This window comes from Sinohyriopsis cumingii, chromosome 14 (assembly GCF_028554795.1).
Source record: "Sinohyriopsis cumingii isolate HCF-2022 chromosome 14, ASM2855479v2, whole genome shotgun sequence".
Taxonomy (NCBI): domain Eukaryota; kingdom Metazoa; phylum Mollusca; class Bivalvia; order Unionida; family Unionidae; genus Sinohyriopsis; species Sinohyriopsis cumingii.
In genome coordinates, this window is record NC_142974.1 from 69,299,413 (window position 1) to 69,436,032 (window position 136,620).

Consider the following 136,620-nt stretch of genomic DNA (forward strand, 5'->3'; position numbering starts at 1 on the left):
CATTATTTTTATTGTGGAAATTGTTTATATATTATGCTACAGTTCATTTTTGTTGCCAATTTTCGTTAATTGTGTGCTGCTTGATGGTCTGATGTTAGTCCGTGACATTGTGTCATAGGTTTTAGTGATTTCAGCCTGGAAGTTGGCTATAGGAAATCGTCCAATTAGTTGATGTACTTGTTTCCCTGCAGGTACGTTAGATACTAATTTTTTGCTGAACGCTTTATTACATTTATTGATGGCTATACGAATATGGTGTGTATTGGGGTGGGTTGACAATCTAGATTCATATTTTACGGTCAGCCCCTGCCTTCTTAAGTGCAGTGATAATTCTTCAGTTAGAATTTGGAGCTCAGCTAGGGTACAGACTTCAAAGTGCCGGTGCATATTTTTAGTGCTTTTGTTTCAGTTTTGTTAAATTTCTTCGGCTGTTTATGCGGTGCTGAGTTGTATATTTGGCACTCGTAGTCTAATTTAAATGGTATTAATGCCCTGATAGTGTTAACATGGTTTACTGGTTGGATCGCCATGTGGTCTCTTTAATTTTTTTTTATGTAAGTTTAAATCCTTATTGCAACTGTTAACTAGTTGGTCCATATGATGTCCCCAGTTTAGATGTTCGTCATAGTAAATCTGACAACTTTAACCAATTTAATGGTTTTATTTTGTGTGGTTAGTAAAGGGTAGTTTTTTTTTTTTGGCGTTTTGGGGGAGATAAGGACTGTATGTTTTCTCGTGCGATAGTTTGAACCCCACATTTAGCTGCCCATTTCCCTATTTTGTTTAGACTATTTTGGGTTTCACTGATAACTATGTGACCTTCGGGGTTCCTGATCGCCAAAGAACACTGTCGTTCGCATGTTAAGACATTTCAATTCGGTTAGAAATTAGATTTAAATCGAGGTCATTTATCATGATGTTGAGGAGTAAGCATAGTTAAGAACATGTGTCCCCCATTCGAGTTATTATTTTACAGTTAGTAGAAAGTTTTTGATAAATATTCTTCCGGTGATTCCAAAATGATTAGTTTGGCTATCAGTCCTTTAGTCCAGACGAGGTGAAAAGCTTTTTCAAGATCTAGGAATAATGCTGTTAAATTTCTGTCTACTTTGCGGTGGGAAGTAAGTGCTAATTTGATTACCGCTTCCAATCGAATGAGTTGATCAACAGTTGACCCTTTATTTCTGAATCCACACTGATTTTCAGAAAATATGTTGCTTTTTCCAATTGGTATTTGAGGCGATTTGTTATTATTGTCTCCATAATTTTGTGGATTTTGGTAGCTAGGGAAAAGGGTCTATAAGATTTAATATCGTTTGGGTCATTTCCTTATTTAGGGATAGGGATTACTATGGCGTGTTTCCATTTATCAGGTAGTTTACCTACAGCCCATATTTTATTAAATAGCTTTAGTATAGTGGTGTTAATGTTTTCATGCATGTGTTTGTATATAATATAACCTATTTGAGTTTCCCTTGGCGATGTTTTCCTTTTAGATCCTAAGTCTATTTCGCACTCATATAAGGATATTTCACAATTTCGATTGGATTCCTTTGTACCTAGGTCTTTAAAAAGGTGTGAGTTGGATTTTTCTTCTTCTATTTTCTGTTTTTGAAAGGCTGGGTTGTGGTTATGGCTGCTACTCATTGCAGCAAAATGGTTTCCTTGTTCGTGGTGGTATCTAATTTTGCGGGAGAGATTTTTACTGTTTTCCCTTAATTGGTGTTATTTTATCCCATGCTTGCTTGGAACTAGTTTTGATATTAATTTTAGAGCAGAAATGTTGCCAAGAATTTTTCCTTACCCTGCTTAATTATTTGTTATATGTTTTTTCACCATCTTTATATGTTGAGAAATCTAAAGAGTTTCCTGATCGTTTGAATTTAAGGACTTTTATTTTTTTCTTATTCCATAGGTAATTCTACCATGGTACAGTTTGTTTGATTTGTGTACCACTGGTGTTAGGAATGTTGGAGGTGGCAGCTGCTTTGATAGAATTAAATAAATTTTCATAGAATATATTGTTACCCGGTGGAAGTAGGTGATAATATTTATAGAAAAGGTCATGTGACCAATAACCAATCAGATTGTATTGCGCTCTCTGACCAAAAGAGTGCAAATGGTGGATTAGTATGTACTGGTATTTAAAACTACTTTAACAATCCAAATCACACACACACACACAGAGGAATCACTCCATCCAAAACTAATTTACGTCAGCTTTGTATTTGTAATGTAGATTTCAGCATTCAAAGAATATAAGCATTATTTTGGCTACGAAGTAGTAACATTTATTTCTGTAAATATTATTGTAAACTGTTATTAAGACCCATGCTTTGATTTAAGTTGCTCTAGGGATGTAAATTTGTATCACAGAAATGTGCCTAATAGAAAAAGATGCAGTGTTAAGCAACGCCTCTATATAATCATTTATACGTTTAGTGATATTGAAAAATAGGACTGTTTACGATCTGCCCTTGGATATTTGTCATCAGGCCGTGGTATGTGTTGTTTTGTTCTTTTGACTACTCCTAATAAAACGCATCGAGCTAGTTCTGTTATACAACGGTGACGGCAACTTGGGTTTGCTCAGTTTGCAGTTTTCTTCAACTTTTTAACGGGTATATATGGTAATAGTTGCACAGACGAAGTAGAAGAACAAGAACAAGAAGAAAACTGACGGTTCCTAAACTTGCCGAACATATCGACGTGTTAGAAAGAAGCCTTTTCACGAGATCTCGATTAAGTGTAGAAAATGTATCAAAATCTTCTGCACACTACCAGAAATGTAGCATGGAAGTTATGTCAGCCGGGGTGATGTTTTCTGTGAATACCAATAAGATTGTAAGGAGTCAGAGTTACAATTAGAGGCTAATAAGATATAATGATAGCTGTATGTTGACGGGTACCATTGAGTGGTACCATTTTTTTTACTTCAAATACTATTCCGCTACACATATTTATTCTTACTGTATATAAAAGGATCATGAAAATTAACTCTTTCGTTTTAATTAGTGGATATTTATATTTTCTCTGGTTGTCTCCCTTATCCTGTGCAGACGGGCTGACAAGCGATGCTGCAATTTTCTCATGAAATTTTATAACTTATTTATTGATCGAATCAGCTTGAAAAAAATATTTCCCTTTAGGCAAATTAATACTAATACCAAAACAGGTTCATTGAAACATGTTAAATATTGAACACTCGAATTTGCCGAGGATAGGAAATAGACAAATCTAAAGATTTACCGCATTGCAAGAACTAGATTCACAATATTGTATCGGCCTTTTAACCGGTACTTATTGCAAATATATCCATTATAATGCGATGATCTTATAACTGATAGACGGGAAGTCTTATCATTCGATATAAAATATTTAAGGTCAGATGGTTATTTTTGTTTGTAAATAGGATAACAACATCGTAAATATGTTTGAAGATTTTTAGTAATATTAGAGCTGTCTTGCATACAGTTGGATATGTGTATGTAAGCCCGCCATACGACACAACGTTTCATGTTATGGCAGTGTCCATCTGTTCCCAGTTTCGTTGCCACCAAATAGTCTGAGTCCTCCACAATGTATCATGACCGAACTTTTAAGACTCTTGCATTTGTAGCAAGAAAGAACCCTGTCGAATTCGACCATAACGTAAATTGTAAATAAGATACACTTTTTCTAAATGATAGGACCAATACAAGTAAATAATGTTGCACAGTCGTGTTATTCTTTTATACTGATCGTTGATAATAAAGAAAACGTGATATCAAAACCATGGATGTTTAAGACACAGGCGTGATAACTGCTAGGGTAAACGTATTGGCCTTGAGGTGTAGACTGGTTAAGTCTAAGGTGTACAACAAGCATGTATACACCTTCAGGATTGGGAACATGGGGTTGCCAAATCTAAAACGTGCTGAAGGCATCCTTTTAGTTTTGGTTATTTTTTTTCAAATAGAAAAGGCTGACTGTATTACATTAAAACATAAAACCTAGGACCTTTTATAATATTCAGAACTATTAAGGAAGTTAGCTGACTTGTTACTGAATCCTGTTGGCTATTCTAATAATATTGTTTTCTAAAACACGACGCATAAAGAAATGGAAAAATATACATTGCTTTTCGTCCAAATGAAGAATTTTATGTAAGGATTGGCTATATGGGCATCATACTTTCCATTTAAAATCAGCTGTATATTGGACAAGCGGTGTTTCATAATAAATTATTTTTTGTACTGCAGTGCATTTATACTGTTTAACAGTGTGCACCCATCTATTTTGTTTCTATCTTACTCCTCTGGGTGTGAAAACAACCACAGATTTTTCAATAGATAGCTAAATCGGTTTGATATTCATGGCTACCATTGTCTTTTCAATGAAGCAAACTACCATTATTGACTATTTTTAACCCATATGTCTGCTTCAAACGGAAGCGGATATAAGTTTATTTATCTTTCAAGAAGATGCTAGAAGATAAAGTGTCATATGTATCTGTAAATGGAACTTCTGAATTGCTCGTCGATGAAATCGTCCACAGTGTGATATGGATACAATAGGAGAAGTAGTTGATGGGCTCAGACGTCAATTATTTACACTTTATACTCTCTCTCTCTCTCTCTCTCACTCTGTTTTTCTTGCTGTATGTATATATATATATATATATATATATATATATATATATATATATATATATATATAGATAGATAGATAGATAGATAGATAGATAGATAGATATATATAAACTATTGTACATTTCAGATTATAATTGAGATGACCTTGTAGCATTCTACACATCGCGCATACTAACTCGTTTAGCTGCATTAAATCCTAAAAATACAGAGATGAAATATGTAGTTGCCCCCATCTCACTTACCGCTCCCACGTGTAAACTGAGGCTTACAAAAATAAGTTTACATTAAAGTATATGTTAAAATTGTGCCCTTGAAGCGATTATAATACAAAAATCTATGTGGGTTAAACACATCCAATGCGGATTTAGTCCCACTGATCCCTCACCTACATGTTTGCTATCCGCACCTTAAATCTCATTAAGAGGGTTCATTCGTTCAAGTTTTGAGTAAAAATACGGTAAAATTACTCAGCGAAAGAACCACTAAATGCAGCTGAATGTGACGTGGAATCAGATGATATTTTATTTCCATAGCACTGTGTTCATGTCAATACCTGTACTTGTCATACACTACTCATATCAATGCAACCAATTTTAATACATTATTCATATCAATGTAAGCTGTTTTAATATTCTTTTCACAGCAATGCATGCGATTGTATTACTCTATTCAGTTTGAAAACGTTGAGGAGGGCTGCACTTTTAACATATATAAATATTATAAATTACGTATAGTAATTTTAACATTTATTGCTCTTCAAACGAGTTGCTCACACGAGACGAAATAAACATAGTATATTGGGTTGATCAATTTGAAGAAAAAAATGCTTTATAAATACAAGAACAGGGTCCATGAGAATGAATAGTCTATTGAAATAAACATATACCTATACCGTAGCAACCTAATTCTTTGTTCCCTTACAACCCAGTGCGTGTATAGTTTATATATATATATATATATATATATATATATATATATATATATATATATATATATATATATATATATATATATATATTATTCCTCTGCAAACATATCGTGACAAAGAGAATAAATGTCTAAGATGCATGTATTTCATTCAGCGGATATATTTATGTTTTGTCTCTCCTTCCATATGTATGTATGTATGTATGTATGTATGTATGGATATATGTATGTATGTATGTATGTATGCATTTGTATGTATGTATGTATGTATATATGTATGTATGTATGTATGTATGTATGTATGTATGTATGTATGTACGTAATTGCACATTGTCGCAGAAACGTGATAAGGGTAGGGCTATTTAAAAAAGGATGTAGCGAGCAATCACAGACCCTGGGGTTAGAAACACTCGGGTCTCTCCTAGTTCTTGTTCAAACTAAATTTAAAAAAGGTTCTTCGGCTTGGGCCAGCTTTCGGGCCCAGGACCCGAGAATATATTCATATTTTCCCCATCTTGTTGGCCCTTTATTAACACACTCTAAACCCACAAGCAAACTATCACAACAGGTTGGGTTTCTATTCTTATTGTTAAAGACATACAAAAGATAAACACTGTAATTGGAAGAAAGAAATGATAGTAGTTAAGTGTGTCACTTTAGCAACAATTGAACTTTCACGTTAGAAAGGAGTATGTCCACTTTGGTCACAATTGGGATGTAACTTTGGGAAATTTAACATGAAGTTAATGGGGAATTTAATACAGCGACAATTTAATACAGATTGGGGCACCATAGCATCAATGGAACCTTAATATTCAAAAACGGGTATATCCACTCTAGCCTCAAGGGGAATTTAACATGGGGAATTTTATATCCATTCTGGGGACAATGGGAATTTAACATGGGGAAATGTATATCCATTCTAGGGACAATGAGAATTTAACATAGGTTGGATTTGTATAGGAACATTAGGAATGACGATGTCACTTTACTCGATATTGGCAACAATGTTATATGTCCCGCTCCGCCAGACGGTAGATAAAGTTGTATGTCTCGCCAGCCAAGTGTTATAGATTTTCACGGAGATTCACTGGTAATGGGAATTACCATTACAAAGCACCCTGGCACGATTCATGAACAAGATTTACGTGGACAAACTGTTGGGCCAGTATAGCGACAAACATTGGATATGTATATGGACAATAAGAAAGGAATATGTTGGGTGACGTCACGGTAGTGGACATTGGCAACAATGTTGCAAGGGGCTGACCTCAATCGGTCAAATTAGTGACAGCGGAAACAAAAGATATAACGCCCGGCGGGACAGGATATATAACTTTATTTACATATAATCATATATCAAATAATCCATAGTGATGAGAGCGCTAATCTAAAATAGATTTATATACAAAACAACACACTCATGCTAACAAAATCAACATTATTTACTATCAATACATTGGTGAGAAGAAAAGATTTTTTTCTGCAAAACACACACTTACCTACAATCACCTCAGCAAGAGTTAGTGGTTATAGTCACACTACACCACATTCACTCAAAACAAACACACTGAGTAGAGACCATGGTTTTATGTTAAGGAAAAAACAGACACATAAACAAAAACACACACACACACACACAAACGAACGCAGGCATACAAAAGCACATACACACACATACACGAACGCGTGCATGCAAAACAAACACATAAACACTCACCTTTTTGTTAATGGATAAGTTTTTTGTTAAGGGAAGGAAACAAACACATACATACACACAAACACACGCACACATACAAACTTACGATAATGCTCACAATCACATACAAACACACACACATGCGAACACTTTTTTGTTACGGGATCAGTTTTAGCTAAGGGAAGCAAACAAACACATATACACACATACACATGCAAATTTACGCACGCATACAAGCAAAACACACGCACAAACAAAAATACACACAAACGATATTTTCTTTAGTTAAGAGACAGTGTTTTTTACATACACACTTTTTAAGGGATAAGCCTTTTGTTAAGGGATGAAAACAAACACACATACACACATATAAACGTGCGCGAACGCACACAAACGCATACACACATACATACAATGATTTTGTTAAGAGAAGGAACAAACACATTGAACATGGACAAGTGGAAATTTTAGTTAAGGAAAAAGCTAACACACATACACGCGTACGTGCGTACCGATCATACAAAAACATAGCATGTGGGACGGGAACACGCACCGTTCATACAAAAAGTACAAACATCGCCTGGCAGGGCGCGGACATATAACTTTATAGAAATAGACAAATAAACAAATACACAAACACAGATTGATGAACACGAATCTATCCCACCAAAATATCGATGAGGAAAGAAAGTAAAAAAAGTCGAGACAATGAAGTGGCTCTGAAATTGGCCTTTGTGTTTTTTCTGTCTTCTAATTTCTGTCTTCTCGTCCTCCCCTCCAGCAGCAGCATATTTTATTTACTACATTTTTCTTTTCTTCTCATCTTTCTTCTCCACTTCTTCTTTTACCTCCCTTGTTGTCCCATGATGGACATTTATGAGTACGTGAGTGTAGGTCCTTACTCTAAACATAAACACTAAGATAAACTGACAATTTCCTTTATAGTATATTCTCTTAAAAAGTACAATCCAATGTCACAACACGTCACTTTAAAGAGTTCAGTTTCTTCTTCTTTTTTGTCTTTTTACTCTCTCCTTTTTTGAATTTTGTTACTGTCAAAGGTTTTCTCTCCTCTTCTTTCTCGTTTTATTCTCGTCGTCTTTCTTTTTCTCTTGACGTTTCTAGGTTACTCCTCTTTCGAGTGTACCTCTTCTTCCTCCTGGTTTGAATCCCTCTCTCTCTCTTCTGCTCCTGTTGTTACTTAAGACATTCTGAAGACCAATGTCCTTTCTCTTGAAAATGATAACAGGTATCTTGACCTTTATCTCTTTTGACGCTCGTCTTCATTTTTTGACCTTGTGGATATTCTGAAAACCATTGCCCTTTTAAGAGATTTAACAAGTAACTTGACCTTTATCTCGAAAGGTGGGGGGAGTAGTCCGTCGGCACCTGTGAAGAAAACCTTCGTATGGCACCTCGCAAAGCTCCGATCAGAAGTTCGATCTGTGTTGGCTGGTCCATCTTTCTGGTAAGGTTGGGAGTGAAATTAATACATAGAGGGAAGACAGAGACCTTTATATATGGAAGACACTAACCTGACATTAATATAAAGGGGACAATGTCGTTCAAAATATAGTCATTTGACTTCTTGTAATCAAGATGAAATGATCGCATTATATCGTGGATGAAGGAGAAGAAAGAAAGAGGCAGAAGCTTGATCAATCGTCTCGTACAATAGCTGAAGTCTTGGCTCCGATTCAAGCCTGTGATTTTGAAGATAACAGGAGAAACTAGAATCCAGACCTAAAGAGTCTTCGTCAAACCAATGTCTGCCATCAATAACCCCTGAAAAGTCCTACCACATTCGAGAGACCGGTAAACGTTCCTCTAGAAAATTTAGAACCGCAGACTACACTTACACGGTTAAATTTACCGCCGGAGAAAGCAGAAGAGTTCATCACTGATTTGTGGGATTGTTTGTTAACCACAGTGAAACTGCAATGTGAAGCCAAATAAGATGACACTTTCCAATTATTACGATAGTCTGAATTTTCCCATTTGGATCGAGTTTAGCAGATCAGCAAATTGACAACTTCCAACGTCACTGACAAGATTTCACACGTGCAGCAGTCCAACGAAAAGTTTCACATCACATATGGAAAAGCAACACTGTATATGGCCCTCGGGTCCCTTCCCCAAAGGACCGGACGTACTAAGGTGTTCTTGGTTGACGATCTTCCCAGCACCTAAAAAAGCCTCGTCCGAATTAACAATCCTCAAGACCAGATGTATGTTAGCTAGGGCCATCGTGAGGGGATGAACGTATGCCAATAGAAACGACACCTTAGAGCAGAAAAGAGCCTGGAAAACTATTTAGGATGTTTTGCCTCTAAATCCCGTCCAGGCGAATTACAACAAAGAGCATATTGCCCAGCTTATAAGCGCACTTTTGTCAGCCATACATGTTACCAATGACATCTGAAAACGCAAGGTTCAAAGCCGAAAATTAATTTTCAAATGGTGAGATTGTGCCTTCTCGTGAACAAGACTTACGTACCAATTGTGCCAAGGTTCACCTATGTTCAGAAAAGAAACGATGTCGAAGTTGTCATCAAATTGTACACTTGTAATGCTACATTCAGAAATAATATCCCAAACAGGAAGAGGAAGACGACCAGAAGAAAGGGAATTTCATCTTTTTCGATTTTGAATGTATACAAGAAACTGAAATTTCCATTTCTATTTTATGCGTGGTTCAAGAGCACGAGAAGTGCGTAAAAGAACTGATATTTAGTCATTACCCTCACAGCCGCAAGATTCCTGGAGGACGTGAAAACGTATTTCGGGGACCGAACACGCTGGTCGATTTCGCCCAATGGGTCTTAGACCCTATCGACGAGACGTGGAGCCAAGAGGACATCGAACTTGACGACGATTGACATCGCGATGCCACAGTGATGGCTCACAATTTATCGGGATACGATTGGCAATGTCTGCTGAGATACTTTACGGAACAAAGCACCGAACGTCATCAAGTGACTTTGAACGGAGACAAAATCATTTCCATGCTAGGGGGACAAGTGCAGTTGAAAGAGTCGATTACTTACTTAGTAATGCAATTGAGCCGAATGCGTAAAGTGTTTGGAATGACAAAAATGGTAAAAAGATTTTGCATGTACTTTTTCAATACCGAATCCAACTAAAAAGCCGTTCTACCCCATTTGCCTGATTCTCACTACTACGACCCCGATAACATGCGCGCCAAACGACGAAAAGCTTTCTCATGTCTCTAACCCTTCGACTGTCAGTAAGAAATGTTAAAATATTGTCGTTCCGAGTGGACATTGTACGACGCTGCTGTGGATAATTTCGGAACTGTTCATGGAACACGGAGGGATCAATCCTTTGAGAAAAACCTGCACATTGTTTAAGCGTGTTCCTTATTATACTGCCAATGATTCTTGCCCGAAAACACCCTCGTTGTCATCCGCCCGCAAAAGACCAATTGTGTTAAACTTCAATATTTGGTCAATACCCAGCTTTGTATATATTACTTGTGCGACATGGAAGACAACCGGATCCAACACGCCCGAAACGGAGGAGGCGAAAAGACAATCGAAGCATATTCGGTGGATGGCCGGGACGTAGGAAACCCTTCGATTTACTACCCTCAGACATTGAAACTCAGTTTCTGTAACGTACCATAAAAAGACTTGTACGATGCCACTTGTCAGCGGCGCTTGAAGTTAGAATAGCAAGGATACCATGTAGTGGAAATGTGGGAACACGAGTAAGATCGCCGATTGAAAACCGATACCGAATTTAAATGCATCATGGAAACATACATACATGTTGGACCCTCTGAACCCGAGGGACAGTTTGGATGGAAGACGACGAATGCCACCTATTTGCTGTACCACTCCAATGAGGATAAAATAGAGGAAGGAAAGTACTTGGAAGCGTGTTCACTGTACCCTTACGTCTACAAATATTGTCACTTTGCCGAAGGGCACCCGCAATTACTTACGGGACACATTGAGGTGGACAACATTCGACAATATAAAGAATTGATTAAATGCAAAGTCTTGCCTGTCACGAACTTCTGCTATCCCGTTTTACGTCACCATTGCCAAGGTAAACTGATGTTTCTCTTGTGTCGTACTTGTGCTGAAACGTGAAACCGTGACCATCCTTGCTAGCACACCCAGGAAGAACGCACCTTGACAGTAACGTCGGTCAGCGTGGAATTGTTTAAAGCTCTGGATCTGGGATACCAATTGTCAGATGTTTACAACATTTACCACTTTCCAAAAACAGAACAATACAACATGGGTGAAGTGACACAGAAATAAATTGTCTGCAGACTACGTGGATGCATTTTTGAAAATGAAACAAGAAACGAATGGTTATCCGTCCTGGTGCCACACTCACGAAGACAAAACGAAAATCGAAACGAAATACTTAGAGCAGGAGGGCATGGAAATATTAGGAGCAAAAGTGATGTAAAATGGTTTGTGTGATAAAATGGCATAACGATCGTGTTTACCCAATACAAAGTATTTGTCCAATCTTTCCCGCTACGTCTAGATGATTCGTGAACTTAACCAAAACATGAAGCACGTGGACGTACTTCGTAAAGACTTGATCTTAGTCAATTACTAAGAATAACAGGGGTTTGTAGAAGTCGAAGAATTTGGAAATGATATCAATGCAGCCTACGCGACATCCCATGTTCGCTTACAATTGTACGAAGTATTATACCAGTTAGGACATCACATGTTGTATTTTGACACGGATAGTTGCATCTACATTGATCGCCTGGCTCAACGTCACCTTGACATATAAGGGGACCGGTTAAGAGCCTGGACGGACGAGGACCCGGTCGGCAAGATTCTAAGTATTGCTAGTGGCGGTAAGAAACATTATGGCTATGAATATCGGCACCAACTAAGGGAAGTGCACACCAAGTGTAAAGTGAAAGGATTGACTCTCAATTATCGCACCAGTCAAGTGGTGAATTTGGGCTAGTGAAAGAAGCCATGCAGTCTGAACAGGAACAACATTTTAAAGTGACCACCTACCAACCTCACAAAATTGTACGCTTAACCACACACCAAATTTGGAAAAACTGTATCAAATCGTGCACCAGAAGCGAGTGCTACTTACTATCAACTCTCCGTCCTGATGCCACTCTCCCGAAGATAAATACTGGGAGTAGGAAGGCATCGATTTATAACATGTGGAGAACAAAAACGAAGGAAGGCGATCGTTTGCCCAAGTGATGTTAAATTGCGTGTGGAGTACAATGGCACAACGAACGTGTTTACCCAAGACGGAGTATTTGACAGAACATTCCAGCTACTTAAAGATGATTCATGACAGAACCAAATACATGAAACACGTGGACGTCGTTGCTGTTGTTTTACTCTTAGTCAATTACGTTGAAGAACTGGACTTTTAGAAGCCGAAAAATTAGAAATGTCATCGTTGCGATTTACGTGACAGCCCATTCGCGCTTAAATATGTACGAAGCTTTAGAACTGTTATGAGATCGGGTCCTTTACTTTGACACAGACAGTTGTATCTACATTTATCGTCTGGGTCAACGTCACCCTGACATCTAAGGAGACCGTTCAGGATTCTGGATGGACTAGCACCCCGACGACAAGATTATATGTTTTGCTAGTGACGGACCTAACATTAGAGCTACGAATATCGGGACCCACAGGGAAAAGTGCACAGAGAGCTAAAAGACTGACTCAATTATCGTAACAGTCTACTGGTGAACTTTGGCGTATTGAACGAAGCTTTGTAGTTTTACGAGGACGAAAACGTTACAGTAATCACCCATGAACAGAACACGATTGTGCGTTTACGCACACACCAAATCGTCTCTCGACTCTTGGAGAAATTTTGTCAAATCGTGTTCCAGAAGAGAGTTCGTATTCCCAACCACTTCACATTACCTTCTACACACATCGATATTGGCCATCATATAAAAAGGAAAACGTCCAAAGACCAATAATTCATTGTGACTACCGGACTTCCATCGACTTGGACACCACACTTTTGATACCATATATGTTGTACAGTGACTTGATTATATTCACTTTCTTCGTTTTTGTGATTACTTTATCGATGTACTTAACCTTTGAATTTTATGTTTTTCTATATTTTGTGTCCAAATTTAAAGAAATAAATAAACGTGTCCTGAAAAGTGTTCTTGTTCGGTCAATGTTCGTTACAAAAGTGGCATTCCCTGCAGTATGGCTACCTCTGGTGTCTCTGCTCCCTCATCCTCCACTTTCTAAGTCATCGAAGAAAACTTTGATCATGCCAGTTGTGAGACGTTGTATCTTCGTCATCTCTTTAACATGTTAGTTGTTGGACCCAGTGGTTCAGGCAACACCGAATTTTGGCAAGCGTTTGATCGAACGTAAACTGTATTTGATCGCTGGTCCACCTCATTGTATTGTGTGGTGTTACAAAGAGTGGCATACAGCCTCCTGTGAGACAGTCAAGGCGATCACATCGTGTTTGTGAAAGGCATTCTTGGCAAAGACGACACTCTTGTGTCCGAACCTAGTGAAGCCCATCTGGTCATCATCGACGACATGTTAGGAGAAGACAAAGAAGAAATTAAACGGTGGTTTATATGCAAAAGGCATCATCATGATGCCAGTGTCATTTGAATCACCCAAAGTTTGTTTCAACATAGTAAAGCCCATTACACAATCAGTCTCAATGCTCATTACGCGGTCTTGTTTAAAGGTCCTAGAGATTAATCGCAAGTGCAAGTGTTAGCCAAACAGTTAAGATATTAAAAATTTTAACACTTTGAATATATGCTCTTTGACGTTGTTCTCTATCCCACACCAAGAGAGTAGCTCTAGCGTTCCTGTCCAAAAGCCGTAGGGATGTTTTCTATCGCGTCCACGCTTGAGCCATATAAAACGGAGCAGTCTCCAGTCTGACCATCCATTTTTGACTCGTCCACCTAGAAGATGTGTTCAAGTGTAGCAAAGCCGAATGAAGCTCACGTGAATTTGCATCGTGTCAGGCAAAGCCTGATACCCAATCCTACAGCGATAGAGAATATTAGGATGTTAAAATTATCCCAATACCTGATAGAAGAGGTAATTAAAGATGAAATCAAGAATGAGCAAGAAAATTGGATAGAAAAGTACAGATGTTTTAAACAGCAGATAGAGCAGCAGCATGAACAGAAACAGGAAACGGACAGATGCCTTATCGACTGCCGTGTGGACACGAAATAGTTCTCCATCTCCTTCCAAAGAAGCTGACATATCCTGTTGGAAAGCCTTCAGACAGACGGGGGCGTAATCTTAGATGATAAGAAATTGCCACAATCTCCAAACAAAACAGACCTTTTCAGGGCTACCCAGCCACCTAGAAAAGACATAATAGTCAAACTGACAACATATTTGCCTGTTTTTGTGTGTGTCTGTAGTTAAAACAATAGAAGTGTGCCTATAAACTCTTTATCTAGCTTTGTAAAAGAAAGTGTGTGTGTGTGTGTTCGTTTTCCTAGCTTGTAAGATACCCTGCATGTATTTTGTATGGATAAGTGAATACAAAATATGTTTTGTAGGCTAAAATGTAAACCTGAGTGCTTCTTTTAAGTCTGCTTGTTCCATATGTTGATGGTAGTGTGGCTTTTGTTAGTTTTTGTGTAAGGGCGTGTTTTTGTTCTCATCCGCGCTTCAGATATATAAAGCGTCGGTCTGACTACCTCAGCGTTCACGTGTTAACTTCAACAAAATGAATAGATCGTAAAAAAGATAATGGAACTCCAGTTGCACCTGGAAAATGCTCGTCGCCTCCTAGACGAGCTAGCTATGAAGGCTATGGCTGAAGAAGAAAAAGAAGTTATCCTAGAGGACGAGAAGGAGAAGGAAAATGGCATAATCATTCTAACGAGGTCCATTTGCCATGTGAAACCTGTGGTGAAGACACCCTTACAGAAGCCACCGCAAACGTGTGCAGTACCTCGAACAGAAGAGTGGGACTTGGATCTAGAACAAGTAGGGCGTGAATCACAGCAGCCACAGCGACATCCCCAGACAGGTCGCAGCGTCGTGATGGAGAGAGAGTTCAGAATCCCTCAAACTAGGGATTGGGAGAGTGAAGCAAATCACACCTATTCATCACTTCTCGTTTTCACCATTTTATGGGAAAATGACTGGAGCCGCCGGTGCGTGTGTAGTGCTCTGACTAGGATGTGCCAGCAGTAACCAGGTGCAACTGCAGTTGGAATAAACATCCTTTTTCAAAGCTAAACATATCTCTAGAAAAGAGAGACTGATCAATTGCCAACATGAGTGTATGTGGAGTAGTTTGATTATAAACAGTCACTCCATTACTGGTGTGTGTGTGTATGTCTATGTTTGTGTATGTTGTTTGTATGTACGAGTTCGTTTGTCTGTGTATCTTGTTTTTTCCGTGAACAAAATCTAAATTCTTGTCCCTATTCAATGTGCTTGTTTTGTGTAAATGTGTAGTAGTGTGACTATATCCACTGAATCTTGCTGAGGTAAAAGTAGATAATGGAGGGTTTTGTAGATAAAAGATGTCCTTCTCCACAATGTTTGATAGTATAGACGTGACCTGTGTTAATATGAGTGTACTGTTTTGTATAAAAATGTATTTTAGATTAGCACTCGAGTCACTATGGATAGTTTGATAGGTGATTATATGTCCCGCCCCGCCTGGCGTTATATACATTTTTGCTGTCACAGTTTTGCCTAAGAAAACAAGGTATTTGATCTAGAATTATAGAATAGAAGAATGATTATGGTTTCAATATCGTAGACGATTATTATATTGATCAGATCCATTATGGTGTTATATTTCAATTAATGTAAGACCAGCACACGACGTAAAGTATGGATTCTTCGATGTTAGCTTTGTATTCGTTATCATTAATCTTCGAATGGAAAACGGTAATATTTCGATTTCAACTTTTACTAAAATACACTACATGCAGCGAATAATTATTTTGCATCCACATGTCAACGTTTCTTTCTGTGCTTATTAAACTCAACATTATAAAAATCAGGATCGTCCGTCAACTCGTTGACGGCATCCAAGCCTCATGACGTGACTGATTTTCATACACCTGTTGCATCAGTATCCGTGTTCCCGTCTTATTTTTCCGTACGTCAAATGATTTTCTTATTAAGCTGGGTAATAGCATATGTCCATGCCACTGACACCCAGTGTTATTAAAATGAAAATCCACTTAACGAACAACAAATACATGAAGTTGTTGACAGTATATACACTGACATCGGACATTGGATGGATTTTGTCCCTTTTTGAGACCTTTACTTTTCAGATGCATGCAAGATTTATTTCGATCGATATAATCTTCGGCTTGTCCTTTGATTTGAATCTTGATAGAAGCTAAGGTGGTCAAATACAACATGTGATGGAATTATACATATTGGGATTATTGCATCCCTATCGTTGGTAGCATGCAAACATGTCGAGATTTTACGGAACAATATCAAGAATATTGCTACATGCATTTTAGTGAATCTACCAAACTCGTCGGGTGGTGTAACCTTATGCCGTCTTTCTTTGCCAAGACAAAATCTGCGCACATGAGTTCAGATGTGTTAATGATGTGTCCTTCTCTGTCGACGAAGTAAACCAAACCACTTCGATCCACCAAATGCTCGGTAACATCGAAGTTGAGCTAGTTTCCCCAAAAACACTTCTGCACTTAAGCATATCATTGTCTTCCTTCGATATGTAAGGCGTGCTCAAACGTGAAGCCACTTCATTGACTTTATTCGTCATTCGTTTGTATTTGTTAACCAAATTGTATATCCTCTACACACGCATTATCCAAGATTGACAGCATGAATCAATTCGCCACTTATATACATTTTTGTGAATGAGTGTTCGTAGTAATTGTGGCGTTAAGTCTTGCTCGGATTACTTTTTTCACCCCAGGTACGACATAGAAGAAACATCAACTTAGAGTGACAAGGATGGCAACCGATCGCGATGGACGAACACGTATTTTATTAAACATTGTTACTTGTCAATGTGTTCCGGCTATAAACGTTCGATCATAATTTCAGATAGCCATATATAAATTGAACATATGTAGGCACCCAATTATACAACGAATAAAATTCGACGTATGTTACGTCTTCTCATTCAGATTCTTATAAACGAGTAGTATTTGTCCCTCTTGTAAAAGAATGGTCCCTTGGATTCTAAGTACTGAAATGAAATTATGAAATTCGAACGCCAATTGCAATTGTGTTCGTATATCTTTACCATTTTTTGGTATCCCTGACACACCAAATTCTCTCGTCGCAGGCATGTTTTGTCGTACAGCTTATCCGTTGTCGACTATGTCGAATGAAAATTTAGGTCTTGTTGAGAAGACTATGTGGTTGTTATGAGTGAGCGCGTGAGTGAGGTATTGACCGATCAGTGCACGAAACACATGAAGGGAACGATAACATTGAGAGCCACGCACTTAATAAATGTCATAGGTGCTCGTCGTATCATCTCCTGACGAACGACATCTTATTCATTTCGTCTACGCCTATGGTGTAGTATCTGAATGTGTAATGTCTTCGTGTCGGGTAAGTTGTCGTTTTTGTATTATCGTGTTGCTATATATTGAAATAATGGTTTGCGAGTTGTGTATTATATTTGTTTTGTTTGTAGTATTTTATATTTAAGTATTCGTTCTGTTATGTATTACTATCTTATATTAAGTATTTGTTCTGTTTCGCTTTATGTTGTTTTTTTCTTCTAATTTTTCCTTTGTCTCGTATCGTTGACGCTAAATAAACTCTACGGCCCGAGGGTGTTGTGTTTGTTTCTTTTGTACAACGTCCGGCTCACACATTAAATAAACATCCCTGAAACAATTTGAAGATTTTCTAAATCCTATCCATCTACAAAATATAACCAGTCTTCTGTATGCAACGCTTCTAGTATGCTGTATCCACTTCTTTTGAGTTACACGTGGATAATGTAATCAACACAAAGCTTTCTCTAAGTACAGATGCTTGAGAGATTGATACGAATGGCGTGGTATCCTAACTATTGTGTACATGAGCATGAACATCTTACAGCACACTAAAGCACTCGCTTTAGATGCATCTGTCATTCAGAAATATTTATCGAAATGTTCCACACCAGTTCTGTAAAATGTCAACATCAGAACATCGATATTTCACCATTTCATCTTGAGGATGATGTGGGTCTGACAAGTGGACTACGTACAAAGCGTATGAGCCACGTATAGATTAGGTCTCTGCTTTCCAGTCTTTTGAGAACATTCTAAGTAAAACAACGATTAAATAGCCACAATCGTCGTTTCGTTTTCTTGTTCTAACGTACATTCAATGAGATTAATGGTTAGTTATCGTATATTTGAATATCACATTAATGACCCAACCCTACACGTATATCATTTCCTTACTGAACAAAGGTAATCTCAACGAACGGCTTGAGTCTACAAGTTCACAGTGCAACGAAGGGAGAACGCATTGCGAAGTTTTTGCATCTCAGGATATCCACACACGGCCCTGCTCAAACCTTCCGCTTACTTTAAAATGACTCTTGCTTTTCTTTGTTGTTTGGCTCTGGATGATTGTCAAATGCTCCCCCTTGATCGTTTCCATTTAAGTTGTTGTGCTTGAGTTCGAGCCACTGTGATGACTCGAGATAAACACATCTGATCCTAATGACTGCTAATATGCACGATACTTGTTAGGTACTTCTATTATCAAGCATTAGTAGTTAAGTGGGGCGATTTGGCGACAATGGGAATTAGCATTAAAATACCCCTTGGGCCTGTACAGCGACAATGGAAAATTAACATGGAGAAAAATCGTAGGCCTGTATAGCGACAAGGGGAATTAACATGGGAATAAATCGTGGGCCTGTTTAGCGACAAGGGGAATTGAACATTGGATTAGAGTTTGGGCTTGTCTAGGGACAAGGGGAATTGAACAAGGGAATAGAGTTTGGGCCTGTCTAGGGACAAGGGAAATTTAACATGGGGAATCGATCGTGGGACTGTCTAGGGACAATGGGAAATTTAACATTACGGAAACCCCTGGGGGGATATAGCCTCAAGGGAATTTAACATGGGAAAAAGTCTTGGGCAACTCTAGCCTCAAGGGGAATTTAACATATGGAAATTGAACATGGTTTGTCTGTATAGCGTCAAGGGGAATTGAACATGGTGGGACTGTCTAGGGACAATGATGGTCGAGGGTCAAACACAACAGAGACAGAGACATACATACACTAGTACAAGCGTGAGATTTATATATAAAGCATTACCAAGACCTGAAATCTTGCTGGGGTGTTCAAAAATTTGTATAATTGTAATGATGCTATAAATAGCTATAATCACGGAAATGCTCAACGACAAAATGGATGTGACTAAAAGTAACGCTAAAATGACGAAATTGTCCCAGAATTTAAAGGAAAATAAACATATCCCCGAAAATTAAGTTACAATGGTTTAGACTAAAATGGATAAAATTAGTAACTACTTACAATAGCAACTTGTGTGACGATCGTGGATAAATACCTATGTATCTATAATCAGCTGAAATTCATATGAAATCCCACTATCTATGTATAGCTCCAACTTGTGGGTTATTCCTTTGGAAAATCCCACTATCTTTTATAGCCTCAGCTTGAGTGACGTTCCTGTTTATGAACTCTAGTACATATGTATAGCTACAACCTGTGGAAATCCCCAAATCCATATTTATAGTCTTAAAATTTCCAGCGTCAGTGACGTCACTGTACTGAACACTAAGGATAAATGTCAACCGTGTTGCAAGTGGCTGACCTGAATACACGCTACTGTAGGTAGGTAGGTAGAGTGTATTTGATAGGGATAAAGTGAGTTTTATAGGGACAAACAGAGACCAATACACACACACACACACACACACACACACACACAAAAGGTACGCGCGCACACATACTCACACACACAAACACTATAAAATGGATAAAATTAGTAACTACTTACAATAGCAACTTGTGTGACGATCGTGGATAAATACCTATGTATCTATAATCAGCTGAAATTCATATGAAATCCCACTATCTATGTATAGCTCCAACTTGTGGGTTATTCCTTTGGAAAATCCCACTATCTTTTTATAACCTCAGCTTGAGTGACGTTCCTGTTTATGAACTCTAGTACATATGTATAACTACAACCTGTGGAAATCCCCAAGTCCATATTTATAGTCTCAAAATTTCCAGCGTCAGTGACGTCACTGTACTGGAAACTAGGGGATAAATGGCAGCAGTGTTGCAAGTGGCTGACCTGAATACGCGCTACTGTAGGTAGGTAGGTAGAATGTATTTGATAGGGATAAAGGGAGTTTTATAGGGACAAACAGAGACCAATGTACACACACACACACACACACACACACACACACACACACACGCACACCACAGACGGAAGAAGAAAAAACAAACCCAAAATATACTGTTCACACAGGGAAGAGGAAAGAACCAACAAATATACTATCCAGACGTTCTTACACACACACACACACACACACACAAACACACACACACAGATCGAAGACTAAAACCAAACTTAAAATATACTATCCATACAAACGTACGCTAACGCATACAAACCCCAAATATACTATCCATACAAACGAACGCGAACGCATACAAACCCCAAATATACTATCCATACAAACGTACGTGAACGCATACAAACCCCAAATATACTATCTATACAAACGTACGCTAATGCATACAAACCACAAATATACTATTCACACAACGTCGCTAACGCATACAAACCCCAAATATACTATCCACACAACGTCGCTAACGCATAAAAACCCAAATATACTATCCACACTCGGGAGGAAAAAAAAAAACAACCAAATATACGATCTACACAACGTACGCGAATACACACACACACACACACACACACATGCACACCACAGAGGGAAGAAGAAGAAAACCGTTATACACTATCCACACGGAGTGAAGAAATAACCCTTTATATATACTATCAACAGAGAGTGAAGAAAATAACCCATTATATTCCATCAACACAGAGTGAAGAAGAAATTTTTTTTTCAAAGCACCTAAGCCCTCACCTGCAATGACCAACTCTGCCAAACACCTACACCCCACCCCCAACGCTACAAAACCCATTTAGCCCGTTATTTTATGACATCATTGTGTGATTTAGGAAACATCAAGACACAAAATGATGGATGAATAGACTGACTATTGTTTACCGACTTGCATGCCTAAAGAGCGTGCGTGAAGGAAAACATCCTTCCATTTCAATTCTAACTAAAACATGATCCAGAGGGATAGAGAGAGGTGAAAGAGCACAATTTCATAAAGTGTGAGTGAAAATAAAACACGCCATCCTTATTATACAATGTCAAGACCAAGAGATACTTACGTTTTCTTTCTGGTCTATTCTCTTTCAGAAGGTAGTATGAAATTTCACATCAGGGCCAACGCATCGGCTCACATTGTCAATTTTTCCATTTCCATGTCTTCACTGGCACAAGTTCTTCCTCATCTTCAATTTCTTCTTCTTCTGAATCCCTCTTCTCTTTTTCGTCTTGTTTCTGTTTCTTCTCTTTTCTCTTAGGGCACTCTGAATCCCAGTGTCCTTTCTCCTGACAACGATATTAGGTATCTTGACTTTTGTCTCTCTTTCTTAGACGACGCAGGTATTCTGGAGACAAATACCTATTTACCTTTGCAGATATAGCATACTTCATTAGCACTTACACACTTTCGTATGACTCTCATCAAATCAACGACCAAAAGAGTAACTTTGTTTGCCACTTTCGCCTGCGAATTATGCTTTCGTATGACTTTTAGCATATATTTGACCAGCAGGTCGATCTGTGCTGACTCTTCCATCTTCTTGATCGGTTGAGAGTGGAATGAATAATCTGACGCTAAGACACTCTCCTTATATACAGGGATCTGCTGGGTATGAAACCTAGTCAAATGTAATTTTGCAATAAGATGAAACGATTTCATTGAGAAAGTAAAAGGCAATGACGTGCCGTGTCGCCTCACACAAGACCTGAAGTGTTAGCTCAGATCCGTGTCAGCGATTTCGAAGACGACATAACTGAGCTTTAATCAATGCTCTCCATTTACGCCACAAAACCACGAGTCCTGATTCACGCCAAAAGAAATTTGGTTCGGTCCATAAAAAATAGTATCACATCTGAGAAACGCAAAAACGAACTTCCAGAAAACTGGGAACGACGGCTTACACCTACAACGTGAAATGTATGAGTTCAAGTAGTGCGTAAAACTTAGTCAAATTAAATTTTTATAGTCAAGACGAAACGATCTCTTTTCGAAGAAGAAAGCAGACACCAAGCGACAATGGCGATCAGTGTCACACAACACTTTTCAAAATGTGTATTATTAGAGGTTTGTTCTAGCGATGTGCACGGTTAAATTAAACGTTGATGTATTTTGCAATAAGATGGACATAATTTCCATGGGATCGCCCATGGTACCAGTGTTCGTGCATTAGTTTAATTTTTTTAAATATTTTTTTATATAAATCGCCTATAGGATAGACCCAGTAAAGCATGGCCATTCTCGTCACTGTGTTAATAGCTACCCAAGTCAATTCGAAGTGAACGCGGTAAGAAAATAAGTATAGCCAATGAAATGGCTTACAACGGGTGATGCATTGTTTTGTTCTAGGACTGTGTGGCATAATAATCCCTACGCTCTTGCGTTGTTACCATTACAGTGCAGACAGACTGGAATGTGAACTTACAAGCCCTCTTTGTGTATTGTACCATTTCTTCTTACCACATCAAAATCCTGAGCGTCACAGTATTGGTTCGCGTTTTCAAACTGACCATTTTTTTATATCTTATTTAAACATTTTAACATAAACACTCACACTCACATCGGTAGAGTCAGAACAGACGTGTTAAAGTATTGAGGGGCATGTTATCTTTTTTTTTTTTCAAACTAATAAATTTGGGGTTTGTATGAAGTAAAGAACCGAAAGTACAGTGAACCTCAAGGATGATGACCCAATCTGTCTGTCTATTGATGCGTGTATTTACTTACGAAGAAATATGACCTCTAAAACACAAAGAGATACGGCAAGCATGATTAGAATGAACACAACGATGTTTTCGTTCACGCCCGTGTAATTTAGAGTTTCAATCCTCTTTCAAGACAAACTTGGTCTCCTTTTGTAGGGCTTGAAATAAATAAAAAACTGAAAAATCTTAAGCACTTTGCTATAGATAATTTCATCAACAGACTAAACAACATAAATACCGTTACAACAATAGAAAGCCTTAAATCTTCTATCAAAAAGAAATGCATAAAAAATATTAAAGATTAACGATAACTAACCAATGAAACCGAATTTAACAAAGGCAATGACATGTGAAGATATGTCTCTCACTTTGGAAAGGTAGGCGAATGTAATCTGTCATGCACCATCAACTTCAAAAAATTTATAAACAGAGAAATCTGAATTCAAAATTCAGTTGTTTTTTTTTTTTCAAAATTGTTTCGTTTCTTTTTTCTTTTTTGGAACAAATCAAAGCGCTAATATAGAGTGGAAAAGGGAAAATACACATAAAAGCTTTGATATTTCTGAAAAAATGAGGGGATATTCCTAATGTTCATAATCACCTATATATGCCTGGACTTGTCTGTGACTTATCCACAAAACAAGATGTACATATTTCTGGTCAAGCTGCAAGTGTGTGCGTGTTTTGGAAAATGGTAAAAATTGGATATACAATTTTCTCGTGACACTTATAAAGTGAAGAGTCTGTGCAAGTGTCAAAAGCCAAAGTCATATAAGTTTTGTATTTTGTACGGCTTGTAAAGATTTCCACTTTAGAAAATGTGAAGTATCACAAGTTATTATCACAAACAGAAGTGGAACATAAGGGCTTGCAAGAAAGAAAATAACCCAGACAGTTGGTGTCATCAAGAAGGCTAGAGACGGTACCCGAACTTGCTTGCTTGCTTACTTGAGCAGCAGAGGGGGCGAATCGGACATTTTGTCCAATCGTTATTTTGCTTAATTATTACTTTCTGCACTCAACGATCTAGTGTCGTCAGCGCCTGGTAAAAAAAAACGACGACGTCGTTGGGGGATCGTCCAAACGTCATTTGGTTTAATTAACACCTTCTGCGCGTTGATCCCCAGCGTCGTCAGCGTCCGGTAAGCACATCGACGACCGCGTCGATGTCATTGCCCCATCTGCTGCTATGATCTTACAAACAGAGTGATCACTAACTCCTCCTCTTGTAGATCAATTAGGTTATTTGACTGATCGGTAAGTCTAAAATTAATTCTCGTTAAAAACCGATCATGGCATCGCATATAGACCGGATTAATCGGACTCTCAACGATTAAAAATCCCGGAGGGGCTGTTGGTGAAAACGAATAAAGGATATATCCCTGTTGAGCCTGATTTGATTGCTTGGTATCCACCTGGTAACTTCCTTCGATAGCATCACACACTAGATTAATCGCTATCACCGATGCAATATTTACGTTGTATGGAGCAATATGCCTGCCATCATCTCCGTTATCGTGTCTGAGGACAGTTGATGGGGGGGCGTCCGCGGGTGGATTTTCAGGCCATCCTAGTATGGTTCTTATTGAACTGTTATAAATATCAACCATATACCCCGGTGTACTTATTTCAATCGTCGACGATAACGTCGGTTCATGAACCGTAATAGCGATTTTTGATTCCTTTCCTGTGATCGATTTTATCCTGTGTTGAAATTCTTTATTGATTTGCTCTATTTGGTATGACCCAGTTGGTATTGTAACCTCCTCCCAGTTTGGGGTTCCATCGGGTTTATTTGTCCGTGCAAAAACCAGCGAGTTATTAGGTTGTTGTCCGTTAAATGCGTCCGCTCGAATATTAGGCCAACTGTGATATACTCGCAATTTTGCCAGCGCTATTTCCTTCACTGGAACCGGCGATGGGAAGTTCACACTAAATTCGGGTTTCGTTGACGTTATTGATATCATATTTGTTTGTACCGGAGTGGTGTTCTCCGCGATCCGTTGGAGCAACTGAAACCCTTCGGGGTTCAGCGACATTATTATTATTCGTTGTTTTTAGTGTCTAATTTCAACAACCAGGTGGTTCCGGCTTCCAGTTGAAAATCCTCGATTTTTGACATCGCGGAGCTATACAACTGGACCATCGTGGAGAATTCAACATCGGATATGAACAAATTATCAATCGATAACGAGATCAACCCGGATAATTTCGAGTACGCGTCGGATACTATTTGATGTTTTACTGTGTACTCGTCGAGTTTTTTCTGAAAACACGATGATATCTTCCTAGTGATTGCGTTGGCAATTCCAGCAACTGTTGTCATTGCGGAGACAGCGATTGGAACAGCGATCGGGGTTATCGTGGTCACCGTGGATAAAATAACACCGGCGCCAGCTACTATACCCGACACCGAGTACACGACCGCGTCGATGGTGGTTATTTTTCGGCGGTATTTTTTTATTTTTGCACGGTATTGTTCGGAAAGCGTTTTTAAGTTCGCGGAGAATTCTTTTGCGGTATCGAATCGATATTGATGTGACGTTGGTGATACCTCTGATTCAATTTCCTTGGTGGTCATTTTTATTTTAAAAGAGCTAGTGTTTTTAATTACTTAGATTCGCTACAAATTCCACATACCATGTGATGTTTGCCCCGGCTAGATTTCTATCAACGGCATAAATTGTAAACTGTTCAGTTGCATCCTTGTCAATGATTGTTGATATTGTATTGTTAAACCCGGATGAACTCGACGATAATATATTAAACTGCATCATTGAAACCAGTGTCAATCGATAAATACCCTTAACAGTTGCGGTGATATTTACTGTATTCTGTGTAAGAGTCCAATCGAATGATCCATGCCGAATTGTGTATACTGTGTTGATGATGTTCTCATGAGGGGTTTTTATTTTTTCGAATTGCTCTGCTACTCTCGGTAGCCCGTCTTTAATCGCTTCAACATCAGTTCTGATTATTCCTACTTCCTGCCAATGCGCGTCTATATTATTCTTGTTCGCTGCAACATTAGTTTTGATTGTTTCTATTTCCCGTGTATTCTCGGTCATACTTTTTTTGTTTGCTGCAACATCAAGTTTGATTGTTCCTATTTCATATGTATGCACGTCTATACCCTTTTTGTTCGCTGCAACATCAGTTTTGATTAATCCTATTCCCCGCCAATACGCGTCTATATTTTTTTTGTTCGCTTCAATATCAGTTTTGATTGTTCCTATTTCCTGTGTATGCGTGTCCATATTATTTATGATCGTTGTAACATCAGTTTTGATTGTTTCTATTTTCCGTCCATGCGAGTCTACATTATTTATGATCGTTGCAACATTAGCGCCGATTATTTCTATTTCCCGTTCATGCGCGTCTACACTCCTTTTGTTTGTTGCAACATCAGTTTTGATTGTTTTTATTTCCTGTCCATACGCAGTGATATCATTTATAGTTATTGTAATCTCATCCGGCTTGGTATTTTTTTTACCAAAGAATTTATCAAAGTTGTCATCGATCCTGTTAACATTTTTTCGCAACGGGGGTAAATTGGCCGACATCTCCATAAGATCCGAAATAGCATTTTTTATTTTTACAAGATTTGGTTCGTCTGCCGTCGTGGATCCCCGAAAAAATCTTTCGACAATGTGTTGCACATCGTCGAAATGCGTTAGCGTCAACACGATCCGTTCTTCATATAATTTAATTTCACTACGTAAACCCTTTAACGAATTTGACATGGTTATATAATTGTCGCCAAGTGTACTTATTTTTCCATTTATCGTCAAGATGGATTCACCCGGTTTGAGTCGTCCGTCGCTGGTATACAGCGCGATAGTGTCCTCGGCGGTATCACGCTGTCGTATTAAAACGTCATCCAGCGACACATTACTGGATTTCAATTTACCCTGGCGGTCTTGAAATACAACTATTTCATCTGGGTCAACACTGGTTAAGTTCAACGTATCAGCGATTTCATCCTCAATTAGTTTTTTTATGTCATCGGTGGCGGGCGTTTCCGTGGGCTTTTTCAGCGCCGAAACCGGTCGTCCCCAGATATCAATCATTATTATTGTAAATGTTATTCTCTAAAATCCGTTGAGCTTCTACGACCCCACTAGTGTATTCGTTTACAACCACATGAGGTGGTTTTCGCGATGATGAAATCGCCTCAAGTACGTTTAATACCTCGCGGCCACATATCGGTGGGTCACTTAATCGCTGTGTTGGCAGCGTGGAATAAAAAACCCGGGCTGAACACGCCCGGGCTGAACACGCCCGGACATACCGCATGAACTCTTTCGGCGGGGCTAACCCGTATGAATCAAAATAGACGATCGCACGCGGATCAATCGCGTACGCAACCCAATGAGTTCCCGCTCCGGAGGATCCATCGAGGTTAATTATACCGGTTTCAATATTCCTTGGTGCCGCCGGTAATTGGTCCCTCATAAAAACACCTCTGAAGTTTTTTATCGCTAGCGCGTTTGCGGCGTCTATTAAATCAAAATTAGACATTGGAGTAATTAAACGGTTCCCGGTAGTCTTAGACCCTTCCCCGAGGACCATGAATACGGGGTTCCCGGTAGTCTTAGACCCTTTCCGGCCACGGGTCGTTTTTTTTTTGTAGCCTTTCCCGGTTGCCTTCTTCAATGCCATTCCCGCCGCGGTACCAACGGCTCCTAACGCCGCCGCCTTAGCCACTGCTGGTGCGGCCGCGGCAATCAACGCTGGAATCGCAGCTAACAGCGGAAATATCCCACCGGTCTTTTCCATGTTTTTAATTGCTGCGGCTGAAAAATCTATTTGAACTCCCTTTTTATTCTTCATCGCATCATTGAAATGTTTTATTTGACGCGCCGTCAACGATATCTTATGATTACCACCCGCCATCTGCGACGGCTTCAGCGTTATTGTGGTCCCGCATTGTTTAGCCGACTTTGATCGTAATTTCTTGACTTGACCATCAGTCAACTCTACACTGACGACACTATACGACATTTTATTGTAAACGCGTTTTGTGCTTTCAATTACATGTTTTCCACTGGCGCATCAACGATTCTCATTCGTCCACCAACGCCTTCTAGCAGCATTGATTTATCGCTGAGAATGACAGCAACCGCTCTATAATTGGCACCAGCCGGGGCTATACGAGCTCGGAAGTGTATATCAACGACGGATTGTCTCGTTAAATCAAGATGTTCCAGCGAAAAATAATAAATCGGATACAGGTTTTTAAAATCAAGTTGTGATATTTGCAAACCAGTGTCGACGTTTTGATCACGACCCATATACGACAGCAATCGATGATACACACGTGCGATATGGTTGTCGCCGTAATTAAGCTGTATATCCTCGGATGGTTCCTGTTGTCCGTTTATTCTCAGCGAAACATCCCTGACTCCTAATTGATCAAATATCATATGGCTGCGTTCTTGACTGCCCAATCGTTCCCTATTCTGTAGCGCTATGAATATATGACGCGGGGCTGAAACACCCTGTTTTGATGCCAAGTGCCATGTAAACGTATCGGCGACGTTATCCTCTTTAGCATCAGTTGTTACCGCTAGCCAACTCAACAACGATTTCCCTCCCTGTTCCATAAATGCTAACAATCGTGCTTCCGTGGTAACTGATGGAGTCAGCACCGGCATCCACAATGCCATTTTAGTTAAAACAACCTTACCGGCAGCGACGTCAGCAGTATGCCATATTGCATTGTTATCATCGCCCCTTCGCGTCAGGGCAATTGTATGCTTAGCCCCATAGATAACTTTTCTGACATTTCTGCAGAATCCAAATATATGATGGAGTGGAATCGCGCATGAAAACTTTCGGCGTGGTCCTTGCAACATTCCTACTCGTGCTGCGAATCCTAGATTGTAATTATCGTTAAGACTTTTTATAACAGTGAAATTAGCGCCTGGTTTTGCTCTGCGATCTGGATTGGTTGCTTCATCCTGGTCAATTGTGGTATTTTCTCTTATTAGCACGTTAACGTACTGAAAATGGTCAGCGTTATTAGTGGTGTCCTTTGCGAACATTATAGATGGGCCCGCCGATCTTGTATAATCATCCGAGTATCTCGCCAACCCAATTATCGTCGTTGCAACATCAACCTCGCGTTCTATTGACTCAATTTCTCGCCCGTCAATAAGATATCTGGCGCTCTCAAATAACGCCATGATACCGTTGTTGACGAAACCAACTCGAACACGATGGTCATCTGCGTACGGTGCATTATCGGCAGCATTTGTCACGAGTTCTCCCTCAATTTCGATAAACGCTTCACACGGCAGAAAGTATTTACTGGTATCTTGGACCTGAAGTTCAATTCGCGATCGTAGGTCGGGTTGCGCTGCATAATAAGAATAATATTGATAATCACGGACAGAATCATCCCTGCGCACTGGGGCGTCCATATCAAAAGCGGGATCAGCGGTACGTGCAAACATTCTATTATTTATCATGTTGATGTTTTCAATTGCGATTTTTTCGTCGTAAATTCTTTGAATTTAAACCACTTCCCGCTATCGCGTTCATGAGCGCGTTGGTTGCCGCATCGGCGGATGGCGAAGTCGCCAACGACGGAGTCGTCGCCAACGACTGAGTCGTCGCCAACGACTCTAATTTTTCTTCCACGGCGTTATTTATTACTTTACTGACATTCGCAGGCATCACTGTCGTTGATGGCATCTGTTTTTTTCTCCTGGATTTCACCAACGACATTAGTTTGTCCCGCGCGGCTGAAAGCGCCTTTCCGGCAACATCTCCAATAGCACTAATTCCCTTATCACGAATAACATCAATAGCCTTCATCCCTAATTGTTTGGCTAACGGCGCTACTTTTGGAGCCATTCTTGTAAATAACCCCGCAATGGTGCTACCGAGACCATCTCCATAGTACGCGCGGTAAACAGGCAATCGCGAGTTTACCACGTAGACAAGTACTGGTTTATCGTGGTTGTAGTGTATGAGTATCCTTATTAAAAACACCAGTTTTCCAATTAATCATCCACGAATTCGTCTATGAGTGTTCGATATGCATTAATGTCCATAATACCGCCTGCAAATAACCGCTTGCAAATATCAGCGGCCTCATTGATTATTTCCGTAGAGTTATTTCCGGCTCGTTTTCCTCCAATTAGTACCTCTAGCCGTGATATATCACTGAGAACACTACCAGGACAGGTAACGCCGTAGGATTCTTTACCAACAGGGTATCCTTTTCCTTTTTTTGGTGTTCTACTCTTAACTTTCTCGAGGAATTAATCGTAATCGGGATCACCACGATGTGGTAATGCATCTTTATGTTTACTTGCTAAATACACTATTCTTGCCCAGTTCTCCGTCGAGGTTATTTTTTTCTTGTAACCTTCATTGATATACTCATCTCGAATGTTCTTAGTTGATGTTGTAGCAACAAAATTAACTAATTCTTCATCGTCGTCGATGTCTCTAATTTGATCTATTGCGGACTTTTTAAGAACATTACGGGGTATATTCCCCTCTTTCTTTTTTTCTTTCGATGTTTCTTCGGGTATTTCTTCCGGTATTTCTTCTTCTGGTTCTTTCGCAGTAGCACCTAGTTCTTCCTCGTCGGCCATTGTAACATAAGGTTCTTGTGGTTCCGTTATAGCGAGTGGTGGTGGCCTCCGTGTTGTAGCAGCCGCTATTTTTGCAGGGAGTGTTTCTAAAGACCTTTTTGTTTGTTTTGTCTCTGCCGCTATCTTTTCAAGCGCATCGAGGACGGGCACAGTTGCCGCCGTAACATCTTTGGTCGCTTTAGTTACCGGGGCAAAGAGTTGTTCGCTTCCAACAGCAAAATCAGTTTGTAGTTGTTGCCGCGTTTGAAGTTGTTCTCGGACCCTGTCTCGTAACAGTATGAACTTTTTAAGCGCTGCTAGCCGCTCTCTGGCTAGTCGAGTAGTAAGTGATTCGCCTACCATTATTGCAATTGCGAAGCAATTTCTAATTTCTCGCCGGAGGCTCCGTCTATAATCCTTCTAATGTTTTTGATCTTACTAGAAATCTCCCGGCGTCGTTCATAAACACGTCCGAGTTTTTTTCGTATTATTTCAACGGCAGTAAATAGTCCAATGAATGCATTTGCGTCATTGTGGTACAAGTTTTCATTAATCGTATGTTGTAATCGTTTTATAAAAAAATACTCGCGGGCCAGGGTAAAACGCCCCCGTTTCGATTGTTCGTTAATAATTTCATAATCGGATAATATTTTTTCACTGTCGAGACCATCAGATAATTCAATTCCTTGATTTTTTAATTTTGAAATCTCGGCTAATATATTATTGATGTCTTCGATATTCATTATTCTTATAGAACATCTTGTTTTTAAATAAAAAAAAATGAAACCCCGTGTATCGATCCCGAGGTGTTCATACTTTGTTTTCTTCCGGAATGGACAATTTATTGTCATGGCGACTTCGTCAGCGCCATAGGCGCCGGTGACTTCGTCACTCGCTGATATTTACATATGAAAATCGAATTCTATGCCCGGTCTTTTTTGAGATTGCTGTTTGATATACTCGTTCTGCTACTTTTCGTATTGAGGCGATACAAATGTCAAAGTATCTACTGGCTTCATTCATCGACTGAAATATTTTTTCCTCGTGAGTTGTTGTATCAAATGACTTTACGGGTTTTGATTTCTTTGGGTATTTACCGGTTTGGCCTTTTTTGGTATTTTGACTTTGAGAGATAGCTTGCAAGTTTATAAGACAATTATCAGTCTTATTATTATTAATATGATCAATCACAAGTCCATTTTCGATTAATCCGTGAAAACATTCATAGATGATTCTGTGAACAAAATATGTCTTCTTTCCAGCACCAAATTGCAAATACCCGTGATTATTTACGGTACCAACCGGCTTCTTCAGTTTGCGGTTTCTAACAATGCCGTCGCGAGATGCCTCGTAACTGACGAGCACAGGATGCGGCTGAAATTCTTGGTCCATTTATATAATAATACTATTTGTCTAATTTATTATTTGGTTTAATTATGAATCTTTCAACATAGTCTTGGGGGGTTTTGATGACGAAGTCAGCGGTGGGGTCAATGACGGCGTTTTTAATTCGCTTGTCATAATAGCGTTTTAGTTCCCTGTATCGCTTTCCGCCACAATTAATACACAACTGCGATTTTCCTCTTACACCGACGTGGCAAACCAAGCACGGGAGGGGGCCAAGAGAACCATTACGAACGCTTTGTAAATGATATCCGCAGAATTCACCTCTACATGATTTATTGCACGGGGTTGTCGACCCAATCATCAACCATTTGCAGTGATTCATTATACTATATTCTTTCATTTAAATACTTGTTTTAATTATATGGATGAGTTCGAGAGATTGGCAGCAATTAAGCCCCGGAAAAATATTAAGTTCAATCTCGATAGAGTCCTCAAGGACACACCAAAAGCGTTAATAAACGATAGAACCCTGTTGAATAAAATACGCGATTGTATCAATGAATTCAAGCGCGATGGTGCATCTCATAGTTGGTCAACATTTCGAATTGATGGTGTTGTTGATGCTACCATGAACGACAACCGCGCAGCAACGATAATATCACAACTTGACGGTAAAAGGTATTTCTTCAGAGTAAAATTCATTGTCCGGGTGGAATCAGGCGATTGGATCATACGTGATAAATTTGAACCAGTTCTCAGCGACAAGAAAACAGTCATTGTCAGCCGCGACTCCAAGCCGGGGTTGTTAACAGGAATTGACAAACCATACTATGAACGAGCGTATCCTGAAACAGCAGTTGTTTATGGAATATACCCGTTAAATAAGAAACCTGATATCGGAAAACTGAAACCGATGAAACAGTCAACTGGGATAAATTGTGTAGCAGAACGAATAATAGAGCATTTTACAAATGCATGTCGAGGAAACAAATTGACTGATTTACGACGTAGCAAAATCAACCAGTGGGAACTAACCGTAAAAGAGCGTGGAGCAACCATCAGCGACATAGCGAGATTAGAAACATCGCTGAGATTTCCAATAACCGTTACAACGATAACCGGTGAAGTATTATACGAATCGAAGTATAAATCGAAGGGAGCCCCAATCAAAATTATTGATCATAACGAACACGCATGGACGCCCGCGATCACAATATTTCCACGGGATAGAACAGTAAAGTATATACCCGAAGAATTCCTAGGAGAACAATTCTCCAAGGACGGTTTTCTCGCGGAGAGGAAACTATTTGATGCTATTGCTTGCTTGTGTAAAAATGACCCTGTATCAGTGTGGTTACTTCGCAGCGCTGAAAACGACATGGATACCTTTGATCAGTTTGTAAGACCAAACGGCGAATTATATCGCACTGAAGCATTTCACAACAGGATGAAAAAAACCGCCATGGAATTTGAAGAGCATGATGAACAACTGCTAACAAATTGTTTTACGATTCCATCGGTTGTAGCTCATGTTGCAGCAAGGAAAAATGCGTGGAGACCAACGCGCAAGGAATTTCTACCGGATGTACAATCCAGTTGTTTGGAATACTATCACGGTGGACTATGGAACACTGAATACAACCGCGACGCTATGATTTCGGTTGATATGGTTGCCTGTTATCCAGCGAGTTTTCTCGGGTATGGATCCGCCGCTGAGTATTTCAAACGATTTGGACACCCCAGACATGAAATGACTCGTGTTGCTATTAATGGACCACTGCCTGATTTTGATTTAACCGGATTCGCTCGCATAGTATCATTTGAGTTCGCGGCAGGACTTCATCGCTGTTGCTATATTTGGATCGGTAGACACATGGCTGAAAAGAAGTGGTTGCCAATAGCGCTGCTACGGTATATGATTGATTGTAGCATGCTAGTTTCGTTGATTGTCAGTGACGCGATTATATCATACCGGGCGCAGACTGAAGTCTGGTTACCAGAACCGGAGCGTCTAGATAGCATAATTGACGAGTCCAGAAAAAACATTGATGCCGACGAGGAATATATCATCGAATGGTCCAGGAGGATATTTAACCAACGAAACCGCGAGGCAAAAGATCTCGGTAGAAGAATAATCGGTAAGTTCACACAAGGTGGAAAAAACTGCGACTACAAACGATATTGCTCACGGCTGATTATAGATGACGCAGAATATGATTTCGTAATCAAGGACGCCGTGGCAAAAAATAGATACGTGAACTGCAAAACAGCTTTCTTGTCCAATGGAACGAGGTTGGGTACAGTTGTTACCTACAGCGATGGAGACAGCCCGGCGTATCCACATTTGAGGGCGTCTATGCTGGGTTATGCCGCTATCAATTTATTCTCGATGATAAATAGATTCCCCGATACCGCGGTTAGAGTAGCCGTTGATTCGTTTTATGTTGACGTAGCGTATAAGGGAAACGTAGCCGAGTTTACTAGTCCGGACGAGAGTTGGGGTACATGGAGAATTAAAAATGAAATACGACGCGATTATTCCCCGTCAGCAGATGTCACCGTTGAAAACAACTACTTACGCGGTGATAAATTGTCAGAATGGTCTAATGCACCATCGTGTTCTGATCCAATTTGTAGACACAAGACGGTTTATTTAAGCGGCTGTGGCGGGTCAGGAAAGACGACTCGGGCAATTGAATTATTTCGAACGCGGGCAAGTATAATCGTGCTTACACCGACCCATAGACTAGCGCGAGAGATAAAACAACGAAATGTTGACGCCGTTACTTATCACAGCTTTTTTCGATACAGCGGCGGTGAGTGGACTCCTGATCGAATGGGTGAAAAATTTATTCCCGACATTATCATCTGGGATGAGATATGTACTGTTTCGTTAGATACTTTACAAATGTTTCTTGAGTGGTTGTTGCGCGCGAATACAGCGGTAATCATGTGTGGGGACCATGGCCAACCACCACCATTTGTCGGCGAGGGTCCACATGATTGGTTGAGCGGGTTCGTGGACTATTATGAAGAAACCGATACTGATTACCGAGCACTTGATGAACAACTGCGCGGGGTTAAAAAACTAATCAGATTACAGCCGGATAGAGTTCAGTGTGAAATAATCCGCGAGGTGATTCCGGAAACGCCGTTGAATGAATTCTGGGAAACATGGAGACCAAACGATTTAATTGTAGCGAGTAGAAAGATAGTCAGAGACACACTTCAGCGGAAGTTGTTTACGTTGCATAAGGAAAAGTTTCCAACGCGTCCAGTGCCGTTATGTTATAGACCCGCAGACACACGGCGGCAGAACATTGAAGTTGAAATTCCAGGCCGGACAGAAAAACAAATTCTCGTGCTGAATGATATCGTGCTCGTTGATATCGGTGTCGTCGAGGACGCGCTACGTGCTGATAAATCCCCGTGGACGCTAGGATACGCAACAACAATACATTCCTCGCAGGGACTAACCATCACGGACACAATTGTTTGGATAGTTGATAATCGCATCGAATGGTCAAATCTAGTCTATCTTGCAGTGTCCAGAGTACGAAGGATAAATCAGCTTCGAAGAATTGTTATTGACGGAGCCGGTGACGGAGTCACTGACGAAGCCGGCGACAAAGTCACCATCGATGCAAGCGTCATTGATAGAAAACTCTCGGGTTACCGCCAACAGGATAAAAAAAAACAGCGGCGTTTTGATATTGATGCCGAATTAATAATTGCGTTACGACAACAACAGAATAATCACTGCGCGAGTTGTAATTGTGTAATGCGCTGGCGTTATTCGGATAAAGACACTCGCCAATTTACCGTGGATAGGATCGATAACAGTCTCGGTCATGTCAAAAACAATGTGAGGTTGACCTGTCTTGAGTGCAATAGACGCAACGGCGCTAGTTAAGACCACGTGGGGGCAATTGAGTATCGTTAGGTATCACTTGTAGTTGCTCGCGTGTAAATCCGCGCTGAGGAGCAGTTGAATCCAGTCTATAGATCGGTGGTCTACCAGTTGATCGTGTTATCGTTGATATGTTATGTGTGGTAACACTCCAAATAGGATCAGTAGCTCTTTTTTTACCGCCTTCAAGCTCTCCTGGTTCATATAGATATCTAACAGTGACATCGCCAAGAATCGGCTTGGAAACGCTATTTATTTTTGATTTTCCGGGTATATACTCGTATTTAATCGCGTCGCTGGGCTTCATGTTGATTGCTCGGGTAATCTCGTTATTTAACGCTGCAATTACACCTGGCAACCTTTTAACCCATTCACGAGATCGTTTTTCTTGGATGAATTCCTTCGCGTATTGATATCCAAATAACCGTTCAGCGAGAGTCCGATTGAATCGTTCAACAATTGCCTGATCACGATGTAGCGCAGTATGACCTCGTCGTATCGCGACGCTATGATGTTTCAGCGTTGATAAAACAGCGCCGCGAAATTCACTACCAGGATCAACTTGTAATAGATTTGGCCAGCGCAGAGGGCCTCTTCGATAAATTCTTTCAAACTCACCGGCTACTTCAGTTGCTGACTTTGTTTTTAACGGCTCCGCTTGTTTGTATCGACTCGCAACATCAACTACGGTTAGCGCGTATTTGTAACCGTTGTCATGCGGCAGAAATAGTATATCAGCCTGATGAACTTCATTAGGCACGCCGACATCAAAGCGAGAGAAGTTGATTTGTTTAGGCGGTGGTAGATAAATTTGCCATATAGCCTGTTTGGATAACCAATTAGCCGCAGTGGTCTTTGTTACCTTTGCAGCGCTTGCAATCTTACCAATTGCGTCCTTCCCCTTCCAGTATCCTCTCGGAGAATAATAGATGGAATCCATCGTTTTTCTTGGATGATTGTTATTAATTACCAGCGCCAATCATTAATTTACCTTTCATAGCCGATTTTACCAACCATGAGGCCAATTTTTCTTTGACGGATTTATCAGGAATAGCATTTAGCGCGTGAATTAATTTTACATCCGCGATATGACGCTGTTGCAGATCGCTACTTTTGTAAGCAACATCATGAGCATGACACGCCTTATCGATAGCGTTTATTGGATACTCACCGGGTTTGGGCTGATTTTGATCATCGAGTCTAATATCTAATCGTGTTCCGGGGCCACAGTAGTTATATCCTGGGAGGTGTTTTTCTCCTGGATACTTTGCCCACGGTGTTCCGGGGAGTTTTGCCAATTTGGCTGCGATGTCACCTCCTCGCTTTTTTTTAAAACATCTCCGGGTCTAATAGAAATAAATCTAAATTTCTTTGTACCGCATTGTACACACTTGCCAGTAAGGGCCGATCTGTTATTTCTTGTTGTAGCGGTTGTCATATCATTTGTGCCAGTACGTACTCTACACTTCACACAATATAGATCCATAATTTATGTATAGAGATATGAATATAATTGATTTTTCGGCGACTAAAACAAGAGAACCAGTTAAGCATGTTGCAGCGTTACCAAACTCGATCCGGATGATTATCATCGGACCATCTGGATCCGGCAAGACGCAATTGTTACTCAATTTAATAATGAGATGGATGAAGTGGGATAAGTTGTATTTGGTTGCTCCTAACGTAGATGATCAACGATGCTACGAGGTGTTGAAAGATTTCAACGAGAATGCATCAGCGATCGCTAAAAAAAATGTTATTGAGTTTATTACGGATATCAATGATGTACCGGGTATTGATGATATTGATGGCGACGTTAACAATCTAGTCGTGTACGATGATGTTATGTTAGACAATCAAAAAAACCCAGCTAGGATATTTTCCAGAGGTAGGCATAAAAACACTGACGTGATATATGTCACTCAACGATACACTCAGATTCCAAAAGTAATTAGAGACAACTGTAATATTCTTGCTGTGTTCAACGGCGTTGATACACACACGCTACGAAATATTTGGCAGACATGGTGCGGCGGTGACATGGACTTTAATGTTTTTCGAAACTTTTTTAGTCATGCTCAGTCGACCCCACATGGATTCGTAACGATAAATTTACATGATCCTCGGACACGATATCGTATCGGACTTGACCAAATATTCGGTTAGTTGTAAATAATTTTCATTGTAAGCAGCAGAGGGGGCAATGACATCGACGCGGTCGTCGATGTGCTTACCGGACGCTGACGACGCTGGGGATCAACGCGCAGAAGGTGTTAATTAAACCAAATGACGTTTGGACGATCCCCCAACGACGTCGTCGTTTTTTTTTTACCAGGCGCTGACGACACTAGATCGTTGAGTGCAGAAAGTAATAATTAAGCAAAATAACGATTGGACAAAATGTCCGATTCGCCCCCTCTGCTGCTACTTGAATTAAAGTGATTTTCGCTCCAATGGAGCATGTATCATTGGTTTAATCACGCACCGCGTGATTTTTAATTACTCCTGGGGAAGGAAAGAGAGCCTCATCCCCTAGGCTTTTATGTACTCACAGACTACTTTTAAATTTAGCCACTCAGGTGTAGGGCTAACTAGTCCTTAACAACCTGACGGAAAGGCTTTAAACATGAGTGGGAATAGTCTCACCACACACTAATTTTTCTTAGTTGGTTTGAAATGCCTCAGGTGTCAACCCAAGCAGTATGTAAAGCCCGCTACGATTGGTCGGTAGCGATGACGTCACATTAGGACACATGGGCGTGTGGCAGGTGGAAATCGTTCCATATTCTGCCACGTGTACGATGTCCGAGCGTGGTAAAGGAGGTGTAAAGGTGCTCAGCAAGCCAGCGATGGATGTTAAGTACTCCCCAAAACGCCAGCCCGTACTTATTTCAAATCAAGTCCCATTTTTGCTAATGGACAAAATAAAAAGTACCAATAATGTGTTTTCCACCTGTGCAATTAGTTCAAATCTAACGAGTCTGTTAAATTTCCTACTTCCTAACGTATCTATCTAATATTAGTACTTAGTGTACATAAAAATAGCCATACTGGTCTTATTTAAATTAATATGTCTAAGCGACATATACAAGTTTGATCACTGTTAGGTTTAACAATTTAAGTTTGTTGTGGTGTTCCAATGGGTCAAGTTTGTTTCCAGAATAGTTTAGTCAAGGAGGGATACCGAGCCAAATATGGTTCCCTATTTAATAAAAGGCAATCTTTTGGAGCCCTAAAAAGGGCTGTTTTTTCTGCTAGAAGGTACCACGTCTCTCTTTCGCCCTCACGATCTTTCCCGCACTCCTAGTCTCATGATTCTTGATATCAGGAAATGCGTAGCTATGTTGGGCGACAATGTAAGCAGCAGCTTCTACAAGTTGACTGATGGGGTATCCAAAAAAAAAAAAAAAAACGCACAGACCTAAAAGAAACACTCACTTACTTTTTACTGACCATCACTAGTTTAAAAAATTTGATAGGCCACGGAAACGAAGGGCTTAGAGTCACACTTTCTAACCAAGATAAAGAAATCATGTGCTTATAGACTCACTTCTGTTTTTTTTTTTTTTTTTTTTTTTTTTTTTTTTTGTTTTTTTTTTTTTTTGTGATAATATGGATAATGTAAGTTCGGGTACAACGAAATTAAAATAATTAGACCCAGAACTCGGTGTGGAGGGAAGAAATATACCCAACAGCAGCGGGAGCAAGAAATGCAGACCAAGCCAGTTAGCACTCCACCCACCTCGAGACCACAAATAACATCTAGTCAACAGCCGACTATACCTAACAAACAACCCACCCCGGAAAGAGTGGTGGCAGAACAAAGGGCGAATTATGTTAGACAAAAGGTATGGCAAACTCAGACTCAATTATCGGAGGCACTACGTTCTTCTCTCACTCCGATGCTACAGGCAATCCCAGCTGAAATAACAACCACAACAACAATAACAGCGACAGACACCATAGCAGCGGATTTGAAACTATCTACCTCAACTGAAGAATTAGTATCAGAACCAGAAGAGGAAATATAGGCGGTTGAGGAGGAGGAGGGGGACGCTGACCCTCGTTGAGAAGTACACCGAAATGGGGCTAGATCAAACATTGTATGACGTCAACAAATCAAGACAGTGTATAAGAGCTATACAATACGTTGCCTGCAAATCTCTAGACACCTTTAAACCAAGACCTTCTCAATGGGGATTTGGGGTCAGAGTTCTCCCCCAATTCTACAGACAAGCCTACACTGGATACCCCCTCAGTCAACTTGTAGAAGCTGCTGCTTACATTGTCGCCCATCACGTTGTGTGAATAGTATGTTTGGGGTTTGTATGCGTTAGCGTACGTTTGTATAGATAGTATATTTGGGGTTTGTATGCGTTCACGTACGTTTGTATGGATAGTATATTTGGGGTTTGTATGCGTTAGCGTACGTTGGTATGGATAGTATATTTGGGGTTTGTATGCGTTAGCGTACGTTTGTATGGATAGTATTTGGTTTTATTCTTCGATCTGTGTGTGTGTGTGTGTGTGTGTGTAAGAACGTCTGGATAGTATATTTGTTGGTTTTTTTCTTCTTCCCTGTGCGAACAGTATATTTTGGGTTTGTTTTTTCTTCTTCCCTTTGTGTGTGTGTGTGTGTGTGTGTGTGTGTGTGTGTGTGTGTGTGTGTGCATTGATCTCTGTTTGTCCCTATAAAACTCCCTTTATCCCTATCAAATACATTCTACCTACCTACCTACAGTAGCGCGTATTCAGGTCAGCCACTTGCAACACTGCTGCCATTTATCCCCTAGTTTCCAGTACAGTGACGTCACTGACGCTGGAAATTTTGAGACTATAAATATGGACTTGGGGATTTCCACAGGTTGTAGTTATACATATGTACTAGAGTTCATAAACAGGAACGTCACTCAAGCTGAGGCTATAAAAAGATAGTGGGATTTTCCAAAGGAATAACCCACAAGTTGGAGCTATAAATAGATAGTGGGATTTCATATGAATTTCAGCTGATTATAGATACATAGGTATTTATCCACGATCGTCACACAAGTTGCTATTGTAAGTAGTTACTAATTTTATCCATTTTAGTCTAAACCATTGTAACTTAATTTTCGGGGATATGTTTATTTTCCTTTAAATTCTGGAACAATTTCGTCATTTTAGCGTTACTTTTAGTCACATCCATTTTGTCGTTGAGCATTTCCGTGATTATAGCTCTTTATAGCATCATTACAATTATGCACATTTGTGAACACCCCAGCAAGATTTCAGGTCTTGGTAATGCTTTATATACAAATCTCACGCTTGTACTAGTGTATGTATGTCTCTGTCTCTGTTGTGTTTGATCCTCGACCATCATTGTCCCTAGACAGTCCCACTATGTTCAATTCCCCTTGACGCTATACAGACACACCATGTTCAATTTCCATATGTTAAATTCCCCTTGAGGCTAGAGTTGCCCAAGACTTTTTCCCATGTTAAATTCCCTTGAGGCTATATCCCCCAGGGGTTTCCGTAATGTTAAATTTCCCATTGTCCCTAGACAGTCCCAAACTCTATTCCCTTGTTCAATTCCCCTTGTCCCTAAACAAGCCCAAACTCTAATCCCATGTTCAATTCCCCTTGTCGCTAAACAGGCCCACGATTTATTCCCATGTTAATTTCCCTTGTCACTATACAGGCCCACAATTTATTCCCATGTTAATTCCCCTTGTCGCTATACAGGCCCACAATTTATTCCCATGTTAATTCCCCTTGTCGCTATACAGGCCCACGATTTTTCTCCATGTTAATTTTCCATTGTCGCTATACAGGCCCAATGGGTATTTTAATGCTAATTCCCATTGTCGCCAAATCGCCTCACTTAACTACTAGCATTCTTCTATTGAATCCAGGGATTGCACTTTCCGTTCTGTATTGTGTATATTTATAAATCCCCCCCCCCCGTATATATATATGCGTTCAGTATAGTATAAGTTGTGTCTTTCATATTGTATACAAAAATGTTACAATGTTACAGCGCCCACGTAATGTTTTGCATGGCTCGCTTGATGTTACCTGTGATAAATCTAAATGCTGGAGTGTACGGATCTTATTGTAAATTGCCCAAGTAGTATCACCTTTTATGTCTTACGTAGACATAAAAATACCTTGATTGTTTACTCAAGGATCAAAAGTGTTATGTTGTCATGGACGTTTAATCAAATGAGACAATCTGTGCACAACTTACTTAATGGTATTCAACAAGCCCTTTGTAGAATTGGCCTGGGTAGGCTCATTATTAAAATATTTAAACGATCATACCCATAATGTATCATCTCACACTCACTCACACCGATTTATGATGAATGAATATGTGACTATACTGGTCAATATATACAATATATGAGCAATATGCAATAAAGACGTTAATAAGTAAACTAAGATACAGGCATGGTATAATTGTATGTTTCACCTTAGAAGAATATAGAGTCAAGACAAAATGAGAATTTCCTGAATCTACGTATATGTTGGGTATAGATAACATGTATATAAGCTAGTGTGTTTCGTCTGGATTATTTGTGACTTAGCTTTATCAAACAGCGACATAGGCAACTTTACACAATCTAGCCGTAATTCGTTTGCTATTACCACATATAGGGCACGTGTTTTTGCTGCCCCAGTGGATCTATCACAAGATTTTTTTATAACCCAGTTCTGCGTCATACGTGTATTAGACCCAACCATCAACGAATACAAAGGAAAACAGCACGTCCTTTATCACAACTAACACGTTCAGTTAATCAAAAAACGTGTTTTCATAAAATCGTGTATTAAGCAAACACGAGATTTTATTTGAACTTTTTTATTTGAAATTCAAGCTTACTAACGGAGTCACTAAAAATGCTAATATTGTACACAGATTAATTGAATAGAATCCATACTCAACATAGATTATCTGTACAAATTCACTTTCCATATAGACAATCGTCACAAGTGGAACGTGTATATATCAATATATTCCCCCGTCTATCTGTTGTATGTAAATTGCGAATACAACTTTACATTATCAAAGTACTGGAAAGTATTCAACATTCACATGTGTCTCGAAATTTGTACATGTCTGTTCAGTTAGATCATCGGAATCTTCATTTGGTTATAATGCTGTTATGATACAATGGGGTTTCTTTGTATTTTATTTGTATCCTCGAACACTTATCAAAGAGTGAAGGATATGTGACACCCTTCATTTATCCATCGTTCCGTTTGTCAGTCCGTGCGTCTGTCCGCTGTCACATCTTATTTTAAACTGTCGAGGGGAAACTTCAGGAAACTTTATGGCTATGTTACTCCTGTGGTGACCGGCTACGATAGGGGTGTTGTTAGCTGCCACAGCGTGTGTCCTTTGGAATGTGAGGTTAAATATCAAACACAAAATATATTATAAGAAAGACACCTTCTACAAGTTCCATCTAAGCCTATTGCATGCAACCGTAGTTGAAATACGCATCATAAATGTGACCAACACAGCATTATGCCTTCTGTATAAATGTACAGGAGATGGGGCGAGGACCTTGATTGCGAGTAAGGAGAGGAATTAAACATTCAGGAAAGCCAGAGCGTAGGGATTTGACGTGGCGAATCGTTGCTGATCTTGCAGCTTTCTTTATGTACGTACACTTCAAAGATCAGAGCAAGTCTGAACTGCCAGACAGTTCAGTGCAAACTTTATTTCCGAATCTCGATAAACTATCGATGAGCTGACACATTACCAATTAAATTTCACAGAGACATGTATCAACAAATAGAAGGCCATCAAAAAAGGTAATCATTGAAAAAATCAGTAATCATTGACGCCATTATTTATTTATAACTCAGTGTTGACCTTGGTTACGGTAAAAATAGTCTACAGTACACAAAAATAAAGAATGCGATAACAATTTTCATACCGTAGGCACTGATACATGCATCCTCTGTCTTAAACTAGAGTCACTAGCATGATATGAAAATCGCATATCACGCTAAGAATTAAAGAGTGTGTCCCATGTGATGGATAATAACACGGTTGTTTAGCCGCATTACAGAAGGCGCAGCTTCTTGTCCAATTAGCAAAGGTAGTATCTTTTTTTAAATGAGTTATGGGTAATCAATGTGTTTTCCTTTCCCTGTCTGATGTAAATGGCTTTGCCTTTCATGTGCAGTCAGCCAGAATAACGTTTTAGAACAGTTACGGATGATCGACAGGTTTCTGCTTGCACCATGTTTAGGCAAAAATAATCAATGCATGTTAATAGAATACGATATATGTTATTTTCATAACGGACCCAACGAGCATGCGTTCTCTTGGTGAAATGAGTGTCACCAGCATGATATGGAGTTTCGTACTATGTCATGCCTAACAAGCGGTGAAATATGGCGTGATTGAACACTCTGATATGCATACTTCAGCCTATTTTCAAATCCTCCACGGTAGTAAGTTATATAACAGGGTCTAAATAGTCAATAAGCTCATTCCCGCACCGGCCAGGATTTAGATGCCAGTAGGGAGTGGTCTCCTCGTATTCACTTGAGTTGACTTCTGGACAGAGAAATGAAGGCTCTAAATAGCATAAACTTTGAAAACTGTACATAGATGTCATCAAGGCAGGTCACAGAGACATGATCTTTTCGTGCGGGCAAAACGGACAAGGTAAAGTAAATTGAAGATATTATTGCATTATTTTAAATTAATTATTTTGCATTGGCATCAACACTATGCCCAATATAAGTCAATGAACTTCTACGTTAAAGCACATATGGAATAAGGGATCATGAAAATAGAAAACTCCTTCGAATGACAAAATGAATTCATTTAATTTATTTTATGTTATCATTGTTTATATATCAATTCTGCTGGGAACAATTATAAAATCAATTTACAAAAGGTTGTCCTTTTATTTTCATTATCATTGTCTTGTTTCTGTCCATCAGGTAACTATGTTCTAATTGCATGCATCATTACAATAACAATGGATTAAGTAGGTACGTCAAACCGTAAAAAAAAACACAAAAAAAAAACTCATCTTTCAGATTAGTTTTGAAAAATCAAATCAGATCGATCGACAAAGTCTTTTTTCTGTATCTTATTGCACTTCAGACAAGCCTCCTTCGTAGAGCCTTAAAAATTATAGTTCTGGTAAATACGGTGAACAATTGACACAGTAATCAAACCCATCTAGCTCAGATTTCCCATTTTAACACGAAAAAGGAAAACGTGGATGCTCCACCAAATGACAGTATCGACCATATGCCTCAAGGAAGTGTACAGGCTTCATGCAATGCAGCACAAGACATAAATTTCATTCCTTTGCTTAAGAAGTTGGACTCACATAAATAATTCCCTGGCAATTATTTTTTCTAAAACAAAATAAACACCTTTGTATTATATAATTCTTCATTTCAGGTTTGTGCTTTCTGGACATTTTTACCATGACTTCTATTGGATGTCTTACCTTAAATATAAATCATTCAAACTAGTCATTATATGTACCACCTGTTGACACTACATCCTTCTTTGCAAATAATTATATATTTAAAGAATACAGTAGACTTATTTATCGGTTTATTGATAATATTTAGAACTATAATGATGTACGCTTTCCGCCCTTTTACATATGTACAGTCAAACAGGTTAGAGCTAGCTGCATTTTGTTGCAAGAAGTAGTAGAAATATCAGATTAATTATGACCGCTCCGGTGACCTAGTGGTTAGGGTGTCTGTCTAGGATGTGGTTGGTCACGGGTTCGAACCCGGACCGAGTCATACCAAAGAAATAAAAATGATACTAACAACAGCCTCGCTTGGCGCTCAGCATTAAGAAGTTAGTGCAGAGATTGGTCGTCCTGGTGTCAGGATAATGTGCCTGGGTGCATCAGATGTGTTGCATGATGTCCCATCCAGTCACATGAAGACATCGTAGCGATATGACTGAAAAATTGTTAAAGCTGCGTTAAAAATTCAAAACACACGCACACACGCACACACAGATCAATTAAAAGCACCAATCATATATATATATATATATATATATATATATATATATATATATATATATATATATATATATATATATATATATGGGGGCCCCTAGTGGCCGAGTGGTCTAAAGCCCTGTCCGTTACGGATCACTGCCATCTCACCTCTGTCTGCATGGGTTCGAGTCTCGGATTCAGCCAATGTGGGTATGTGAGAAAGTTTGCTAGTAGCTTCTCGTGGGTCGGTGGTTCTTTCTGGGGTTTTCCCGGGTTCTTCCTCCACCATTAATACTGACCGCCATGTATAGCCGATCGTGTGCTGAAAAATGGCGCTAAACCCTACAACAACAACCAATCATATAGTTCTCGTTTCACCATCCTTTTAATCTCGCCAATGTGGTCATCGCTATAACACTCAGTTAACCAACGGATTTCTATTTACAAAATTAATTTATTTAAATAGAAATCCGTTGGTTAACTTAGCGATGACCACATTGGCGAGATTAAAAGGATTACAAATTAATGCATAAATCTAAAAAAGAGAGGAGAGAACTTTACCATGGATCACATATTATAAAAATGGAAATATAATTATATGGCAGAAATTAGTGCACAAGTGTGTACAATTCCGCAAATAAACAGATTATATATATATATATATATATATATATATATATATATATATATATATATATATATATATATATATATATATAGTTCGAAGCAGAAATTGAACTTGTAGAGCGTGTAGCGCCCGCCATTCGCTTGTAAATTGGGCCCAAATGCGACATGAGAAACCCATGTCTGCCGTCGCATAATGCACCGATAGATCTGTCTATGAAGTTTGGTTAGTTCAGTCAGTATAATAAATATCATAGACCCTGATTAACCGGCGCATTATGAGACCGCTGCACAGGATCTATGTAATTTGCTGTCGAACCCGAAGTTTAACGGGTACAGTGTATTGAATTACACATTTAAAATTAGGATAGAGAGTTATAATATGTTTACTTCTAAACATAAGTATATAAATAAAAAACATTCCTTCCGCAAACACAACAGCCAAATACCTGCATAAATGTATTTATTTCAACAACAATAAGATTAGTTAATGCTTTAGTTTTGGTTGACACAATAACGAATCAAGTATGAATTGTGTGTTGAACATCCAAATATAAGTACGTGATTTCTCCGTTTTCTTTCAAGTGAACCCAGATAATACATTATGGACTTGGGCAGGCAAGGACAAGGACACTTTTAATGCGAATGTTTCCTTATAAAGTCTCTGCGTGCCTGGTCACAGCGAATGTCTGCTACATACGATATAAGCGTGGATGCATATTTCCGTACATACTTGCACATACATTCATACATACATACATACATACCCATTGGATTCAAGTTCAAGAGATTTCCCATAAAATTAAATGTCTTAATTGTAGCTTTCATATATTTATGATGGTATGTAAGAAACCCTTTAATTTAAGACAGAGTTTCATTCCCGATACAACTTAGAGCAAACATAAAATGCAAAGTATAAATCAATATGATGCACATTAGTTTTAAAAAGGCGTTTGCTATGAAAATTCGTCTTGTTATCCAAACTTTCTTTTCTTACGAATTTCAATAATGTCCTATTTACTCAAACGGAAAACTAAAAGTTCCACTTTCAGACTGATCGATACTAAGAGTCTTTCTTTTCAATTTACGTCCGTAGTAAGTCGACGCTAGTATACGAGAGCTAGGTGTCTTTGTGACACGGATTCGACTCCTGTTGGATCAAATTATAACTATCTAACCTCTAATGTATATGTGCTCGGGACAGGTTCTTGACATATATCTGGTGTCTATACGCACCACTTTTCTGTGGAAAGAATATGGCCAAAGAAAGGTAATGCAAGTATAAGTGTTTCAATTAAATTGTGTCACACCTACAAGCGAAAAAAAAGATGTGTTCGGTCAGCTTTTATTCTGCTGTAGAATTTACTTGTACTTAGAGTTAAAAAATCAATATCTAAATGTCGGAGAGGAGCCCATAATTCTACCCGCTACTTGCTCAGTAATGAAGTGCATATCGTATTTCTTCCAGGGTATTATGGGCTCTACAAATAATATATGTCGTAGACGGGTGAATTGATTTTATTTTACCTTAGTGGCCTGCACATGCAAAATCAAACGGTTCTTTACCTTATATGTTAACTATGAAAAAGCCGTATAGATCTATCTAAACTTGCCAAAGTTTTCTATTTGCTTATTTATTATTCGACCGTTTGCTGACATATTTCCTTAACAGAAAATAATGCTTACAAAAACGTTAATAATAATTCTTTACAGACTTGTATGCCTTATTATCGAGAATACAAATTACATACCATTTGTCTTTTTTTTCTACTTTTCGTTGCTTATTGCTCAGTTCATTTGCTTACTTCTCACCATCAAAATATATGGGTGTCTCATAGATGAGAGAAACAATATACATTGTAAAGACTCCTTTTGAAAATTTGTTGACAAACATGTATTGAACCATGGTGAAATTCATCAATGCAGTTATTATTATTATTATTATTATTGTATTATGGTGACAATCATCAACTCAGATTCTTGGTGACAGAGGCCTATGGGCCAATCAGATTCCTGTAAGGAGCAACTTTCTACCATGTTAGTTCAGAATGATTTTAATGAACTCTGCATCAGTTAGTAATCGAATCCGACCTTTCCAATAAATATTACTATGTATGTATGTAGGTAGGTAGGTAGGTATGTGTGTAGGTATGTGTTAAGGTATATACAAAAAATGGGAACATCTGGAAAACCATATATGGCATAATCTTTCTAGTGATGATAGTATCTACTATTAATTTCCTGGAAATTGAATCGCATTCTCGGTCATTATTTTCGAAATAAAAAGCCACTGTCAATGTTTCAAGAAAACTAAAATTATGAGACAAGTGTAGCATCCGAAACGCATCCAAGGTGTCTAGTGCGTAATATCATCATAAATACATATGTGTCTCACATCTTTTTCCGGATTTTCTCTTGTTTTTGAGTTCGTCACGTTTGTGAAGATATGTACGGTTTTCAATTTTATCAAGAGAAAGCAAATTGTATTAAATGTACGATCGCCGAGAAAGGTATGTCACCTCATCTATCTATTCAGCTTAGTCAAGTGGATACAATATTATATTTATAATTATTTTCTGTCCTATTTTTTCCGAATAGTAATATCCTTATGTATATATTATCATACGGTGTGTGTGTGTGTGTGTGTGTGTGTGTGTGTGTGATTTGGATTTTTAACCTAGCAGTCAAAATATTCAGGCATATCATTATGGTATCTGAGTGTGCTAGTTTATAGTTATATTTAGCACTCGGGCATCATGCCGCAGACATGTCTCATGAGGTCCCATCCAGTCACATTATCTTTACACCAGACCGACCAGTTCTATCACTAACCTCTTTATGCTGAGCTCCGTGGTACGAACACACGACCTCCCGCATCCGACGCGGACGTGTTAACCACTAGGCCACAGGATCCGTTCAGACTGTCGGACAATGATACATACATATAGACAAAGAGAGAGAGAGAGAGAGAGAGAGAGAGAGAGAGAGAGAAAATGATAAACGTGTAATGTGACTTCTCAATGTTTTGAGGCCCATAATGCTTCATGTTAAATTTCTACTATTTGAAAGCAAAAATGCATATTAGGTGCATTTGTCCATTTTCTTACGGCGCTTATTTTAGTAGCTCTATGCAATGATTACGTGCTAAACATTCAGCTTCTTAAATCTGAAGTAAGTGATAAAAGCCATCAAGTTTAAGTAACTGGCATTTTGGGGTTTTTGTGAATTTGTTATGTTTGTTTTGATTTTTTTACGTTGATTTAATTAGTTTTTTTGGGGTCTTTCAGGGAGATGAGGGTGGGGATAGATAGAGCAATATTGGTATTAGCTCCGATGCTGCACAATCATACCTCTTTTAAATAATGTTTCAAAGCAGTACCTCTTAAGCATTTGTGTACATTTTTTAATTAGGACAACAACTTTCTTTCTTGTTAAATTATTTTTTATTTACTTTTGATACAAGTCCATTCTTGCTTGAACGTTGAAACACTTGACTATATTTACATGAATTGAACGAATGTGATTACATTGTTTACTCCAAAACAGAATCATTGTATTGTTGAATCGGCCGAACTATACTTCTCATAAAAATATTTCGTCTAATCAATAGGCTCTTCCATGAATAGACCGGAAAACTTTCAACATATGAAAGCGTCATTGACAACGTGTACATGTATTGTAAATCACGAAACTCCACACTGTTAGTCATTTTCCGAGAAGCGGCTAACATATATTTAACAATGCAACGGCGTGTTTCATTATCAATCGATTTTACGTTATATTCCCACTGGGGTACATTGTAATTTGTTTACTGATACAAATTAAAGAACGTTGCTTGCTACCACAGAATCAAATTGACATAAAACGTGTAGGCTTACTATGTCGGCATAGCAACGCTTGTTGAATTCCATACATCTCTCTTTCTCTCTCTCTCTCTCTCTCTCTCTCTCTCTCTCTCTGACACATACATAACTGTATCCCTAAATGAGTGCGTCAGTCTATACATGCATGCATATCTATGCATGCATGTATACATACATACTGACAGAAAGGAATGGGATTCTTTTCATATGACCTTGAAACAAAATTAAGTGTAGTTAAAAGTCTTCATTTAGATATTTAAATGTGTTATGGATTTAGTTATTATTATACCGTACCCCCTGGAACACGCGAGCCTCAGAGTAAAAGGAGAGTCACATTAATGACTTGAATATTGCATATCTTGAGAAGAAAGGTCTGTGAAAAAAAATGACCAGAAATGGCACGAACTAAACAAACGGCACATAAGTCCACAGGCTTATAATTACAATAACCAAAGACTACAACATTGTTCTTTGATCAAGAAACGAAGACCTGAAGACGGAAAACTACAACAAATAGTAATAATAATAATAATAATAATATATATATATATATATATATATATATATATATATATATATATATATATATATATATATATATATATATAGAAATAGTGGTTACAAGGAACAAAAAAACTGAACAGTGAACACTACTCCCGACGTATCCGGACACAATGGAGGCAGCTCGTAAGGAAGTTAAATAACTAGATAATTTAAAAAAACAAAAACCAATAGGATAGAGGCAAGCAAAGGATCGTTCCTTTAATGCTCTTACGGAGAAGGTACACAAGAACTGTAGCAGCAGGGAGGGCGAATCCTACAAGTTTTCAGGCAAAGGGAGGGCGAAATAAGCCCTTTATAAAACCGCGATGACGCTTGTGTGTAAACACAATTGTCGTCGTCGTTGCTGCCCTTCGTTTTCGTTGCCCTCCCTGCTGCTTCCTGCGTCCCTTTTCGAAAATTAAGGTCTTTATCCAGGTACCATTTGCGCGTCTGTTGTCATAAATTAAAAATTTAAGTTAACAATAATGGCCAACATTGGAGAAGCACATTCCGCTAGATTAGCTCGAGAGCGACTAGAAGCAATAAAGAAATTTCTTCCCATGAGAGATTCTGTCAAACAAAACCTTCAAGAACGACAAGAAGCACAAGTTGAATATGCAACAGACGTAGAACAATTATTTAAACCCGTTATAACAGCTACTGAAAAAGCTGCGGCGGTTACTGAAAGAGCTTTATTGGGAGATCCTAAGGACGAAACAAAGAAGGTTATTCTTCCAATATTAAAACAGACCGCTAAGCAGACTGAAAAAATAACAGCGAGAACTAAAAAAACAAAAAAACTTTTACGAGACCTTCCAACTGACATAGCTGCAGCTCAACCTCCGCTCGTCGGTGAAAAAGTACTTGAAGGCATTGAACAAATTCGTACTGAACTTGCATCTAAACCAGTAAAGGAAAATATTGGACTGATTGCAAAATTTAGGGAGGATTTTATCGAAGATATTAGAAATATTAAAATAGAAGAATTGCCTTAAAAAAATATTAATTAATATATTTTATAAATCTGGTATTTTAAAACCCGGTTTTGAAAAAGTAACTGATGATAATCTTATTAAATGGATATATCGCATATATATAAACAAAAAACAAGCCAGAGATGATGATTTAAATTACAGAATTCTTGATGAAGAAGTAAAAAGACTTTATAGAGAAAAAATAAAACAACTAGAACCCCAGCAGGAACTTCCTCCACCTCTGCAACAGATAGTACAACAACAGTCTTCTTCACCGCTGTCGGAACTTAAAAGGTCTGAAAAAGCAAAAGGAGAAAGATCACCCTTAAGACTATCTAAGAAAACAACAGAAGAAGGAGCAACTGGCAGTGGTTTGGGAAGTGATCTTACTTGTCCTAACAATATCATCAATGACGTGTCACGGTTAGAAGTTCTTGTAAGAGGAAATCGAGCTGGAAATAACTCACCAGAAATAATTAATGAAGCAGCTGATATATTTCAGCGATTATTTCAAGGTGGTATCATGGATGCTAGTATATACCGAGAACTTATTGATGAACTCGCGGACAGCGATTAGTTAAATAAATAACTAATTAAATAAAATGATCGTACACAATTCTCATCGTAGACCAGTCATTGTCAGGGTTGTAAACTCGCTAGTACCCGTATACAGGATGACTTATGGAAATGGATTCGGTGATGTTGTTCGGGGTTTATTCGCGAGGATGGCTCCTCAAGCAATACCGATCGCAAACCAAATGTCAATGAAAGCTATTGATGTTATTAACGATAAAGCTACTGGCGCTGTTGGTAGCGCTGCCAGTAAAGCATTCTTGGCAATTAAGGATAGACTAGCACGATTAATACGCAAACCTCAAAAAACTACACCGGTAAAATTACCAGCCACCGCAGACATGCCTGCAAATGTTAGTAAAGTAATAAATGAAGCCGCAAATCAAAAACTAGCAGCACTGATAAATCAAGGGGCTGAACAAATAAACACAAGTCTGGTGGCGGGAAGTGGTCTTCGTTTTAGACAATAACTTTTATAATAAGATATTTAAACGGGAATCCGACCCAGCATTCGACATAGACGAACCGGTCCTTAAAAATGAATCAGTGCGTGATTTTCAGTATTATTCGTATGACGCACGAGATTCAAATCAGCAAGGATGAATTGAATTACAGGTTCAGGATACAAGTAGATATTTTTTACCCGCTGAAGCATTTATTGAAGTAGAAGGTGAAACTATAAAAACAGATCATACAGTATACGGACCTGAGGTTAAAATCGATTTTGTCAATAACGGAATTATGGCCTTGTTTAGTAGCGCCATATATATGATTGATGGAAAAAATATCGAATCGATTCAGAATGATGTCGATGTTATTACAACAATAATTGGTCTAGCAAGATATTCTGATGATTATACAAGAACAGCTGGTCCATCAATTACGTTTGCCAAGGACACTTCTGATTATCCTAACAGTGATCAGTTTATTATTAGACGTCCAAAAAAACGTGCTGCTCCTAATCCTGCTGATATTGACGTGGAAGACATGATTATTAGCGCTAATACGCATTTTAATTTGGGTTTCGCTACACGTAGATTAATGTTGAGCGGGGATCGTAGAAATTTTTCTTGTGCCATTCCGCTGTCACATATCTTTGGATTTTGCAGAGATGTCAAAAAGGTAATTTTTGGAGCAAAACATACGGTCGTGCTTATTAGAAAAAATGACGATAATGATGCTTTATGGCGACCCCTAGGTGACGCTGGTAAGGTAGAAATAAAAAAACTATCACTGTGGATGCCGGTAATGACTCCGGCAATTCCTGAAGAACAGCGACTGCTTTCTTTTATGGATCAAGGTGGTAAATTGTTGTTATCGTGGCTTACAACAACCACAGATAGTATTCAGAGTAATAATAATGGTTTATTTACATGGCATATAGCATCACAGCAGGGAGTTTCTGCACCGCGACATATTTTCATTGCTCTTCAAGATATTACACGAACAAACTCACAAACACGGAGTCACATGATGTTTGACAAACTCGGTGCCTCAGAAATTTCTTTAAGAATAAACGGGCATAAAGAACCATCTGAGAACATACTGTTAAATTTTGATAATAATCATGTTGCACGTGCATATCAACGCTTGACGAAATATCTAGCGCGTGATCTAAATATTGATACTGGTTTGCAAATATCACAATTAGATTTTATAAATTATTATCCAATCTATTACTTCTCACTAGAGCATCTTGATTTAACTAGACAGTCTGTCGTTGATGTGCACTTTCGGGCTAATGTGACAAGAGGAGCTATAGCTAATTACAGAGCAATCGCTGTTATACTTTCTGATAGAACAATGTTACTTGAAGGTGCTGGCGGCCGAATGAGAATCGTTGATGCACCAGTGGAAAACATGTAGACAATTAGATCAATCTCGTATTAAATAAAATGTCATACAGTCACGTTAATGTCACTCTGACTCCTGGTCAGGCGAAAAAATTACAATCGAAAAACGCGAGCATATGTGGAACAACGATAACACTAAAAAAATTTTTAGATTACTGGCGGTCCAAACAAGCTATCGCTGACTAAAACACAACTTAACCATTTCAATAAAGCTAAACAAGCAAAAAATGGGGTTCAACTTAGTTTTGCTCCAAAGACCGTCAAAGACATATTAAAACCGGTGGTATATTTCCTCTTCTCGCAGCAATACCAGCACTGATACCTGCTGCTGCCCCAGCTGTCGCAAAAGCAGCCGCGTTAGGAGCTGTTGCAACCGCTGCTGGAATGGCATTAAAAAAGGCGACTGGAAAAGGATAAAAAAGGACGCGGGTTAAGACTTCCAGGAACTCCGCCTTCATGGTACCCAAAACGGTTCTAGGTTTTACCCAGAGTGTTTTCACTCCAATGTCAAATTTTGATTTGCTCGATGCTGTTAAACAATTAAATATAAAAAGTTTCAAGGGTGTCTTTATGAGAAATCAGCTACCAGCACAGCCAAACACTCCAGAAACTGGAATTATTAATCTCGATAACAGCGATGGTCCAGGAACTCACTGGGTTGCTTACGCGATCGATCCACGTGGAATTATCTATTTTGATTCGTATAGGTTAGCACCGCCAGATGAATTTCTAAAATATACAAAAGACATCCCCTCGAAAGTTTGGTACTCAACGCTACCAGCACAAACACTGACCGATCCTCCGATATGTGGTCGTGAAGTATTAAATGTCCTCGATGCGATATCAGCGTCACCCAAACCACCTCACAAAGTTGTGCACGAGTATACATTTAAACAATCGTTAAAGAATAATGGTTGATATTTACGGAAGATCTCTTCTCAACAGAAAAGTGAAGCGCACCGATATAGATTTATCCAAATATGCGACCGAAGATGAAATCGATAATCTTTTAAGCCTGACCGGGATAGACCCAGATGAGGTTATTATTTTTCAGGACCGACACGGAAAACTAAAAACCAGCGATATCAAATGGCATGAAATAATTCGTAGGGTTATTGGAGCTACTCCTGGTAACATCCCTGTGTTCACTGACAGCGGAAAAACCAAAGATTCGCTGATATCAATCGAGGCGTTAAGAGATGAGACGCAAAAAGCTGCAGGGGAACGCGTAAAAAAGACCGGCGATACAATGACAGGTGAACTCAGCATGAACGGAAATAAAATAGTGGTTTTAAGAGATCCAACATCCCCGGAAGACGCCGCGACAAAAAATTATGTTGACACCGTTGACGGTAACCTATCCACGTTGAGGGACGAGTATGACGTTCATATAAACGCGTTTGCAAATCTTCGCAGAAACTTTAGAAAAATTTATGAAACCGGAGAGGAATTCTTTGGTGATCCACTCACCGTTGACGCAAAACTTTAGAAAAACCGATGAGGCCACAGGTAAGTTCTTTGGAACTCCTGCCGTCATCGATATGAAGCTTTCTGATATCAAAACTAGCATTGACACCATCAAACAAACACAACAGGATATTGTAAGTGGGATTCCAGAGATCGTTAGCAAAATCAGTTTGATTAAAATCCCACCTGGAGTTACTCCCGGGCATATCACCAACATAGTATACACAGTATCATCTGGATTTGCAACATTGTCTAAACAAAATAATACTTTCAAATATACAGCAACAGTCACTGGAGTGTACAGGTTGTCCGTGTTCAATGCTGCAAAATTTGAAATTTTCACAACATATCCCTGGCTACATTCCACCGATAAGTTTTCCGGGGTTGTGACTATCATATTAAAAAAGGGAACGGAAGAAACATTTATACTGGAATCCGCCGACAAGAAATTAACCGCAACATCTTACTGGTGGTGTTTGGAATTTGTAGCTGAAACTCCTCAATTGGTTACTGCGTAAAATAATAAAATGGCTTCAGAGTCAACAGATGCTCAGCAATATAGGTACGATCAAGTACGCGAATGGCAATCAGAGTTAAAAAAATACTATTAACGAATGCACAATAAAAGTAAAAAAATACAAGCGACATGTAATCATCCTAGACACAATAGTGTATTCAGTATCCGCGATAGTTGCATCTACGGGAGTATTATTATCAGCGCTAACACCAGTGACAACTGCAATCGCAATCACAGCTACAGTTTCAACATCAACGACAATTGCAGGCGTTGCTAATATAATCGCGAAAAAAAAATATCCTCATGCGCGCTAGCAAAATTGCGCGAATATGAAAAGTTAATGCGGCCACGAGAGCCTACTCGAAATTATCGTCGCTGATATCATCAAGTCTCGACGATACAGCAATATCAGATTCTGAATTTATGCAAATGGCAATGATATACGAGGAATACACCAGTCATTTGAAAAGACAAAAGATAAATAATAATGACGGAATTACTTCAACAGATAGTCGAAAATACAAGCCCAAAACGAACTTCTTCAATAACAGTAATCTCGACTAAACCAGAATCCAGTATTAATTTTCCAACTGCGATTCCAGTAAACGAGATCGCGTTAGCACAATTACGAGTATATCACAGTTTGCCCAATATCAGATCAAAATCATTTGGTGGATTGCCAGCGAATAATTCGTTTGTGTTTGCACATAAAAATAAAGAAGATAGTACACCAGACTGTAATGTTATTTGGATACCAACCGGGTTTTATCAAATCGAAGAAATCATTGAAGACTTACAGCGTCGAATAAAAAATATCATAGGAAAAGAATCTAAGATAACAATAACTGTTCATGAGCCAACGCTGTCTTCTGCCATCGAAATAAGCACCCCAGACTACGCCGTGGATATATATCAGAGTTCGATCAGAACAGTGTTAGGATGGCCTGAAAATCCACCACTGGCACCACCAATACCACCAGAACCTAAAAAGTCTGATTATGTCACGGAGAATAAATCATACCACGGAGTTAACAAACACCATGTACTACATTTAAGAGAAGAGTACTCGAGTGATATCTAAGTTTTATTTCATTTCTCCAACAAGGACGATATTAATTGGCTCTTTACTAAAAAAAATTCTATTGGAGATTCAACTAAACCCATTAAATTAGATCAAATTATTGAATTTTTTGAAATCATTAATCAAGAACACAAAACTCAGCTGCAGCGACTACGGCAAAGTTTCCAAGAACATCTTTTTGATGTGTCAAGTTCACGCAGCGAAATCATCAAACATGTAGAAATATTAAATCAACTTGTATCTGACATGGAATATATTAACCAGCGAATAATTCAGGAAACAATCAATTATGCTGACGGTGTGGGTAAAAACAAACAACGATTTTTGAATGCATATTCACTGACAGAAGCTACGCTGCCGAATTTTAAATTTCCGGAGTATAATGCAACCGAACTAAAAAAATATGTTAACGATCTAATCAATGAGTTCCTTGATGACATACTCGCACAGTACAGAAAAAAAACTACCACCGCCAACTATCCTCAGACATAATAATAGCCCAACCGGAGAAGGCGGACATGTATCTCCGGGCATTGTAAATATAACCGAAGTGGTCGCGGTCAATCTTGTGTGTGATGTCATTGATGGCAGCTACAGCACAGACACGACAGTATCAAATCAAGTCCAGCAAGGATTTATTCTTTATTCATTCATCCCGAAAGAACCACCTGGATTTCTAATCGTGCAAGAGCCGATCAATCCAGTCTATCTACGATGTCATAATCCGTGGCTGACGAGAATAAATTTCAAACTAACAGACCAGTCTGGCCACCTTCTTGATTTGCGAAATGAAAAACTACATATCAATTTACTTGTGAAATCTTAGAGACTTTCAAGGTGGACTGTATTTTATTTGTACACATCGACCAATTTCGCAGTTTTGATAGGGTGTTTACTAGTAAAAATCGTGCACACTGTCCTATTTGCTAATTTTGATAGGGTGTTTACTAGTAAAAATCATAGAAATCGGCCGATTTGTTAATTTTGATAGGGTGTTTTCTAGTAAAAATCATAGAAATCGACTGAAATTCACAAGTAAGTATAATAATTTTATTTTTTATGCAAGAATATTTTATTTATATATATTTTGTACACATCGACCTATTTCTCAATTTTGATAGGGTGTTTACTAGCAAAAATCATAAAAATCGACCGATGTGTTAATTTTGATAGGGTGTTTACTAGTAAAAATCATAGAAATCGACCGATTTGTTAATTTTGATAGGGTATTTACTAGTGAAAATCATGCGAATTCAGTAGAGTAGAAAGTAGGAAAATTGAGACTGACAATTAATCAAGCGAGTATTATATAATGTACCACCGTGTAAAATGTTTCATACATAACAAAGAACTTCTTGATGAAGCTGTCAAAATTGTAAAAGTTACCCCGGAAAAAATAATTGTTGACGAATACGGCACTGAGGTTTTTATACTGACTGACACGCAACTACATAGACTAAAAACATATCACATTGTGATCGCGCATTGCAGCATACCTCAAATTTTAGAATATATACGCGCATTTAGATCTTAGATTTATAAATCCACCACCGTGTATGACAAACAAGCGCTCGAGCACCGCATTTACCCAAGAAGAAATTCATTATTGACGAATACGGAAACGAAGATTTCTTACTAACACAGCAACAGTTAGATAGTCTCAGACGCGAGCATATTATTTAAATTGTATGTAACCGAGATCAAATTCTCAATTATGCGCACTCTTGCATTAAATCCGATCGACTAAGGAAATATTATCTAACTCGGACTGACACATCTATCAAGAAAGTAAAAAAACATAATTATCTAATGCAAGTATCTGTATTACTTTTTTTTACTTTCAATTTCATTTGCAAGTACTTGATTTCATTTCTAGGTATTTACTTCCTCGTAAAGGGACATACATTTTTTTAGTTGTTTTACACGAGTATTTCTCACCTTCTTTGTTTCATAATGTTGGGCTAATTCCAACCTATTTTTTTCAATTGCACGAGACAATGAAACAAATTCATTTATTTGTGCTTCTTCTACTGTAGCCAGCGATTTATATAAATCCGTCTGGATACTTTTTATAAATCTGTACTGAGCAGGCAAAATATAACGTCCTGCGCATTTATCCTCGTGTAGTGTTTCAAAATCAGACATGATTTTTTCAGGATTTAGTTCATCGGATATATTAAATCCGCGCTCTTCTAATTTTTTAATAGCAACAATCACATCATTAATATTTTTTGTAATTCATATATATATAAATATTATATATTTTAAAGAAGAAAAAAATTTGCACACCACATCTTCTTGAGACTCTAGGGTGTCTTATGACATCCTACCAAACTCAGGAGCGGAAACACAACCCCCATGTGAACCCCTAACCTGTCAAATAACAGTCTAGAAGGCCCAGAGGGTGTGCTTGCGAAAGACGAAACATTCCCCATTTCGAACCCCTAGCTTACCAAATGATATGCTAGCGGGTTCATATAAGGACAGATATATACATACACTATTTACGTTTGTAAGCTTCTAAGGTGCCACCGCATCTTAGCAAGTTTACAGGGACAGCACAACATATAGTATTTTTTAAACTATAACTTATACTAAGGACATTACGACATGTATTTTTTAACTATAACTTATACTAAGGACAGCACAATATGTATTTTTTAACTATAACTTATACTAAGGACAGCACAGACAGACACGGGGTTATATTCTACGCTCAACAAAGTTGCACACCCTCCCCAAAATCAATCCTGCTAGGTGTAAAATGTCACCCCATTAGGGTGATAACGCAGAAGTTGTGCAACTTGGTTGGGTTTCGAAACCCCGTACATAATTAGGACGCTATAATATATAAACTGACTGATACTTGGAAATTCAAAAATAGCTCACTCGGTTTTTCGTATTTCTTTTCTTAAATATAATCGCAGAAAAAATACAGATGAACCAGAAAACCAAATGAATTTAATCAAATAAGGATTTTATCTGTGAAAAAAATGTTATTTATTGTACGCCCGCCCGTGTCGACAGTTTTTGATAAAATCCTTGACAAGTCACCTTGACGAAGTCAAGGGGAAGTAATTGGAGATGTTTTACTTCCCTGTTGTGATCGTATAGGTAACACGGAGAACCGTTTACCCGTTTGTAGTGTACATCGTTACAGTTAACTGTTGACTTCAGTTGTTGCAAAATGATACTTGAATTTAGTCCTACTTATATTACCCGCAGAAGGTGTTGCACAATCGCCTTGACGAAGTCACCTTGACGAAGTCAAGGGGAGGGAACTAATTGCATGAGATATGCTTAACGGAGTTATCTCCCTTAAATAATGATATTTACATTAAAAAAACTTTAGGATTTTAGTGAAGTGCCTGACAGTAATGAAAAACAATTTTTTGCCCATATTTTTTGAGAGGGAGATTTGTATATTTTTTTCTGCGACTGTTCGTACTGAGGGTATACAAATATCAAAATACTTGCCAGCTGAGTTCATTTATTGAAATATTATTTCTTCATTCGTATCTAAATTTGTGGATAAAATTGCTTTGGCTACTTGATCACCACAACCAGTATTACCATACTTACAATTTTGGCTTTGTGTTACAATTCTCTGATTGGATAAAGACACGAAACGATGATAGAGATACTGTTTCTTTCCAACAGTAAATCTAAGATAACCAGCATTAGTAACAACACCAACTGGTTTTTTCAACCTGCAATTTCTGACTATTCCCTCACGATTCGCTTCGTAATTCTTAATGATGGGGTGTGGGACAAATTCTTGGCTCATTTATATATAATAATGTATTTGTCTAACTTATAATTTGTCTGAAAACTTAGTTAAATAATAGCGCTCACATTTTAACGCATCATCGTTATTTTTTTTTTTTTTTGTTATAATATCTTTTAAGTTCACGGTATCTCTTTCCCCCGCAACTTGCACATAACTGTGTTTTACCCCTGACCCCAACACCAAATCGCAGGCAGGGTATTGGTCCTAAACTCCCCCTTCGGATGCTTTGGGAATGTTATCCGCAGAATTCTTTCCTGCAGGATTTGTTACAAGGAGTTACGGATCCAACTTTAAGCCACTTGCACTGAGGAGTTTGAAAGATTATCTCCAATCAAACCCTGGAAAGCTTCTAGATTCGATCTTGACAGACTAACCCCTGACTCGCGGAGACGAACCATGACTGATCTGTTTGATATTATCAGGAAAGCCAAAAAAGGATTTCGTAATGATGGAGCATCTCACTTATGATCTAGATTTAAAATTATACGCTTGACAGAGTCAAGGACGCTACAATGAATGATGCACGAGCGAAAACAATTATCGATTATCTCTTTGATAATCAGAAATATTTTTTCAGAATAAAATTTATTGTGCAAGCAGATTCCGATACGTGGATTATCCGTGATAAAAATGATCCTGTCCTTGCTAATGGAAAAACTGTTCTGTTAAGTAATGATTCCAAACCAGGAATGTTGACTGGGATTGATAAACCATATTACGCTCGATCATATCCTGTAACAGAGGTCATTTATGGAATCTATCCGATAAAAACACCAAAAATAAATAAACTTGCCCCAATGAGATTCTCAAAGCTGGATTGTGTAGCCGAGCGAGTAATGGAACATTTCAAAAATGCGATGCGCGGAAACGGTCTAACCGATATAATACGTTCCAAGATAGCAGCGTGGGCTGAAAAAGTCAAGGATACGGGAGCATCAATAAACGATGTTGCCGAGCTAGAAAAAGAACTAAGATTTCCCATAACCGTAACAACGATAACAGAAGAAGTATTATACAAATCGAAATATAATCGGAACGGAGCTCCAATAAATATCATTGATCATAACCCTCACGCTAGGACTAACACAGTTACGATATTTCCGCGGGATCGTGTTGTGAAATATTACCCACCAACTGGTAATAATATGTTTGATTTTATTAAACAGATAAGCAAAACCGACCCTGTGTCGGTGTGTTTGTTTAAAAGTTCCGAAGATGGCGAGTATGATGAATTTGTAAGAGCTAACTGTGAATTATACCGGACGGAATCTTTGCAACAGGAAATGAAAAAAACTCGCACAGAGAGATTCAAAAAACACTGAGCAGTTATTAACTAATTATTTTACAGTTCCGAGTGTTGCCGCTCACGCCGCCAGAGAAAGAAATTCATGGAAGCCAACCCGAAGTGAGTTTCTCGAGGATATACAATTGACTTGTGTCGAGTATGGACATGGCGGTTTGTGGAATACCAAGTATGACTGCAGCGAGATGATATCCGTAGACATGATTGCGGGTTATCCGGGAAGCTTTCTTGGGATAGGTGAGTGTAGTGGATATTTTAAAAGATTTGGACATCCCACGAACTCGATGACGCGAGTTGCTATAAACGGTCCTTTACCCGATTTTGACATGACAGGATTTGCTTACGTGACATCGTTTGAATTCGCTAAAAATCTTCATCCGATTTTTTATGTTTGGTTTGGCAGACATCTTAGTGAAAAACGCTGGGCACCAGTAGTGTTGTTGCGATATATGCTTGACAGCCGAATACTGGTATCGTTGACGGTCAGTGAAGCAATCATATCCTATCGACCGCAGACTTCGGTTTGGTTATCAACACCCGAGCGTATCAGTCTTGATAAAGTCATTGAGGAATATACGCGAGAGAGTCCGAACATACCCATGGATGTCATTAACAATAACGCTCCTAATATTCTTAAGATTAAACTTAGCAATAGTGAAAAAACAGCAAAAGATCTCGGTAGAAGAATAATCGTAAATTTACTCAAGGTGGTGCATATGATCATAAACGACATCACTCTCGATTGATTATGGATGATGCTGAATTACATTTTATAATTGCTGATGCCGCTGCGAGAAATATATTTTGTAATCGGGAGGACGCTTTCTTGTCCAACGGAACACGGTTGGGCACAATTGTTAGTTACATTAATGGAGAATCACCTCAATACACACATTTAAGATCTCCGATGCTGGCTTATGTTTCTATAAATTTGCTATCGCAAGTAAATAGTTTTCCCGACAATGCAGTTAGAGTTGCAACGGATTCATTTTATATCGATAAAAGATATTCAGAATTATTGGCTCGTTTTACAAGCACTGATGAATCATGGAGTTCGTGGAGGATAAAAAATGAAATGTTACATTGCTATTGTGAATCCGCTGATGTTGCGGTTAAGGATAATTATTGTAAATCAGAATTATCAGAAATGTCGTTGGCGTGGTCTGTGAATGATCCAATCACCAGACACAAAACCGTTTATTTGATCGGACCGGGAGGTTCTGGTAAGACAGCTCGAGCGATTGAACTATTTCGGAATTCAGATATGATTGTGCTAACACCAACACACAGACTCGCCAGGGAGATGAAACAATGAGGAGTCAATTCTTGTACTTATCAGAGCTTTTTAAATACAGCGGTGGTGTGTGTACTCCAGATCGAATGGGAGCAAAATACATTCCGCGGAATATTATTTGGGATGAAATAGGCACAGTGTCGTTAGATGTATTAAAAATATTTCTCGATTGGCTGCTAACAAAAAATACTGCAGTGATAATGTGTGGTGAACACGGTCAGCCACATCCGTTTGTTGGTCCATCTCCGTATTTTGTGATTAAAATATTTTGTAGATTATTATGAAGAAGTGTCTGATGATTATAGATCTCTTGATGCAACTTTGAAGGAATTTAATACATTAGTCAGATTACAACCGAATAAAATTCAATGTGAAATTATGCGTAAAATAATTTCAGAGACTTAAATGAGCGACTTTTGGAAAACGTGGAGACCAAGCGATTTGATAGTGGCAAGTAGAAAGATAGTCAGAGACACACTTCAACAACGGCTGTTTTCACTGCAACGAGAAAAGTTTCCAATGTTGCCAGTGCCGTTGTGTTATAGACCAGCTGATACGCGGTTGCAGAATATAGATGTTGATATACCAGGACCCTTGACAGAGTCAAGGAAACAGAATTTAGTATTAAATCATATTGTCACAGTTGATGTCAATGTTGTTGAAGATGCACTAAAAATGAACAAATCCCCGTGGACGTTAGGATACGCAATGACAATTCACTCTTCACAAGGATTGACTATTTCTGATACAGTTGTTTGGATCGTTGATGATCGCATCGAATGGTCAAACTTAATTTACTTGGCAGTGTCTCGAGTTAGAAGATTTTCTCAGTTACGAAGAATTGTCTTGCCAAAGTCAATGGCTGATGAAATTAATAATGAAAACAACAGTGATATAATAAGAAAAAAATTAGCCGGTTACAAACAGAGTGACAAAAAAAATAATCGCGATTTTGACCTCGATGTTGAATTTATCATGACACTGAAACAACAGCAGAATAATCACTGTGCGAGGTGTGTAATTGTATAATGTTGTGGTGTTACACTAATAAAAATCCAAAAGAATTTACCGTAGACAGAAAAGATAACAATCCTGGTCATACACGACACAATGTGATGCTGACATGTCTTGAGTGTAATCGACGTCGTGGTGCTAGTTAAGTGATTTGGGCGGTAATTGCGTGTCTTCGGGAATTACTTGTAGTTGTTCACGTGTGAATCCGCGCTGAGGAGCAGATGAATCCAATCTGTAGATTGCTGGTCTACCAGTAGATCTAGTTATGTTAGATATCTTGTGTGTGGTGATGCTCCAGGTAGGATCAGTCGCTCTTTTTTTACCACCTTCAAGTTCACCTGGTTCATATAAATATCTCACGGTGACATCACCCAGTATTGGTTGTGCTGAAAAATCACGTCGTTGTGGTATATGTTTTTTGGTAATTGCGTTAATAGGTTTCATGTTGGTTGTTCGAGTTATTTCGTTATTTAATGCAGTTATCACGCTTGGTAATCTTGCAACCCATTCACGCGATCTCTTGTCCTGAATGAATTCCTTAGTGTACTGATATCCAAATAACCGCTCAGCAAGTGTTCGATTAAATCGCTCAACAATTGCCTGATCACGATGAATCTCAGTATGCCCTCGTCTAATGGTGACATTATGTTGCTTCATCAGCGATGATACTGCACCCTGAAATTCTCTGCCAGGATCAACTTGTAATATATTTGGCCATCGCAGAGGTCCTCGTTGATAAATTCGTTCAAACGCAGAAGCAACCTCAGATGCTGTTTTAGTCGTTAACGATTCTGCATCTTTGTATTTACTTGCAACATCAACTACAGATAGCGCGTATTTATATGTTCAGCCTGATGAACTTCATTAGGAACACTAACATTAAAATGTGTAAAATTAATTTTTCTAGGACGCGGTAGATAAATTTGCCATATTGCCTGCTTGGATAACCAATTCTTAGCAGTATCACGTGTGACTTTTGCTACACTGGCAAGTTTACTAATTGCTGCGCTACCCCTCCAGTATCCTCTTGGTGAATAATAAATCGACTCCATTATAATTAATTACCAGCGCCTAATACAAGCTTAGATTTCATCGCAGATTTTATTAACCAACTAGCTAACCTCTCCTTGAAAGGTTTATCAGTAATGGAATTTAGCGCGTGAATTAATTTCACATCCGCGAGATGCCTATCTTGTAGATTTTTACTTTTATAAGCTACATCATGGACATGGCTTGCTTTATCGATAGCATTTATCGGATACTCACCTGGTTTTGGTTGATCTTGATCGTCAAGTCTGATATCATGTCTGGTTCCAGGACCACAATAATTATATCCTGGTAGATGTTTTTCTCCTGGGCATTTAGCCCACGGAGCACCTGGTAATTTTCCTAACTTGGCGGCAATATCACCTCCTCGTTTTTTTTTTTACTTGGTGCTGACGGAGTCAGGGAGATAAATCTGAACTTTTTTATACCGCATCGCTCACACTTGCCCGAAACCGCGGATCTATTATTTTTTGTTGTAACAGTTGTTAGATCACTTGTTAGCGTGCGCGCCCTGCATTTCACACAATATAAATCCATATTTATATTATATTATATCTAATGGAAATTACTGACTTTTCTGCAACAAGGAAACGAGAACCAGTTAAGCATCACGCAGCACTACAAAATTATGTTCGTATGATTATAATTGGACCATCTGGGAGTGGTAAGACACAATTGTTACTTAATTTAATAATGAAGTGGATGAAGTGGGACAAGTTGTATTTGGTAGCACCAAGTGTAGACGATCAACGATGCTACGAAGTGTTAAGAGATTTTAATGAAAGCGCAAAGTCGTTAAATGAAAACGGCGATGATGTTGTTGAATTTATAACTGACATTAATGAAGCGCCAAGTATTGATTATATTGATGGATTTATTAATAATTTAGTCGTGTATGATGATGTGATGTTGGATAAACAATCAAATCCTGCCAGGATATTTTCCAGAAGCAGGCACAAAAACACAGATTTCATTTATGTAACCCAGCGATATACACAAATTCCTAAGGTGATCAGAGATAATTGTAATATTCTTGCTGTGTTTAATGGAGTTGATACACACACGTTACGAAATATACATCAGGCTTGGTGCAGTGGTGATATGGATATAAATAAGTTTAGAAATTTATTTAGTCATGCCCAATCAACCCCGCAAGGATTTATAACAATAAATTTACATGATCCTCGAACACGGTATCGAGTCGGATTAGATAAGATTTTTGGATAATTTTTTCGTACCTCGATAAAGACATTAATTTTCGAAAAGGGACGCAGGAAGCAGCAGGAAGTGGAACGACAACGAAGGGCAGCAACGACGGCGACAATTGCGTTTACACACAAGCTTCATCGCGGTTGTATAAAGAGCTTATTTCGCCCTCCCTTTGCCTGAAAACTTGTAGGATTCGCCCTCCCTGCTGCTACTGTATATGTCAAAAATACCACGCGAAATGGTACAGGAACAACCGCAGTTATGAAAACACTATAGGTCCTAAACCCAGAATACATATAACGAATGTTCTCCCTCAATAGAAACGGGTACAAATAGTATATATTACAACCCAGAGGAACCCAACCGATATTACCATTCGAGGAAATAACTGTTGCAGACAGTCACAGTAAAGAAGCCCACAAACATATATTGAGGAAACTCAAAAAACGCACTGGAGAGTTACATTTGACATTCCACTTGAGATACCATTACAAGCAACCGTTGAAAAGTTCGAGACAGAATTCAACATAAAGGTGATAACATCAATATAAGCAACTATTCCCTTGACCACAAAATACAATGAAATCTGAATGTTGGAAATATAAATGAGCAAAATGATAGACGTGAATAGAGCTTTCTTTCCATATGGTTTTCTGACTAAATCATGTATACTACCATAGAAAATATAATAGATGTGGACTCCACACAAATGCCCTAAAATCCAAGAGACCCAAGCAGAGACCAGAGAAGAGAATAAAAAACACAAAGTAACAATGAAGAAACAACAACAATGACAACATAAATCAACAGTCCAGAAAAACGCAACAATAAGCAGAAATACAAAACCCCAAACAGCATCAAAGAGAGCAACAACAACAACTAATAGGACAAAAGCTAAACCAACAACAGCGACAACAAGAAAAACAGAAACTGGAAATCCAAATACAAAATCAGCAATAAACGGAGAACGACAAACAGCAACAAAGAATGGTGGAAACAACAAAAGAATAAATCATTCCGACACACACAAAAGTGCAAGAAAACAAATAACAGGGAGGACAAAATCAGTAAGAATAATGCCAGATATAGGAAAAATCAACAACAACAACAACAAGGACAAGAACAACAGAATCATCACAAATTTACTCGAGTACAACAGAAGATCAAATGATGGAAGAAACAACAAAGGAAGAAGTCAGTAAGAAACAAACAAAAGGGCACGAGAACGAACAACAGAAAAAAAAAACAAAATCAGCAAGAACAAGGACAGGTAGAGAAACATTAACAATAACAACAACAATGATGTAAACAACAAAATCATCACAATTTTACCCGAGAGTAACAGAAGAACACGAAGTAGAAATAGAAATAAAAAAGGACAGAAGTAGAACCAGATCTAAAAGGATACGAAAAAAGGGAAGAGGAATATAAAATGATGGAAATGTATGTGCTAGAATATGATGAATGTTTATAATTAATTAAAACAAAGTGAAAGATAAAATAAAACAATAAAACAATGACAACCAAACTATACAGAACAAACAAAATAAAATTTGATTTAATCAACAATTTGTACAAAAACATACTATAGCACAACCAGTAACAATAATGTCAGTGGGCAACTATAATAGTAGGACAGGGGAGGCCTCACTAAATGGTTTGAAAAGATCAACCAGTGAGATTACTATGAAAATATAATGCAGCATGTTGTCTAATCAGCAAAGAATTGATTGTATCTTTTAATAAAAAAAATATATGGTTAGTCAATAAACCAATAAGCTATCTCTTGCATATCGCGAATTATAAAATCAGCCAGGGTAATATAGTTTAATAACAGTTCTATGTGATTTATCGGTTCTTAATTGCGCCGGCCGGGATTCAGTTGATACATGATTTTGACTAGAAAAATGAAGACACGAACTCTTATGGTCTTTTGATAATGAGGCATGAATATATGTCACACGTACCAGACATTGTGTATAGGTAATTAGCAAGAGAAGACGGGTATGAGACACATACAATATTTTTACGTTAAGTCTAATATCGTACATTTTCATCAGATTGTTGTCTGATATAAGATTGTACAATGACAAGTAAACGCGAAAGTGGAGCAAATAAGAATAGATACTGAAACTTCCTTTGAATGACAAAATACGTTCATATATTTTGCATATCAATGCATGTTTTGTCTTAGTTTTGTGTGTTTAATATAAGCAGCTGCAAACGCTTTAAGTATTGAGTTCAATTTTGATAAAAGTAGGAAGTAGTTATAAAATCAGCTATCAAAAGGTTGTATTTTTCGTTCTTTGTCATTTTCCCCGATCCTGTCCAGTCAGTCACAATGCTAATTGGATGTATTAAACGAATGCCAAGATGTTATGCAAAGTTTACTGACCCGTGAAATTGGTATATTTCAGGTTAGTGCTAAAAGACAAGAAAACCGAAGTTGGTTATTCTGTTTATACCACTCTCCAGGACGAAAATCCTCAGCAAATTATGAAGAAGTAGCCAATAGGATGAACAATTGACATAATATGCAAATTCTTCTGACTTAGATTTCCCAGTTTAGCAAGTAACCAGAAAAAAATGGATGCCAGTGGCACGTCTATGTTTCAAGGAAGCGTAATGGTTTCATCAGATGCATCACAAGATGAAGAATTCGCTACCTTGCTGAAGAAGCTGGACTTGTATAAATACTTCCCTGGTAAGTGTACTAAACCGAAAAGAAAAGGTAACCTTTCAATTACTTCTCTCTTAGTTAAAGGTGTGTCTTTGAGAATTTATATACCTTGCTTCTCTTGGTTATCTTTTCTGTTTCTATTTAAATGACTCGATAGTTTCTGCAATAAACTTTACGCCTCGAGATATTGACAAATTTGTCGGTCCTACAATACACCGCAGAGACTCTCGAAGACAGGGTAATTATTTTGATAGTTGTCATTCATTTCTTTAGATAATCATATAGAGTTCACATCTAAGATACCGACTGAACAACATGGTGCCACATGGTCAGTGAACAATAGCTAGGGGATATGCACAAGTAAAGTATGTATATCCGATATACAATTGGCATCATAACACCTCATCGTTTCTATTTATGATATAAAATGAATGAATACTTCACGATTAAATCCATATTACTTCCAAAACAAATGTATATGAATTTCATAACAGTATAGCAAATTAATTAATAATTAAGGAACTTATATTTTTATATTTAGCAATTGAGTAACGATCACATTACATAAACAACCGATGTAAATAGAATATGGCATTGTGTGTACAGGTGCAAGATTGGTAGTGTTTGTATTTTTACACAACACCGCTCCGGTGGTCTAGTGGTTAGAGCGTTGCCTCGGATGCGGAAGGTTGTGGGTTCGATCCCCAGCCCAGTCTTATTTAAAGACTTACACAAATGGAACTAACAGCTGGCTCGCTAAGCGCTCAGTATTAAGAGGTTAGTGTTAGGACTGGTCGGCCTGGTGTCAGGATAATGTGACTGCTTGAGACGCCATGCTACATGTCTACGGCATGATGCCCAAGTGTTCGACATCACTATAAACTACCACACTGTAGACCTCGTATCGATATAACTGAAAAATTGTTAAAACACATTTTTTAAACAATGCTCGTGAGTGCATGCAAAGTTTGACGTCACTACCTTTATCATAGGATAGGTCATCGCCCTATTTTCATGTGAATCGTTTTTATCATGTGTCTAGCAGTAGGATTTGATCCTATATTTCCTGTACCTCTTTCGATGTCATAACTGACAGTGGGATTTTTCACCGAGATTTAGTTAACATGTTTGAAGTATCAAACTGACAATTGATAAATTCGAATCGATGGGGTAAACAATTGCACTTCTTTTCCTCTTGGCAACATTAATAAAATGTAGTGTTTAAAGGAGTTAACAAAATATACCTTTTATAACACCACGTAGGCTGTATTACTGCATCAGGACAGATTGGTCGCATCCATGAGAAACAAACGTTTCCAGACATTGTATATATTAATGATTTTATTTGCTCATGTTTATATGGAATTTATCAAACTAATAGAGCACTCAAAATGACAATGACTTTATAAACGATTACGCTCCAGAAGCGTAGTACATGTTATCTCTCTTCTCCTTTAGGTAAGATGTCTCGTGACGATGTACTTGTATTGGCTGATGAGGACCTCGATAATAAGAAAATAGAGAAGCAAGAAGATTTGTGTAGGTTCTTTTTGCATCGATTATTATCTTGCAATTACAATGCTAGAGACCTTGAAATAGTAACTGAGAAAAGAACAAATATTACAGATAAGGGACAGGACAAAAACCTGGCTTCCGGGGCCTCCGCTACTTCTGCTTCGGCAATAAGACAACTGTTTGGTCCCCGTGCCACTAAAACTGTACCTGATGCTCGCTTTTCATGCTCCAGGTCTACGGAATCGCAGTCAAATGCAATACACCCACTAGATGTAGTTGCTGCGGTATTCATGTGCTCTGACCCGATATTAAAGCAAGATATCGCAAGTCTCTTGTGGAAAAGCAAGTTAGCTATTCCGTTTATTACAAGCAACGGAATTCATGGTATTCCAGTTGTACACGTGTGGCCACTGAAAAGTATTACAGAAAAATGGTCAAGAGATGGACGGATGGTCGCTGAGGAGAGCAATATTGTTTCCCCTCCATTTCTAACTATCGGTTTTATTAGGTTCGAATCAGACAGTGTGAAAAAGTCAAACACAATAAACACAATAATGAGTGACACCGAAAAAGCTCATCCGATCTTCTATCACAGGAACTCGATTGGATCAACTAAGAGAAGAATTATTTCTGATGGAATGGTGGAAATCAGTTGGTATTTGCCAAACGGCTCAGCGGATAACATGTGCCATGAACCTGTGACAGTCTTAAACTTGAGAGGAAATGCCGCAAATTATCCTCGGCAGCTGCAAATTGTAACGGAAATGGTGTCCATCTGCTGTATTGTATGCCCAGCTTCAGACCTCGCCAGCGAAGATAAGCAAAGCATAGTAGAGTCTATTCAAAAAAAGAACAAACGTATCATTGTCGTCACTTACGACAACGAGGACACCAAAGGGATGCCAGTAATGAGGGTCGAGAATAATTTGCTCATCCTGAATACCGAATGTCTTACTGAGGCAAAACTGAAGGAACATGTAAGGCTGTTTATAAAAGAATTGGAAGGAAATGCATCAGTTACACGGACGAGTATTGAAACTTTCTCATGGGCAGATATGTATGTGGACCAAAATGCACAAGAAATCAAAGATGGCATTTCCCAAGCAGAATTGGTAATGAAGTATGTGCTACAGGAAGAAATGGAATGCGGGAAGGATAGACTCCTACCGCTTCATCGAGACCTGTGGAGAAAGTGGGTTGACACAGAAAATGAACTACAAAGATTGAAGAAAATCCCGAAATTACGAGATATCGCAGAATATAGGAATGAAAAAGAACTAGAGAAGGTAAATATAAGACGCGAACAAGCAAATCTCCTTCAGAATAGATTATCTGAAGCAATCCTACAGTTTCTAAAATCACTCAGTATCCGCGATAAGGTAACAAGGGCGGTCTGTGTCAGATGGCTGAAGATACAATTGGAAAACCTATCCAGGAAGGAAGCTCAGATGAAAGCCATGGCAGACATAGCGCAACAGGGGGCTAATATCTCCCAGAAGAAACTGAAGAAGGTGCAAGAGATGCAAAATAAGAGTCATCTAGGCTTAGAACACTTTTCTAGAGAACTTGGACAGATATATGAGGTAACCCAGACCCAGACACCAGACGAAAGATACGATATAGGATATGATCTTCCGCAATTGGCAGCAGCATTTCTTCTAGATGGAAACTCATTCGAAATTTTTGATGGCGACGTAGGATTCATCCCAATAACATGGATATCGGCTGTTTTTGAGAGCCTATCTAGATTGGTTACAGAACCCGATGAAGGAAGGGTTCCAAAGTGTACAATTTTAACAGCCTACGGGATGCAAAGTTCTGGAAAATCGACACTGCTTAATACGATGTTTGGGTGTCAGTTTGCTGTCGGTGCAGGGCGGTGCACTCGAGGCGTTCAAGTTCAGATGTTGAAAGTGCATAACGATACGACTGACAAACGAAACGTTGATTATATACTTCTCGTTGATACGGAAGGAGTACGTTCTCCTGAGATTACAGAAGAAATAAGAAGACGTCGTGACAATGAAATTACGACATTTATAGTCGGGTTAGGGCAGAAAACAATAATTAATCTGATGGGGGAGAATACTTCATATTTAACAGAGGTATTGCCAATAGCAGTTCGTGCCTTTCTCCGCATGGAGAGTGTAGGTCTTCATCCATCATGTGCCGTTGTATACCAGAACGTTGATTCACAATCACGTGGTGAAATGTCCAGTCAAAACAGAAAACTTCAGGAAGAACTGGACACTCACACTCGCAGCGCTTGTCTGATGGAGAAGAAAGAAGAAAAGAGATTTCATGATGTAATTCAATTTAACGTTGAGAAAGATGTTCACTATGTCCCTTCATTATGGGAGGGTGAAAAGCCAATGGCACCAGTTAGTCGAGGTTATATGAAAAATACATCGGAACTGAAAAAAAGTTTAAAGGAGTTTTGCAAACATTCCATTGGTCAGGATATCTCAAGTTACAGTTTACATGTCAGCTCGCTATGGAGAGCCATAACCAAAGATGACTTTGTGTATTTCTTTAGGAATGTGCTTGAGACAGAAGCACGCGAATGTCTCGACAGGTTTTGGTGTGATTTAGTCTGGAAATTAAGAATAGAAGCTAGTAAATGCGAAACGAGATTGCACACCGATATAATGAATTGTAAAAATCCTAACAAGCTAGAAGAGGTCTGCATGAGTAGCAGAGAGAAAATGAGTGAAGTCATCATAGCATGCCATGAGAATCTGAAGATGACTATGGAGGGTTTCTTTAAAGCTCTTCCACAGAAATATATACAATATACTTGCCAGTGGGAGGCCTCCAGTATAGATGGCTTATTTTACATAAAGGAAGATCTTATCGGGGAACTCAGACTAGAGATTGCAAACCTGCAACTGCTCAAGTCGAAGCTATTTTTGGTGGAGAGCAAAGTAAAAGCTTTTAAAGACAGGATCAAGGACGAAGTAGTTGCTTTGCTAAGCACAGAAAATACAAATGTTACCTCGGTTCAAGGCAATATTTCATCCAGAGAAGAAATGATGATTCTCTTTGAAACCAAATGGAAAGGATGGACTGGAGAAGTAAACAAAATGTGCGAAGTCCATGAACAAAAGAGCAACATTACTAGAAAGGCTGTAGATATCTTGATAGAGAAATTCCCTAGTCACAAAGCACAGGTTCTGGAGAAATGGAAAAAAAAATTGCCATGTGAACGACGTGAAATCCAAATACAGCAATCACAATTATTAAAGATCAAAACAGATGTATCTTCCGACATTTTGACAGACGTGAAAAGACTAGTAGATAGGTCAATGGACGATGTTGAAAAACGGTTGACGGAATTGACCCGAAAACCATCCCCGTACAAAAAGGGTTCACTTGAAGACATTGTTCAGACTGTGTCAAGAAGAGAAAGCGAAATTGAGGCGCTAGGTGTGAAACTGACGAAAGACTTTGAAATTGATCTTGCCATTGCTGCTGTTTCCATTGCTGTCACTGCACTTTCAGAAAACGAGGAGAAATTTCATCATTATTTTAACCCCGTTCGTCTCTTTGAAAAAGAAAAGAAGAACTTTCTCGTACTGTTCGAAACCAACTTTGAAAAGACCAGCAAGGCAATTTCATTTTCGAGAAGAGTGTGCGAAGTACTTACAAATATAATTCAGCACGAGATAGCACAGAACATTGCACGAGAGATCGCAGATGATATGAGAAGTAGGGTTTACATGGGAGTGCTAAACAACAAGAAATCCTTCCTGTATACAACCTTGTGTCAACTGGCAGAGGATGGCAGTTTCAGTAAATTCATGGGCTACGTAAGAAATCCAACCAAAACAATAGAAGACACACTCGATAGATACATTGATGACTATTCGTCAGTAGACGTAGGCAATTCCTCCAAGCTGCGCGATCTTCTAGACAGACTTGCCGATGGTTATGTGAAAGATATTATAACTTATGCCGAAGAGACAAAAATCCAAATGAGCACAAAGGATGGCCACAGAATGGGAAAAGGCGCCACAAAAGACATCACATTACAACGCTGGATCAAAACCTTCGTTAAAATCGCTTCTGCTAAATTCGTGGTGAATGAAATCAGAAGTTTGTCAGATATTTTTGGTGAAGAAACAGTTGATTTGAAGTACTTCTCCAACGAGCTTTTGAAACAACTAAGGCTCTCAACACCCCAGTTTGAAAATCTCATGGATCTTCACAATCCGGAATACAAAGAAATGAAGGCGAGTGTCTTAGCTCTGCTGCTACGTTTAGTTGTTGGGTGCACGGATGCGTGTCCTTTTTGTGGGGAAATCTGCATCTGCTCACAGCCCAATCATAAGGGCATGCACGAAACTCCTATTCACAGACCACAAGGCTGCAATGGCTACAAAGCCGAGGCCTCAAGGGTCCTCACGATGGCAAGCTGCCAAAAACTTGTCGCAAGTGAATTCGAATTTAACCCTTCCCGCACAAATGATATGTGGGTTCCATACAAAAACTATCAAACGGTACATAAATGTTGGAAAATTCCAGGTGATTCAAATCCCTTGACATCTACATTTTGGGAATGGTTTATGATTACATACATAAAAGAGCTCGTGAAAGAGCACAGGGGAATTGCACCGAATCTACCAGACGTCTGGAAAACGTATACCAAAGAAGGGGAAATAGAAAAATTAAAAAAGGACATGGCCAAATAATGTTCCGGTCCCCAACTTGCCTGATGGAGGCCACAAAAGCACGAAGCAGCCTAAGAATGTTTATAAATTCAAGACGTTTTTACATTATAAAGGTAAAATGATCTTCCTGCTGATTTGCCCAAGAATGGTAATGGCAGACTATGCTACTTCTAGGGTGTTGATTGACTCTTCGTTAGTTTACCGATTGTAGTTACTACTAGTCGATATTATTGTATAACTGTCTCGGACTTTTCATATATTTTAGACAGGGAGTACGCTTTGGAATTTATATGTATATTCCAATGAGATTATCAGTTTTTATAAGAATGTGAACAGAATTACGTTTAAGAAAGTGCATTGCAGCGAAAAGGTATGAAAACGTTCTAACATAAATGAAAATGAAGCTTTGAAGTTTTATCGGACGCCATGGATGGTATTGTGACTATAACATCTTGTTATAATGTTTTAATGTTTATAACTGTATTCGTTTCATGACTGTAACGAGCTAAGATGTATTTGTTGTTGTTGTTATTATTATTATTGTATTGGTGTTTAACTCCATTTCTCAACGCGAGATAGGCTATATATAGCGGCCACTATAAATGATGCAGAAATAACCCCGGTGAAATCCAGGGAAAAAAAAAAACGACCCGCGAGAAGTTAGTGGCAGCTTTATCACACACAGATACTGGCAGTAAGAACTGCAATATTTTATAAACATACCTAAAATTACGTATCGTTGATGAAGTGACTCTATGCTCGTTATAATTTTTCTCACTTTAATGAGGTTATTTACGCTCGTAAAAGTAATACAATACACAAAATAAAACGACTAAAAATAAGAACTTCTAGAAAAAATAATGATATGCCCAAATATGAAAGATTTATTTTATGATAATCTTCAATTGCAAATAATATCCTGTACATGTAAATATGTCCGATCAAAATCAGTACGGGAAAGTATTTGTATAAGTCTCTGTCATATATGCTTTCTTTTCTGACCTAACAAAATTCTCCTCAGAACTGTGGCTTTGTACTAGCTGCATTCGTGAATGAAGATTATCGTGCATGAAAACTTTTCATGATAAAGACAGCTCACTCGTGTGTCTAATATATATTCAAATGAAAATCTGCTTGGCATGAAACCTTCCACCTCCCTACGTTCCAAGATTATATGTCATGTTGTCATGGTGGGTCTCGCTCCGAAATTTCATCATCAACGTCATCAATATTGTTGCTTTAGCATCACTTTTGCTTCTTTCTGGAGATATAACATAGGTTTTAGAGCGATCCGATTGTTTTTGTTTGGTGATGGGTGGGGGTAGATATTACAAAGCAATATTCTTATATGTTCGAAACATGCAAATCATTCAGATTCATTGCATTAGAGCGAATGTAGTTTTTGGACTATGTGCATTGCGTTGCAGTGAATGCAGTCTTTGGACAATGTACATTGCGTTGCAATGAATGCAGTCTTTGGACTATGTGCATTGCGTTGCAGTGAGTAGTCTTTTACTATACGCATTGCATGACAGAGAATACAGTTTTTGGACTAAATACATTGCATTACAGTGAATACAGCACTTTGACTATATAAATTGCATTACAGTGAATAGTATTTTGACTGTATGCATTACATTACAGTGAAAACTCATTGGACTATATGCGTTGCATTACAGTCTTTGGATTCCATGCATTGCATTACAGCGAACAGAATATCTGAACGATATGTAGTGCATTATAGTGAATAGTCTTTGAACTATATGCATTTCATTACAGTGAACACATTCTTTTGACCCTATGCATTGCATTACAGTGACTAGTCTTTGACCTATATGCATTGCATTACAGTGACTAGTCATTGGACTATATGACTTGCGTGACAAGGAATACAGTTGGGTATCATAAATCATATTCGTCTGACCCAAACTGTGAATTAGACTCTTTTGATGCTGTTTTAGTGTGTAAAAAGTATATGTTAATTTCAAATTATATTATGTGTTGTCTTTTACATAATATATATCTAACAGAGAATCTTGTTATAATGTTTTAATGTTTATAACTGTATTCGTTTCATGATTTTTGTAACCACTAGCAATTTATATAGAGATGTTTGCAGCTCCAATTTACGATATATAGTTGAGATGTATCAACTAATTACATATCTATCTCATGAAACGAAAGACACGATCAGATGAACTGATCATACTCTCGTGTCCTACATGCATGTGTATGTCGATCCTAGAGTAATTGTCCTTGGGGTTAGTCAAGGCCAGATGTTATCATCAGTCCGGAAAAGGTAAGCAATCATCGAAAACATTAAATATCGTCATTTCAGAAACTTTGATGAAATAAACTTAAAGGAGGATTTAAGACACGGTCCTCTGAATATTTTATCTGTAGGGATATATAAAGATAAAAAAGTAAACGTAAATATAAACATAGCTCGGCTATTCGTGGAGCTTTAGTTATATTTTATTAAAATTTAAAGACGGGGAACAAGACTAATTAAATAAAGCTGTTGAACAGTCATCAAATAAACCAAAAGAGCAATGGAAAAAGGAATGAGTGTCTACCATCACCCAAATATCTTCAAGGTAATAACGTAGTTACGAAATTGTTAAATACTTTACTAATATTGCAATGCTATTCGGTTGTCTCTTTTGCAATTGGCTAGACTTTGAAACGGGATTTGACTCATCAAAAGCGGATAATGCACTCATGACAAAGTATACTTGTTTTCTATACCAGACATTGCAAAGTTGTTTTTTCTTTTTTAAACTGGAAATTATAAATCAGACTAATTCAAAAGCTACTAGCTTTGCTATCCTGTCGGTGAAGCTCTTAAAAACGATGATGATATAATACAGTGTTGAGCTTGGATATTTATTTTGTTTATAGGCACGATAACTTTCGTAGGCGAGTGGAAGAAATATAGAGGTCATTCCCCCTCTTAAGTCAACAGATCAATCCAGTGTCATAATGATAGATGTGTCCACGCTTCCTGAGGTTTGCAGGCTCATAGAAATACCAGTTTTGAATCTACTGTATGTTTCTAATTTCAAATAAATTTGATTAACCCATGATAATTATACGCCTGACCAAACCATTGATGGGAGACGGTACTCACTGGATCGATTGTTCACTAGCTCAAGAATATCGTTGATGGGAAATTGGAGTTTGTTGTTTTATTTGGCATGTGTAAGTCTTTTGACAATGTTATCTATACAGTTGAACTAGATGCATTAGCAGTACTTAATATTCCCAAACTCTCATTGCAATCGTTTTCATATTGTCCTTTTATGTTGATTACAAACTGTTGTTTGTAGAGATCAGGTCTACGATTTACAGGAAAATTTCATTAGAGTACCATACAAATCAATACTATATCCTCGCTTTCATTTTTAATATCTTAATTTGCTAGCAATAAAGCTATTTGCATTGCAGAGAGAAAACAAATTGCAGATATGGCTTAAATTTACAGAATATTGCAGTTAATGGTATCTACGGTACACAACAATTAGCTAACTGTAGGAAACTGAAGATAACCTTAAATGGTATTAAACTTAAAACTGTTAAAGGGGCCAAAGTATTATGTATCTTTTTTGAAAATACATTATCTTGGTCCTACCACACTGAAACACTCTTTGTAGATGTATCTAAGGACATATGAATTTACGAAGGAGACGGATGTCATATGTGGGATTATTTGAACCACATTTATGCTAAATAGTAGTTATCCCATATTAATATACGGCTGCATTCTGCGGGGAGAACCCCAAAATTCCACCTTTATGCAGCGGCTTTACAATTTACGGAGAAAAGCATCCATGATGATTTTCAATATCGGGATATTGTAATATCAAGACAATCTCCTGTCAAAATTCTTAGATGGATGCCAATTAAGGATTATGGTACAGTTAGAAATGCTGTTCTTACTTGTAATGTCTTAAATACTTTAACGTCAGTGTGTCTTAGGTTTTTTTAAGTTTGTAAATGATATGTAGCATAAGCAAACCGTAGAGAGAAATCATTTGTATATACCAATCGTTTGGACTGAGCATTTGATGTAATTATGTTCTTACGGTGATGCAGTTTTATGGAATATTTGGCAGCATCATGATTAATAAGAACAACGTACTTCTGCTGTTAAGAAACTAGATCCCTGTAGATATTTTAATGAGCAACCTTGATTTTATGACCGCCTAACATTTGTAAATGGTACATCTGATATACCTTTGTGGCAATTGTATATCTATATTGTATAATTTTATATTGTTGTATGTAATTCTTTTTTTGTTTTTGCAGTAGAAGCTAACCTTGTAGACTTGGTCTTATTGTTAAGTATGTCATCTGGGATAAATAAAATATATAATTATTATTTGCTCTAGTCTCTATTTTACTGGGAGTTTCTATAATTTTGTGAGAGCTAGTAGCCCCACCCCACTTCTTTATCCATATGAAATCTAAATAGATCAAAGCTAACTCACTAATTGATATACTGAGACTGATGAACATAAATGAAATTGTACGATTTTTCGAAACCCATACGTACATAATCAATAAATGCATCGTGACATGTGGGAAAATTTTAATACAGCATTTCCAATATATCATCTATTCTAAATATCACTGGACAAGACAGATGTTAGTATATCATTTAATTTCACTAATCACTAGACCAGCCAGACTATAACATCTCTTGCTAGTGCAATACATTAACCCGTTGTAACAACGCTACATACATACCTACATACGCATCTGCGTGAAATTGTATGTACGTGCATGCATTTATGCGCACATACTTATGTTAATAAATTCAAACATCTGTGCGTATATAAAATTCGAACACCTACATAAGTGCATACAGTGATATATGTGCAAATATATGTGCTTAGTCATACGTACATACATCCTTAAATCCTTAGATAAATCTATACGTGTATATATGCAATTACTTACTTGCATACACGCACATCCATCCATCCATCAATCCATCCATACATACATACATACATACATACATACATACATGCATGCATGCATGCCTACCTACCTACCTACCTACATACATGAATACATACATTACACACATACATGCATGCATGCATGCATACATACCTACCTACATACCTACATACATACATACATACATACATTACATACATGCATGCATGCATACCTACCTACCTACCTAACTACCTACCAACCTACCTACCTACCTACCTACATACATACATACATACATACATACATACATACATACATGCATACAGTACATGCATACATGCATACATACATACATACATACATACATACATGCATGCATGCAGGCATGCAGGCAGGCAGGCAGACAGACAGATAGACAGACAGACATATGTTCACCTTGGGGCTGTTCGCGAAGCTTGTGCATAGAGGACTAACTGCACCACTCAGAAAACACAAGCTATTCACACGCTAATAAATTCGAAATATTTCCTGGACGTCGCTCGATACTATTGCCATATGTTTTAGTGAATTCGCCCTTCTGTCTGGAGCTAGCAAAACAGAATATGTTAGTAGGAAGTATTAAGAAGTACAAAAGAGTTAGCTCCTTCGGTTACACTTTTCTGAAAATGTGTTATTGTTTCATTCATTATGTATTTTTCCCAATGAAGGTGTTCTGCCATTTATGTGTCGTGTGGCTCAAAATAATTCTGATATCGCCCTTATGTTATCTTTGCTGGCTTGGCGGAAACGAGAATTCCGATAGTATGCGATTTGTAACTGTTGGATGTGAGAAAACTCCCTACACCTTCAAAAAAGATACATTGTTCTTAAAACCAAACGTATCTTAATATTATGTTTCTGGTGACCTTCTATTTTTGATAATCCATACATGTTTTAGTTATAAGTATAATATCTTATCTTAGATAATTGATTTTTAGTAAAGCAAATATATTCGTTTCTTTGTTGTTGTTTTTTTTTTTTTCTTAGAGTTTCATTTATGTATTTGTTGGAGTTTTTAGAGGGTGTTGCTATTCCACGTGTATTCTAAGGGATTACTTATTTCAGCGTACATTCCATGTGTTTTTCTTGATTTATACTGCAAATTTGCGAGTTATTTAATCAGCTTTTATACTTGCTACCTTTCGCTTCCCCCCCACATAGGTCTACTTCTCTTTTTGTATCTTTCCCTGTCATTTCATGGGCGTGATATACTCATTAATGTACTCAAAGTACTAAAAATAGAACCAATCATCTTTCAACATCTTCAGACCATGTCTATCTTGAGCACCCGATCCCGCCCCTACCCCTTCATTATGTCATATCAAGATCTTTATTTTTGTTTGTATTTATTAGGCTTCGAGTGTATTCATTTCACTATGTATATGTTCACGTTTAATATGATGAGTGATTCACCTTGCAGAGTTGAGTGGTGATAGGGTTGTATATATAGAGGATCTCAAATGGTTAACGATTTAATATTGAATTTATGAAATGAGTTGAAAAATGTCCGGCTTTTGCATGCCTTGGCGAGCAAAAAGCTGGACATTATTCAACGAGTTTCATAAATTTAATATTAAATCATAACCTATTTGAGAGTCTTTTCCACCACATAGTTTTTATTTCAGTGAAAATTACTTAGATGGAAAGAAGAACGAATGATTTTGTTCATTCTGACAGACGGTGCACCTTCCATTTGTTGTGCATAAAATATAGTCTCAAACAAAGTTGAACTAGTAAAATTAGATTGTACCTTTTACAACTAAATCAAAGCCAAAGCTTCCATCAGAATAAACAGAACATTTTATAACGACAAAATCATTTTTCAAAACAGAATGATTAATGCTATGTGATGCCACATTGATACGGTAAACAGTAGGCCTAGAGTACATGTTTACCCTCACATGTCACATGCATAATTAAACGTTACATTGTTGCATGCATACATACATACATACGGTGTTTCGCTTTGTGTAGAACTTCCCTGTAATTAAAAGTCTTCCTTCTGACAATCAAGTATTGATGATAGTATATAAAAAGACATTAATATATCAAACAGCTTCATTAGGGAGACAACGTGTAGCTGTTAACAAACACAAATACGAAGTGAAAATTAAAGATGATGTATCTTTGTATCAAAAGCGTGTTAACTATGAAATTTCATCTTTTCAGACAAACAACTTTGTTTAAGAATTTTACTAATATTAGATTTTGTCAAGATCAAAACATGAGTTTCAAATTTTCGTGGCTTCAGACTCTAAATGATACAAAGTGTTGCACTTAACATCATTTCCTTCGACAATGGTGGCAGCAAGTTTTCGCACTCGTATACGAGTTCTGTGTTTCGGACGGCGACACAGGTTATACTCCTGCCTTGAACAAATTATAACTATCTAACCTCCAATATATACTTGGTTGAGACAGGCTTCGTTACATGTACTTGGTGTTTATAAACAAGACATTTCCGTGGAACAAATATGTACAAAGGAAGGTAAAGCATATATACGTGTCTCAAATTTTCAACACGTAACTGCTAAGAAATATGATCGGACATCCTTATTTTCTGTTGAAAACAGTTAATAGTACTCACTGGTATTTACTCATATTTAAGTAATCAATATCTACATTTTGGTGAGACCGCTCTGGTGGCCTAGTAGTTAGAGCGTCCAACTAGGATGCAGTTGGTCATGGGTTCGATCCCCGGCCGAGTCATACCAAAGACTTACAAAATTGGTACTAACAGCTGCCTCGCTTGGCGATCAGGTCAGTGGTAGGAGTGGTCGGCCTGGTGTCAGGATAATGTGACTGGGTGGGACATCATGCTACATGTCTGCGGCATGATTCCCCAGTGCTATACATTACTATAGTCTGTCAGGCTGCAGACATCGTAGCGATATGACTGAAAACTTGTTAAAGCTACGTTAAAAATTCAGATCACACACATCACGCGATTTGGAGAGGTCCCATAATTTTATCCGCGTTTTCTTCAGTTCTAATAAACATATTACATACTTTCTTAAGTGGAAATCTTGCCTCTATAAAAGAAATAGATCTCAGATTGTAACCACGTTTATCCTTAGAAACATGCATGTGTAATACGATGTTACATGTTAACTGGAAAAAGCAGTAGATCCTAAGTTCGAAATTCCAAAATGATATATATTGCCAATATCCCACGCATATTCCCAACATGTGCATAAGCTTACAATAAACTTTAATCAATAATTCCGAAAAGAGGTTTATTTCTAAATGATTCTCAATAGAAATTATGCACTTTTGTCTATCTAGATTTTGTTCCTTTATTTCTGACTTTAATTGCAAACTATTCACCCTCTAAATATGTATCTGTACAAAAATGTGACAATCTGCCTGAAGTGAGAAAAAAAAATCCTTTCGAAAACATGTCCATTAGAAAATTTTTCTTTGGCTTCAATTATACAGTAAAAACAATCTTCAGTTCAGTTTCTTAGCGATTAAAGCCCACCAGTCATGGATATCTCCGTAAAAAGCAGATAACTCTATGGTAGTTAAGTTAAGATAGAGTCTTGACAAACTATGTATTAGTCAGTAATGTAATCTGGGATTTTCAATTAATAATTTGAATATTTTTTCATGCATAAAAATAGTGGCCTATCTAGACACTTTCTACTTAACAACCCGTCTGATCGTGATAGAATATATATATATATATATATATATATATATATATATATATATATATATATATATATATATATATATATATATATATATATATATATATATATATGTGTGTGTGTGTGTGTGTGTGTGTGTGTGTGTATGTATGTATGTCTGTCTGTGTGTGTGTGTATGTGTGTGTGTGTCTGTATGTATGTATGTATATACGTACGTACGTATGTGTGTGTGTGTATGTATATATGTATGTATGTATGTATGTATGTATGTGTACATATTCAAAACCATTTAACGCTTTATTGTGTGTTCGTCCTAATCGTTAACGTTTGTGTAAATATTATTAGTTTGTATCCTTATGATAAGACACTGTCCTTGTACTATATATGCGTACATACATAGAATAAATTACGTAACCTCATTTAACATTTTAGCAGCATCCATTAGAGCCATTCCTTTTTTATTTTCTTCAATATTTCCAGAATTGCAACATCAGTTTCTTGTGTCATAATAGAGGGATATATATATATATATATATATATATATATATATATATATATATATATATATATATATATATATATGGTCAGAAAGAAATACGTGCATATCGACATAACAAGGCACGAGAACATATAATGTGACTTCTTAATGTTTAACGTCAATGTTTTCTTGGCATGTTTACTTTGATTATTTGTCTGATATATTTTTTATATAAATATATTTCATTACATGCTATTACAATGTAACTTTCTTTACTGGACTTGAACCTGTCCAAAACTAAGCTCATTTCTGCTGGACCTGATTGTCCTGTTTATTAAATATTGTTTCATTTATGTAAACAACTAAAAATAGCTTCATTAGAATCGATGTGTATGAGCAGATTTATTCACCTTTCATTTTATATATTTAACAACTTCATAAACGTTTTGTATTTGTCTAAGAGTAAGAATCATTTAATCTTGTCGAGGTTATACCTGGACTACGTCATATTTATCATGTGCCAATTAGTAACAAACTTCTTTTTTTACAGAAGAATGAACTCTTGACCCCCATCCGTGAATCTATTTTGCGTTTTAGTGGTGTAACTGATTTTATAATAAAGGTTTGTCAATTGGGCATAAAACAGTTGTCACGCTATGTTGTATTATCTTGTGACCAGTTTGGGCTGAATTTTTATTTTCTTCAAATTATTGAAATCAAGTGATCATTTTCTCTGGAAATTTAAAAATGATCTGACAAAATAATTGGATAAAGATATTTACTGGAATTTATACTGAATTCAAAACTGGAATAATATATTATGTGATTCAAAAAGAGACTGTTGACGCATCAGCACTTCGGTGACCACAACAGAAACTTCATCGCCTTCCATCTTGAATTTCATCGGGATTTGAATTGAGATTCAATTAGAAAATGTTATTGAGAGGACTTGTGTTTCTTATTCTTGGATCATTTTTAGATTTCAGTTCGCAACACCGTAAAAAAAAGATTTCTTCTCATTTTTCACTTTTGTATTTTAGGGACTTTTTTTTTTAATTTTACAAAAACTTCTTGTTTTCTCTATTTTCTATTACTTATTTTAAAAGCATAGACTAGTAATATTTTATTGAACTTAATCTTCGAGAGACAAAAAATGCATAATAGTATCAGTCATTTATTTTTTATGCCACATACTTTATTAGCTCAAACAAACTATTTACATACCTACTGTAGTCTTCCTTTGTATATAGCATGAGATGTAAGTGAATACGTTAAAATCACTGTTATTTTTCTTTTTTCTTTGTTTGAGTGAGTGTTACGTTTCGTCTGTTTTAGCTTTGATTGTTGTTTTCATTATTCGTCGAAAAGGATAAGCGGGTAGGAATTGGTTGATAAATAAAACAGTCTTTTTCTTGGTTCACATGCTGCACAAGGACACCTCTTTTAATGAATTTTCCGAGCAAGGTCTCTTAATCTGCAGGTGTTTATTCAGACAGTAAGAACAGATACTCAATAAGCTTTACATTGAATCTACCGTGGAACTTGCGCCATATACAAGTGTCATTGTCATCATTTACAAGTGTTGTAAACTTCAAAAGTGTTCGTCATTTTCTGAAAACCGACTGACGCATTTTTGACAAATCAACCCGGTGTTTCATTATCAGATGACGCGTTTTGGATAAAAGTAGTACGAAGTGGTCATTTTGCCTTTCTTGTCATCTTGGATCTATGCCACCAGTCCTAGCCTCCACCCCTCTCCAGGTTATAGTTAGTCCTTCAGTACACCGAGCATGTTTATCAATTTTAATTGTCCACATACGTCAACACCGTCATGGGGGATAGAGTCTACGATAAATTTAAGTTTCCCTGATGTGTTTCTAAAACAAAAAAGGCACAACCCACCATTTGATACTACTGCTCGTGCTTTGACATCAGTTTGGTACACTCTGTGATCTCAGGACAATAAAGGAATGAATTTACTGTATCAGCGGCTCTGATCGATAAATATGCTTGCTGCACAGAGGCTATGTAATAGGATGCACAGGCAAGCTGAGGATATTTTGTATTGAAGAAATGGTGCAGTGGTTAATAAACAAATGTCGAGCAATAGTGAGGCGATCAGTTCTCAGAACATTCTGAAGGAATTTACGGAGGTCTACAACAACGACATTAATACGCCAAGAGTCTGGGATACAAGCAATTTAACGGTTCAACTGAGATCATTCTATACGTTGAATGCATCATACAGATTTATCAAGCAGGCACAGACAATGTTATGTATATTTTCCGAAGAGCACCTTGATACATTGGATAACATGGGAGTGACCTTCGAAATGGAACGAGATCAAATACGGCAGATTGACTGAGGAAAATAAAACTAGAAAGAATCATCATATTATTGTGGCTGGAAAAGTACAGTCGTAAAAGAAAAATAAGTCGCACGCTGCGTCAAAAGTGAGTGATATAGTTATGAGTTCCCTGGTGAAGAATCAAGATCAGGCTAAAAAAAACAAATGCTTTTGGGAAATAATATAAGAATGGCATCCACTAATCAAATTTGATTGATGCACTCTTAATATACTATGTATCTATATATAAAACTGTTTTTCAGTTACGTTCATGTTTTCCCGATATGGATATATTGTCAGTATTTATCATTAAAATTAAATATCATGCCAACAAATGCCAGTCGGCATGATCCATGAAAATACTTACTTACCTCGTGTGCTATTTCATAGTTTGGGAACATTAATTGTATAAGGTACATGCTAAATATCCATACATATAAAGATACAAGAAAAAGGTTTACAAGATTTTGGATTTTATAATAAATATACCTAGGTCTTGACATTGTATATTATTTATAGCCATCATTTGCTAAATAAATGAATTTATACCATAACGAACAACCTGTATATTCATATATGACAAGTTGTGTCTTACAACCCTTCCATTATCGTTGTCGCTAAACTCTTGTTATATGAAAATAAAGTCAAAAATTGGAAGAGCATTCTGAAGCAAAATAAGAAACAAATGAACAGATACATTCCGGTAAAGAATGTTGTAAACATTCTTGCGAAGAAGCCAATAAATCGTCCAAACTTAAACTGAGGTTATTCTCTTCTGGAACAGTTTTCGCTAAAACATCAGTGACACCACTGAAAACAAACATGTGGATAGAAACTGCATCTTGACTGAATTATATTAGACAGCGTCTGATTGGCGGAAGCTCGAAATCAGTTTCGCTCAGCATGTAACCTGTGTATAGAGACGCTTATTTCGCCGATTATTGTTTTCAGCATGCGCTTCAATACTTAATATTTGATATTTGTGAAAACTATGTTAGTAGATCTATGTAGTTTTAATATTATATTTATTCAAGATGTTGATATATGTTGAGTCACAGATTATTGTTTTCCGCATGCTCTTCAATTCTGAAAATTTGATGGATGTGAAAGCTATGTTAGTACGTACATTTTTTTTTCTAGACCTCATACAGATACATCCCATTTCACCAAGAGATTAAGATTACTTTCTTATTAAAGCCCATAGAGATCTTATGACAAATGTGTCGTGGTCGAAATGGAGGCTTGCTGTGATAATCCCAGTTAAAACCATTGAGACTTATTTGATAACTGCGTAATGTTACATTCCGGTTAGAACCGATGGCGACCCATTGTAACCCAATTTATATATTACTAATGTAAGACAAATATTTACCGTAGTGTTTATCTTTTCGAAATGTATGTTGTTTAAAAATAGCAAATACTGGCTATCAATTTTGAATTAGGTTCAAAACCTTCGACTGTACTCTAGTAATGATTTTGACTTTACACAGATACAGAGAGAAATTGACGCACATATGTATATTAATTTAATTATTTATTTATTTCTGTTACTGTTTCAATGGGAGTAAATGAATAGATAGAAGGTAGAAAGGATATAAGGTCCGATGGACTGGGTGTACTAGCATTATAGGTAAAGACAACTTATAGGAAGCAGTCAACAAGACTACAACAAAGGTAAATATATGGATCTGTGTATCTGTCTTATACGTGTGTTATCATGTTTCCTGAGATTATTTTATACTTTATACTTGATGCGTTCAGTATGATATATGTTGTGCTCTCAATTCTGAATAACAATTAAAGCGCCTGCAAAATGATTTGTATAGTTCACTCGATCTTACCTGCGATAAATTCAGTTATGTTTGTACTAACGGATCATGTTGCATTATTACCATTGTAGTATCAAATTTCCTGTCTCGTGTCGGCAGGCACAAAGATAATTGCTTACACTGATATGGTAACTATTGTGTTGTAATGTACGTCTCTTGTCAAACAGCTTGAGTAATCTGCACACAAAATTATTTCGTATATTCCGTAAGGTCTATATGGAATTGGCCGGATAGGCTCATAAAAAAAATTGCTAGATACAGATAACGAAAAGCTCATATCAAATATGTGGTTTGTGAAGCGACTTGTTAAGATTTGTTGCCGTTCAGGCATTACACATATTTCAACAATGTAACATTGATTTCAGTACAATGAAAATACAATATTTGAATGTCCAAAACGTTCTTATATAAGCCTTTCATTTTTTCAACACAGTTGGTTCATATAATCAAATTTAAATTACGTTCTCCTCTATCAAATGGAATTCAGTATTTATTCGTCTTTAGCATGGCATAGTAAAATGGACATTCAAATCATAGCACTATCTACTTTGATGTAAACGCAGAGAGTTTAATGTTTTATTTGTAGAAAATGTAAGAAGGAAAATATTTGCCAATTTTAAATCTTATATACGGTTTTGTTTTCCGTTGTAACAGTAGCCATACTCCAATTGGGAACCATATGCACTGTATTTTAACTGTTTAATTGTGAACATTATCTTAGTACTGTCAAAATAAGATTACCAACATTAGTGCCTTGGTCGTTATATCTTTGAGTTCCGCGCTTTCAGCACGAACGTTTCTTCTGTGATGTGAAACAAACAGAAAATCATTTAACTTAATTAAACTGTGCAGAAAATCAAACAATTAAATATGTTTCTAACTCGAAGCGTTGAGACATTGAGCATAGCAAAGGTTAAACCAGATAACGTGTACCACGTCGGTAATTCGATAATTACTAGCCAACACTTTACATGAAGGCTCAATAGATATAACTTATCACTATAAAACTGTATTCAAGATTTACTTTGCCAGCAAGTACAATATTCCCATTATCTGAATGGAAAGTTATTTTCTGATGGACATATATTGATAAGAGTCGAATTTTGCCCATGATCACATTGAGATCAAAATCATACAGATATGTGATTCAACTCTTATCGTTGAATATATGCTAAATTATTATCCATGACAGATTATAATAAAGAAATGAGACCAATCAAAAACCAGTGGTTTTCTGCTCCATTATCGCACCTAGTGTCGTGGGATATAGACATTATGGCTAAAAAGCAAGTTTCAAGCTGATGGCCGACATGATATATCTAAACTTATGAATTTGCATTAAATATGGCGATAGTAATTTATTCCATATGTATAAATACACACACATGTATATATCATCATTGATTTATAGGACTGCAGTTGAAAGAATGTTTATCTATTCGTATTACTGAGCCATGGGAGGATCACAATTTGATATACCAACAGTATTAGTATATCAGTTTGTTTATTTATATATATATATATATATATATATATATATATATATATATATATATATATATATATATGCGCCTGGCTTTTCATATTAAAACATTGTTTAAATTATATGGATATTTGTTGAGTGTTTTTGATTTCTTCTGATATCTATATTGTTAGGACTGATGTGTGTGTGAAGTTCCTTGCCAGAATCCCCAGAAAACAGCAAATGATGTATTAAGTGATCATAAATAATCATAAAATGGCAGGCAGACATTCTTGTTCATCGATAAAAGACGGATGTTCCTACCGCATATAATAAAGAATGAACAAACAATATCCATAATATAGGATTTCAAAACAGTTTTGTTTACATATCAGTGATGGAAACTTACATTATACTTTATATTGTTACTGATTCAATATAATCATGAAATGTTTTAGACTGGAAGGAATTATCAGTGTATTTAATACATGTATTGCAACAATTTCCTTGGCATTATATTAGGGTTACTTAATTTTAAATTTAATATCAATGAAATTAATGCTTACCCTCTACGAATAGTAAAATAGGCTTATGGGAATATAATAAGGGCCTGGATGGATGGGGTAAAGAGAGTAAAGAAACATTCAGGGAACTAGAACGTTGTGATTTGAAACGGTGCACCATTGCATATCTTCCAGTTTGATTTACGCTTATTCGGGCAAATCATGTCTTAACGATTAGATTGTTCAAATTGCACTCTCAGTCGACACCCCTAAGGTTAGTAATAGAGGAATTGACACATTACAAAACTAAGTATGACTAAACAGTATATTAAAAAACATAAGGCTATAAACAACTGTGTCGATATAAACCATTATATATTTATAACTCAGTGTTGACCTTGGGTAAGTTAAACGTAAACAGTAATACGTAACTAAAGGTTATAATGACCATGTAAATACCGTAGTCCCTGAGACATGAATTCCTCTGATTGAAATAAGTGTCAGTGGCATTACATCAAAATCGTATATCATGCTAAGAATTGATGACTATGTGTTGGATAGTTCGGTTGTTTACTCTGCACTAAATTAAAAAGGGTGGTATCTTTTTAGAAATAGATTTCAATAATCAGTAAGTACTTTCTTGCCCAAACTAATATAAATGGTGCCGCTTTTTAAAAAATCGGTCAGGGTAATGTTTAAAAACAGTTCCTAACTATACAATGGTTACGCAGATAAAACAATAGTAGTGAATAGAGTTTGAAATAAGTTATTTTCTTAACGTACCCCACGAATATTAGATATCTTGGTGAAATGAAAATCGGGGATATATACATTACCTTTCATACGATAAAACTTTCAAAAGGACACAGATATATGGGATATTTAATATATTATTGCTATATTTTAAATCAATTATTTTGCATTTTCTTCAACATTTTGCAGTCTGAGGCCAAACAAAAATATAAGTAAAAGCTACAAATTAGAATGCAAATAGAGACAGAGCGGAGAAATCTTAACCACATATTCAATATTATATGATGAAAATACGGTTATGTGAAAGAAATGCATATACCTCTACGCAAATAATCGGATTAGAGTAAGATTTCGTTCCAAACCGAAACATAACCAATACAGCGAATAGCTCCACACATCACATATCTCTCAAGTACAAGCGCTTTAACCCACTTGTCCACCAGTTATAGGATGATTCAACATTTTCGAAAGAAATTGTACCTTTTTTGTATTCGTTTGTACGTCGGGTCGAACTGTAAATGCAGCTACACATATCTTAAGTCGCATAATGTACCGACCGAACTGAAAAGATGCAGTTTGTTAATAGCAATCAGTAAAACAAGTACCACAGACCCTGATGTATAGGCACATCAGCTGATCATGATTTATATCATTTGCTGTAAGACTCGACTTAAAACTAAGTTCACACGGGATTGTGAATTGCACAGTTATAATCAGGCTTAGAGTTATAATTTGCTTGCTTGTAAGTACGGTGGTACAGAAGGAATAAACCTCCATGTTAATAATACAGATAAATAGCGTTATATATTTCTTTATTTTGAGCATCATTCAGCAACAGTTCGATTAGTCACTGCTTTAGCAACAACGACTCAGTTATCAATTGTGTGGTGGGCGGGCATATATATATATATATATATATATATATATATATATATATATATGTGTGTGTGTGTGTGTGTGTGTGTGTGTGTCGCATTTTCACAGTTTTGTTTTAACTGAATCCAGAAGACATAACATACACTAGCGACGGTAAATACAATGACGCTTTTAATGCGAATGTTTTAATATAACGTCTCTCTACATGACTGATCAGTGTTCCATACAAATGCCTGCATGCACCATTATGAGGGTGAGGGGAACATACGCACTTTATGAAAGTGTCGAGTCAGAGAAGTAAATGCTCTTCCAGTTGATTCGCGAAAGAATATTATTGTGTATGCTACTTGTTATATATTATAGCAATAGTGGCTGTGGTATTGATATAATCATGAAAGACTAGATTTCCTTCTGCAATTAGCATGGTTTCAATGGATTCGTCCGTTATTTACCATTTTAATTACCGTTAGTTGTTGCTGTTTTATAACTTCCTCAGATTTTATCGAAACTAGAATTAAGCTTCATATATTCGACAAAATGCAACTGATATTTCGCATTAAAAATAAGCACAGAATTAAGATTGCGCAAGTGCATTTCGTCCCATCTTAATGTAATGTTCATTTTTCCTATCTGAATAATATCGCTCGTGGCATTACGACCGCTCCGGTGGCCTAGTGGCTAGAGCGTCCGCCTAGGATGCGGGAGGTCGTGGGTTCGATCCCCGGCCGAGTCATACCAATGACTTACAAAAATGGTACTAACACTTGTCTCACTTGGCGCTCAGCATTAAGAGGTTAGTGTTAGGACTGGTGGGCCCTGTGTCAGGATAATGTGACTGGGTGGGACATCATGATACATGTCTGCGGTAAGGTGCCCCTAGACATGACTATAAACTGTCACACTGCAGACATCGTAGTGATATGACTGAAAAATTGTTAAAACTACGTTAACAATCCAAATCACACACACACACACACACACACACACACACTTTAGCAACTTCTAAGACAGATGTGTGTTGTTGTAGGTGTTAAGCCATTTTTCAGCACACGATAGGCTATACATGGCGGCCAGTATTAATGGTGGAGGAAGAACCCGGGAAAACCCCGGATAGAACCACCGACCCACGAGAAGCTACTGGCAAGCTTTCTCACATACCCACATTGGCTGAATCCGAGACTCGAACCCACTCAGACAGAAGTGAGATGGCAGTGATCCGTAACGGAGAGCGCTTTAGACCACTCGGCCACTTGGGGCCCCGACAACTGTGTGGGAATAAAATAAAACTCGGATTTATCGCAGGTAACTATTGTATTATGTGTTATACACATGGGGCATATATAATAATTTTCTGCATAAACTTTAGTTCATAAATGTTAAACAAATAAAAGGAACCCAAGATGTATGTATCAAAATCTTTCAACCTTCTACTCATCGGATTATCCGTGCTCCAAGTTATTTGCTTGATAAGACAAAGGTTTTACAAGCCATCAGCAGTTATATAGAGTTTTTCTTTAAAGAAGATTGCATTATAAATTATAAATTGTTTTGATAAACTTGAGTATAAGCGATTGGTACTGTACGCACGTGTTAAAATTAAACCAGTACAAAAACGTTATCATTTCAACCATTTCTACAAACGTCTTGATATTAATTGCAACATTACATTGTAATTACATTTTATGAGTTATAGAAGGAATGACTCGACCTCTCCGGTGACATAGTGGTCAAAGTGTCGCCATGATGCTGCTGGTCGCGAGTTCTAACCACGGCCGAGCCATGTCATGGAATAATGAAAATGGTACTAGCAGCTGCCTCGCTAAGCGCTCGGCATTATGAGGCTAGTATTATGACTGGTCGGCCTGGTGTCAGGATAATGTGACTGGGTGGGACATTATGTTACGTGTCTGTGGCATGATGTCCCAGTGCTAGATATCACTATAAATGTGCAATCATATCAGCCAATGCGGTAGCAGATATTACTTCGTCAATAATAAATAGATTCTGCAATTCCCCGTAATGTCAAGCAAGCATATCAAATTGCATTAGGAACTAACCGTTGCAGCTATGTTTATTCATCATAGTTTGAGACATTAATTATAGATACAATAGGTACAAGTTGAGCTGATTCTTTGCATCCGTCTGCTCCGAACGGTTAACAATATAACGTTATTTATGGAAAAAGGATATGTACATAATAACTAATAAGGTTGCACAGCTTTTACTGACCAAAAGAATTGTGGATTAGTATGTCTGTTACTTAATGCTATATATATATATATATATATATATATATATATATATATATATATATATATATATATAAGTACAACTCCATCCAAAAATAGTTTACATCAGCTTTGTATCTGTAATGTAGATTTTCAAAGAATATATTGATTATTTTGGCTCCGAAGTGGTAACATTTTGTTCTGTAAATATTATCATAAGACCGATGCTTTGATTTATGTAAATTTAGTAACGTAAGTTTTCTATCACAGAAATGCCTAATATAAAAAGTTGCATTCTTAAATAATACCTTATATACTAGCTTATACGTTTAGTGCAACTGCACAAAACACTGTTTATGAAATGCCGTTACATATGCATTATCCGATTGGGATCTTTGTTGTTTGTTGATTTGAACAATCCTGATAAATTTCATCGACCTAATTATATCGTATTATGTGACGGTGCGACAACTTGGGGTTTGTTCGTGTTGCAGTTTCGTAGACTTGTAAATGGGTCTATAAGGTAATAGCACAGACGAAATAGAAGTACAAGAATACAAATGACGGTCTCTAAACTGTTCAGTTTGTAAGTACTTGCCGAGTATATCGTCTTCTTCGACAGGAGGCGTTTTACGAGAACTCAATCAAATATTGAAAATGTATAATATCTACTGCGCACTATCAGAAATGTAGCTTGGACGTTTGGTCAAGCGAGATGTATTTTTCTATTAATATCTGTAGGTTTGTAACCAGTCAGAATTACAATCAGGTGATAATAAAATATAATGATAAATGCATGTTGTTGGGTACCATTTTCTCTTCAGCTAGTATATCTTGGCTGCAAATATTTATTCTTAGTGTATACAGAAGGATCATGAAAGATAACTCTTTCTTTTGAATTGGTAGATATTTATATTTCATCTGGTTGTCTCCCTTATCCTGAACAGAAAGTCTGACAAGAGGTTCTGCAATTTCCTCGTGCATTTTTATAATTTATTTATTTATCGATTCAGCTTGAAAAATATTTCCCTTTAGACAAAATAATATAAAGACCATGATAAGTTCATTGAAATTTCGTTAAATATTGGACGTTCGAGTTTGCCGATGATAGGAAACAGAAAAAATATAATAATTTGCACGATTTCACATTGTATCGGCTTTGAACCACTACTTATTACAAATCGAAATAACTAATTTTACACTCTATAGTCTCTTATCCGGACAAAGCCAGGTACTTAGTTCAAATATCAAAAGAACAAATTTCATACTCTATTTGCCTTTAACCGGTACTTAGTACAAAATATTCCATCTCACTGCGGTTTAACGATATGTCATGTCGTTGATTCTTGTTAAATATCATTATCAACGTCATGAACAATTTTGCCTTTGCGACTGTAATTTGGTATTTTTTGCTTTTTAGTCTCATAGATTTTAGAGTGTTACGTAATTTTGGACATATTCTAAAGTAACATACTGATATATGTGAAACAAAATGCAAGTCCTTGGACTATATTCTTTGGATTACAGTGAATAGTCTTTGGACTATTAGCATTGCATTACAGTGAGAATTACCATCATTTTTCAAAGCTGCCATTGTAAAGCCTCTGCTGAAGCAAGCAACACTAGACCATAACGATTGAAAGAACTACAGCCCAGTTTCTAATCTCCCATTTATATCTAAAATCTTATAAAAGGTTGTTCTATCCCAGCTTGTATCTCACCTGAATTCAAGCAGGCTTTTTAGCAATGTACAATCTGCATATCGCCCTTGCCACAATACTGAAATTACTCTTCTAAACGTAGTTAATGACATTCTCACTGCGTTGGATAGCGGAAAGATTACAGTCCTCGCCCTCCTTGATTTATCTGCAGCATTTGACACAATAAACCATGATAAATTACGTCAACGTCTCCAGCATGTATTTGATATGCATGATACAGTCTTAATGTGGTTCAAGACCTACTTGGTCCATATGACACAAATTGTGTCTGAAAATGGAATACACTCTAGACAGTACTCTCACGTTGCACCAACATGTCATGGACATATGCAAGGCTGCATATTTTGAGCTGAGACGCATCAGCTCCATTCGCAAATATGTTTCAGTTGATGCCACTAAAACACTTGTATGTTCATTATTACTTTCAAGACTGGACTATTGTAATTCAATTCTGTCTGGTTCATCTCAATATCTACTTCAGAAACTTAAAAAAGTTCAAATTGCAGCTGCTCGGCTCATACTTAGAGTACCACGATCAAAGCACACCTCCCCGCTGCTCTGTACCATATACTGGCTGTCCATTCAATTCAGAATCAAAAACAAAATTTGTCCTCTGTGATAACGTTTCGTTGACGGACTGCAGTCTATCATACCTATCCGACCTCACCCATGTGTACAAACCAGCAAGATACTTAGCCTCTTTTTCTGACAATCGTATAATCATTATTCCCACTATGAAAACAATGTCATATGGAAGCTTTCTTTTTCATACCAGGGCCCAGTAACGTGGAATGAATTGCCCACTGAACTTAGACACAAATACACGGTGATCCCATTCAAAAGAGCTCTTAAAACTCACTTATTTCGACTGCAAGAACAAACTTCATGACCTAATAATGTTTCCTACCTTAAATATGTTCAGCATCTTTTGTATGTTTTCTAATTTCATGGTGTTGTTTTTGTAATTATATCATTATATATGTCTTTTATGTTATAGGTGTTGTCTAATGGTGTAAAGCGCTTAGAGCTTCTAAATATTAAGCGCTATACAAAGTCCACATTATTATTATTAGTATCATGACTCTGTGACTTCAAGCCGTTCGACAAGGTATAACATGCAGCTCGTGGGCCACTATTCAGATATAAAATATATGAGCAAAAAAATCATGTACTGTATATAAAGCATTCAGGTGTAAAGTGCGGGATACAGTGTTTAGGCAGAGTACTGATATGAAGTCTTCCAATTCAACAAATAAGAAACTACAGTGGTCATTTGAAGGCACACATGAAAATGCATACTGCAGATAAACCATTGTAATTGAAGTTGGTGATAAACTGTTTTGCCGAGTGGTGTTTTCTAGATGCACGTGACAATATATTCTGGAGAATACACATTATAAGGTATTGTGTTTTAGTTTTTAGTTTAGTAGGTTTGTTAATGCTTTCACTTGCTTTCAGTTCAGCAGTTTTGTTTGTAGCTTTCAGAAAATTTGTATCCTTGTTTTCACTATTGCCGCTAAGTAATTGCCTCTTCCACTGGTGATTTAATATTCAATATTTGATGTTAATTATTGTGTCCATGTCGGCCCGCTTTGCAGACGTGAATCGTGTGTTAAGAGTTTTACCGTTGATGTTATGGTAATGCAATCCAGGATACGAATGTGTTTAGATTCTAAGAAAACTGATTCAAATACTTAGTTTCTTTACATTTTTAGTTTTGATGACTTGCTAAAATAATCCAGTAATTGTATTGATTTTAATGTGAACTGGGTACAATTCTTTACGTGAAAAATGAAAGCAGTTTATATGAAATAAAAGCTATGAAGAGGACATAAAGATATTGTATATATATACAAACTCGTTGCGTGAAAATTCTGTTCAAACTTTGTAGCGGCTAAGAGTATTCATAAAAGACATTAAAATTTTAAATTATGTGGGAAAGATTTATTTTATAAAAATGACATCATCATCATCAGAAGTATGAAAATGAAAAAGGAAATTCAGGGGTAAAAATAAATCTTAAAATGTACAACAAAATCACTGATTTTCTCACCCATGCTTTTGATAAATCTATACATTTTGATATGGTATTCTTACTTTTCGTATCTCACTGATGCTCAATCTCAATAGATATCTCAATCCTGTCATCTCGGTCATGTTGTCCAAGCACTATGAACTACTATCAAAAATAAGAAAACCTTGTTGTCATCCGCTATGTCTGATGGAGTCATTATAACACCCAACAACAACAACTGATATGTAACTAAATGAAATTAACTCATAAAGCAACTTAATGTATATCAAACTTTGATAACACCATACAAAATATTTTCAAACAACCACACACACACAGAGGTTGAGCTACTTGATAGACCTCTAGACACACAGGCAATACACGTGACTTGCCACACAAATATAAACTCACCCAAGTGCTACGGCAAAGCAGGCAAAACCAAATTGTTTCATATCTGACTGTTCTCTTCTAACTCTGTCAAACACTCACAATCCGGCCCCAGTTGAATCAAACATAATAATGTTATTGCAAATGAAACCGGCAAATAACCAAAATGGTTCATTCATTAATCCACATAATATTCCAAGAAAAGATTTCCATGATGCGTAACATTGTACTAATCATAAGAATACATACCATATTTCCTGGACAGGAAATGTAAATTTCCAACAAAGTCATGAATTAGAAATGTCCTGATGTCACTATACACTTCGTTAGAATTGTACCCAGTAGGTATGTTGTATTGCACAGTATCGTATCATTTCCTACCATAGAACGTTCTCCAATGTAGAACTGATGCAAATTAATCCTTTAATATTTTCACACACACACACACACGCAGGTCGTATTACTTTTTAGAGCTCCAGACACACGGGCAATACACATGACTGGTCACACAAATCCAAACTCTCTCAAGTGCTAGGACAAAGCAGGCAAAATCAAATTATATTTTGTATTCTAACTTAGTCAAGCACCCACAATCTGGCCCCAGTTGAATCAAACATAATAATGCAATTGCAAATGAAACCTTCTGCACTTAACAATCAAAATGGTTCATTCATTAGTCCACATGATATTCCAAGACAAGATTCCCATGTAGCGTATCGTTGCACTATTCATTGGAATACATACCATGTTTCCTGGACAGATGTTTAATGAAGGGAACAATTTTTTGGGGGTGGAGTAAGAGACATCTCTTTATCCTTTATATGTATTTTTGTTCCTAAACATTACTGGGATGCCCCCTGCCTAATTGTATGGGTACCTAGAGGCATTGTATTTGTAGTGTTATATGCTTATAGCATATTTATGAAGTATTCTTTTTCTAAAATTTGTGTTATTGTTTTTTGTGTATTTTTCTGCATATTATAGTATTTGCATAAAAAGTTTTTTTCCGTTGTTGCTGTTATTGTATTATATATGAACTGACCTTTTCGGATTCGTCTTTATGTTACTTGTTTTTTTGTTGTTGCTGCATTTTATGTTGACTCTGTTGCTATATTTGATGTTGCTTCTCTTCGTTTCGCTGCTGGCGTTTCTCCATATTGTGTTTTTCTATTCATTTTGTTTTTGTTGGTTTCGAACTGTCCTGGCTATTTTTTGTATTTACTCGGTTTGTTGCCATTCTGCTTTAGTTATACTGTTTGCTCGTTGATGTATGCTGTCTTTTATTTTTGTGATATTGAACATTTCCTTCCTATATATTCTACTTTTCCAAATTAGTTACATTTTATGTGGTATCAATAACTCGTCTGTGCCCAAAAAATCCATGCAGAAGAAAAACCTTCTTCATCGATTTAATCTTCTATTTTTCGATCTCTAAAATTCTGAATCCTTTTTTATCTGGGCATCCATTATAGCATTTGTTACTTATAATTGGAACCTCTTTTTGAACCGCTCCACTGTGGCTTCCAAAGGTATTTCTATTGGTGTATCTGATATGTGGAGCCCTTCTGTTTTTTTTTTGTTTTTTTTTTTTTGTTTTTTTTTTTATCTTTCTATGCTGGATCTTTAATATTGACTGTTTTCACCTTATGTTCATTTTTTCCATACGGTAATAGTGTTTCTCTCTCTGTTCACCACTTCCGCTAGTTTGGTGAAATCTCTATTTCTTATATCTAAGGCCATCATCGTCATCGCCATTATGGGTCTCTTTCCCGCGGGTATTACAGACAAATTAATCTCTTTTGTCCCCTTTTGGTAAGAACATTCCAGAAACAGTCTTTCTCTTGTTTTTGTTCTTCTGGTTTCGAAATATTTTTAACTCCGCTAATTATTTGCTCTGCGTCATTTTTTTCTGGAAGTGCAACACGTGTGATAAGTCTTTATGTCTCTTTAGTTTTGGGGTTTTTATTGGTAGTATTTTATGTTTATCATGAGTATTCCTGCATATTCGCACAATATTTTTCACAAGCTCTTATAATTCCTGTCCTGTGGACTTGTGGGCAGTTTGTTTTCTTCGTGCTATGGCAGAACAATATCCCAAGACTTTACTTCTCAAGGAAGTGACGAATTTCATGCATTTTTATAGGCCGAGACTACTCTCACTTTAGCCACGAATGGCCGTCATGTACCTCATCCGGAAAGCAGCAGGGCGTGTAATGTACATAAGGATATTTGTACGACTGCCACACACCTGATCTGCAAAATGTATTCGTGGTTGCAACTGCATCAGTATTTAAAAGTACTGTAATTAAAACTTATACAATGATATACTCCTTCGCAATCGGTAGCAACCGAAATATTCAAATAAATACTGAGTGAATCTCGTGGGGGAAAACTTGTCAGTATTGTCACCCACAAAGGTGTTCAGTTAATCACTCAGAGTAAACTCATTTTCTTTTCATAAACACGGACGAGTTGCCAGAAAAGTGTATAAAAAGTTTGAAAATAGTTGATTTATTGAATGTGTCAGCTGTTTACTTTTGTGTTATTTTGCGTATATATTCGGACATTAAATCGGAATAACGTACTTCTGCTTGGATTAAAGGTAACATAGCATTCACTTAAAATATATATTCGCAATAATAATAATAATAATAATAATTAAGACTTTCTTTTGCGCCTAATCTTTAGAAGCTCTAAGCGCTTTTACAGCATTAGACAACACCTATAACATAAAAAACATATATAATTATATTATTACAGAAAATAAACACCATGAAATTAGAAAACATAAAAAAAACGTAAATATTTAAGGTAGGGAACATTATTAGGTCATTAAGTTTGTTCTTTAAGTCGAAATAAGTGAGTTTTGAGAGCACTCTTGAATGGGATCACTGTGTCTTTGTGTCTAAGTTCAATGGGCAATTCATTCCATGTTGCTGGGCCCTGGTATGCAAAAGAACGCTGTCCATATGACTTCATTTTCGTAAAGGTAATAATGAGTATACGATTGTCAAAAGAGGAGCGTAAGTATCTTGCTGGTGTATACACATGGGTGAGGTCGGATAGGTATGTTGGACTGCAGTCCGTCATTTAAAAGTAGCACAGAGAACAAATTTGGTGTTTGATTCTGGATCGAATGGATAGCCAGTGTAGGGTACAGAGCAGCGGGGAGGTGTGCTCTGGTCGTGGTACTCTCTTGAAAGTACTAATAAACACACAAGTGTTTTAGTGGCATCAACTGAAAGATATTTGCGAATGGAGCTGATGCGTCTCAGCTCAAGATATGCAGCCTTGACATGACATGTTGGTGCAATGTGAGAGTACTGTCAAAAGTGACACCTAGGTTTCGTACTGATTGTGTGAACTTAATGTTGTTGTTACTGATATTTATTGTTTGAGGTAAAGGATGTGGCTGAGAAAGTCTTTGTGTTGTGATCAGAATGGCCTCAGTTTTATCATCATTCATCTGCAGCTTGTTACATGTCATCCATGATTTCACATCAGAAATGCACCTCTCTACACCTTGGATGGTAGCATCAACTTCAGTCGGGTGGCTAGATTTGTATATTTGGGTGTCGTCAGCGTGCAATTGTGAGACACTGGATGGTGATCTATCACACTTGAGAGCGGCTGAGTGTATATAATGAAGAGAAGATGTCCAAGAACAGACCCCTGTGCAACAACACAACATAGATTAACTCTGCTGGAGTGTATTCCATTTGCAGACACGATTTGTATCCTGTTGACCAAGTAGGACTTGAACCACAGAAAGGCTGTATCATGAATGTAAAATACATGCTTGAGACGGTGAAATAATATAGCATAGTATATTGTGTAAGATGCTGCAGACAAATCAAGTAGGGTCATGCCTGTAATCTTTCCGTTATCCAAAACAAAGTGAATGTCATTAACTACTTTTAAAAGAGTAGTTTCAGTACTGTGGTAAGGGGGATATGCAGATTGAAAATTGCTAGAAAAGACTGTTTGAATTCAGATGAGATACAAGTTGGGATAGAACAACTTTTTCTAAGATATTTTTTATGAATGGGAGATTAGAAAATGGACGGTAGTTCTTTAAATCGTTATGGTCGAGTGTTGGTTTCTTCAGCAGATGCTTTATAATGGCAATTTTTGAAAAATGTTCAGAAGTCCCCGTATGAGAGAGAGGTATTGATAACATCAGTTAGTGAAGGCAATACTGGATCTAAGCACTCAGTGATGTTGGAATTGGATCGAGTTCACAGGACTTTAGTGCACTCTTCATCACGATTGTATGTACTAAATCCTTAGAGACATGTTCAAATGCTGCTATAGGTTTCCGCTGAAATTCAGTTTAAATGTGAACAACGTAATTCTTGTATAATCTACACTAAAAATTAAAATGCGAGGAGTGGGGTGGATGCCGTCTTTTTCAGGCGACAGATCGACTTGTTTCCACTAAACAACAGAACATTGATTATTATATTAGATGTTAACATTTTTTTCTAATTTTTTTTTTTACTATGGCTGTCCATGATAACAAAACTTTGCAATGTTAAAGAAAATGTATTGTTATTGTCCAATTTCATTCTCTTAGAGAAAATGTGTAACTGCTAATTTCACCTGCTGGACCATAATTGTTTGCACACAATATCAAAACGATTTTAATCCAAACTGAGATTGACACCAATCGCATAGCGAATATTGTTATTGAAAAACAGACGTCCGAAATTTATGACAAGGCCATCATACGGAATATATACTATGGAACAATTTCTTTTTTTATGAGCTTTGGAATACCAATAAATTATCAGCCAAACCGGTAAGAGTATTGAGTGGAATTTGCTATGTTTTGATAAGTTTACGTAACTGGTGATATTTTTTATTTGTCCCTAATTCGTTGACCTGTCGTCATGCATGGTGGTCTTTTTTTGTGATCACACGGCAGACGTGGGAATAGTCTTTCCAAAGTTGGTCAACGGGGTCCTTGCGAATATACACTTTCTTTTTTCATATCCTTGATTCCGTTTGTATTTTTTAAATTGCTTTAAACAAACGGTAAAGTGTACGAAGAAACTGAAGAGCAAAATGAAGATGCATGCTGGAGATAAACCATTCATTTGTGAACTTTGTGACAAAATGTTTCGATACAGTAGTCATTTGAAGATTCACATGATGATTCATACTGGAGATAAGCCATTCATATGTGAAGTTTGTGAAAAAATGTTTAGACACGGTAGTCATTTGAAGGTCCACATGATGATTCACACTGGAGATAAACCATTCAAATGTGAAGTATGTGATAAAATGTTTATCCAGAAAGCTCATTTGGAGATGCACATGAGGTTACATACTGGCGATAAACCATTCAAATGTGAAGTTTGTGATAAAATGTTTAGCAATAATAGTGCATTAAAATGCCACAGGAGGATACATACTGGAGATAAGCCATTCAAATGTGAACTTTGTAATAAGATGTTTCGACACAGTTATACATTAAAGGGCCACATGAGGGTGCATACAGGAGATAAACCGTTCAAATGTGAACTTTGTGATAAAACGTTTCGACAAAGTTGTAGTTTGAATAGTCACGTGAGGATACATGCAGAAGAAAAAACATTCAAATGTGAAATTTGTGATAAAATCTTTGGACAGAGTAGTCATTTGAAAGTTCATATGAGGATCCATACTGGAGAGAAACCATTCAGATGTGAAATTTGTGATAAAATGTTTGGGCACATAAGTACTTTGAACAGACACATAAGGATACATACTGGAGATACACCATTCAAATGTGAATCTTGTGATAAAACGTTTAGTGACAGCGGTGTTTTGAAGAAACACATGAGGATACATTCTGGAGTTAAACCATTTAAATGTGAAGTTTGTGCTAAAATGTTTAGGCAGCGTAGCGTTTTAAAAACGCACATGATGATACATTCAAGAGAGAAACCATTCAAATGTTAAGTTGTTGATCAAGTGTTTAAATGCAGAATGGACATGAGAACACATACAGCGTATTAATCGTTAAAATGACAAATGTTTGTAAAAAGTTGTGTTTGCAGAGTTTCAGAATGATCTGCTGCCGTAGACGAAGCATTGAAATGTGAAATGTGTAGTACAATATTTAGGCAGAATACTAATATAAAGTTTTCCAATTCAACAAATAATATAAAGTTCAAAGTGGTTATATGAAGATAAACTGCAGATAAAGCATTGAAAAGTGAAGCTAGTGATAACATGTTTTGGTGGAGTACCGGTAGTGTTTTCAAATGGCCTTTGATGAGAACTCTTGGAGATCACAATAAACATTAAACGGTCCCATACAAATTTCCTTATGGACTGGATATGAAATCCATACATGCTTTTACAGAAATATCCAGGTGGACATTTTTATTATATAGCTGAACCACTGTTATGGATTCCAGTGTATCCATATGGAAATGTTATGGATTCCTTACGTACTTCTTATGGAAACGTCCATGAGATCTGTAGATGTCCACATGAATAAAATTGAAATTCCATATGGAATTTGGCAATAGTCAGTATGGAATTTGTGAATAGATCATATGGAATTTGTGAATAGTCAATATGGAATTTGTGACTAGTTCATATGGAGTTTGTCAATAGTTCATATGGAATTTGGGAATAGTTCATATGGAGTCTGTGAATAGTTCATATGGAATTTGTAAATAGTTCATATGGAATTTGGCAATATATTATGTGCAGGCTTTATTCAATATGAAATTTTCACCTATAGAATTGATATGGAATACATTGTCTGATTCCATAACTTTTTCAGTACATATCTCTTCCATATGGATTCGACAAGTATTCCATAAAGAATCAGTGAGAATTGTTTTGTAAGGGAACCTGCAGTGGTTTGGTTTGTAGTTCATATGTTTGTTAATGTTTTTAGTTGCTTTCGGTTGAGTAGTTTTGCTTGTAGCTTTTGGATACATTTATTTTTAAACTAACTGCCCCTGCCTCATGCGAATTTACTATCCAACTTTGGAACCGCTCCGTTGGCAGTAGTGAAGGGGGGCACCCTACGGACAATGGGAATTAGCATTAAAAACACCCCTGGGGCACTCTACGGACAATGGAAATTTAACATGGCGAAAAATCGTGGGGCACTCTACGGACAAGGGAATTTAACATGGCAATAAATCGTGGGTCACTCTACGGACAAGGGGAATTTAACATGGGAATAAATCGTGGGTCACTCTACGGACAAGGGGAATTTAACATGGGAATAAATCTTGGGTCACTCTACGGACAAGGGGAATTTAACATGGGATTTTTTTTTTTTTAAATTTAAAAAAATTTTTTTAAAAAGGGGTAGGCAATTCAAAGACTATCTCTTTTCGAGAAATATGGCTGGCCCTGAAAAGGGCCTTTGGGTTTTCTTCTGCTTCTAATTTCTTCTTTTCCTCCACAAAACTTCTTATTTTATCTCCAACACCCTTTCTCTTCTTTTTTTTCTCCTTCTCTTCTTTCTTCTCTTCCTCCTCTTCTTCTTTCTTCCTCTTCTCATTTTCCTCTTCTTTTTCAATTTTTTCGTTCCATGTTCTTATTCTTATCTTTTCCTCTTCATCCTCCTTCTCCTCCTTGATTTCCTTCATCACACCACTAATCTTGTCCTTTGCTTTTCTTAAATTGTTAATTTCCATCTTCACACGATGGGGACTATAGGAATAATGGTCTTCAACCAGTCTTAATAGCATCTGTTCCATTATTCCTAAGTTGTCTAAAACGTCTTGCAAGGTTTGTAATTTGTCCATTTGGTTTGACGCCATCTTCTTTGTATTCTTTGCAGAATGGTTTGAACAACTAATACTGTGGGTTCTTATACGAAAAGCGCGAACGTGAAGGAAAACATCCCCCTAAAACATAAAATGGATCTTACCTAGATGATGACCAAACATCGCGCGGACGTGAAGGAAAACATCCCCCTACTTTCTCATTTCATATAATAAAACCCTAACTATACTCTTCACATACGCTAAGAAACCCATAATCTACTATTCACACAAACATACCTGAGCTCTTACATACACAAACACACAAACACACAAACGCATACCCTCACACTATCTTAAAAAAGAGTTAGTGTTTATATACACACTACTCTACCTACACACATTGGCAAATTGATCGTTATTTCTTTTCTAGAGTATTGGGTAGCCCTGAAAAGGGCTGTTTTTTGAACTCCTGATGCACCTATCTAATGGTTGCACCGTCCTGGCCTGGCGCCACACACGCATCTTCTTCCCCAGTCTTCTTTCACCTTTCTTCTGGGGAGCGCAGAGGGAGGATGATTCGCTTCAACACCCCAATCCTCTGTCTCGGGAATATTGAACGACATCCTCTCTTCTCTTTTCTTTTCCTCTTCTTCCCTCTCTCTTCTCTCCTCCTCTTCCTTCTTTACTCTTGCTTCTTCTACTATAGCCTCCGCTGATAGTTCGTTTACTATGCGCCTGCCATATTCCAGGTGCATCTGGAGTTCTAACAGTTTCACTATTCTGCTATTCATTCTTGTGTTGATCAATCAACAAGGGTAGCTTGACTGCCCAGCGAGTTTAAATTTATACTGAAAGCGCGGACGTGATGGAAAACATCCCCTAAAAACATAAAATTCATCTTACCTAGATCATGACCAAAAAAACAACAACAACGCGCGGACCTAAAAGAAACACTCACTCACTTTTTTATGCTACCCATCACTATTTTAAAATTTTTTATAAATCACTTCAATAGACTATCCACATAAGCAAAGCAATCCAATCTAACCCCAAATATACACCTCAAACACCAAAAAAGACATAATTTTAATCTACTATCCACACCATCCTACTTTATCACTTACAAACACACAAACACACAATCCTATACACAATCACATACCCTCACATTTTTTGAAAAAGAGTTAGTGTTTATTTTCACACTACTCTACCTACACACATTGGCAAATTGATCGTTATTTCTTTTCTAGAGTATTGGGTAGCCCTGAAAAGGGCTGTTTTTTTTGTTTGCTATGGCATTCTTTTTTAGTTTCTAAGAATGCGATGTCCTCTGAGGATAGACTTTCTGGCAATAGGTCTGCTTCTTCGGAAAGAGAAGAAGAACTCTTTGGTGTCGATACGACAATCGACAAAGCCTCTGTCAGCTTCAGGTTGCTGCTGCTGCTGTTGCTGTTGCTGTTGTTGCTGCTGTTGCTGCTGTCTCTGAAGTCTGTATTTCTCTGTCCATTCTTCTTTTTCCCGGTTCATTTCTTCTCTGAAGAGCTCTTCTATCAGGTCTTCAGTGATTTTTAACATTCTCACATTCTCTATTTCTTCTGGTTTCGGTATCAGACTGTGTCTGACCCTATGCAGATTCACGTAGGCTTCGTTGAGCTTAGCTAGTTTGGAGCACATCTTCTTAGGAGGATGAGTCGACAATGGATGGCTAGACTGGGAACAACCCGGTTCTTGAAGTTAAAGCGCGGACGTGAAGGAAAACATCCCCCACACGGTTTTTCGAGCCGCAACGTTCATGAGAGGGATAGTAAGAAATGAAAGAGCATCAATCCAACATTCTTCTAGCTAAACAAACCACAAAGGCATTTTTTCAAAACACAACATTTTTTTATTCAAAAATCACTTAACACTAAACAACAACTCTAACATTTTTAACAATAATATAACACTATAACATCAAACATTTTTTTTCAAATCACAAACATTTTTTTCTCAATTAACAATCTACTTAGAACAGGGCTGACAACGTTGTGAATGAAATTGTGATTTCCACTGTTGGAAATCATTAGGCCATTGATGGACACTACGTTTCCTAGCTTGAGACAAAAGATAAGCATAATGGTCACAAAACCATCGATCTACTTTCACATCGTTTCTAGCAGAAGAACGAGGATCGAAATGAGTCACTAAATGTTCTAAGGAATATCCCAGGCTGCGATGATGCAGAAAATACACACAGTACTGTCCACACGCCAAGGAATCTGTGCCTTGTAATTTCACATTATTGAATCGGGTGGTTTGAGCATTTCTTCTCATAAAGTCGATGATATCGTCTTCCAAAGGGGGCAATCCATACGAATCAAAGTATTCCACACATCCTTCTTGAGGAAAGTAGACGGCTACCCAGTGGGTTCCTGGGAGATGACTGTCGTCCGTGTTGATCACATAAGCTTGATGGTCTTTAGGTTTGCGATGAGGGAGTTCATCTTTAGCACAGACGACAGGATTCCAAGAAGCCGTATACGAACTGTGGTTCAAAAGGTAATAAAGTTCCCAGGTATCCATTGTTTTGTGTGTTTTTTTTCTTCACAGGTAATAATACGTCGTCAATTCGATCCTGACTTTTTGCTTGAAAATGTCTGACGAATAAACGGTTATTTGTTCTGTTTCCTCACTCTGATTCAGGAGAGCTTCAATACGATGGATCTCTTGAGTGGTTAATGGTGGACAAGAATGTTCACGCAAGTCTTTATACCACTGGTGCAACACGTCTTTGTTCGAGATGAGACTCCAAGCTTCGTCCAGATACTCGTCCAATTTTTCTTCTTGACTTAACATTAGGCATTTATCGTGTTGAATTTGACTGGGATGATCGTTTTGACATCCATAGCAGTTTTTCTTGATCAATTCCGTCATTTTATCGACCAAGTGTTTGGCAAAACAGGAGACTAAATGGGCTTCTTGTTCTGGCCATCTCGATTTCATCGTGATCACTTCTTCTTCCACAGTCTCCTCACATTTCATGTCCAAAGTTTCTCCACTAGGTAAAGAGGGATAACAGTCTTCCATGGCTTTCTAATAGTCTAGAATGACTTCTCTCAAACTGTTGATTTCTATGGTATTATCGAATTCTGCATACAGGATGACGTTCACTGTCTGTTTCAGTTCTGCTGCAAACTGAAGTTCCACACGAATCTGGCCAGATTTTATAGGGTGGAAATGTCCCTCGTCGCTGCCTTGGTCTGGAGTGAAATCGAAAGCCCACAAAGTATAGCCTCCGTCATATTCGTTGTAATCAATGCCGTGACTGGTGTTGGTTCCTAACTGGCCGGTGGCTTCGTACAGGGACAAGTACGATCTCAAGTAATTTTTGTTGGCAAAGTCAGGTTCGAAAGGTCGGGTACACAAGGTCTTGCCATCGCGACTGACTTCGATTTTCTTCACGTTGAAGTGTTGAAAGTTAAAAGGATTTTTAGCGATGGCTCCGTTGAAGGCTGAATTCTCGACCATACCAAGGATCAAACGTTTGGGTAACTGTCCTTGGAACAGATGATCTTCGGTTATGGATTGCAGTCCAGCAGAAATGGTGAACGTTTTCACTTCCACACGTCTTATGGGATACTTGGCGGTCGTTCTGCTCAACGTTTGACTGATGTCGTTACCCACTTTGGGTAACACTTCTACGCGTCGTACGTAGAGTTTGGCCTCTAAAATTGTGCTTTTAGGAGCCTTAGTAAGATCAGCAGCCTGCAAATGGAAAGTGGTACTGCTGCGATTCAGTCTCAAGCGGACATTGACTCCGTTCAGCAAATATTTCTCTTGCAACCACATGTCCAAATGCAAACGATCCATCAGTTCTAAACTCTTCTTGTTTAAGATTTTTTCTTCTCTTGCCTCAAAGCCGGAATTGCTTGGATCTATTGCGTCGAACTTGTCCGCTGTGTCATCTACCCACAGCACACAGGCATTGAGATGACTTGACTTGGCATCTGTTCCGTACGTCAAGAGATTTTCCAGGTAGGCACGGTAAGGGTATGTATCCATGCTGCTGCTGACCAGTTTGTTATTCAAATACAAATCCACTGAGCTGAACAAGGAATGCATGAAATTGTTGACGGGAGCTATATTATCATCGTCTTCTACTCCTTTATCATCCTTTTTTGCAACTTGGACTTTCAAGTACAAGTAACTGCTATTCAGATCGATGTAATCTTCGGGCTGTCCTTTGATTTCAAACTCGATGGGAGCGGAATCGGTCAGTGAGGAGACGGGATGAAATTCCACCCATTGGGATTCTTGCATGGTCATCATCGTGGGGGGCATGGCAAACAGATCCAGTTCCGTCTTGGAACAGGCGCAAGACTCTCGGTGCATCATTTTGTTTTGTGTTTCAATAATCGAAAACGTCTAAGTCTCGAACGATTCTTCTTTTCTTGGCCTTTCTCGCTTGAAGTCTGGTGAAAGGGTGTTTTCTTCTTCGTCGTCTCTTTCTGCCTTGTCCTTGCTGAATGCTTGACTCGGTAGCGTGCAGGGCATTTATAGGTGTGTCTCGTCGGCCTAAAATGTCTTTGCCCGTTTGCAGCAAGACATTTTTGCCAGCCCTCATGAAGGCTTCTTTAGGGTTTTGTTTGTCGATGATGACATTTTGGAGAAATTCTTTGCCTTGCGTCAGTGCCGCATCTTTCAAGGCGTGCAATCCGCGTGTCACCATCGGTTTCAACACTGGGGCCACCGAACGAAAGGCCGATTTTAACATGTCTCCTAAACCGTGTCCTCGCTGTCGAGCCACCCCTCGGTACACTGGATACATGACTTACGAGTCGTGAGAGAACCGTTTTCGAAAATGGAGTTTCACCGTGACTTTTCCTTTGGTGAATGGAATATTTTGTCCCAAATCTCCTTTTATAGTAATGTTGACAGTGTCCAAATACGACTTACTGACCGGCAAATAGTGAGGATGGACAAATTCGCGGTGGACGTGGTAAGTGTTTCCACCTTCCTCGTCAGCGATTGTGGCAGAATCCACTTTGAAAGGAATGACACGCAGTAACGGTACGGAGGTGTGTCCCACCACGTTGTATTCCACCACATCGGAGTACACAAAGATCAAATTCAGTCCTTGGTTCAGTTCTACCGGGCTATTAAAATACTGGCCAAAAGTCACGTTGTCGTAAATGATGGGTAATTCGGGTTTTTGTTTTTGTTCTAAGCTCTTCCTCAGCTCCATGTTACCACCCAACATGTCAAACAATTCAGGACAAAATTTAATGGACACGATTTTACTTCGCTCAAATTTCATCAAGAAGCGACGAGCTACTTTGTGGTACTCCATGGTGACACTTTTGTTCTTGACAATCTCAAAAGCTTTCCCAAACACGCCATTAAACCTGGAGGCTATGGCGCTGACCAAATGATGACCACTGAAATAATAGCCTGGCGAAATGAACAAGTGGTAGGTCCACGTTTTAGTTTTCTCATCATAGGTTTTATTGTCATATTTGACATTCTTATCCAAGTGCTCTTGCAATGGCTCGTCATGAACTTCCACCTCAAAAGTATTTTGCTGGGCAATGACATTGTGGACTTGGGTTGGGTGAATCATTTCCACTAAAGCCACTTCCCAATGGGCTTCGTGATCTAAGGGGATGGCTTGAGGTAATTTGGCCGTGTAACAGCACAACGTGTTGTGGGGAAACACCTCCATGGAACTGTCACTGGGTAAGGTTAAGTAAAATTGGTTTTGGTGACTCATAATTCCAGAGTTCTGTGGCTGTCCGAGGGGATATTACTGGATGTCAGAGGCGTGTCTCCGCCCAAAATGGGGTTCTGATTGTGGTTGTTGTTGGAGTGGTGACTGGCACTGGACACAACGTTCCCGTTCGAGGAGAATTTCAGGGAGGGATTGGGAAGCAGGTAACCGATGCAACTGCTCAATAAAATGGTCCACAATTGTTTGTCTCATTGTTGCAAACTCAAATTGGCGATGGCTGCCCCGATGACACAATACACCACGAAGATTTGGCAGAAAAAGACGATTTGCATTTTAGGCACACGTTCTCCACACCACACCCACAAGGGTTGTTTTTGTAAATCTTGCACAGAAGAACTAGGGGAAGAAGGACTGGTCGACGTAGCTGCGTCTGCTGTGTGAAAGGGCATGATGGTCACTTCTTCTTTTTATAGTCGATGACTTGCGAAGCGTCGATCCAAGAATCGAAACTGGGTGGATATCCTTTCCAACGTACTTTGACTTCTTTGACACGTCGTTTGCCCACTTTACGGGTTCTGCGTTCGAGAATGCTTTCGATGTCGTACACGTCGTCTTCTTTTTTGGTGACACGTTGTAACTCGGGCAAATAAAACGTTCCTTTGAGTACTTCTCCGTTCATGTCTTCCAATTTATAGACGGCAGGATGACGGCCATGCACTCGTCCAGTGACGCGAAACAATTCGGTCGTCCAGTTAGGTAAGTAACCTTTGTCGAAAGTGCGTTTGGTTTTGCCAATGCGCACCCAATCTCCTACGGTCAACTCTCCACTTTTCTTGGGGACAGCCCTCGTCGGGGACGTACCGAACAGACGCTCAAACACCAGCACTTCGTTGTCGGGAGTCACGTCTTGCGGGGCACGTCCGATACTTCGATGGTAAGATTGGTTGTACGCTTGCACCAGGTGCGGTAAGATGTCGATGTACTTCAGAGTGTGGTGATGCGTAAAATATTTCCACATGCGTTCTTTCAAAGTGCGTTGAAAACGTTCCACGATGCTGGCTTTGGTTTCGGGATTCTCGGTGGTAAAAAAATGAATGTCACGTTTCTTTAATTCTTTTTGGAAAGCTTGGTTCAGAAATTCGGTGCCTTTGTCCGTTTGCCATCGAAGAGGGTGACGACCGCTTTGTTTCAACACCCGTTGCAGGGCTCGCACTAACTCGCTGCTCGATTTGGAAGTCAAGGGCACGACCCAGGCAAATTTGGAAAAGACGTCGATGACACAAAACAAATATTTGTAACCACGATTGTAGCTGGCCAAATGAGAGACATCGGCTAAATCGGCTTGCCATTGATGATCGATGCCTTCCACTCGGGTGCGACTTCTGGCAAACTTGCGTCGAATGGGTTTGTGCAAAGTGTAGGTAGCTTGTTCTTGTAACCATCGTTGCACTTGAGGTAAACGGAGACTTTTCAGTCGCGTTTTGGCAGCACGATACAATTTTTGAACTCCTGCGTAACCTGCAGGATGCGAGGGATCGTAGTAAATGCTAGCTAAGACTTTTTCCATTTTTTTTTGTGTTGGTGTGTTAATAAGGTACCCACTCTTGGAAGAGGCTACTCTTTTTCTCTTGGGGTATTTTCTTGGATTGCAAGGCTTTGCGTGTGCGGCCAGCAATAGGTGTCGAAGAGGAGGATGTCTGAGCGGGGGATATCGGTTCTTGTTTCACTTCTGTCTTCACTTCTGTCTTCACCTTCTTTTTCTCTTGTGAGGAAGAAGGGGTGGCCATCATCTTTTTAATCCATCCAATTCTGGAGGTAGGTGGTGTTGTTAACTTGCGTACTTTTTCTGGTGGAGTTTGAAACCCTTCTTCTTCTTCTTCTTTTTCTGTCTTGGTCACTGGTAGTGGTGGTACTGGTACTGGTACTGGTGATGGTGCTGGACTTTTCATCAAGGTCTTAAAATCTTTCAAAGTGGGTAGAGCTGTTTCGTCTAAAGCTTTCTGGTGAAAGAGTTGTATTCGTTGCAAGAGTTGACCGTACTTTTGCGATTTTTCTGTTTCGGACAAATCTTGGCGATCCATCAAGGATTGCAATTCGTGTTGTAACTGGGACATCTCGCTCAAATTGGGATTGGGACGTAAATGCGGGGTGCGTTGTTCTTGCCACCGATGGTATTCCATCCATCGTTTGTAAGGCACTAAAGCTAGTTTTCGTCCTTCCATGGGGTTGTCAGGGGTGAATTCTGAGATCTTGGGACTTCCGAAGGCCTTTTTATCTTGCTCCCATCAGTCCTCCCAACATGGTTCCCAAGACTCCTTTCAGTATGGGACCTAACAAGAGGGGCAAAATGCCTCCACGTTGCACTAACATCTTCTTTTTTTGACGAATGGGAATTTTCTTTCGAACCATTTGGCGAAGAACGTGACGATGTTTGCTTAAGCATTGTTTCTGGTGTTTGGACAAAGGGATCGTGCCTTTCAAAACGTTCAAACAACATTCGCACACGGTATCGATGACCTCTTTGGAGGCTGTTTGAATGAGTTTTTTTCGTAGGGGTGGAGAAGCTTTGGACAGGACAGATAACATGTCCCCATGTTTGGCTAAACGTGGTGGTAGTCCTTTCCTTTTCTTTCCTTGGGGTTTTCTGGAGGGTGACATCTTTGAGTCTTTAGGAGCACCTAAAAACACTGATACCCTACTCGGTCACAGGCCTTTTTTATACTGGAACGCGTCGCCACTGATTGTCTTTACGTTTTATCAGTTTGAGGACAGGCATGACACGTCGTTCAGGGGTACGTAACGGACTAAATCGAGCCAGTTCTTGCTTGGACAAATCCAGTAAACTTTGTAACATGCCCGATCTTTCTTGAACTTTGATTTTGGGAGAAGGTACTTTGTGAGCAGCAGCCACTGCCGCTAAATTGGAAGGTCCTGCCACTGGGGAAGTTCTTTTGGGGGTCATCAACGGAGAAGTTCTTGGTGTGATCAACGTCTCCAAGTACTCTTCAGTTCCTGGTGACATCAACGGAGAAGTGGACAAACGTGAGGCTGCCGGAGACGCTGTGGCAGGTCGTGGCTTGCGAGTGTAAGGTTGCGTCCTGGCCGAAGTGCCTCTCTTGCGACTAGTTTTCTTCTGTGGACTTTTCTTTTTCTGAGGACTTTTTTTCTGTTTCTTTTTCTGGGGGCTTCTTTTCTTTTTCCGGGGTGATGGTGGTGGTGTCTGGTAAGAGGAGGGTCCTGCCACTGGAGAAGTTATTCTTCTTGGGGACTTGGTCTTTTTCTTTTTCTTCTTAGGGCTTCGTTGGACTTTTGTCTTAGGGATAACTTTGGGGGCATTAGGATCCCATCTTAAGAGTGAGCGAATGATGACCCCTCCTAGAGTACCGCTCCCTCCAGGTTTCAAAATGATTTGTTTTTTGGTTTGAGTGTCGATGCGGGGATCGGCCAGTTGGACCAAAGCGACTTTGTTTCGATCGAAAAAGCGTTGGGTTTGATGAGGAATCTGAATGATTCCTTGGAGTAATTGACGTGCCGTCACCGTGAACCATCGTAAGACTTCTTTGAGACTAGCTTCTAAGACACGGGCTCGTGTTTGTGGATCTTTTTCTCGACTGATGCCATATAAGGCACGAATCAATTTGACGGGAAGATGCGACTGAAGGGACGTCATGTTCACACTGTGTGAGACAGACGAAAAAGGGTCTGAGGTTGTTATAGATTTTTTTCATGGGGAGTGAAATGAAGTCGAGGACGGAGACGTGTACAGGACAGGCCCTCCATCTTGGCACCAGTGGTGAAACAAGTGGGTACGAAATTGCAAATCCTCGGGATTCGTAGGTTTCAAATCGACGAGTAAATAGGCGTGTGGCGTTTGAGTGGCATCGTCGTACGCCTGAGTCAGCCAAGGCGTTCCTAACTGTTTGGCTAAGACTTGCACTTGCGATTTATCTCGAGGACTTTTAAACAAGACCACGTAATGCGCATTGAGACTGATGGTGCGATGGGCTTTACTTTGTTGAAACAAATTTTGGGTGATGTAAACGACACTGGCATTACGGTGATGCCCTTTGCGCGTGAACCACAATTTAATTTCTTCTTCGTCTTCTCCTAACATGTCGTCGAAAATGACCAAATGGGTTAGACGGGAGTCAGAGACGATGCCGTCGTCTTCTTTAGGAATGCCTTCCACAAACACGATGGAATCGCCTTGACTTTCTCGCAAGAGGCTGTACGCCGATTGCCACTCTTTGTAACACCACACGATTCGTTGAGGGGGCCGATCGATCAAATGATGTTTATGTTCGATCAAACGTTTGACGAATTCGGTTTTGCCTGAACCGCTAGGTCCAGCAATGAGCATGTTAAAGGGATGGCGAAGATACAAAGCCTCCCAACTGGCACGATCTAAGTGTTCGTCGATGACTTTGACAGTAGAGGAAGAGGGAGCAGAGACAGCAGAGGTAGCCATGGTATGAGAAATGTCACTTGTGACACGAAAAACAAACAAGACAAGAGTTTATATACTTTTTCAGAACACGTTTATTGAATGTTTCAAATATGAACACGAAAGACAAAAATACATACAACCCAAATAGTGATGTACAGGAATATAAAACACAGCAAAGCGATCAAAGTGGAATATAAACAAGTGTCTGTACAACATGTTTTGGGTAACCAAGATGTCCTAGGGACAGTGTGTAATGTTCTTACAGTCTCTACATGAGGTATTGTCACACAAGTGTCCTCCCGGAATGACCTTTCAGGAATGTCCATGACAGTCCTGTCCTGAAGCGAGTGGTTGTTCTCGGTGACGGGTTCTTCTGGCACCGTCACTAACACAGGTTGAAAAGTAACTTTTTTCCTTGAACAACTCTTGTGCATACTGGGCCACTTCTTGGGTCCAAGCCTCAAAACCCCCCTTTTTCCAGTCACGAACATCTGTCCAATGAGGGTGTAAGTCACAAGCTACACACACATCGTCATACACGTCTTGGGTAGCTAAAAGTTGACGAATCTTTTTTTCCTGTTGAGGTCGAGAAGTATCCAGATGAAACCGCAAGGCTTTGAGCAAAAGGAGTTTTTCGTGACCATTTAAGGCCATGGAGGTGGTAAGTACTGATCGTAAAGAGTCCACAAAGAATCGGCTGGTAAACGAAATCCCAGAAAACAAGTCACTAAGACACACACCACTTGCCGTCCCAAATTGAATGGATAAAGTTCTTGTAATAATCGATGGTAATGATCCACGGTTTGAATATGGTCATTGAGTTCCTTCCACGGAATCTATTGGATGACATACGACATAAGTCGTGGCATAGCTGCCTGTTTTTATAGTCTCTTTGTTTCGAAAAGAATACACGTACTTTCTAGCCAATGATCTTCGTTCTCCAGTTGGGAATGTAAATCTTGCATACTGTAACCGAAACGTCAGAGTTCGATTAGAAGTTTCCTCTTCCGCTAAGTAGATTCCACGGAAAATATGTTGGTAATCCTTTACCTCGTCTTCCTCAATGGGTTGCTCTAGGTGAATCTCGAAGTAACCAAAATGATCAACACGTGAATCATCGGGGGCCTGGAAGTATTGAACAAGGTCTGACCATTGAAACAATTTCTGACGAATCAGTTCTCTTATACCCTTCAGGTACCAGTGGTTCAAACACCGGTGACGTAACGGATGCAATTGTTCTTTACGTTTCACTTGTATTTTCACCAACTCTCGGTAAATCCTTTCTCTCAACTCCTCAGGCAAGCCCAAAATGTTCTCTTGTAAAGTATCCATAAGTATATACACTGTTTTTGGAATCGCTGGGTGGTGGCCAATAGCCTCGTTTAACTTTGTGTCTAATGTAATATCCACTCATAATCAGTCTTCTTGTACTTTGGAACATAGCATAATTTAAAAACGGACGAATCACTTTGAGTTTGCGTTTCACTTGTATTTTGACCAGCTCTCGGTAAATGCGTCCTCTCAACTCCACAGGCAAAGCACGAATGTTCTCTAGCAAAGTATCCATGAATAGGTCATACTAAATCCTCTTTGGGCTGACACAAGAAATGTACTCTTTGCACAAACATGGTTTCACTTCAGTGTCGAATTTAAATCGTTGAGTCACTAATCTACACATTACAATTCGTTCAGAAGTTTCCTCTTTCACCAAGTTGACATTGTGTTCAAGATGTTGGTAATTCGTTAACTCTTCCTCTGGAATTCGATGCAGTACGTTTACAATGATGTAACTACAATCGTCCATACCAAACCAATCCTTTTTAAAACTAGAGAATCGTTGATCAATGTCTGTCCGATGGAACACTTTCAATTGAATCAATCCTTGTATAGCCTTCAGGTACCAGTGTTTCAAACACCGGTGACGTAACGGATGCAATTGTTCTTTACGTTTCACTTGTATTTTGACCAGCTCTCGGTAAATGCGTTCTCTCAACTCCACAGGCAAAGCACGAATGTTCTCTTGTAAAGTATCCATGAACAGATTATTATGGTAAGAAGTTACTTCAATGTCTCGGTCCCACTAAGGGTAAGTAATGACAATTCGGTGACCATCGAGCATGTTCTACGTAGGCCGAATCTTGCGGTTCCCAGTGGTGAAGTGTCACATCGCAACTGAAGCACCTGACTTTATCTCCTTCGCCCAAGTAGAAAAATCCGGCTCTGGCTAATTCTTCGGGGGTCGGTCCTCCCAGATACTTTGGCCATTTTCCTTTGAACGATTGAAGACGATTTTCAAAGTCGCAGTATTCCGACAAACGCACAGGAAACGAATATTCGTTTTTCACAGGTTCGTTTCGATGAGGGTTGAGTGACATGGGTAGGAGTTTGCTCAGGGCTGGATGACATCCGTAAGGGGGTAGACGTGAAGGTGGACATTCCCCTTTAAAACGAAACCCAGTAAAATATCCAAGAGGACGAGCGGCATCACTTTCGCATCCCACAGGTTTGACACGCACAGCATCGCTTTCCATGATAGGGGTAGGGACACTAAAGTTCCCATGATGCTTTACGGCATCGCTCAGGTCACAAGGTACAGCATCGGTTCCATCGCAAGGCTCACAATCGCACTCGTCTGCAAACTCCGCTACGCAATTACAATGGTAACCACATGGACAATCGCAGTTTCCTTCCGGACATTTTCCGTCGCAATGCCTGGGTCTTATCCATCCAATATTAGTCACACTAGAGGAAGATACAACTTTTTTACAATCCCCAAACTGGAACGATGTCTCTTTCAAAGTATTCATCTTGTTTGCTCAGTCTTGGTAGTCACAATGAACTATCGATCTTGTCTAGGGTTCCTTTTTATATACAGACCAATACCGACGTGACCGTACGGTAAGGTGAAATGATTGGGAAGTCTCACTCGCTTCTGGTACACGATTTGATAGATTTTTTCCAGGGGTCGACTGACGATGTGGTGAGTGGGTAAACGTACAATCTTGTTCGGTTGGTAAGTGGTCACTTTAAAGTTTCCATCCTCTCCCGATTGCAAGGCTTCTTTCAATACCCCAAAGTTGACCACTCGACTGGTACGATAATTCAGAGTCAGTCCTTTCACTTTGCACGTCGTGTGCACTTCTCCTTGTTTGTCCCGGTATTCGTAGCCGTAATTTTTGGGACCGCCACTGACGAAACTTAGAATCTTGTCGTCGGGATGTTCGTCTGTCCAGGCTCCTAAACGGTCTCCTTCGATGTTAGGGTGATGTTGAATCGGGTGATGGATGTAAATGCAACTGTCCGTGTCAAAGTACAGGACGCGTTCCCCTAACAGTTCTAAAGCTTCGTACAATTTTAAGCGAGCATGAGCTGTCACGTAAGCCGCAATGATGACATTTCCAAAAGGGTCGTCTTGTACAAAGTCCAGATCTTCTTCGTAATTGACCAAGATCAAATTCTCTCGAACGACGTCCACGTGTTTCATGTATTTGGTTTTGTCGTGAATCATCTGGAAGTAGCGGGAAGGTTCTGTCAAATATTCCGTCTTGGGTAAACACGGTCGTTGTGCCATTTTACCCCACAAGCAATTTAACATCACTTTGGCAAACGATCGCCTGCCTTCGTTTTTCTCGATGTGGTCTAAAGTGATGCCTTCTTGTTCGTAGTATTTCTCTTTGAATTGTATTTGGTCTTCGGGAGTGTGACACCAGGAAGGATAGCCGCTGGCTTCTTGCTTCAGTTTCAAAAAGGCATCCACGTAGTCGGCGAAAATGCCTTTCTGAGTAGGGTCACCCTTGCGGTATTGTTGTGTCTTGGGAAAGTGGCAAATTTCGTACACTTCTAACAGTTGGTATCCCATGTCCATAGCTTTGAACAATTCTACGCTGACCCAGGTTCCCGTCAAGGCCCGTTCTTCCTGGGTGTGCTGACAAGGCTGATCTTGGTTGCACGTTTCGGCACAAGTACGGCACAAGGGAAACATCAGTTTGCCTTGACAATGGTGAGGTAAGACGGGATGGTATAGGTTCGTGGGAGGCAAAACTTTGCACTTGATCAAGCCTTCGTATTGTCGAATGTTGACCAGGTCGATGTGTTCCGTCAGCAATTGCGGGTGCCCTACGGGAAAGCGACAATATTTGCACACGTAGGGATACAGCGAACACACGTCCAAGTATTTGATTTCTTCTCCTTTCTCTTCGTCGGCTTGGTACAGCAAACAGGTGGCATTGGTCCTTCCTCCGTACAAACTATCCCTCGGGTTCAGGGGGTCCATCAGCTTGTAACTTTCCACGACGCGTTTAAACTCGGGATCGATTTTCAAGCGGTGATCGTATTCGTGTTCCCACATTTCCACCACTTGGTATCCTTCCTGTTCCAACTTTAGGCGTCGCTGACAAGTGTCCTGGTACAAGTCTTCCATGGTTCGTTGCAAAAACTGATTTTTAGTGCTACGGTCAGGGTAACAGACGGGACATCCGTGAAATAAGCAACCGTTAAACTCGTACACGATCTTGGGGTTTTCTAAGTCCCAGCCATCGACCGAATACGTTCCGATGGTCTTTTCGCCCCCTCCGTTGCGAGCATGCTGAATCCACTTGTCTTCCTTGTCGCACAAGTAATGTAACCAACGTAGGGCTTTGACCGAGTATTGACGTTTGACATAGTGGGTCGTTTGAGGGCTGATGACAGCCACGGTGTTTTCAGGCATGAATCGTTGTCGATACACTAAGGAACACGCTTTGGCAATGGTGCAAGCTTCTTTCAAAGGATCGACCCCTCCGTGTTCCATGAACAGTTCTCGAAATTTTCCACAGCAACGCCGTAAAATGTCCACGTCGGAACGACAATACTTTAGCATTTCTTCCTGAAAGTCGAAAGGGTCCGAGGCGTGAGCCTGGTACCAAGCGTAGAAAGCTTCTCGTTGTTCGGTACGCATGTTGTCGGGGTCGTAATAGTGAGCCTCAGGTAAATGGGGTAGAACGGCGTGTTGATTGGCTTCCGTATTGAAAAAGTGTGGAAAGTACCCTTTAGCCATTTCTGTCATTCCAAACGTTTTAGGCATTCGACTCAAAGGCATGGCCAAATAGCTCATCGAATCTTTAAACTGTACTTGTCCCACTTGCATGAAAATGATTTTGGCTCCGTTCAAAGTCACTTTAGGACGCTCGGTGCCTTGTTCCGTATAGTACCTCAAAAGAAACTGTCCATCGTATCCGGAGAAATTGTGAGCCATCACCGTGGCATGACGATGACAATCTCCGTAACGTTCGATGTCCTCTTGCCTCCACGTCTTGTCGACGGGGTCTAAGACCCATTGGGCAAAATCGGCTAACGTGTTTGGTCCCCGAAAGATTTTTTCACGCCCTCCGGGTATCTTGCTGCAGTGAGGGAAATGACTGAAGATAGGTTCTTGAATGCACTTCTCGCACGCTCGATGAGCCACGCAGAAATTAGGAATGTGAATGCCGGTTTCTTGCATGCATTCGAAATCGAAAAAGATGAAATTGCCTTTCTTCTTGTGACCGTCCTCTTTCTGTGGTGGGGGTTGGTATTTTTGCACGTAACATTGGTGTTCCAAGTCCACGATGTGGTGACAAATGTGACATTTTTTCTTTCCTGAACATACGTGTGCCTTGGTATTATTGGTACGTATGACTTGTTCACACGTAGAGCACAATCTCAGCAGTTGACAAGCGCATTTCTTCTGTGAACCTTGCGTTTTCAGATGTTGTTGGTAACAGGTAGGGCTGACAAACGTGCGCAGACAAGTGGAACAAGGCACTGGTTCTTCGCTCAGACAGGGTGAAGAGGCCAAACATCCTGTGCATTTCGATCCACAATGCTTGTGTTGCTCTCGATTGTTATAACCATGGTCACATTTCTCACAGTAATAACTGTATTTCAGGAATCCGGTGATACTGGTAATGGTATCGAAATGTTCATCGTGATAATAGACATGAATGTATTTTCCGTCCTTAAAGTCTTGGCCTCGAAACAACAGAGGTCCGCGCACTTCTTGAGGGTGCACTTTCAAGGTGTAGCGTGGAGCTAGGGTATCTTGCAATTTTTGCATCTCAGGAATGCCACAGGGTGCGTCTTTGGACAGTCCGGCTTGTTGTAACAGGAGTTCTGCTTCGTTTCGTTGTTTGGCTCGGTCGGAACGTTGAATAGTGTCCCAGGTTCTTTTCCATTCTACCGTGTCGTTCTTGTTGGCATAGGTTCGTCCCACCACGATGGCACGGGCTAAACACATCTGGTCATGAGGGTTCTTAATTCGGACGAGACTTGTTTTGGTGTTGCGAAGGTCGTCCACCAATAACATCTTTTTGCGTCCAGTGCCTTGAGGAGGAGAGACGTGGGTCATGTCCAGTGTGGCTTTACCATCGGTGATGTCAAACTGATCATTAGATTGTTGTACGTGTTGAATCTTGTCCATGACTTTGGAAGCAGTTAATTCTGCAGGGGTGCTAAACTCGATCCAAACAGGGGATTTCAAACCGTCGTGTTGTATGGAAAGTCTCAAGCGATCGTCTTCTTTGGGTTGACATTGTCGCTTGAGTGCAGTGAGCAAAGAATCCCACACCTCAGTGATGAACACTTCTGCTTTCTCTAACGGCACTTCAGCCTTGAAATCTTTAAACTTCACCGTGTATTTGTAAGCCGTGGTTCTAAATTTTCTAGAGGAGCGCTTTTCCGTCTCTCGAATGGAATAGTACTTTTCAGGGTTGACTAAGGGTGATGAACTTGGTTTAGAGGGTTCGGATTCTGGTTCACTCATGTCCTCTTCAAAATCACTGGCATGAATTTGTGCCAAGATTTCAGCCCTGGTACGAGGCGATAGATCACGTTTCTGCCTCTTACTTTCTTCTTCTTTCTTCTCGAATGAATGGGATCGTTTCATCTTGAAAGCAAAAAGTTAAATGACTCAAGTTCAAACACCATAAACTACTTTATAGTCATAGCAGACCAGCGTATATAAAAGGGTGTGTGTCTTGTCCTTTCACTATTCATTTCACTCTCAAGCCGAGCACAACGATGGAAGAGACTAACCAGATGGAACGTTTCGTCAGAGCTTTGCGAGGGCTCATTAGAAAATTCTCTTCAGACCAGCCTACGGACTACTCTCCTTCCTTTAGAGATAAAAGTCAAGATACTTGCTATATCTGTCAGAAGAAAGGGCATTGGTCTTCAGAGTGTCCAGACCGTCAAAAAAGAAAAAAAACAGGGGATAAAAAAGACAAAAGTCAAGATACCTGTTATTATTGTAAAGAAAAAGGACATTGGTCTCCAGATTGCCCAAAAAAGAAACAAGAGGAGTCAGAAGAAAAGAGGAATTCTTCAGAAGAAGAGAGGGATTCTTCAGAGGAAGAGAGGGATTCTTCTGAGGAAGAAAGAAGACAGGTGAAGAAAAAGAAACAGGAGAAAAAAAGAAGAAGGGAAGAAAGCGAGGAGGAAGAAGAGGAAAAGAGTGTGACGGTGAAGAAATTCAAAAAACAGAGAGACTAAACAAGGAGAAAAGAAGAAATCAATGAACTTTTTATTAAAGTGTTGTGTTATAAATTGTGAATTGGATTGTAAAAAATGGAGGAAAGAATAAATGAATGATATAAGGTAAGTGTCTTTGAGTTGTGATTTTAAAATAAGAAGCTACACTCACGCACTCATACACAGACACGTACTAAAAGGGTAACATGGGTGAGTTTTTTTTTTTTTTTTGAGTTATTGGCAAATTGAAATTGTATTTCTTTTCGAGAAATGTGGGTGGCCCTGAAAAGGGCCTTTTTTCTTCATGGTGTAGGGGTGAGTTTAAGCAATCAATTTTAACTGCCTTAAGCCTTTGCCACGGCCAAGGCCTACTTCTGGACTGCGTAATGTTGATGATGATAATGATTGGGTTGAAATCACTAAGGGTGGTACGGTAGGCTTAGTCACAGGGTTGACATGTTTGGCTCGGGAAGGTCGTATTCTCTTCGGTCGTGATAAAGAAGTCTGATACATTTGTTTCAGACTTCTTAACTCGGCTAAAATGTCCAACAGTACCGTGACCGTTTGATTTTCACCCTCTTGTTTCTTTGCTGCTACTTCTTCTTGCTGTTGTTTTTTTCTTACCTCTTCTTCTTGTTGCTGTTGCTGTAGGAGAAAAGCCTGTTCCGCTTCCTTTTGTCGTTGTATAAATTTCTCCAATTCTTCTTTCTGTCTCTGTCTAAAATTCTCCACTTGCGGTAATGAAGAAGGTAACGAAGGTTCCGGAACAAATTCTTGCGAGGAGAGAAAATCCACAAAATCCCAATTCACCTCTTCTGAAAGTAAGTCCGGGTTCCCTTGGGCGGTCTCCCCTGCTGGTGCACCCCACTGGATCGTTTTCTGAGTTTCCGTCATGTTGAATCACTATCGCATAGATTGACTGCACACAAGCGCTAGCGAATCTATATTGACTACGTGACGTCACAGACTGCTCTCTTCGGATTGGATGCGGACTGACTGAATTCTGTAACGCGTGTTTGGATTGGTGAATGAACTCAATCCGTTTCAATCCTTTCTGTCCCTATAAATAAGCGCAGTTCACTGCATTGATTCACCTATTCTCGGAGCCTCAACATGTGGACCGACGTTGAATCTTCAACCCTTGTGTCAACAATGATGTTCAGGACGGACATGCTCATGTATGTCCGATCCAAGTGGATCGTTGTCCACAGGACCAACAGCAGCCTGTGGATAAGAAGAGTCTATATAGAGAGACAAGGTTGCCTCAAGAGGACTCTGATGTATGGCCCTGCTGTAAGACGAAGTTTGAGGAAAAGAAGATGTCGCAAATGCCCTTTATGTTAAGGGCATATTAACATAAACCAAAGGCCCTTTTCAGGGCCAGCCATATTTCTCGAAAAAGAGATAGTCTTTGAATTGCCTACCCCTTTTTAAAAAAATTTTTTTAAATTTAAAAAAAAAAAAATCCCATGTTAAATTCCCCTTGTCCGTAGAGTGACCCACGATTTATTCCCGTGTTAAATTCCCCTTGTCCGTAGAGTGACCCACGATTTATTCCCATGTTAAATTCCCCTTGTCCGTAGAGTGACCCACGATTTATTGCCATGTTAAATTCCCTTGTCCGTAGAGTGCCCCACGATTTTTCGCCATGTTAAATTTCCATTGTCCGTAGAGTGCCCCAGGGGTGTTTTTAATGCTAATTCCCATTGTCCGTAGGGTGCCCCCCTTCACTACTGGTGGCCTAGTGGTTAGAGCGTACACCTTGAATGCAGGAAGTCGTGGGTTCGATCATCGGCCGAGTCATACCAAAGACTTACAAAAAAGGTACTAACAGCTGTCTCGCTTGGCGCTCAGCATTAAAAGGTTAGTGTTAGAACTGGTCGTCCTGGTGTCAGGATAATGTGACTGGGTGGGACAACATGATACATGTCTGCGGCATAATGCCCCAGTGCTAGACATCACTATAAAAAAAAAAACTGTCACACTGCAGACATCGTAGCAATATGACTGAAAAATTGTTAAAGATGCATTAAAAATCCAAATCACACACACACGCACACACACACACACACACACACTATCGAATTTCGGATATTATGCCATCACAGCTCTAAGCTGATACAAATGTATTTAAGAAGTTAACAATATATTTTCAAAGCCCTTTTATATTTTTAGTTGTTGTGATGGCATACTGAAGTTAATTTATTAAATGTATTGATTTTATTCTTAGCTACGTCTTTACACGGAAAAAGAAAGCAGTTCATATGAAATAGAAACTAAGAAGAGAACATAAAGATAAAGTGTACATCAAGACAAACAAAATCCAAAACAGAGAAAGATAAAAATGGCCACTAACATTATCATTTTCACAAGAACTTTGTTAAATTTTAGAAGAACCAGATATAGGATCAAAATAGAAAAGATCCGTCGACATATCCTCATATTATTCTCAGTTTGGATCTTGTGTGGTTATATTTTAGGCAAATAATACAGATTTCTAAGCACAGTAGACTTGAATCTGACCGTCCTAAAAAATGACAATACTCATACAAGCGTCTTTGTACAAATATTCAATTTTTAAAGGTTTTTTTCTTCTCCATTTTATTCCTCAATTTTGATTTAAAAATGAGAAACTTTTACATTACATTTGGATACTAGTTTCAGAAAAAATTATTCCATTAAGTTGTATAAGTGACTTGCTTACATTACAAGATTTCAAAGATTGAGCAAAATAAAGTCAACATTATGCACTGCATAATGTCTTTATAGTTCAAGTTTTTAAGAATTAATATGAATTCTGCATAGTAAATTGGTATCATTTTCTTTGAGAAGAAAGTTCAAAGGCAAATAATCTTTTAATTTTCTAGGTTAGTATTTCACATGCAAAATACATATAACAGTAAATGTGAACGTTTTCCTTACAATTTGACAAAAATTAACATGCAGGAGAACATCATTCCTTGTCGGGGAAATAGGTTACTGTTTGCAGAATTAGCTTGTAACCTTTTTATGGAATTTTTTGTATCTTACCTTTATCATTAATTTCTTGTTTAAATTTTGAGGGCTTAGTGCAAAGCTACTGCAACCAATTTTCTAAATTGTACATGAGGACAATATTTTTTTTCTGTTTGATAATTTATATCATCAGATTCACACAAAGAAGAAAACTAAGCATCTAAGTGAGTTACGAGATTGTTGCAGCAAACTGGACTTCTAACCAGTCATTTTGATTGGTGCAAAACTTTGTTAACTTGACTTACATAGTATTTCCAAAAAATATTTTTGTCATTTTTAGTTATTTCTCTTAGACAGAAGTAATATAATTCAGTTTACTGCTTAAAAACCGAAAATGTATATTAAATGCTGAAGTATTAAATGCAAGTGTTTGAACTAATAATGTATCTATAAATGATTCTAAAGCATTTTTTAAAATCACATAAACTAAATAATTAATGTCATTCAAATTTTCAATTCCTATTTCCTTTCTGTAAAACTGTTAAACATAGCTAAATTTGCAATATGAAAAGTTTTCACGTGCTTAAAGGGTTTTAAAAAGTGTTGTAATTAATGAATGGCAAAAAAAAAGCTTTTTTTGCAAGCAGTTTCTATTAATTTGGTTTGTAATTAGAATTTAAACCTGCAGGCCACAGCAAGTTAACTATTAAGCACCATATCATGGGGAAAACAATAGAGGCTACACTGGAAATTGGTACAGTATTAACATTCGTACAGTTTTAGAGCAGTGAAAAGTCTTAGGGCTTAATGTTTTGTTATTTTGTACTGCTTATCTCAGCACTTGTATCATAACTTAGCATGATTTTTGGTGGGGTTTTTGTTTGATGATTAGTTTAAAACAAACCAAACCATAAAAGTTGTTTTCATGCTCCTGGCTGTTACTGCATTTCACCATTATAATTTGTTAAAGATAAATAATCATATAGTATAGTATCATTTATTTCTCGCTTGCTTGCCATAACAAAATGAATGCATTCATCCAGTGTGGAGATTCTGTCCCAGTTGGTTAGAGCGTTTGCCTTGAATACCGCAGGTCGTGTGTTCGATCCCCGGCCGAGTCATAACAAAAACTTGTAAAAATAGTACTAAAGCTGCCTCGCTTGGCGCTCAGCATTAAGAGCTTAGTGTTAGAACTGGTCGGTCTGGTGTCAGGATAATGTAACTGGGTGGGACATAATGTTATATGTCTGCGGCATGGTGCCCCAGTGCTAGAAATCACTATAAACTGCCACATTGCAGACATCGTAGCGATATGACTGAATTTGTTTTTAAAGCTACGTTAAAAATCAAAATCACATCACATCACAAATGTTCTTCGGGTCATTCAAAATAACGCAAAGACTGAATACCTTATAGTCAATCTAAAAGATACAGAAGACATATTTCTGATGATAATGTCTCCAAAATTTATTTGGCAGAATTGCATCTGCATTATTTAAACAGAACTTATCCAGTTAATATTATTAAAGTTGCTTTCATAAAGGTATTTTCTCTTAAGCAGTGATTCACTAATATGTAAAAATATGGGTGAAAATGACAATACTTTGCTTTTCTTATTGATTATAATCCGAGTCTACCTCATTAAACCAAAATATATTATGAATTAAATGGATGATATATAAATTCCATACCAGTCAAGAAAATTAACAAAGAAAGTAGTGGAGCCACTTGTTTGGAATTACTTTTTGGCTACATTCATAAAGACATAAAGACCTGACGTCAGAGGGATGTTGGTACTAAACGGGAGAGAGTTATCCAGTTAAAACAGATGCATTTCCAATGACGTGTATCTCATTTATAGAAATCAAATTTTTATATATAAAAAATCGAAAATAAAATCCAGACACTAATTACCAGAAACTCACATATTGCTATGTGATCTAACCTTTTTTTTTAAGACTGACATAAAGTTCAACTCTTGCAGTTAGATTTGTTTTTGTTGTTTTAGTTTCTGAATACAATGTTCACATTTTGCTCCGCCCAGCTGTGGGTTGTACAGTTGTTATGTTTATACTATTTCACGTTTCGAATGATTTGTTGCTTGTGATGCTTGCCAAGGATATGTTGTCCAGTGTGTGTTATATGTGTATATTGCATTAATGTTGTGTTATTGCTAAGTCCTGTTTAATTGTTTAGACCGGATATGATGGGTCGAATTTGTTTCGTTTTTGAGTTATTTTTTTAAGAAATTTAACTATTCAAATAAATAGACATATGAATTATGGGTTCCTCAATTTTAGCCTGAGATCGAGATGTGGGGGCGGGCATCCTGGCTACCATGTCCTTAGTGGGTATGATCTTCCCATCCACCTAAATTCCTGAGACTCCCCCCCCCCATCACTTCCTCCAGCTCTATTTTCCATGCTTATTTGGGCTTGTGTTTGTCTATGGACAACATAATATAAAAGTAGAAAGAAAGTAGAACTAAAAAGCAACAAACAAAGCATAAAAACAAAAAACTTTTTTGTAATGTATGACTGTATGTTGTGCGTGTTTGTCTATGTGTACTCGCAGTTGTTAGTATAACGTACCTAGAATGCATCACACACATTATTTATTATTATAGTTCTTTCACCAAAGCATCGTAAACTATATCCGAACAGATTTCTTAATGCATTTTCATGTCAGCGTCTTGAAATTTAAAGAATATTACCGAATTCGTTTTGTGCGTGAATAATTTAAAAATAATTCATTTTGACATACAGCGCAAAACCATTAAACAGGGGGCCCCGAGTGGCCGAGTGGTCTAAAGCGCTCTTCGTTACGGATCACTGCCATCTCACCTCTGTCTGCGGCGGTTCGAGTCTAAGATTCAGCCAATATGGGTATGTGAGAAAGCTTGCCAGTAGCTTCTCGTGGGTCGTTGGTTCTTTCCGGGGTTTTCCCGGGTTCTTCCTCCACCATTAATACTGGCCGCCATGTATAGCCTATCGTGTGCTGAAAAATGGCGTTAAACCCCACAACAACAACAACAACCATTAAACAGATGCATGCTGATAAAGACTGGCATGTTGACACGCAATCCAACATGTCCGTCCCGAGTTCTGAAAATGGCTTTATTTGATACCACAAAGAAACCAATGGTAGGTAGCTATTGTACAAGTCATATGGGTCACGTATGCGCATTTAATCATTTTAAATTTGATATAAACAGTCCTTCTAAACTTTAACACTAATTTTCTTGAACCAAAGTCTATTCAATCCTGATTATTTAATTCTCTGCACCTTAACTGTCTCTAAGAAACTTACAGACGTAAATTATCTATCGCTATTTACTTTTACAAGGGTGGATATGTACTAAACTTGGGTCAAAGAAGGGCGCGTCGAGTAAAATCGTCCCAATATAGGGCAGTATGAATTATGTTGTCAATATGCTTAGCTTTCATAGTGACATCACAGCGCGCGACATTCAATCTGGATTGTACTGGATCACATCTTTAGGATCATTTCGGCCAAAAATGTCTACGTACTTTAACATTGATTTTGCTGCATACACCTCTCGGGACGTATAAATAGTGACCTTCCAAAGGAATTATGGATGTATACGAATCAAGATGAAGTGAATACTTGCCATTTAAAGGTATGTAAAATCAAATTCTAAAAACTGATACCCATTACTGAAACAGTCGGTGTTGCATGTAAACTTCGGACTTATATTATACATCAGGGATAAATATAGCCGGAAAGGAAAGCTGACCATTGCTGAATAAACATATCGATCTTCGAAAGGGCATGGTAAAAAAATGTTTAACGTTAACAGACCACCCTGTTGTAGCGAGTATGTAATGAGATATGTTACACTCGATGTTGATTCGAACGGTGTTGATATACTTCGTACTTGAAACGAATTAGTTATATTTATCTACATTTAATAACGGTAACCTGCACTTTCACGGAGCTGCGGGTATCATTCGCGATTTTGTGCGGAACGAACTAATGTATGGCATCTTATTTGCGTTCTCCACATTGCCAACATTGTAAAACGAATTTAGTGAATGAATTGCGAGAACAGCATGCAAGAAAAGCTTTACGATTATGGTATAAACCAAATCTGCTACTTATTAAATACTAGTGTGTTAAATCAGTGCCCCTTAATCTGTGCTGATACTAACTGAAGATTTATGGGACTGATGTTGTGTGTTCATTAAAATGTGCAATTATGTAGTATACTAATCTGTCCGAATCACGCCAGCTTATACATCCGTATTTGGTACAAGCCTTATGTAGCCACAAAATTTGAAATGGACTTGGGTCATAGGACTGAGTTATTCTCCTTCGTTTACAAGACGGCAAGTATAGGATTTTATCCATAAATGGACTGTACACCGCCAAAAGGACCTTCCAACCGACTGTTGCTCCATTCATGCAAGAAATATAGTATCTAAATAAGTACACCGAAATGTTGCGCACAGGTGTTTCTGCACAGTTTAATTAATAGGTGAGTTCAGACTCATCACTTGTCCATGATGTTCAAAAAAAGATTTATTTTTCTGTGGGGGTGTTGTTGTTGTAGGGTTTAACACTATTTTTCTGCACACGATAGCTATACATGGCGGCCATTATTAATGGTGGAGGAAGAACCCGGGAAAACCACGGAAAGAACCACCTACCCACGAGAAGCTACTGGCAAGCTTTCTTACATACCCACATTAGCCGAATCCGAGAATCGAACCCACGCAGATAGAGGTGTGATGGCAGTGATCCGTAACGGAGAGTGCTTTAGACCACCAGTCGGTTACTGTGGTGGAGTGAACGCTGATTTATGTGACTCCTTAAGTGCATGATTAATTTATTACCGTCCAAACAAAATGAATAAATAACCAAATGCAACTTGTCAAACGTGCTCACTACATAGGCGTAAAATGAAATCAGAATTTGCGAAACAAAACTGTCGGAAGTGATAGACTTCTAACATTCAGTGTAAAGAGATGCGAAATTGAAATTATGGTTTCACTGAAAATATGTCCTACTGGTATATTTTACAACATATACATGTTACTCAATGAATCAGTTGTAGGTATTTCATGATGTGTCATTTTCCCATGCTATTTATGAATTTAAGACTAAGTAGAGCGTACGCGAACCAAGCTATGGTCTCACTTAGTGTATGTTATTTTGGTTATAACTTTAATCTCTTGGGAACCAAACGTATTTACTGACGTAAACTGTCATTTTAATGCAGCATGCAGAAGGCATTAAGCGAAACCGGTCACATATTTTACATGTTAGTGTCGTTTAGCTTTTAATATTTAAAATATATACACAAGCATACATATTTGTTAAAACCATAAAAATGTGGAGTTTTTTTTATAAAGTATTAGAATTGGTGATTTGTAGGTGTATATGCATAATGGAGATTTACCATTTGCGTGTAACTGTTGGAACGAAGTGGGGCCTAGGAGTTACCGTGAAAACGTACCCAAATCAAAACGTACCTTTACTTACACGTACCCAAGTCAAAAGATACCTATGAATGCCGAAACGTACCCAATTCGAAACGTTCTCATAAGTGAAAACATTAACATGCCCCAATTTAACCTATGTATGCGATTTATTACAAAATAAATTATAACAATGTTTTGCAGTTCAGTCACCAAATAAAATAAAATATGTTATTACATGCATAGCGTAAATTTGTGTCAAAACTACACTTTAAAATAACTATAATATTTTAAAGATTTTTTCTGGCAGCAAAGCGGCTTATTAATCTGTCCTATTAAAATTAATTCTGACATAAACTTTTTACGTCAGACAGACTTACCCATTTTCTAAAGGAAATACTCTTACATACTTTTTCTGTATAAAATTGTGTTATTTAGACTCGCGTTAATAAGATATATTGAATTTTTATATAAATAATTTGTTCATTCTTCTCTCCCCACCCCCACCCACCCGGTTTTGGCACAGACAGTTGAGCGTCAGATCTTGAGATACCGCTATCATAGCTTCTGGTCTGGATGCTGTATGATAAGGCATGATTGGTCAATATTCAGATGACGCTGATCTTTAAAATAAATCTTAGGAAATATCAGCATCAAGGCTCCTTACTCTTGAAATAAACTAAATATGAGCGAAAACGAACACGTTGTTTAACATTAAAATAATGTATTTCCCTAGAATACAAAGTGATAATGTAAATATAACTTTGGGTATTGCGAAAAACTTCAAAATAGACATAGGCTTTCAAAAACAAATCCTAATGAACAAAGTTCTAAATAATTTTGGTGGTATTTCAATAAAAAGATGCAGGTGTTAATATGCCTGTGATGGCCTATACAGCAGAGATGTGCCAACACACATTTGTTGAATTACTGCAATATAATCCTAGAATATCTCCTTGTTTGAACTGACTCTAATTCCTAGTCCCCATGTCAAAGAATATTTTTTGTGCACTTTGTATTTCCATATAATATTAATTTGAATTAAATACGATCTTTCAGAGTCAAAGTCATCTTTTTAAAAACAAGAAATAACTATTTTGGCTAAAGTTTTGGTAGGAGAAATATTGTGGACAAAAGTGTTTTGCTGATTAATAAGTCTTAACCTAGCTCTAGCTATCAAGTTTTTGAACTGAAATTAAAATTCAAGAATGAAAAACGTTAAGAAATCTTAATTGTGAAACATAATAAAGATAGAGACAAATTCAAAAAGAAGAAATCGAGATGAAATTACAAATGCAAAAGGAGAAAATTGGAAATGAAAATGAAAACGAAAAAGCTGGGAAAAGAAAGGGAGACGCAAATGCAAAAGGGGAAAAGAGAGATACAAACTCAAAACGAAGAAAGAAGAAATGATTTGAAATTGCAAACGCAGGAAAAAGAGAAACACAACTACCGAATGAAGAAAGAGGGGTAGAGTTGAAATAGCAAAATCAACAAGAAGACAGAGAAAAGTAAATGCTATTTGAATTAAACCAAATAAAACTGGCAAACAGAAGAGAATAGAAACCATACGTGAAACCCAGTTATTGATGTTACAGAAATATTAGATTAGTACCTCTTTTTAGAAAGAAATGTAATCCATCATCACCAAGTTTCCAGTGGCATTTCCTTTACGGAATAATATGACTAAAATTATAATTAAAACCTTAATAACGCTCTTTACAAGTCCTTGCCTACCTACGTCCATCCGATCTGATCAAGGTTTTAATTTCAGGTTAGGGATCTTCCAAGAAGTTATAGGGGAATTACGTTATATAGGAATTATGTTATATAGAAATTATGTATTCAACAGTTCAAGCCGGGGGGGGGGGGTCTTGGAAAGATTTCATCAGACTTCAAAGAATAGGATACGATCATACTGATCTGATACCAAACAAGATTGGGATGAAGGTGTCCACTTATTGCTGTTTACTAATTGGTAGTCGGTTCAAGTGTCCTTTGGATTTTGTCATTTTGACATTGTTTTCGGACACACTGTTCGTGAACCATTAAACTTGTTTAAAAAAAAACTTTTAACAGAAGAATCAAAGAGCAATTTACTTGATTATGTCTCTGATTTGAAATACAAACTACCGAAATGTTTTCAGATGGCAAGAAATAATATTCAGTCTACCCAAAAACAAATTAAATTAAGGTATGACAAAACTACAAAGAAAAGAACTTTTCAACCTGGTGATAAGGTTTAACCTCTCCTCCTCGTATCTCGAAGTCCTCATCAGGTCAGGTATGTTGATTGAGATGGCTTGGTAAATTGTTCAATCAATTAGTTGTAACCATTCCACACAATTACCATGTTAATAATGACGTACAACCTGAATGCAGTGATTTGGTTCAACCATTCTTCAAAATTCCGAAATGTTAAAGAATCTGGACAATAAACGTTCATATTTACAGCCGAAGGAAAATAATGTGTTGAAACAGTTAATATGTGAATAGGAGCACTTGTTCCGAGAAGCTCCAACACGAAGAAACACGATCTATCCTGATGCTAACATTGTAGATTCCAAATCTGTAAAACAGAATCCTATCAGCATGGTTCCTCTCAAGCAGGAATGTTTGAAGAAGGAAGTTGAATATTTTGTACGGGAATCACGTTTTGGAAATATAAAGGTAACTTGAGTTCGCTCTGTTTTCTTGTGCCGAAACCAGATAATTATTTACGTATTTGCACAGACTACAGAAAAGTTAACAGTGTTATTAATCTCCTGATGATTCAATATGGTCAACTGCATAGACCATCGGTTTAAGGCCTAACTGGCCGCAACGATCATGGTTTACTTGATGAAGGTGAACTGCTTAAACTCTTATAATTTATTTTGTAATAATTCACAAAAATTGGTTAGATTTTGATATGGTAAGGTTATAAATTTATAAGTACGTTTGACACTGGAATGTTTCGGCATTTATAGGTACGTTTTCACTTGAGTACATTTTGACTTCAGCCAGTTTTCACTTTTATACATTTTATTGTGCTGAAAAACTATGCTCTTAAAATAAGTAACATAAAAGAGTGCAAGACAACAAGCTTTGTAAAATTTAACAAATGTATTTCTTTCTATAGAATACAAAGTGAAAATGAAAAAAAGAACCTTACGCTATTGCGAATTCAATCCCAAAATAATCCATGAATTACAGTCCTAGTAACAGTAATTTAAATCCCTGAATAAATTTTAGTTAAAGTCAAGAATATTTCCAAAAACTGAAGTCGTTCACGTGTCTGTGATACCTAATGAAGTGTTTGGTGTATCAACAGTTTCTTGTTGAATCACATACATATAATTTCAGGTTTTAATTCAGTATAAATTCCAGTGAATGTCCTTTTGCATTTCCAGATAAAATAATCACCTCAGTTCAATAATTTGAATAAAATAAAATTCAGCCGAAACAGGTAAC

At 38.1% G+C, this 136,620-nt stretch overlaps 1 protein-coding gene across 2 annotated transcripts; it reads left to right on the forward strand.

The window, feature by feature from the left end:
• The first annotated feature begins 44,429 nt into the window (after positions 1-44,429).
• On the forward strand, positions 44,430-80,548 carry LOC149784078 (interferon-induced very large GTPase 1-like). 2 transcript variants are annotated; one of them, XM_089932171.1, is made up of 4 exons: positions 44,430-44,829; positions 62,784-62,975; positions 69,720-70,006; positions 71,441-80,548. In XM_089932171.1, exons 3-4 carry the CDS (start codon positions 69,889-69,891, stop codon positions 76,186-76,188), a joined length of 4,866 nt encoding a protein of 1,621 aa, XP_089788297.1. In that variant the 5' UTR covers positions 44,430-44,829; positions 62,784-62,975; positions 69,720-69,888; the 3' UTR covers positions 76,189-80,548. The 2 variants fall into 2 exon arrangements, with proteins under 2 accessions (XP_089788297.1, XP_089788296.1); XM_089932170.1 differs by lacking the exon at positions 62,784-62,975.
• Positions 80,549-136,620: the final 56,072 nt, after the last annotated feature.

Coding starts and splice junctions, on each gene's coding strand:
- LOC149784078 (XM_089932171.1), top strand. CDS start 69,889: ATGGATGCCAGTGGCACGTCTATGTTTCAAGGAAGCGTAATGGTTTCA. Junction 70,007..71,440: donor CTTGTATAAATACTTCCCTG/GTAAGTGTACTA, acceptor CTTCTCCTTTAG/GTAAGATGTCTCGTGACGAT.